The sequence below is a fragment of the Poecile atricapillus genome, chromosome W, assembly GCF_030490865.1.
Source record: "Poecile atricapillus isolate bPoeAtr1 chromosome W, bPoeAtr1.hap1, whole genome shotgun sequence".
Taxonomy (NCBI): Eukaryota; Metazoa; Chordata; class Aves; order Passeriformes; family Paridae; genus Poecile; species Poecile atricapillus.
This window is the reverse complement of record NC_081288.1, coordinates 34695135-34839313: the sequence shown is the minus strand read 5'-3', so window position 1 is coordinate 34839313 and position 144179 is coordinate 34695135. Positions and strand designations below refer to the sequence as shown.

At 35.6% G+C, this 144179-nt stretch overlaps 4 protein-coding genes across 5 annotated transcripts; 2 read left to right on the top strand and 2 right to left on the bottom strand.

Moving 5' to 3' along the window:
* Positions 1–31524: 31524 nt before the first annotated feature.
* On the bottom strand, positions 31525–41310 carry LOC131592083 (uncharacterized protein C12orf50 homolog). Its single transcript, XM_058863361.1, has 8 exons — positions 41302–41310; positions 39696–39819; positions 37554–37727; positions 36294–36371; positions 36084–36197; positions 34685–34804; positions 31964–32071; positions 31525–31751 (listed from the first exon to the last, which is right to left on the bottom strand). The coding sequence occupies exons 1-8, from the start codon at positions 41308–41310 to the stop codon at positions 31525–31527; spliced, it is 954 nt and encodes a 317-aa protein (XP_058719344.1).
* Positions 41311–42158: 848 nt separating this feature from the next.
* On the top strand, positions 42159–48808 carry LOC131591772 (RNA ligase 1-like). Its single transcript, XM_058862815.1, has 7 exons — positions 42159–42290; positions 44113–44230; positions 44856–44951; positions 45366–45482; positions 45844–46038; positions 47149–47318; positions 47880–48808. Exons 1-7 carry the CDS (start codon positions 42201–42203, stop codon positions 48066–48068), a joined length of 975 nt encoding a protein of 324 aa, XP_058718798.1. The 5' UTR covers positions 42159–42200; the 3' UTR covers positions 48069–48808.
* Positions 48809–48946: 138 nt separating this feature from the next.
* On the bottom strand, positions 48947–98956 carry LOC131591771 (centrosomal protein of 290 kDa-like). Its single transcript, XM_058862814.1, has 55 exons — positions 98804–98956; positions 96673–96729; positions 95998–96123; positions 95781–95858; positions 95372–95441; positions 95093–95139; positions 94654–94797; positions 94376–94429; positions 93555–93707; positions 93027–93209; positions 92598–92687; positions 92401–92523; positions 90513–90636; positions 89804–89976; positions 89227–89389; positions 88475–88575; positions 88295–88382; positions 87709–87821; positions 86842–86926; positions 85542–85684; positions 85189–85353; positions 84112–84261; positions 82990–83105; positions 81338–81440; positions 79417–79647; positions 78086–78259; positions 76808–76919; positions 75793–75998; positions 73575–73726; positions 72481–72592; positions 71265–71720; positions 70058–70222; positions 69726–69833; positions 69513–69647; positions 68634–68897; positions 67455–67562; positions 66679–66869; positions 65815–66028; positions 63779–63916; positions 63467–63688; positions 62814–62930; positions 61183–61328; positions 60399–60554; positions 59677–59800; positions 58467–59123; positions 57309–57443; positions 56937–57023; positions 55091–55237; positions 54659–54781; positions 54196–54356; positions 52424–52565; positions 50650–50723; positions 50393–50496; positions 49853–49959; positions 48947–49576 (listed from the first exon to the last, which is right to left on the bottom strand). The coding sequence occupies exons 3-55, from the start codon at positions 96097–96099 to the stop codon at positions 49364–49366; spliced, it is 8049 nt and encodes a 2682-aa protein (XP_058718797.1). The 5' UTR covers positions 96100–96123; positions 96673–96729; positions 98804–98956; the 3' UTR covers positions 48947–49363.
* Positions 98957–99129: 173 nt separating this feature from the next.
* LOC131592040 (protein O-mannosyl-transferase TMTC3) lies at positions 99130–129354 on the top strand. 2 transcript variants are annotated; one of them, XM_058863283.1, is made up of 16 exons: positions 99172–99230; positions 99831–99873; positions 106724–106841; positions 107434–107650; positions 108778–108996; positions 113016–113115; positions 113802–113917; positions 115544–115716; positions 116543–116795; positions 119601–119749; positions 121597–121717; positions 122331–122442; positions 123187–123290; positions 124483–124652; positions 125438–125664; positions 127174–129354. In XM_058863283.1, the coding sequence occupies exons 4-16, from the start codon at positions 107462–107464 to the stop codon at positions 127983–127985; spliced, it is 2745 nt and encodes a 914-aa protein (XP_058719266.1). In that variant the 5' UTR covers positions 99172–99230; positions 99831–99873; positions 106724–106841; positions 107434–107461; the 3' UTR covers positions 127986–129354. The 2 variants fall into 2 exon arrangements, with proteins under 2 accessions (XP_058719267.1, XP_058719266.1); XM_058863284.1 differs by lacking the exon at positions 99831–99873 and having other exon boundaries at positions 99130–99230.
* Positions 129355–144179: the final 14825 nt, after the last annotated feature.

Below are 144179 nucleotides of genomic sequence, written 5' to 3'. Positions count from 1 at the left end.
ATAATTTAGGGAAATTGAATGGATTTTGTATAAATAAATATTGTTACAACTAATAAAACAATGATTTTATTCTGCTTAATATATAGAGATTTTCATGTTTTCAATGTTTTCACAAAACATCATGATATCTAATACCCACATGTACTGATATTTTCAGATGGAAAGTCCATACACATCAAGATATTATTGATTAATTTTAGTACCCCAGGGAAAGTGGCCAATAAACCTTTCAGGGAAAATACAGAATGTTTTCTAGAAATGCAATATTAAGTTACAGAGCAGATCACCTGTTCTTCATTTTCATATTTACCCCATGTTTACTTCCCTCTCTACGGGGCACAGATACATATATACTATTTATCTGAAAACCATCATTGCAATACAGCCTTAAAGATAAGAATTCTTTATTAAATTTCCAGTGATAACATTTTAAAAACTATAATTCATGCTTTTCGTGATTCTCAGTTCAAACAACTCGTTGGAGGAAAGAGTGATAAATACAGATGCAGGATCCATGCCTTTCCTCATGCTGAGCTAGGTTTGGGAGATGTGGGAAGTAAGGAACAAGGAATAACTGCATTTTCAAAGATTCTGAGGTTAGCTATTCTTGCCCTACAACACCTCTCATTTGTCAGTCTAAAGGGGGCAATTTTAGACATCACAGCAAATGAACAAGCCATCTCCAGCCCTGAGGTACAAACAGATTTCATTACATTTGACTGTAGTTGCTCTGTAGCTGGATGAAATATTTCAAGCCATTTCTGAGCACACTCAGTCCATTTCTAAGCAGCATGATAAATTTAACTGGTAACACTTAGTTTATTCATTCTTTATAAATACATAACAGATGTGATTTTAGGATACGAGTGTAAAATTTCACAGAGGTGTCCCATCTTATCAATCTTCTCATCACAGAACCTTCCATAACCCTCACAGCAAGAAAATAAGCCACAAAAGAAAACCACAACTAGAGTTGCCTTAGAAGAAATATTACACAAAATTCAAACTACAATGACACAGCAGATGATCATTTGTCTGTTTCATCTATCCAACTGTCTTGTTTTGCTCTCAGATCTGCTAATATCAGTAAATTTGCATGCATTTTTGAAACATAGGTGATTTTTTGCAGTGCTCTTGTTATGTTGTGAACTAACCACCCAGATGTTAAACATTTCACTTGTGGAATTTCCATGTCATTAGAATGGAAGCACAAAGGCAACAGCATCTGCCTTCCACCTTTTTACACCGCTAATATGAAGGTTAAATACAGACATTTCAAGGCAGACTGTTAGACAGCTACAGAAGCTAAACTGGGTAGCACTGCAGACTTTGCTTTTTCCCTGGTATTTTCATTTATTTTTTTCATTATGAGTTGAAGGACAGGATTCATTAAATACGAGTAAGATAATCAACAAAACACCTGAAAGAGGAATAATTTTCTCTATGGTAATCTCTAATCTTCCTGACTGTCACAGTACTAACACAAAAGAAACTGCTCCACCTCTCCCCCCATCATGAAATGAATATGCCATCTCTAAAGAATGCACAAACAGATTTGGGAAAATTATATTAGTTTTAACTTTTATGTATTTTAAATTAATATTCTGGACAACAAATTTTCAATCAAATAACTATTATTTCAAATCTTATTTTTTAAGATTCCTTCCAATTTTCCAGGGCTTGTAAATGGAGAAGCAACATTGGATGGTCAGGAGAAAGTCCACAGAAATGTTTCTTAAAGGATGAAAGGAGCACTCGATGTCATAGAATTGTAGAATGGACTGATGGAAGAAACGTTAATCATCTTTTTCCAAACACCCTGCCATGAGCAGGGACACCTTCCACTAGACCATGGTGTTCACAGCTTCATCCACGCAGCCTCAAACACTTCCAGGGGTAGGGCATTCACAATTTCTGTCCTTGGAACTAGGTTAATAATTTTAATTTTCTACTTAAAAAGAAAAAATAAATAAATAATAAATTCAAAAGTAGAATAAAGGAGTTGAAGAGCAAACTGAACTGAGAAATTTCAACACAATTGTATCACCTGATCCAATTTCCCCACCTCAAAGGGGCAGAAACAGTTATGGCTACAGTGGGACCTCAAGGTGATGGAAGGAGGGAAATGCTTAGTGGGATTGCAGACAAGGAGAATGAAAGATCAAAGTACAATTATGAGAGCGTCAAGAACCACGTCATTCTGGAAAGAAATAAACTAATAACACAAGAAAGTATTATATGTATTATTCCAGGTCAATTAACTCCCTAGCTGAGATACAACACTTGTATAGAGCACCAAATGAGAGCTTTTTTTTTATTTTTTAACTACAACTAAGTGAAAATCTAAGGTATGCAAGTCAAAGTGCAGCATCTCACCATTTGCATTTTCAAACACAAAGAATAGTATTGGTGATGGAGAAAGACAGGGACAGCTGAGTGGTGATCAGAATCCCAATTTACTGTGGGCTACAATAGAAGAGTTGAGTAGCTGTTTTCTTAAGCAGTGCTCTTGATTGATGGGCTACATGGAATAAGAGTCTATTCTCTGTCTCTGGAATTAGATAAGTTTATTTTGCAGTTACTATGATTTCTGGCCTTCACAGCTGAAGTCTGCAAGTGATGCTTGCCCAAAATCAGATGTTTCTATCCTTCTCCTGAAATCTCTCATCTCACAGCCTTGTGAAATTTTATTATTCCCTCTTGTTTTTAAAAAATACAATGGCAAAATATTGATTTTTATATATGTATACATATATCCAGCTAATAAGAGACATGACAAAGCGTAAACACAGAAAAATCAAAATACTGTTTCTTCATCTAAATCCGTTTTCTGCTACAGTATGACATAGTCCACCACTCAGCAAAATATAAAATGTAACGAGCATTTCTACTGAGTCAAAATGAAATTTTATTTAGAGATCTAAGCACCCAGTCAGTAGAACCCTTCTAGCTGCATAGAAGTCAAAATTTTCATTGTCCTGGTCTTCAGCTATCCTGTCTCAGCCAAGAAATTACACATATGACCTTGAATAAATATTCAGATAGAAATTTCCATTTCAGAAGAATAATTCTTTTTGGTAATTGATCCCATGCACATCTATGGCTGACATACAAAATTAATTGCAAACCATTTACACACACTACTCCATTTTCATTTGAGATATGGTGATAATGGACTATTTCAAGATGCAGAATGAGGGCTAGGAAAGGAACATTTAGTTTATTTGTACTTAAAAACACTTTAAAGCTATATAACATGTAAAACCCAGCAACTTTATAATGTTATCAGGTCTTTAATACAGGGGATAGCATAAATGATACTTGACAGAGACTTCTAACTGCCTACACTTTCTTCAAAACATTTTATTGCATCAGTTTTTTACAATTAACATTCCTATGGTTGTGGGGGCACCTAGTGGTAAACTAAACATGTTTATATATAAAGTAGCTGATCATAAATTATCAGAAATCTGTTTTATTTTCAGAGGACTATTCTCTTGCTTGAATAAAAAAAAACACTTTTTGTGTAAGATTAACTTCAACACAAAGCAACATTAAGAAATAACAGATGGACACAGCACACTGGCAATTTCAATGATTCTCCCTCCCTTCCCTCCTCCTGTCTGATATGTGCCTGTAGGAGCTGAAAAATAGACTTTGAAAATAAAATCCCTTTTTATCCTGTATGCTCCGTCAGAATTCATTACTCTCTGAGCAGCTTCTCTTAGACATTTCACATGAGAAGGGTTTAATGTTTAATGCTAAACTTACTTATTTGAAGATATTTCATGCTACACCGGATTTTGATTTAGCAGAGGGATATGACAGAGCAGTGAAATCACAATAAAAGCAGAATGTAGCAATTCAACATACAGTAGGATCACAATGCAAATATGATTCCTATTACTGGTTCTGATATGTTTGTTATGATGGCACTGGGTATCCCCAGTCACCAGGAGGGAATATCTATATTGAATGCAGCTCAAGCCTGTTTCTATCTAAGTTCATTTTGTTGCCTGTCTGTTTTTATTGAGCAACAAACCCTTCCTCCATGCTAGTCAGGCTAGCTTGGGAAAACATTCACATTCTTCATTAACTTGAGAGGTAAATTAAATAAAATAATCAATTACACAACCAGTTTATCTTCTCAACAGGTACAGCCAGCTGATCTAAACCAAAGCTCACCCTCCAGTCCTCCTCATGCTGACCTAAACTCAGCTTTCTTTGAAATAGCTGTTGTCACTCTTTGCTTTCTTCCCTGAGATACATGAGCCAATTGTGTGCACCCACCTCGTCTGAGCAGCCTTCCACAGCAGCTTGACTGTTGTTCAGTCACACCACCATCTCTTTTTCCACCAGAAGGAGACCATGCAGGGGAAGATTTCCAGTTATGTCAAAGTTGTGCTCAGAGACTATGAGGAGATCAGGAGATCATCTCAAAAAACAGTTTTCTCTCTTTCATCCCAAGACATGCAATATAATATATGCAACAGGTACAAAGATCAGAAGTCCTTCATTTGTGTAAGTTGCCTAAAATTGGATTCCTTGGCCACAACAAACAGAAAAGAAAAAAAAAAAAAAAAAAAAAAAAAAAAACCAAGATATTTAAAAATATTTTCTCATTTCAAAAATCAAAAATTTTGTTTGAACAGTGAATGCCTCTCTGGAGGTTTTATGCTCTGTTTCATCTATTCAAATTCCACATGCAGATTTCCAATAAGCTTCCTCAGTTGTCTTCCTTCCCAGGCTTTCTCCCTGATCAGTTGAGCAGATTCATCTGTCAAATTGTTTTTCTTTTCCTCATTTCTGTCCAAGGCCCATATGAAGAAAAACAGGCAAGCAGTCTGGCTAAGCCTTCGTTCTACTGAGCAAAATCCCAGTGTTCCCAGAGATGCACCATACAAGGATGTTTTACTTGCTCTTCACAGAATCCTTGGCACTAAGTTTTGCCCTACACTTTATTTGATGGCACATTCTAGATGTCAAAGACACTGACATTCTGATTATTAATATTTTACTATTCAGAAGCCTCATGCTCTATCCTTGTAATTACATCACTAATTCACAAATGCCAGGTTTAACTAGGATTTTTGGGTTGGGTTGGTTCAGGTTGTTTTGGGATTTTTTTTTACTTGGTTTTGTGTTTGTTGGTTTGTTGTTTTTTTTAACCTAGATATATCCAACAGCAAGCAATATCTCCACACCATCTCCACTGGGCTGTGCAGATCCTGAACAGTCTTCAAGGCTGGTAATAGGCAGTGCAGCTTCTCTCTAGAGAATTGGAGAAACAAACAAAGAAAGCAGATTTTTCCATGGGACTGCAACAGAGTTTTATCACACTTAGGAACAGAAAAGATAAGGTAAATTTACAGTCTAAATCCAAATATTTATCTATCTTTTGATCCTGTACTGGTGCCTCATGGGGTCCACCTCCAGAAGTCAGATCCTTCCCCAGGACCCAGTAACCACCTCCCAGCAGCCACAGAGTTCTGACTGTTCAACCAGCTCCTCAAAAGAAAGACTACTGATCCTACTGTCCTCAACAACCTCACATAGCTCAGTCACAAACATCATTTTGACTAACAACTCTTATCAGCTGGATCTCATTATCAGCTACAGGGAAAGTTCACTGAACTCATTATAGATAGCAGATAGGAATGACTTGTTTGTCTTTTTGTCAGGATACAGAAATGCTGTGCAACTCTATTGCTGTTTTATAAGTTTCTCTCTCCATAAAACTGCACATTTTGACATGTCTCACTTAAGCTAGCAACTTTTTTTTTTATGTATGGGAATGGATTATTTTGTTCAAATTATTCTCTCAAAGCTATCTCTCACCATTACACTGAAAAATTACAAAGTCAGAATAAAAGTAGGCACAGAGTGAACTGCCCTCTGAATCTCTGGTATATGGTCTTGCAACTTTATCTAGGACTTTTCTAGAAAAACTAACTGCATTCAAGACTGCTTAAAATCACAAAATCAGTCTTTTCCAGCCCACATTAGGAGAGCATAAGTGAGTAAACCTATTTACATAAACAAACACAGGAAGAGGTTAGTCAATTAAACAACCTGATTTTCAGTGTTTATACAGCTGTAAGGCAGTAATTTCCATGCATGGATGAAATAACTAAGACATGCTCAGCCAGTGAGGAGTGGCCATAAATGTACAAAATACAAATATTTGTATTTTGCTGGGGGACTTTTAACTGCTTATGAGCTAAAAATTTATTAGGTTTTGGAACTTCTTATTAATTTTATTTCTCTTTTGAAGCTATGCTTAGGATTACTATGCTTTTACCCAGCTCTACACTGATTAGGCTAGCTCCTAATACATGGGACATATCTGATTGCATCAAGAAAACAGGAATAGCCTGAGTCGTTCTGGACCTTCCCCAATATATGTTCCCAGTGCAAACTGCCCATTTTGTGGATCTTTGTTCTCACCTGGGCACAGGAAGACTTCATCCCTTTACAAAGATCTTTCTAAGCATGTCCACACCTTTCTTGCATAGCCTTGAGAGGCAGGCACACAGCAAGCCTTCAGATACTTACCTCCAGCAAATTTGCCAACTGCTCTTCCAAAGTGTAGGACTGCTACCAAAGAATCATCCTGTGATCCCAGGAGATATATACTCCCTGAGCTCTCTTGCATGTCAAGGAGTTCTTCCTTCTGTCCCTGCTGAGCAGAGCTGCTGTGCAGACTGCCTGGCTAGCAGTGGTTTCATCATCACTCAGATACTGCTTTTTGTCATTGTCTGAACAAGCTTAATATTTCTCCTTAGAAGGTTCATTAACTCAGGGGAGCCTAGTTCCAGCTATCACTCCTTACCTAAACATTTGCCAAAAATTGATCACAGCTTTGCCATTTAAACTAATTGTTATTAAACAGTTAACATAAATAACAGAGATATAAGCAATCTACAGCCTGACCATGAGCTGACATTTCAGTTTCTCAACCTTCCTTTCTGGGCTGTTTTAAGAAGTGCCCACAATCAGCCTGCCCCACTTTGAAATGTCTTTCAGACTACTGTTGTTCACTCAGCAAGGTTTGGCTATGTGATCTTAAAATAAGTGTTGAGAGTTTTCTCAGGATTTATGTCAACCAGGGGCCAGCCATCAGTTTCTGGCTTCCCTTCTCCCACCAACACAGACCTTTCCTAGTCAGTAAATACCTGAAATCCACCAACCTACAAGTCTGTATGCCTGCGTGACACACTGTCTTCTTAAACACCTTTTCCTTCTGGCACTGTGCATGTATAGAAAAGTCTGGGATGCAAGATGCAGAAAGTGAATTTGCAAAGAGAGAGGAGTATTATTTCAGGGAAGAAATAGTGAATGTGCACTAAGATCCCTTTGATTTAAGCACATTGTGAGAGAATAGGTAAGGCCACAGAAAACTGCTCGCTACAGTGCAACCTGGGAGCAGAAAATGAAAACTCCTAACAAAAGATGCTATTTCAAGGAAGCTTTTGTAAATGCAGACCAATGGAAGATTACAAAACTGACACAGACATGTTTTACTAGAAGAGGATGAAAAATATCAGGTTGGCCAAAGCACATGTTCACATCCAGAGAAAAGTCTGCAGTCATCCATTAAAAAGATGTGTATATATCAGACAAAAGAACATGCTTCCATTTTCTTGCTTATAATCTGTTTTTGTCAAAAAACACATACTTGGGTTGAAATGAAGACAAAAGGGCAAGAGTTGCCCGAATTTGAAATCACCTGACATGTTCCCAGGGCACATTCTATAAAATTAATGTGTCCTTTTCTGTTGACTGAATCTTCCACTGAATTTTCCTGCCCCAGTGAAAGGGAAGTAATCTGTTACAAGAAAGTAAAGGCAAAATACTAATTGATCCCTAGGTCCTTAATTTAGTGACGTTTAACTCCATCCCTACATGCTTTCCTAACTGTAGTACTGAGAACTACTAAAAAGTATACAGTTAAACTTGCGTATGTGCATGTAGTATTTGATTTATGCCATGGTTCAAAACATTTAAAGTCTAATTGAAATTATATTATTCACAGGTGCTAAAACGGAAACACATAACCTTAATTTGAAAGTGCTTTAGGAAAAAAAAAGTAATTTTAATAATAGATTTTTCAGTAATTTAGGTGAAGAGAGAAGCAGGAAGAGAGGAAAAATAAGTGGTTATTTTTTCCAGTAAACATTACATTTTTGAGGAACAATAAACCAACCAGGTTTAAGTTATATTTTTTTTAACTGTAAAAAATAGATTACTTCATTTTGTTTTCAACTGATTTTGAAATTGATTGATTATCAAAGTCTTGCAGTTTGTTTTGTTCAAATATGTAATTTCATCATGAAGCAAAACTTATTAACAAAGGCCTGGATCCTGAAAAGATTTATGTACATGCTTACGGTTACAATATTTGGCTATTCTCATTGACTTTGATAAACTTTTTCAATATCCAGGATTTTCCGTGTCTACACACGATATATATTTCAGTGTGTGAATGTAAACTTCCTTTTCTCACATTTTTTAATTTTCTGCCTCTCTCCAATGTTAATCTTTCCAGTTCTGAAGCTGGATAAGTCATTGCACCACTTTTTTCTTGACCCCTAAAACATTTCCAGAAGAACTAAAATAAACCAGACAAATAGCAGATGAACAAAAGATAATTTCTCTAACACTGACAATGATCCAAGAATACTGCTAGCAATACCTGTAGGATTAAACAATGCCTTTGTGAGTAAATACAGCAACATAATCATTCTGTCTCAGACCTGAAGCTGCAGCCTCCTTAGTTATTTATAAAACAACTACAAAACCAAACACATAGATTTTTGTCCTGATTTTTGCAGCAAGATATGGATCTATGGTAGATAAATATATCTATTATTTATACCTTATAAAATCTGTAGATTTTTAGTTCAATTTAAGTGAAATCAATTAAGACTGGATTACAAGAAGATTGGATTTCAAGTGTTTGAATAATGCTCTTAGGCACATGGTGTGATTCTTGGGGTGTACTGTGCAGAGCCAGGACCTGAACTCAGTGATCCTGATGGGTCCCTTCAAATTCAGTACATTCTATGTCTCTACATTTCTTGGTATGACAAACTCCTTATTTTTTATTTTTTAAGTATAGTACACAGAACTTCTCATATGGAACAGATTGACAAAAGATTCTCTCTTTAAATGTACAAGATCAAACTTATACAGGTTTAACAGCAAGACTATGAATTCTTTTTAAATATTTCCTTAATGAAGTGCCATTTAAAGACTTTTTACCCCTTCTGTATTGAGAAGTCTGCTTTTGTCTAGTTTTTAAGAGGCCAGTACAAAAATACAAGCAGTTGAAAACTCAGATTTTATAATACAGTACCTCTGGTATTCTTGCTATTCAAGGTATTAATCCATATCTTACTTTTTCATCACTCAAATACCTTCTACGTAACAATAACACCACCCTAAAGACCCGCACAAATAGTTGGATGTCTTCTACTTAGATAAAGATGTTTTCTTCTTTTGTTATTCTCATACTATATTTTATTTAATTCAAAATGAGTGGTTTCTGGTGCACATTATCTTCCTAGAGAAAGAAGGGATACTATAACTGAGTCATTCCTGCCAGTGAAAACTTTCTAAGAGCTCTGTTCACTGTTTTATTAACGTTCTTTGTGGGTTACTTATAGATGAGGAAGGTCAGGCAGAACCATGGATTATTGTAACTACCCTCAGCCACTGCAGTGGATCTCATGACAGTATCAGTTAAATTAATTTTTAGTAATTTGCACAGCTGCAGTGAGTTTTGGTCGACTTCAGGCTACAACATAATGATAACTAAATGTTTATTTCAATCACTAGACCCACATGCACGTTGTGAGAGCTGAGCATAGACTACAGCTGAGGCAGAGCAGCTGAAATTCACTCCAATAAGATGAGCAGAGTCATGGTAGCAGTAGTCACAGTCATATCAGTAGTTCTCCGGAGCTTTGATTTATATGTGTCTAATTATTTTCAGTAGATATTCAGGCTGATATATAGCAAATTGAAATTAACTGACTTGTCTGCTCTGTAAGTTGCCCTTTATATGCTTTGAACATGGTTTGATGCCAGTTAGAAAGCACTACTACTCATGCCAAAATAGGAAGACATCCAAAACAATCAGTGTCATCAGTATCATAGTTTGGGCACCTTGGACATAATGAAGAGACTTAACCTTTAAGAAGTTATGATTACTGCTAGCATCTGCAGGCAAGAGACAAGAGTCATAGTTCTTCATTTGCTATATGACAAACTGAAATGGTGTAAACATTTCTAAAGTAATAAATTATTACTTTTCTTTCTCTTTTTTTTTTCTTTTTTCCAAATTGCATTGCAGTGACTTAGTAATATAAGAAATCATTCTGCTTCAGCATGCTGGTTTATAACTCTCTATTTTATCTGGAGTATTGTATCTGCAAAATAATTGTAGGAGAATAAAGGAGGAATAAAGGGCCAGAGGAGGTTTCTTTTTATTTACCCTCAGTAGCATTTGACAATTCACTGGGCTGATTTTTTATGTACTAGACTTTCCAGGCCACATTAAGGCAGCTTGCAAAAATCTCATTTTTTATTTAGGCAATGTATGCTTAATGACTTTAGTGTCTGAAGTTTCATCTGAATTAAATTTTTGTGTAATGCCAGCCTTGGTTTCATTTCATTTGGAATCTGGCAGAAAAGAAGTCACAGAGGGGAAAACAACAAAACCCCACATTCTTGGTTTATGTCCTTTCTCCCAGCCACATTTGAAGCAGACTGTGAATTAATTATGAGTCCATATGAAGCCAATAACTTGGTGACTGGGGTTTTTCACATGTTCTGATGTTTTATTACAATATTATACTCTGTGATTGTATTTCCCCTGTTTTTGCTTACATTCAGAGTTGCAAAGATCTATGTGCCTGTGTTTCTCAGAGGTTTTTTAAACAGACGAGTTATCTGAATGTAGTTAATTTTAGTGCTAAATATTTTCATTTGGTACACATTCAAGAAGTTGCTCTGAAAAAAACAAAATTAATAATACCAAAGGGGAATACTGAATAGCTTATTTGGATCTAAAAGTTGTTATTCCCCTGCAGGTCCAAATGAGCTATGGGAATTAATACTTTTTTTATCTCTGGAAATAAATAGAGACCTGTGACATTAATTATGGATATGTCTTTATGGAAAGTATGGATCAAAAGAGAGTATATACAAATAATTATACAGCAAATGTATTCAATTCCATCCCAGAGACAAATGTTAATCATGCTGTAACTTCACAAGACAACAGTAAATAGTTAGAAATTTATGGTTAAAGAAGAACATTAATCATTGAACAAATTATCACAGTGCTACAATTTTTGTTATAGTACAGAGAAATACTGGAGACTTGTGTCCAAAAACTCAGATGCAGGTTATGTGCTTAGTATACAAGTCTATTTGCTCAGAAGGGTTTCAACAATCTTGTAAGTAACTTTCTCTTTCAAAACATCTTCTAAAAGAGGTAGCAACAACATTATAAAATCTAACAAAAAGAATATTGAGTTTACTTGGGGTATCATCATGTTTCTGCAAACCCAGACACTACTGATATTCTCTGCCTTGTCTCACACAGTCAGTTCCTCCTAGGTGAACTCTGATACTGCGGCTCTGCACAGAGCTTCAGCTGATAGAGCACAGCTCTGTGGCCAAGGTTTACTTCTGACAATACTGTTGTTAAGATTAAAGAAAGTTAGGGAGCTAAAGTCAGATAATAAAATTAAAAAAGGAGTGTACTTATTGAGATAGTGAGTGGCTCAAGGATTCAGAAGGAAGACTACTCACATGAAAAGATATAAAGCTCCTTAGCTGTGTTTCTCCTGGTTTTATTGTGCACAGTAAAAGACTTCAAACTAAAGTGACCTTGTGAGTTGGATTACAGATAAGATCCTACCACAAGGCCATGCAGGATTTCAAGACTTATTGAGCATTTGGGTTTGATGTAAGCTAAATGTAAAATATTATATCCTGTCATACTGAGGAGGTAAGACTACATGATTTAGACATCCTTTTTGAGCTTAATTTCATAAATTTAAATTCTCTTAAGGAAAAGCAAAGAAAGGATATCTTTGATTTTTAAAGAGAAGCAATAAAAACATTAGAATGCCACAATGTTAAAAGCAGCATCTTGCCCAGCCTGTCAAGGACCATGCAGCAGAGGACAGAGAACAGCTTTGTAAATAGATGCTGTGAAAATACAGGATTGTGCTTAATGGTGGTATGAAAGAAATTACACTGAAAAATGCCTTAACTGTCTGAAACAAAGAGAGTTTGTTATCCAAGTGTAAAATATGTCTGTATATTATTTTCCAAAAGCCAAAACAACATGCCGGAAGATCCAGCTCACAACAATAACAGCCTAGACAATGTTTAGGTGGCCAAATATGGCAGGATTGAAAGGAGAAAAATATTTCATATTTTGGCAAAAAAAACCTTCCTGGTTGACATATTTGATTTTGTCAAGAAGCTTTGAGAATGTAAATGAGCCACATTCAAACTCTCAAACCTTTGAATTCAAAAAAGTGACTTAGAAGTAAGCTAGAAAGATTATGAAGGAATTTTCAGAAGTGAAAAAATGGGACAGCAAGGATTCAGTAATTTATGAAATTTAAATTTACAAAAATACTGAGATAAAAGGGTAAAATCTTAAGGGGAGAAAAAAATAAAAGCAGAGAAAAAGACAGCAATTCTACATGAAGAATTAGGCTATACAAAAGGGCCTATACCTCTACCACTTGAGAGGCAAGTGCTGGATTAGCAGATTCTCTTCATTGGATGTGGAGAGTATATTAGTACTCAGCCTCCTAGCTAATTAATCTTGGCTACCTAGCTCTCTCTCTTGTGGAACCACCAATAAGCAATTGCTGAAGATCCTCTTTGTGACTGATAAAAGATCCCAAAAGTACTCAAAGTGAGTGGAGAGAGAACTCTCAGCAGCCACCTGCTATAACTTATTTTCTCACAAGCTAAGTTAACTCTGCATTATTTAAAGAAAATTTAACCAAGCCATATTGTCCACATCCTTTTTTTTCAGGTGTTGGGAAGTAGTCTGAGAAGAAGCCAGTAGCACACTATAACTACATTATCCTCCTACAGCAGTCAGGCTTTGAAAATTAATTGATTAGCTCTTTCTGGTCCATTCAGAGAGTGCTGAAAAATGTTCATGGATTACTTTCTACGTAAGATTCTGCTTTCTGAAATTTAAACAGAATCATGTATTATGCTGAAGAACAGTCTGACTTCAGCACCAAAGCTCCATGGAGTAATGGAGTAAATAGAGATTAGATGTATTTGTTGTTTCCCGCCAGCTCTAGATTTGGGATCCAACTAAACTTGTAAATTTTTTTTTTGTTTACTTTCTGCAGTTCTTAAGTCCCAGGTCCCCAACTTGGTTGGGTATAAAGTGGTATAAAGATACCACTTATTTATAAAGATATAAAATAAATGGTATAAAGATACTCATCAGCTTTCATAATCTCCTCTAAGACCATGCACCCTATAGTTTAGGATTTTGAATGTGTGAAATTACTGACATGCAGACTGGCTTACTGATGGGCCTTGATGGGGAGCTGTATGAGGAGAGGCTGAGGTCACTTGGTCTGCTCAGCCTGGAGAAGAGGAGACTGAGGGGAGACCTCATTTTACATCTTCCTTGTGAGAGGACAAGGAGGGGCAGGCACTGATCTCTTCTCTGGTGCAGCAGGATCCAGGGGAATAGCCTGAAGTTGTGTCAGGGGAGGTTTAGGTTGGACATTAGTAGAAGGTTCTTCCCTCAGAGGGTGCTTGGGCACTGGCACAGGCTCTCAGGGACACTGCTGGTCACAGCACCAGCCTGAGAGAGCTGAAGAGGCATTTGGACAATACCCTTGGACACGTAGTTGGCTCTTGGGGCTGGTCCTTTGCAGGGTCAGGAGCTGGACTCAAGGATCCTTGTGGGTCCCTTCCATCTTGGCATATTCTGAGATTATGTGATTCTTTTGGACGTAGAACAACTGACAGGTTTTGCTAATTTCAAGGACAAGCTATCAACATTAAGACAAATACATAAAGTACACATTAAAATACACATAGATAAAAATATCTTGTGTAGTATTATTAAAAGTCTTCTTACTTCAAAGCACAAAATCTTGAAGGTAAAATTAACAAACAAACAAAACCCTGAAAAAAAAAAAAAGCACAAACCCAAAAAAAACCAACCCTATTTATTTCATAGAAATCTTAAATATTTATTACAAATTGGTAAGATTTAATCACTTGGGGAATCAATAATTAATTAGTAGAAATGTTTCAGATCTCTTATAAATATCAAAGGCTTTTAATAATTACTTTACAAATCCAGATCAGCAGAAATCATTAAGGTTTTAAACATTGTGGGAGGTGGCAACAAGAAGTTGAGAACTATAAAAATTATCAAAAATTAATAGAATACTTTTTGATCTTATGCTGTAACCTTGTTACAGTGGAGATTAATACTAAAAGCATGATCCAACATGGATCTTTTGATGCTCACTGCAATTAACAACAAAGCTATTCCTAGCTCTAATGATCCAGAACCAGACCCATAGAAATGCCACAGTATTGATCATATACAGTTCAAGTATCAATAACAGCATTTCAAAGCAGTTGCCATAAGAAAGTGAACTTGCTTTTGTGTCTTACAAGAAAGCACATTAATTATTTCCATTTTATGTGAGCAAACTCGTAAAACTCTGGAGAACTAAGTTCAACTCTAAAACACAAAAACCTCCCCACTCTATCCCAGGAGACTGAAAAAAACCACAATAAACCTCACTATGCATTCTTAAAGAAAAGCCCACTGTTTCAACTTTAGAGTCAATCTTGACCACTTCTAACTATGAAAAAAAAAAAGGCCTACAAAGATATTTAAATTAGACAATATTACTGATTCCCTAGTTCTGACAGCTGTCCTACAAGCACAGTATATCTATGAAGATTTTTTTTAACTCTATGCAAAAATAGGAGTTTTCCTTTTAATTCAACTACTGTATACATGCAGTGAAATTTTCTGTTGCAATTCTTGATAATGATGTTTACATAATGAAAAATAAAAATCCCCAAACACTGGAGTAGAAAATCTTGTCCAAATTTTAGTTGCTTTATTTAAAACTGAAATGAAATGATCTTTAAGATCCCCAACCCAAACCACTCCATGTTTCCATGAAAAATAAGCATGTATAGCCCCGTTACTCTCTCATTGGAAGAAGACAGAGAATAAATTGCAAATAACCTGTTCATTGTAGAGTATGTGATTTCTTGTATAATACAGATATGAAAAAATTCCTGTAAACCTGTAATGGCAGGAATGGATAACAGATTGATTTGCACCTGAACCAGATGACAAACATATCCTAAAGAACCAAAGGCATTATTATCAACTATCCCTCAGAAGACATTAAAATCCTATGCTCCATCTCAAGTCAAACAAAACACAAGGCTATAACTTTCCTGGTGTTTTGTGATACTTGCATTTTTTTTTCAGACATCCAACAGCATAAGCTATGAGACTTCTGAAAAGACAGGTATTCCTCAGATAAATCATACAGGGTAGTAAGTTCAGCGCTAAGTTCACCTTTGATCTGTGCGTACTTAGCAAACCTGAAACATCAGACATACTCAGCATGCAATAAAGAATCTCTCAGAAACTGTGTAGTGTATCTATCCCAGCATATAAACACCTCCAGCCAGTAGTCAAAAGGATTAAAATAGCTGGGGGAACAGAAAGGGGCTGGTAACAAGTGCTGTGAGGTGCAGAGATACAGAAGTCTGGGCATTTATTCTAACCTGGACAATTCAGGCTATTTGTCACTTTATTCAGTTGCCAAAAAAACTCATTATTATCAAAACATATCTTGTTACAAAAGCATGGAATTATATATCACTTCTTTGCTTGCAAAAGGAGAAGGCAAATACATTTTCTCTACCACATACTGTCACACCTCAGTAGTTTCAATATACATCTAATATTTGGAGTTTATCTACATTTCTTCATGCAAAATTTGTAAGGTGTTAATAAATGGACATATAATTTAGACTGCATGCTGTAATCTGCCATGTTTAGTTAAGAAGGGAATGCAATTAACTATAGTATCTGGCATAGATTCATCCTGTGTATTTATTAGGAGGAAGAAGAAGAGAAAATACAGCTGAACTAAAGCAGCTGGATAGATAGAAAAATCAATCCTGGTCATATTACAGCAGTAGTACAGGATGGCTCTAACTCCAATTATTCAGGAAAGCCCCAGCCTCTGGCCTAGCCTAATTCACCATCAATACTGATGGAGAAAAGAGAACACTGAGATGTTCGCTGCATCAATGCATTTAAGAGGCAGCACTTGACACTGTTGGTATCCCCCCACAGCTATTATTTCTTGATGAGAAAAGGTCACTCTGTTGTAGATCTACGTCCTGGTTCACAGGAATGTGTGGCTTGTCCCGACCTGGTGTAGCATGAACTGAATCCTTTGCCTGAGCCATCTGTATTTCACCAAAGAGGATGTTTTGTGTTGATCACCTGTTCACTAGATGCTTTTGGTTTTCTTCATTCTGACAAATTTCCACTTCTGTTTTCCCTCCATCTGTATTTTGCAACAGGTCAAACACAAGCATCCTACTTTATTTCCCCATAATTCATTAATGCTAACACTTTTATTTCCAGCACATTCCTTTGCCCACTGGTATGGGTATGTGGACATCCACATGGGCATATCCCATGTGGATACCATGCAATGAAAATTAAAGTCTTAATCTTCTTAAACTCTCACACTGACATTATATAACGACATTCTGCTCATGAGTGATTCATTCATAGGGCAAAGGCTGGCTGGACAGAAAGTAATATAATTGCAATGATTGCCTGTAAGACCTCAAGAGGCAGAACCTCACAAGACCTGAGATTTTAAACTCATAAAAGATAAAGCTGAGTCTCATAGGAGAAGATCAGGCAAGGCCAGAGAGGACTGGCCACAAAAGAAATGTCCTGATTGTTGTTGAACAACTTTCTTTTGGCAAAATGAAGATTATTTCTCATTTATTAAGTTCTGAAGTGATAATGACAGCAGAAATTTGCCAAAAGTTGGGTACTTTCTCTATGTTAGTACAGAGTATAAAGGGCAGAAGATAGTGAGAAAGTAAAACTTTGACCACTATTAACATCTCAAAGTAAGTGATTATAACAGCAGGATTTGTTTGCATTCAATGACCATAAATTATAAATAAATAGTAATATTCTGTTTAATCTGTTTATTCTGTTTCATTTTATAGCTACTCTCTATGATTTGTTCTAGCTTTTGATCTTCTTTCAGAAAGAAACCAGCTCCCAAAAGAAATGGACACATATATTTTTTGATTTTTGCTACCATCTTGTGTAAAATACTGTTTTGATTGCCAAGAAACTTGTAGAACAAGGGAAGAACAAAAGTCTGACAAAATACTAAAGTTCCTGTAAACACTGTGGAAAAATAGACAAGAGAATACAAGGGAGAAAAGACCTAAACTCCTTTGTCTAATTCTGTCTCCTGTTCCTAAGTCACTTATTATTTTCAAAGAACTCACAGAGCTCCTTAATCTCAGAATGCATTTCCAGGAAAATCTCTTTAAAACTTCAAGTTGATCTGAAAGCTGAATACAAAATGCAATCCCCAGTGCCAAGAGAAGATATTTCCAGCTTCTGTAATAGGTACAGAAGCTCTGCCACTTTCCAGTCATTTCATGCCTAACCAGATTCCATTCAGCTGTTCCTGAGGACTTTCCCCAATGTATTTTCACTGCATCTACATGACATCTCATATGCCTGTTCATGCTTGGGGTATGTATAAAGCAGATATTGCCAAAGAGTCAGGCAGTACATAACTCAATATGATTTGAGGTACCCTGTGGATTTTTCCCCCAAGTTGAGTCTTCTTCAGCTATTTTGACTCCAGCATTTCCCAAAGAACTTCTGTGCTTCATGCTTGGTCTCTACCTGGCCCACACCTGGCACTTAGGTTACCCTTCAATTAACAGGACTACATTGTGGTTTTGTTTCAGAAATGAGCTTGAATTTTCATGACTTCTCACTCCTCATAGTTTATGGGAGGTTATACTGAGATGTCACTTCTTTCCCATCAGCCTGAACAGCCCTGTAGGGTACCTCCACATCACCATCCTTGGATCGTGCCTGGGAGAGTGACTGTCGGCTGCTGAAGGCTTTTTTCCTACCTTGAGTTTTCTCTTTGTCTAACTTACAGCTCACACTGTAAAGAAAACTCTTAAGACCTTGACAAAAACAGCCATCCTCCCTGCTGCCCCTGAGAGTGGTATTGCTGTTCTAAAATTCCAAGGGAAATTCCTGGGGCCCAGTGAGAGAGGAGAAACCAGAGAGCAAAGTGTCACCTTACAGGGAAGGTTCCCATTTATCAGCTTCACATTTCTAGAGTTAAATTCCATTAGCTGGAGAAAACCTTATGCAAAATAAGGAAGTCTTATGCATTTACCCCCAACACAGCAGAGAAGCTGAGCAGGATGCTGCCAGCTCTCATGCTCCATTAACAAGCTTATTTTTTAAGCTCTGCTAAAGTACATCTCAACAATCCTGACTGCATGTCCTTGATTAGCCATTGTGCTGTCAATAAATTAATCAGAAAAGTGGAGTTTGCATGGGAGTAGCAGAGAAGTCAATTTGATTCCTTCTCATTTTTGAATATTGATCATTCCTTGGGAAAGTAAAACAAAATCAAAACAGCTTGTAAGATGGGGTGGAGGGGGGGAGAGAATGTGTTGTTTTTTAAAATGGGTTGACCATTATTGCTAGATTATTCAGTGGTAACAGTTATATTGTATTTACATCCTTTTGCAAAAGTCACCAGCAGGATGTGTAATCAGGAGGAAGGGTCTCTTGTGATGCTTGATTTTAGTCATCCTTATAGGGCATGACTGGGCAAGTTACGATGAGCAGGCTCTCTCCTGGACAGTACTCCTCCAGGAAGTAATTGAAAGTTAAATTGCAAATATAACTTGTGTTACTATTGAGTTATAAATGTATGCAAAGAATCATTTCTAGTTCAATGCTTTAGTAGCTGACAAATTTATTTTATGAGCAAGCACTGGCAAGAAGAATTGAGCAGGGAACCTGAGAGAAGCCGGGTGTTTTAACTGGCCAGAAAAAAATGAATCTAGTTTAATCCTTGTTATTTGTTTTACAAGCAGAAAAATATTACACTGCAAAAGCCCAAGAGGGTAAACTGGTCTCTCAGCAGTTGCCTACTAAAGGTAGAAAACCTTCATCCATGAAATATAGATAATTTATTCATTTAAATATCTTTCCAAGCTGACCACTCTAATATTAAACTTTCTCTTGCTTTTGGTGGAAAAAAAATTAAAAATCACCATGTAACCATACATTTATCAGTTTTTTTCTCCTGTGTGTTGTTTTTTCTTTGTATTTGCCTGTTCCAGACAGCCTGTGTTGATTGTCCAGTGTGCTCAGCTCCCCAGCCTGGTGTGCTCAACTCACAGGATAGTTTGCAGAGAGGAACACAAATTAAAAGCACATATTAAAAAATAATAAAATCCCAAAACATTGAGCATTTTGACAACAGCCATGAGGTTAGTTTTTCAGGAAGCCTTTGGTTCCCTTAAAAGTAGAATATTTAAGCAAAGGCCACAGACAATTTTATGGGACTGAGATTAGCAACTTAATTTAAGGCACTTATCTTGCCAGTTCTCATCCTAAATCACAGTGCTTACCAGCTATGTATCTGATGATTTTTAGGGTAATACTAATATTACTTCATGTAATAATTTCTTCATACATCATAATCTGCAGTAAAAGCTAGGCTTCTGAGGCACAACTCTTTGAGAGAACTAAGTACGTGTCACGTTCTCCTTAGTATTTTCTCCTCTGATAACCTGCAGCTGGAATGAGTAATTCTGAGAGCAAGGGGGTGGTGGAGGTGGGGTCACACTGAGGATAAAGAGGACAGGTCTCTGTGGGGAAGACATTCTTTCCACGCCTGTGCTGGGCAGTGGCTGGTGCAGTGCGTTTGCAGACTCCCAGACCAAATTTCAAGCTGTACACCTTGGGGGGAAGCCTGATTACAACATCACTGCCTGCCTGCCTTGCAGGGCTCAGAAAGAAAAGCTAGTGAGAGACATTGGGAAGAATAATCTGACCTACTAATGCACCTTACAGGACTCTAAATTATCTGCAGTGGCAGGGGGAATAAAGGACTTGGATACTTCTGTGAACAAGTCAATAACAGTCCCTGCTCAATACATGACATTGATCAAAAGAATGAATGTTAGGATGCAAACAAGACTGATGTTAAAAACTGTATTGAAAGTGAACACCATCATAAAAATCAATGAGAGAGCTTCCTCTGAAACACTGTTCAGTGGTGACCACTTCATCAAAAAGGGATGTGGCAAACAGTTTATAAACAAACAACAAAAATGAAGAGATGCTTGGGTAAACATTGATTATGTAGTGAATTAAATGACTGGGACAGTTCAGCTTTGAGAGGCATTATTTAGGGTGCCATGAATAATACATTCACTAAATTGAATTTACAGAAAGCTGGGACATTTCTAACAACCTGGTTCCAGTAGAAAATATGAATTTGTCAAAATAGAAGTATTCTGTCAGAATTTAACATTTCAAAAAAGACATTTCAAAGGAATAACAGCTAAGGTTACTCCTTATCAAGGACTTTTCTCCCTTTAGGGAACTGATTTTTTTCCTGTCTGGGATCCCAACTTTCTGTGGCAGATGAGTGTCAGAGACCATCTCAGACACAGTAAAAGTGACAATTTAGCTTCAAGACTCCAGGGCAAAGGCACCAAGAATTTAATACTCAACATTTCTAGTGCTCTGGAAGCTCTAGATGCAATAACTCTGGGCTTCTAGAAAGGCAGAAAATCCTAAATCTCCCCAAGTTGAATAGCTCTGGATTTCACAAGTATGAGTTGACATCACAATATCCTTAATTTTTTATTTAGCATGCTCCTCTTCATAAAAGAAATCAGGAGGCACACACATCATAATCCAACTGTGAACAGTCACTTCTGAAAAGAATTTCCACTGAACAATGACAAAGTTATGGGGCTAATTTTTGGCAGAAGGCCTCCATAGTGCTCTTCCACATCCAAAGGTCTTCCTGTACTCATTGCAGGTCATCCCCTGGCCTTAGGAAAATGTTACCTCACAAGTTGGACATTGCATCATACACTAGACATAATCAGCTAGGTGGGATACCCTCCCACAGGAAAAAAACAGGTTCAACAGGCAGGACTTCCACCTCATGAAGCTGTGCTGGCTGTGATCAATGATTGTGTTGTCCTCTAGGTGTTTCTTAATACTCCCCAGAATAATCTCTCCCATGGTTTTACCATGCACTGAAATGAGATTAACAGGCCTGTTATTTCTGAGGTCCTTATTCTTGCCCTTCTTGAAAATCAGGACAACATTCTCCAGCTTCCTGTCAGCGGGGACCTCTCCAGATTTCCAAGACTGTTCAAAAATCATTATTCCTCCAGCTTGGGGCACTGAGACCCCGTTGGTCTATCATCCATCTTGAAGACAGAGGCAAATAATACATTAAATACCTCTGTCTTGTTTCTGTCCCTGTTTGTAAGACAACCATTCTAATCCTGTGACAGGATGATGTTATTTTTGCACTGCCTTTTATATATATATTTTATATATATTACTGCCACTACTATGTTTGCAAAAAACCCTCTTCTTATTGTTCCCCACAGTTCTGGCCAGCTTCTTCTCCAACTCAACTTTGGCTACATGATTTTTTCCCCCTACAGTGGCAATCAGCATCTCTGTATTCTTCCCTCGTCATCTGACCTGGCTTCCCCTGGGTGTACACCTTCTTTTATTTCCAAATGAAATCTCTGTTCAGCCAAGCTAGCCTTCTGCCTCGTCTGCTTGACTTAAGACACCTGGGATTTGCCTGCTCCTGTGCTCTTAGGAGGTGACGTTTAAAAAGTGAGCAGCACTGATGGATCCCAGCTCCTGAAAAAAAATCATTTTCCCAGGGGATTTCACTCACTAATTCCCTGAACAGCTTGAAGTCAATACTCCTCATGTCTAAGTCCAGGGCTGAGGTTTTACTGGCACTTTTTCTCCTGCCAACAGAGATTTTAATCTCGATCACATTGTGGCCAAGACAGCCGCCAATCTCCACCTCATTTACGAGATCCACTCTGTTGGCAAGCAGTAGATGAAGAAGGGCATCCTTCCGAGTCAGCTCCCTTAGGACCTGTTCCATAAAGTTGTCATCCAGGTGTTTTAGGAATCTTCTGGCCCAGGCTGGACCAGCTGTGATGTTCCCAGCTGATTTCTGGCAAGTTGAAGTCCTCCATAAGAACTGGGGCTGTTTCCTTGGAAATGTCCTTTAGTCCCTCAGAGAATAATTTGTCAGTGTCATTGTCCTGGATGGGAGGTCTATAGCAGACTTCCATGGTGACACCTGCATTATTTCTCACCCAGAGGATCTCACCTGTGCCATTGCCAGCTGTGAGTTCAATACATTCTACCCCATCTATTACACTCCTTCCTCTTCTGCCCTGCCCATCCCTCCTGAAGAGCCTTTACCCATCCAACAGAGCACCTCAGTCACAGGACTCATCCCACCAGGTTTAAATTATGCCAATAATATCAATAATTTGGATGGAGCCAAAGCATTCTGTTTTTCTCCTTCATGCCATGTGCATTATTGTAGAAACAAACCATGTGTGGTACATTGTAGTCAACACCTCCTGAAGTAGATTGAGAGATCCTATTAGAAGTGGTTTCCTCAAGCTCCTCAGGTTTTGACACACCATTGTTCATCACTGGGAAGCCTGGTTTTCTCTCTCTCCCTCCCAAAATAGTTTAAAGCTCTGTCAACAAACTGCAGTGGCTCCTGTGTACAGTTTTTAAAAATGTATACATATATCCAAAAATATATATATAAATATATATGTGCATGTGTGTGCATGTATATATATATATATATATACAAACACACAAATATATACACACAGTCAGGAAGCAGTCTTTTCAGGACATTAGCTCTTTGCTACCACCTGCCTGAAGTTTACAGAGGAAAGAGGGGGTTTTCTCAAGACCAGTTCCGCTGAGAGGAACATCTCAAATTCTTCAGAGAAGCATGATATGATCTGGTATCAAAAACCTATTTCCATTATATAATCTAAAAAGTGGCTACTAGTCTATTAAAATAAATATTGGGTGCTGCTATATCTTGCCTTTTAAATAAAGATAGTGTGTACTATCCTAGAGATTTTAAAATAATGGTTTTAAAACAGCTTTTTTCAGCAAACCAAATATTGGATCAGTCATGCTACAATAGGGGAGGAGAGCCTGCTGTGAAAGTGTGTCACTTTAAAATAGTGCAGAGCACTCTAGGGCAAATAAAACTACAGTAAATCAAAAGAGTTCATCTATTGTGGCTACGTATTCTACAGCAGCCTCAGTTCAAGCCATGCTGCTAGTTTTTCTAGTGCCTTAAATCAAGCAGCAGGTATTTGTGGCCTGAAGTTAAGAAATGCTAAACATCTGCCAGTTTCCATACTTGAAACATCGCAGCTGCCTTACCTGAAGGATATTTTTCTGTTAGTGTACCAGGAATCTCAGTACTACTGTCATGTGGCATTTTCACTATGAAATATATCATTGTCATTTCACAAAATGTTAAACAATTCCCTCTCCCAATTATCCAGTTTTAAGTAATTTACAAAATATTTTAAATATCACATTTTTCAGTTCCTCATATTGGACACAAAAACACAGCAGCACACAATTCAGTTTTACTTTTTAACAGACTCAAGACTTCTCTTGACAGCTGGCAGTTTCAGTGACTGTTCAGCAGTCCATTCATCCAATCTGTAATGGCACTATTCTTGCTGACACGTGCTTTGGCCTATGAGAAAGACTTACAGGTGTAAACATAATGAAATAAAACTAATCATCCCTCAGAACAAATATTTAATTTCTGAATGTTAATGGTCTGGTACTTACGAGCACAAACTACTTAAGACTTCTGTCTTCCCTTCGTCATCAGGTACTCCCAATGCCAAAGAGAACAAAGGTTTTGATTGGTACTGGACCCATAAAAGAGCTGATGCAAATAATATTTTATATAACTTCCAACTGATTGTTGCATTTCCATAATTTATTGTACCTTCTACAGTTCTCTACTGTTTTCCCAGTTTGCAAATTTTTCTTCCAAAGTTAGTCTTGCAGCATTTCACATCCTCATCTATCTCTAAGAGCAATATCAATTTGGCAGGCTGCAATGCATATTGCAATGAAAATCTTGGAAGCCACTCTGTTGTGATCAATCAAGATACACTTGAATCTAAGAATATTAGTAATTGTGTGGAAGTCAAAAGGATTACTGTGGATCTTGTTAGAGTAGTTGTACTTCATGCATATTCTGTGAGGCACTATAATAATCTTCAAAAGGTGCCCTGAAGATTGTCCTGGGGGGCAGAATGAGTTGAGAAGACATAAGAAGCACATCCTTAATTGGAAATTCATTAATAAACCTTGGACTCAGTGATCTTGGTGGTCCTTTATAACCTTCGTGATTCTATGATCATGGATGAACAGCAACAACAAGGACATCAAGATCTGAAGACATTGCTTTTGCTCAGGGAAAGCAAAATGCACAAAAAAAACCCCAAATGTGTCTTTTGTGTATGTTCTTAAATGAACTAAGGAGTTTTGGATGTCACTTTACCTTCTCAAATGACCCTATCAATTTAATATCTAGTCTTGCCTAACAGCCTTTTCCTTAGGAAGTAAAAAAAGTAAAGAGGGAGCAGGATTTTAAGCATAACTGTCGTGCTATCAGGTGCCTCAAATCTTATATATCACAGTAGCATGTTTCCATCATTATTTCCACTTGTAAAATACCCCAAATATAAAAATAAAAGGCATTTAAAAACATCTAAAATGTTTCCAGGCTAGAAAGATTAAAGGAGACTCTAAGTCTGGGGACATCTCTTTGAAAAGACTTCTCAGTTTCCCTGAGAAGCAGCTTGTGGTGAGAACTGTCCAGAGCAGGAGATAACAGAAAACACCTTTTGGAAAGTGTGTAGAATGAGATTATATCACCACACTGTTTAAAGGGGAAAGAAAAAATGCTAATTAGGAATTTTGAATGCAGGGTGTTGTAGTCCCCCTCCGAGCTGGCCATTTTGTCTGAAGTAAACCTTGGCAGAACAGGGCGGAGGGAGAGGCTGCAGCTCCGGAGAGCCCTGCTGGGCGTGTTCAAACCCATTCCTGGGACTGCACCGCCCCCTGCTGGCCTCAGGCACAGTTAAATGATTGACAGACTCGGGTTGTTTTAATACATTTATATATTTACATAATGCATTGCTGTACAAGGGAGCTTTCATCAGAAAATATCTTTATTGGGGGAAATCATTCAAAAAATCCTTCTTTTTAAACAAAGTCTACAATTCCCAGGGACATTTTGCTCCATTTTTATTTTACAACAAGCTGTTTTTCTTGTTCAGGTGCTAATTTGAGGTGGACTTTCTTACCTTAATTAATAAATAAAATATTTACAATATCAGTGCTGCTGAGACGCTGGGAGTTAATAGCAGTAATTTAGCCAGGCTTGTTAAGGAATGCAGGATCTCAAACTGGAAGCTTTGCAAACTTTTGTCAAAATACAGCTGGTAGCACTGTTATTCTATTTACTAAGGAATATGATTCACCTAGATTAGATGTCTGATGTGCTTTTAGAAGTACCATCTGGAAAAACATTAGCATATTTTAACATGTCTAGGGTGAAAGCAACAAATCACTTATTTCTCCTGGGCCTTCCAATTCAGCAGCAGATTATGGCCATGCATACTTAATACCAGGGCAAGTTCAACCCTGCTTCAGTGGCCCTCTGCCTCGGCTCTTTGGCTCATTATCTCAGAGCTTATTTTCAACTACTATAAGTGTAAATCAGTGTGGGGCAGGGTCTGTCATGCAGTGATTATGTGAAAGTACAGAAATGCAATCAATCTTTAGGGCCTCGCTGCATGAAATGCTGAATATTCTCAGTTTCCTTCAGCTCCTCTCTGGGGCTTCAATGACAGAAAATCACACAAGATTAAAACGTATAAGAGGGAAAGTGTCTGTGATCTGGAAAACAAGCAGGTATTTTTATTATTATAGAGAATCTTAGTGTCTTTCAAGCTGTGAAAGGGAAATCTTAATTAAAGGTTTGATCACAAAGCACTTGATCCTATAATGCTCCTCTGATTTCTGTCAAGAGCAGCTAACACCTCACAGGAACTGTAAATATCTTGTTGAGCCATATATTTTATGTGCAGTGCTGAGGTATATTTTGGTATCTGAATTTCTGGGTTGAGCAAGTGATGACTAAAAAACCAGTATTTGCAATTTCTCTACAGGAAGCTCCAGTGAAAAGAGTACTGAAGCTGTGGTTCCACAAAAGCTGAGGATCAGCCCAGTACTATCCTCATAGCCACATCCTTTTCTTCCTGCATTTCCTTGTCTTTCCCTTGAGAAGAGCCTGACACTTAGCTCAACCATCTGCTGCGATATTCGCATCTTAAGATGCTAGAAAATTGAGGTTTTTGGCTTTGGTTGGTTGGGTTGGTTTTTCAGGGTGGGGAGATGGGTTAAATTATATCAGGAGGTGCCTTGTTCTTTATGATGCCAGTCAGAAAGGTGCTCAGGTTCTATAAAAGACCTCTTAGGGTCCTGATTTTTTGAGACCACACCAAAAAGAAAAGGAAGATAGTAGAGTTAACCATAAGACCCTTCAGAGGCTGGGAGCCCTGGACTGAATGGGCCTCTGACCCCAGCCCAGCACACCCTGCAGTTTCCACCCATGTGAAATTACCCCATTTTGGTCACTGGAACTCTTACAGGATTTTCCCAAAGAAGCCAACTCTATTCCTCACTTCTGCTGTCAAACAGAAAGGATGTCCACCTGAGAACTTGCTGCTAAATAAAGGTGAGGCCCAGCAGGGAGTGTCATCACCAAGCATGTACCAAACAGGAGGTGCTGATTCATTCCTGTGTGGCACAAGCAGCAGGCAGCACATGCAGCACAGACCAGCCTGCACTTACACATCCACATATAGTAACAATATTAACCACTTGCACAAATTAAATATTGAAATCCTTTTTAAGAGAATGCTAAAATCAGACCAGCGTAACATTTGCCCATGCCCCTTTATGGTCTTATCAAATTTAATACTCTGAATTGTGAAGACATTGGACAAACAGCAAATGTAAAATTTATATTTCTTTTATGTGAAAAGCAAAAAGGGAATTAAAAGCCTTTATCAAGATATTAAAAAAATAACTTGATTCAACAGCCCTCTGAACCGAGATTTTAAATTGCCTCAAGCAGACAACATGTGAAATGTCGCTGCAAGGCATCGTGCTACAATTTGAAACATCAATGTTGAATTAGAGGTCGAGGGAAAATTTCCAACACACCTAGTCTTTGATTTTAAAAAGATGCTTCTTGTTTTGTACATTTTTACTTAGCTAAACCAGATCCTCTAGGTTTTTCTACTCTCCTCTTAAGAAAAGTGATGCATAATTGTCTGTAATCAGTACAGCATGTTCTAACTTAAATTATTAAAAATTAAATTTTGAAATAAAATAAAAATTACACCACTATTGAAATAATCAAGTAGAGCAGAGAAACATATGACTATATTTCTCATAGAACAATAGAATCATTACAGCTAGAAGTATCCTGGAAGGTATCTGACCCAGACTCATGTTATAAGCAGTCACAGAAGAAAAGGCTCCAAGGTGGCAAAATGCTTTCATTCTCAGTTACAGGTGCCACCAAGATCATTACTGGATCCTAGTGTTATGGAAAAGAAGTTTGAAGGGCTCTCTTCAAAAACTGATTATGTTCTAAGAATGACAAAAGATCAAGTAAATGCAAAAAAACTGAAAAAACATCTGAGAAAAAGATATGAAGTCATGTATATGTAACACTTCAGTATGAGGTTTGTTTCTTCAGAAAAAATATTAAAGAATCCTTCTTTTCAGTCTTCCTCTCAATCTTTATATAACTCTTCATATTTTAGTTTGAAATGCATGTAAATATATATCTCAGTTAATTCTGAGAGATTTCTTGTGAAGTTCATTTAGTTCATAACACAGTTCTGCTGCTGCGCTAAAATTGGAAAATCTTAAGATCAAATTCAGACTGAGTCCCCAAACATCTGGAAAAACAGCTAAATCATCTAGGAATCTGACTTTTGTACCAGCAAACCACGTTCTAGAATGCATTACATTATTGCTGCTTACATTAAAAGTCCTCTGAAACTGCTAAGTAAAACTAATAGTATTTATTCATATTAGGAGTTATGCTTTAAAACAGCTATCAAATATAATAAGGGAAGACTCTGCTTTGGAATTTTTTTCTCTTTGAACTATTACTATCAGTCTGTGGTGTAGAGCTGGAGTCTGTAAAAATAACTTCAACTGCCAATTTTTTATACTAGATTAAACTTAGTGAATATAGATCTTTATATGTCACCATGCAGAGCATACTTTTAAGAATTTTTAACCAGTTTTGAAGCACTATAGTGTGCTTCCTTCCTGCACCTTCTTTTTGGAATTTGCAGTCTCTTCATCTTTGGATATTCCAGTTGATAATTTTCTTATTTCCCTTTAGATGTTTCTTTTTCTCCTTTTTTATTCACTTCCATGTCTTCTTTACTCTGCTGTTAAAACAGATATACACAAAATTCTGTGCATAATTTCTTGGAGTAAAACTACATGCTCCTTCAGAAACATTTTAAGAAGTAAAATTTCAACATGAAACATGAGATAGAGGTTCTCAGCTTTCAAGGCAGCTGTAGAATGTATGAATGGGTTTTAGGAAATTATGAATGGGAATTTATGAATTTATAAATGGGAATGACGAACAATCCATCAGAGAAACAGATAGATCAAACTCATATCTCTATGATATGAGTCTCTACTGTGTTTGCCTGGTGCTAAAATCCAAAACCTGCCTTTTGTATCACTTAATTTTACTGTAAACATTTTGCTTTCATATAAATATTGTTATAAAAAATTAGAAATCACAGGTTATTTATTCAGGCAAAGGTACATGACTGAAAACAAAACTATAAACTGCTCTTTCAGCTATTCAGGATTGATCAGAGTCTTGCAGGTTTTGAATGAGGAAGTCTTACAAGCACTTTCACATTTTCTAGGTGGGCATAGGCATGTCAATTCTCCTAAAAAGGCTAAATTGTAACCATTTCTATCAGTTACCTGAGTGGTTATTTTAAATTTAGAGAACTGTTTTGCTTGTGGATTTCTTTTCCTCCAAGCTGGTGAATTAGAAGATCCTGAAGTATATTTGCCTGTAGGAAAAACATACACATTGTTTCCTAATTTCAGCCACAATTTCAGGAAAGACTCCCTTAGTCTGATATGTGAATTAAGTATTACATTGGCTGAAGTTTCAATGAATGCATCAGATGAGTCAGACATCGCATCTGAAACATGAGCTAGCATTAAAGGCAGACTCTCTCTAGAACTTTAAAGATAATTTGCAATATTGTAGATTTGCAATATCATTTCCATGAGGCTCATGTGATCTTCCAAATGAGGAGATTCTGCTACGGACATCTTTGGTTTTAACAAAGGGAATGTTCCTAGGCTAAAGACTGTCCCAAATATATCAATAGCTTCTGTTTTATCCCTGCTTGTGAAAGCCCTATATACAAGGCTATATTATGTTTTTGTGCTAGACAGTTCATTGTGCCTCAGAATATACTGCTTAATCACCATTAAAGCATTAAACCATTAGGCATTAAACCATATTCTAAAAAAATGATTTAAAATTAATACTCTTAATATTCTTTTAATTCCATCTTAATGTGATTAATTAAAATTATTAATTTCTTAATAATCCTACAATTTTCAGTTTATAAACAATGTGAAAACATTACCATAGTTTTCTGTCTGTGTCCAAAATCTCCTATTGTTGTCAGGCTGATTCTTTTGTTTGGAGCTTTTCTGACCATAGGATTCAGGTACTGCTGGAAAGAAAGGCAGCAAAAATGTTAATGATTGTTCTTACAACAAAAATGTTGATTCACATTTTTTCAAAAATGCTCTATTCTTTTTTAACCTAGAAATTTAATAAAATGCATTCTCACATAAAGAATGTTCTCTCTATAATCCCTATACCACCTTGTTCACATTTAATGAAAGCAAACATTAAAAAAAAGAAAAAAGACACAACTACTTGTCCTCAAGACAAAACACCAATGTTGGAATTCATTTCACTTTATTTTATTCACCTTAAAGTAGGCATTACTCTGTCTGAAGGAGGTCCCTGTTATTAGAAATTAAGACAGGGAAGCACCTCAAAATGGAGAATGAACCCAGCTTAAGAGAGATGACTGAAATTGGCAAGATGAAATCACTTTTTTTATTTCCGATTATTTAAATTATTTACCATTAAATCTGTTGACAAAGTGACAAATGGGAAAAAAGATTATTCAGAGAAGTCATGGACACAGCAACCAAAAATTCAAATAAAGCCCAAATGAGGTACTAAATTGGGTGAGGCTATATGTATTAGCAGGATAAAAATAAAGCAAAAGATGTAATAAATCTGAAGCACATTGCCAGAAAGAAAGATGCAAGACTCAGAATCCCACCTGTAAGTTTCCTCAAATTAATGACATAGCATGTACCATCAAGAAGACAGTAGAGGAAGATGAAGGAAAGTACCATCCTTTATGAACAGCAGAAAGAATAGATTCAGTCCTCTGTCCAACATAATTTATGTGAAAAAATAATACTAATGTTAAATACAAAGATTTACACTGCACTTAAACTGATAACAGAAGTGTAAATAAGACACAAAACCTTGTTTATTCAAAACAAAAAAAAAATCCTAAATAATGAAAATAAACAAATCCATAAAAATGAAAACTCCAGTGAAATCGCAGTTATGGAAATATATGCCACAAAACAAGGTCATTCTTTCTTATCCTACATTGATATAAGATTGAACAAGAAACATGTCTTGAGACACAACTAAAATTCAACTGCAAAAAATACTTCTACTATAAGCAGTTAGAATAATATAAGAGCTTAAAGGTGGAGTTTTCAAGGTTTATTAAATATTTGAAAAGAATAAGTCACATAAGACTGTAAAAACTGTAAAAATGCTGTAAAAACTGGGGATCACTATATTTGTGCACATCACCACTTCACTGCATCCATGAATTCCTGCCGTAAAGGTGGCTCAATTATTGTTCATGAATATCCTGTCTGACAAATTGTAAAGCTTTATAAATCTTTACATTTCTGTCTACAGACATGGCTGAAATCTACTTGTGAAAATTATACTTGATCAAATTTAGTCATGCCTGTATTTAGGCATTAATGACTTATTATTAACCTGTAGGGACCCAATTGAATGCAGCACAATATAAACAGGCATTTTAAGAATTCTGTGTACACAGGGACCCACCTGGAGTTCCATTGAATTTTGGTTTTTGAGTGACAGTCCGGTAGACTACATAAGCTGATCGTCGAGGTTCTGGAGAATTTAAATGAGTGTATCTTCCAGTTTCTCTCCCATATGGACTCAAAGAAGCAGTTTCAACATCCTTACTTTGACCCCTTTGTTGATAACTTGGTTTTACTTTGGGGTCTGGAGTATGAATTCCTAAAAGTGAAAATACAACCAAAAAGGTTGTCCTATTATTCAGAATTGCACATAGTGCAGGCAACCGGAGACTGAATAAGCTTTGAAGATAGACCAGTCCAAGTATGGGATGTCCATATTTGACACTAAGAACAGAAATTTCCTAGATAGTGCTAAATCATATCACAATTTAGTAAACAGAAATTAATAAACTGATGATTTTTTCAAAATACCTTTGCCAGTTACTACATTAGCTGAATTTCTTCGTTCCTCAGAAATTCTTTTATTTTCCTTTACTTCCTTACAGTGGCGGTTCTTTACCAGTTCATTGTGGTTTGTTTCTGAGGGATTAAAATGATACATATTCACTTTTTCAGAAAGCACAAAAAGTGTTCATAGCCAAGAATACTGTGGTGTTTTGAAAACATAATCTCCTACTTCATGAATAGGTCCCTTTGGGTGGAACATGGTTTCACATGCTAATTACTGTAAAAGTATAATTCCCCAGAAGGAAAGCAAAAGTGTCTACATCTCCTCTAGCAGAAGAAATCTTGAAGGCCAACTCAAAGATTAAATTCAAAAATCAGATCATCCTTTCTCTGCACTGCATATATGTGGACCTCTGGCCATGGCTGAGCCTATGGAGACCAATTCACACACTTCAAAGGATGCCTGGCTGAACTGTGAATGACTTCTTCTACCTGTAGCATCTGGATACACCCTGGACATGTGCAGTGCATGAACATAACAAAATACTACAAATGATGGAGATAAATTAGCAACAGCATAAGTTGCATAGGTAAGCCCACTTCAAACTACAAACAGAACTTCATTGGGAAAGTTGCATTGTACAGTAACCACAGCGCTCTTTTCCTGGCCCTGCTTCTCTTTGGGAAGATGAGGATTTGCTCTCCCTTTTTTCCTGCTAATGTAAACAAGCACTTGTGGTTCCTCTCATTTCAGACCAAAATCTGGCAAAAAATAAAAAGAAAATGAAAAGAAACTTTTGCTTCAGTTTACGGGGTAGTTTAAAGACAAAAATCTGTCTTTTTTTCCCCTTTAAAACTGCAAAGAAATAACTGGATAACAATGTGCTCACAATAAAATTTTATACATTGACAAATACATTCTGGAATTCTCCTGTGAAAAGGATGAAACTTATCATTAAGGTACTTTGGTGTAGGGATGTTAATTTGCTGTACGTGACTAGTTTTTGATAAACAGAGTTTATCACAAATGTTATGGCCTTTCCTTAACTATATTTGTACTGGTTTTATTAAGTCCTCTCTTCTGGGAGATACTAACTACAGTCAAATCTGTTTTACTTGTCTGAAGTGGAAAGTGCACAGCACTCCCCATGATCTAACGTGGGCATCAAAGACTTTAGTAACTCAGGGACTCATAATTTAATCTATCAGAGGATGCAAACTGGCTGAAAGAAGCAGAATTAAACCATAACATACAATTGCTGTCATCTTGCATTTATAGAAATCACTCTGTTAATGTAAATTTCACTTCAGATTGGTTTTACACAAGATAGATAATGTTCACCACACTTGCAGAGGAACAAAAGTAATCGAATCTAAAAATATGAAAATATATAATAATGAAGTACCTTTCACATTGGGATACTTTGACGTAATTGGTTCCTTTTCCCGAGGTAGTGCCTCAAATCTGTTCCCATCAACAAATGTGTTCCTCTGCATCACAGAACCACCACCTCCTGTAGGAAAGGAGTCTCACAAAATTATCTGTACTCAAGAGCACCCTGAGAAAGGTGAACAATGCAAAAAGTCTGCTTTTTAAATGGCATGTTTTTAGTTGGAGTAGAAAAATACAATGAACACAATGAAACCAAATAGCTGATTTAATAAGGCCCACAAAAATTAGAGAAAATGGTTAAATAGTCTATTAAAAGCTTTAAATATATATAATTGTGAACAGAGATTCAAAAGTATCAGTATCATTAAAAAATGGCTCAGTGGTAACTGTTTATACAGACATAAAGTATCTTTCTAAAGATACTTTCGTACATAAAGGTCACAGGAAAAGATGTAGAATGAAAGATATATTTCTACTGTGCAACAGTTCTGGAGCTACAAGACACACATCAGTTTGCTCCAAGCTAGAGCAAGCAGCCTTAGCATGGTATTGCACTATTTTGCATTGACAAATAGGAAAATAGGGTGGAAAAAAGAATACTACAATTATTACTATTTTTATAATTAATAATTATTTATGAAAAAAAGGATTGAATACCACTAAGTATTAAGGAAATTCAGGAGAATGGGGCATTATTCAGCTTTAATGACAGGATTCAATGCAGAACTCAATTCCTCAAAATAGTATGTTTTCATTATGGTCAACCAAGTTTATGGAAAGGGATCAGATCCATTAAAGAAATTGCAGGATTGCAGCTTCGTTATTTTTCTGTAGGATAACTGAAAAATTCAAAGCTTATCCACCTTAACTATGGATAGTCTCACAAAAGGGACAGTTTTTGAAGGCATTTTCACTTCAGACAGTCACAGAATCACAGTCACAGGATATAAGAGTTGGAAGGGACTCACAAGGATCATCAAGTCCAGCTCTTAAATGAATGGCCCATACAAGGATCAAACCCACGTCCTTGGCATTACTAGCACGAGGCTCTAACCAACTTGTCTGCATCTCTACACTTGCTTTTTCATAGCTCCACAGAACCCTTTCTTTCCCAAAATCAACTGTAACCTGCATAAAGGATTTTGTCCAGTGCAAACCTAAAAGAAGCATAATATATAATCATAAACAATGAGTTTTATTGTTAAAACTAATGGTTCAGCATGAGATAGAGTGTCTAGACCATAAAGATCATATAATAACTCAAATGCAAAATTGGGAAGTTTAATGCATGCATATTTAGTTATTTACCACATGATGCTCAGCAGTGAGAAGCTGATGCTACAGTATATTACCTCCATTCTCAAAGGATTTCTGATCTGTTCTGGGAATACTCTCTATTGATATTCTCCTTTCTGAACTCTCTTTTTCTTTTCTTGTATTATTAAATCTTGTAGGAATTGTGTTCCCATCACCTGGAAAGGCAACAGAATGTTTAGCTGTGTGTAAGCACAGGTAATGGAACTGACACTCTCTCCCACCCCTATGAGCCAATGATTAGTTTAGTGCAATTTCTCTTAACCTCTCATTTCATAACCTTCTTTCTCTTTTATTATTTGAATCCTATCTAGTGTAACTGATGTCTATCTTTCATGTTCTGTAAGAAAATATCATAATTCATAGACTAAAGAAAACTATGACTACAAAGTAAAGTCCCAGCTATAAATTACCTGCTTATTCATGAGCTTCTCACTACCCATGAATTATATTTATTAATCCTATCTAATTGAACTTATGGCATTTTCAGAATGCATATCATTATAGTAGCTGAAGCCTCAGAAAACTCAATAGAAAAACTGGTTTTTGGAAACATATCTGTATTTTTCTCTTTATGCATCTAATGATAAACAATGACACTTCTTAAAGGGTATGTTCACACATTTGTCACTGAGTCTTTCATCTATAGTCTCATAGAGTCTCTCATCTATGTATTTGTTAGAAATAATTTATCCAAACTATTTTAATAACAAACATTTCAAATTTAGAAATTAGAAGAGACTAATAAATGAAAAACCACAAGAACTGGGGTAAATGTTTAAAAATTTGTATTATTTTATGTTAGATAGTCCAGAATTTAAAACAAAATGTAACTCTTTTGTTCTTCTCTTTTACAAGACAATTGAAGGAGGTATTTAATCTAAATTTAGTTATAGAAAAGTTTGATTTAACACTACATTTTGACATCAAGACACCCAAGATAGCCAGCAGAGATCATGAAGCACCTCTGGAAAAGTGGCTCATCTCACCCTTTGGCACTGCCTGGTGATTCAATAAAAATGAGATTCATTTGAGCTCCTCTTTCTCTCTATTTTCACCAGACAGCCTAGATGAGAAATTTAAACTACATCCCTAACCTTAGGATGGTTAAACTTAGACTACATAAATCTTTGCCATTAAATTATATGAAATACCTATATTGTATGTGTCAGGAAAGTACAGATTGTGTTGGTAGCCCATTTCTACCTTTTCCATCCACAACTGATGCAGGACATCCCCACAGGTGTGACTATATATATGGCAAAAAATAATGAAGTGTTTTTGTAATTTGCTGACAAATACAAAGATGTTTTTGGTAATATTTTATTTTCACTAAATTTAAAAAGTGGGGAGGAAGTGAAAACTGTGTAATAGTTTCTCCCTATTACAGCAATTTTAGAAGTGGTAAATAGAGTCCAAAGAAATCAAAATACTTGCCTTTCTGCAAGTTTTGTTCAGTAGTTTCCAAGGGTAATAACTCATCTTGCCACAGTGAAGACACAGTTTTTGTCGATTGGTGTTTGTAAGGGTTCTGAATCCCATAATACTCTCCTATACATGCCCCAAGAGGGGAAAAATAAAAAGGCCTAAAGTTTACTGTATTGGAAGCACTGCCTTCAAGGAAAGAATTATTAATTTCATATTTACCAGATTTATAGCATATATCCCTTATTGCTCTTTCCTCTTCAATATCTAAAACAGTCTTAGGCATCCAGCTAGAAACATCTGCAGGAAATATTTGTAAAAGATTACAAGATAACTATAAAAAGACTTCCAATAATTCTTAATAATAAAATATGATAATGACTTTTATTTTTGTCATTGATTATTTTTGGTTTTGACCGCAACCTGTGCTTTTAGACTGAAAAATCATGATTTAATATTAGGTATTTTCAAGTGTGATGGGATTGCAGTTAAAACACATTTTAATAAACAAATTTTTGCTAATTCAAAAATATTCAAAAATATCTCAAATATTCATTTTCAAAATAATCTTTCATTTATACCCGCCAGAGAGTGCTTATCACAAAACCACTGCCCAAATTACTGCCCTGCAATGCCTGTTGGCAGAGCTGATGAAGTGAGTGCTCCGGATCTCTCTCAGTTAAGGTTATGAAGATTAACAAAGCCCTACTTTCTATATTGTTTAAGTGGCATACTCAGGCTGAAACCAAGTTAGGAAGCACTGACAGGCTGGTCTACCAGACAGCCTGATAGGCAGTGGGAAAGTGCAAAGTGGGTTGGGTCAGCACAGTAATTTGCTGAATGTATGCCTGAAAGCAGATCATTCTCTCACTTGTCACCCTCCAGGAATGTGTCATTTTTTCCATCCCTATGAATGTCTTATCTCTAAGTGAGATACAGTCAATGGCTTAACTGTATTAACCTGTATATATATATATATATATATAAATATTCAGCTCAACTAGTGGAGAGTTTTACATCAATTCTCTTTGCTAGATTTAAGAATAACTTTCTTTAAAAAATAAGACTGCCTACACAGTTTGGTAAATCAGCTGAAAAAATTACTTAAGTTAAAGCCACACAAGCATCTTTTGCAAAAAAACTTGTGACTTAACCTTTGTTGACGAGTGCATACAGCCCTTGTTCAAACACTTGTTTGCCAGAAAAAAGTACCTCCTAAACTTGAAATTTCATTCCAAAATTTTGAATAGTTTTTGATGGCCATTTGAATTGGATCACAAGTGTTAGAAAATACTACCTTGCTCATATCTGGTGACTACCAGTTCCAACATTTTAAGCATTAGCTAAAAACTAGTTCCAAAAACTTTTCAACAACTCTTTTCTAAAAATGTAATGGTTATTATAACAAATCAATTGTGAAGTATATTGCGAGAGCTGACAAAACCCATTCAACTTGCTTATAAAAGAAAAAAAACTGTTTACAGTTGTCTTCATCATCATCCTCTTCATTATCCTCTTCATCATCCTCTTCATCACTGAGGTTTATAATCAGTGGAGGGTGAATTGGTACTAAAATATTCTCTTGACTTCTGAGTGAGTCCTGACGATGGGCTGGATGCAGAATGCCTCCTTGGACATCCTGTTTCAACGGGACATCTGCAGACAAGAACATTAGATTTACTTTGCTACAAGGAAACTAAAGTATCACATCCAGTTTGACAGCTCCTCTGAATGGACATGTGCACTGCTGAATACAGACTTTTGAAAAGAGGAACATTTTCATCACTGCACAATTTTAAAAATTCGCAAATATGCTGTATTAATCCCTAGAGCATCCATTTCAAAGAATTTAGCAATGCTAAGCATAGGATTGCTCATTTTAAATTTGAATACATTTTGATATCAAACTAAATCTCAGCTTTCATTACTAGGTACAACGTGTAGATTTTGTGAGAGAATTTGAAGTTCACAAAAATAATTTACACCTAATCAGAAAATATATTATTTTCCTGAGGAATTTATCTCCACACATAATATTTTCAGCAAAATGCCTTTAGTATTGGGATAACACTTTCCAAGAGCCATTGTATTAATTGACTAAAAAAAGTTATGAAAGATGGCGTGTCTATGGGTATTGTTCAAGCTGACTACCTTGCAACTATACTATTCTGTGTATTATATTATAAATAAAATAAATAAATAATAAAATAAATTAAAAATAAAATAAAAAGTTGGATATATCTTCCACTCTAAAAGAAAGTGTGGGCATTTTTCAATTATTCCAGTTGTTTTTAATCTTGTGCATCTCTTGCTTGCCTATGAGCAGCATGCGTATCATGTTAAACCTTTTCTTATAACATGGTTGCAAATCAGATTTGTTGTATCTCATGTGAGAGATGTGTAAGATACAACGCTAACTTGATGGAGCCTTTTTCACTGTTCAGAACAGGCTATTTTTAGCTCCAGGTAGAATAAACCAAATCAAACTTAAATTTGTTTAACAAGATTTTTAAGTATAAGAATGAAAAAAATTTTTAAAAAAGCACGTTTAGTATTTACAGTGCTATTGTGGTGCACACAGGCTTTGAACTTGTACATATTTCAGTAAAAAGCAAAAGGGTTTAGTCTGTTTTCTAGCTGTGATTGTCAGACATTGCTCTTACATAGGATACCCTTGCCCACAGTGTCTTTTGGGTAGTCTCTGACTTGCACCACAGCCAAAAGCATGATTGTGCTGTGTAAGTGGGGGCTGTGCTGAAGGCAGCATGGGCACTCAGAAAAACAGGCCTTGTCTTGATCCTGTGTGCTTAGTTAGGCTCCACGTGCCCAGATATGACAGGCTACATTTTCCTGGGGCAATTTCAGGAACACCAGGTTTCACAGTGACTTGCTCTCCTCATTCCTGCTTCTGACATCTTTGTTCTTTGCCCTGGACTCTTATCCTATTTCCAGGTTCCAGCTGTCTACCAGAATTTCTGGTAGTCAAGAGCTCCTCTTAGAAATGGATGAGGGAAAAAACCCAACTTGTAATGGTGTAGTTTTCCACAAATAAAAGAGTGCTGCTTTATACATTATTATTGTACTTCAGTAACATGTAGCCAATGTTCAAGCCCAAAAATTTTATTCAAAACAACAAACTGGAAATATATCTGCACAAACAGCTCTGGAATCTCATGTTATCTACAAGGGGCATCTCATCCATACCTGTTGTGCTCTATCAACAGATACCAGTGTCCCTACAAACCTCCTCCTCCCACCACACACACTACTTTTGATTTCTCTTAAAAGTATGACCTGCATACTAACCATTTGAACTACTAGAGAGATTTAATCTACCAGAAATTCAAATTAAGCAACATTTTTATTCCATGGATCTCAGCAACCTAAATGTGACTTCATCTTTTTTATCACTAATAGGTATGAAGATTTGTAATATGACAGCTAAAATAATTCATGTGGCAAATCAAATTCCTTTCTTTCCCTTAAACTTGCTGGGATAGCAGATCATACCTGATTGATTTGCCATGGTGCATTTCTTGACCTTACATAAGCGCTGGAAGGGCATTTTTTTTTTCTATTCCATTACTCTAATGAACAAATTGTGGAGAAAATATTTTTACTCACTGTTACTAGGTGGCAAATAAAGTCCATTTATATTACGGGGTTTTCTGTGAAAGAAGTCACAGCTTATCCTCCTACAGCCTACGGGCTCTGTCTCCCAGAAACAGGAGAACTTGCTGTAGTTTTGCTGCAGGAGAAAACAGTTTTCAGGTGTTGTAAATATAACAACAAAAATGGAATAAATAGATTAGTATATGCTGTGTGACTGAATACATGACAGTTCACACTGCTATAAACATATGACCAAGATTTTGTGGGACCACATTCTTATAGTTTACAACATTTCAAATTATCTTTTATGACTTTTATCATAAGCTCTAGATACCTCTAAAGTTATTGAGTTAGGTCAAATAGTCTTCAGTGATGTAAAATTGTTTCTAGATTAGAATAAGGGTAAGACAGTCTACTTAGCTTACTGCAGACTTTTCATGAGCTGCCGGGAAGGAAAAAAAATCTCATAAGTCATTTAATTGACATGTCACTGAGTTTACTTTCTGTACAATGGAAAAATCATATCAATATCCAATGAAATGTGCTGTACAAGTGCAAATCTTGCACCAGTACTGCCTTACTATTAAAGGACATGAATCTATGGAAAAACATGGGGCAAGAAACAAAACCCAGAAAGATTCCCAACAAAAACTGAAAAAAAAATTGGGACCTGATGTTGGCACTGCTGCTATTACACTGCTGACACCATCTTTCAGCTTCAGCTGTTTTTAAAGGTGACAAACAAAAAGCTAATGGGAATAATACTCTGGCTACATGGATTTGTTTAATGATTATTTCTTTACTTATATATATACACTCATACTGCTGCTGTCCCTCTATTGATCAATGTGGCATCAGCTAAAAAGTTTGCACAATACTGCAGAGATAGTACTTTCACAACATGAGTCACTTCTGTCAGTCATACATAAAATCATTGTTCTGAATCTCTGTCTTATCAGAGTTTGCAGTTTTTAGCGTCCTCTCCGATGATGCAATTCACTTATCATTGTAACTTGAGGTATCTTTCTCAAACACATGATAAACTTTTAAGTCCAAGGAGGCAAGTGTTCACGCACTTTACCCTGAATATGGAAACTCAGATTTACATCCCAGATGTGAATGGCATCCCACCTGAGAGCCATAAATACCAGGTTGGGGGTTATTTCGGAATGAGTTTCTGAGTAACTGTTAAAATGAAAACAAGGCCATACTTGAAAATATTGGAATATTTGGAAGCAGGTTTCTCCCAGTTCCAGACATTAACAGCTACATCTAAGAGCAGCATCTCCAAAAACTTTTGGATTGTAGTCAGTACAATTGGGCCATCCCCTGAGACACGAAGTCCATCTCCCAGGCATTAACACCTAACACCCTGACCCTTAAAAACAGATGGAATAACCAAGAGCCCTAAACCCATCCCTGGATTTTTACCAGGTGGAATGTAAGTACTTCTTTGAATTAAAGCTATAAATTATAAAGCTTCTTTATAATTAAAGCAGTCAGGCAAATCATCTTATCCTGAAAGCAGTTTTCTTTCAAATACCAAACCTTCAGATGAAGTAAAACTCAGTGGATAGCGCAGCTAAAGCAAAAAATAGTTGAATGAAGCATGTGGTACCTTCTCCATGTGGTTGAACTGTTGAACTGAACGGAGAGCAGTTGTTAGCCAGGATGGAATGTTACATTTTAACAGTTGCCAACTGCTCCTCCAGCTTGGGACATCAGCATGATGCTGCTACATGACCTGTCCAGGCTGAACATCTTCCTTTCTCTCTATTGCATCCAAGTAAAATACAGAATATCAGATTGTTTCAAAGAGTTGCCCATTATAGTGCGTTTTTTAATGTGGAATGTAACAAACCAATTTAGTGAAGCTCAAATTATACCCAACTTCTTGCTGATACAACTGTGGTCTTAAAAACAAATCTCTGATACCACAAAGATACTACAGCCTGCTGGGCGACAACAGTCAGAGGGAGGAGTGAGAATATGTGTGAGAGAAAGAACCCTCCGACACCAAGGTCAGGGAAGAAGAAAAGGGAGAAGGTGCTCCAGACGCCGGGACAGAGAGTGTCTCCTGCAGCCCGTGGTGAAGGCCATGGTGAGGCAGCTGTAGCCCTGCAGCCCATGAAGATCCAAGGTGCAGCAGGGATGGATCTGCAGCCTGTGGAGGGCCCCACGCCAGGGCAGGTGGGTGCACCCAAAGGAGGCTGTGACCCCATGAGAAGCCCGCGCTGGAGCAGGCTCCTGGCAGGACCTATAGACCCAGGAGTCTACAGGAGTCTACTCTCGCAGGAGCCGGCGCTGGGGAAAGCGCAGCTGCCCCCGGTCGGGCTGGGCCGGGCCGGCCGAGCGGATCCACCGAGTCGCAGGGCCTGATGTCGGGCGGGAGGCGGTGCCGCCCCGCGCAGCGGCAGCAGCAGCAGCGCCCCCGGCGGACTCCATTTCCCGTGGCGCACCGCGGCCGGGCCGGCGCAGGCGCGGCGGCGGCAGCGGCGGGCGCGGGCGGCCGGGGCCATGAGGCGGCGGGGCGCGGTGCAGCGCAAGGTGCCGTGTCTGTTCGTCACCGAGGTGAAGGACGAGCCCTCGGCCAAGCGGGAGCGACAGGTGGCTGGGGCAGTACCGGGACGGGAGGACGGGGGGCAGGCAGGTGGGGATGGGCCCGAGCCCAGGGAAAATCGTAGGGCCGCGGCGTGGAGCAGCACGGACCGTGTCAGAGCCCTCGGCCACAGCCGAGTGGCGAGAAGGTTGGCCGTAGATTTAAGGGAAGCTCACGGGAGAGGTTTGCGTAGGGTTCTCCCGCTGGAATGCAGGGAAGAAGGGCCGTCTGAGTGCCGTATCAGCTCAGCCCCACGCTTTTCCTGGCGACTGCATACAGGTGTTCACCCTGATGCTGTGTTTGCTTTTTCTCAGTGAGGGCCACTCCAGCATGACCGTACGGGGAGCCTGTGCCTGTGTGAAACCATACTGCCATTCCCGCCTGTGAGCCTCGTAGGAGGAAAAATTAGCTTGTATTTTCCCCCCCCGCCCCCCTTTTTTTTTTTTTTCTGTTTTGTATATCAGGCTTATGACAGAAAAAAAATGAGGCTGTGAGATGTGGACAGATTGGGGCGGCACTCTAGCTGCAGACCTCCAGTTTGTGTTCCCTGATTTTAGTAGCAGCTGCGTAGTGAACTCGAATGCAGCTCTGGGTGACTTCGCATTGCTGATTGGCTTCTGGATGAAAGAGCTGAAATGTTTGCCAAAACGACAGTAATGTAATTGTTCAACTCAGAGTTAAATAATCTCAATAATGGTAATGTAAGGGTACCTCTGTACACTGTTGATTCTTCACAGAGAAAAAACTAACAGGGTATTAGATCTGGAACTGGCACATGCTATTTTTGTTTGGTTGGTTTTGGTTTTGTTGGTTTTTTTTTTAATTTTTGTGCTGTTGCTTTGAATTGGTTTTTGTTTTGGTTTTTAAAGTTCAGGCAAGGATAAAACGTGGTTATGACTGGTAGGGAAGAAAGAGAGTGGTAGTGCTGGTAAAACCAATGGGAATGTTTTCTCACTACTCAGAAATTTTTAATATAATCTTCATATATGCTGTTTGTTATAGTTATACCTAACTGTAGTATGAAACAGTCACGTTATGTAATACAGGTTCTCCTTTTATGAATTCCACATTCTGTTTCGAGACTTCTGCAATATAAGGACTTGTTTTGTGTTTTGCTGGCATAAAGAGTCCAGATTAAAAGACAAAGCTGACTGAGGAGAGAAGAGGGAGGTATGATGATTAGAAGAGAAAAAAATTTGAATCCAAACACAACTGATTGTACGTTTGCAGTGAAACTGTTCGAGAAGCTGTACAGAAGCCCTAGAAATTTGTACTAGTTCACTTTTTGTTTAAGATCCACAGATCTTGTATTTCTTTGCTCTTTTGAAGCACAAAAGTGTTTAGCTGACATCGGTGATACTAAATGTTTAATACAAGGATGCTTTTTCTACCTTGCAAGAGCACACCTGCTCTGTGTGTTGCACTAACATGGCACTATAGACTTTCATCTCCAAACTGAAAGCTGGGGAAGGCTTGTCGTGAGGAATTTCTATTGCCACCCTAATGCAGAAAGGCAGATCCCAAAATGCTGCAGTGTTGGACTGGAACACTTCTAGTTTATAGAAGTGGTTCTGTTGTCCTGTTTAGAGTGGAAAGCAAAGTCTTCTCTAAGTAATAATCAAGAATGGGAAAGAGGAAGAGACTTTACAAACAGATTGACCCGGTTCTTCTGTCTTAGAGTACTTTGCAAACTAACAGGTTTTGAAGAAACTATTAGAAATCAGCTCTATAATGTGTAATACTTAAAGAGCTAGCTTTAGAGAGGCCAACTATAAGGACCAAGAATCTGTATGACAGCAAGGCAGTAACAGCCACTTGTCTTCTTTTCAGCCATTTAAAGTTTTGGCAACTGACACTATAACTGGAAAGGCATTAGAGGCAGATGTACACAATGCAGTTCCTACTGAAAAGGTGGATGGAACCTGCTGTTATGTAACAACGTATAAAGGTAATCAGAAAGACCCATTTGCAGATTTCTCATGCTGACTAGAACTTGTTTTTCTTAGTTTTTACTTATTTTGTATGATTTATTTACAACTGTTGTGAGTTCAAGTGCCATTAAGCATCTTCACCACAAAGTAGTAGTTACCATAGACTTAGAATGTGTTTCTAGAGTTGTTCTAGCATTTACTCTCTAAAATACATGAAGTGTGATTTAAATGAATATGGACATCCAGGAACTATTCCAGTTTTTAAACTTCCTATTAGTAAGTCTTCCTTGCAAACTGGGTCAGGTATAATAGAGTGTCTAATTTCTTTGGGGAAGATATATAGAAGTACAGAGGTTGGGAGGAAATGAGAAGACTGTGGTTCATTGACTCACTGGGGCTCGTGCCTTCACCTGCATTGAAAGGAAGCTCTGTATTATGCTAGGCAAGACTGTACACAGAATCTAAAATGGATTTGAAAATTCACATAGTGTACTTTGAATTTAAATAGTAGTGGCTTTGCTGATAAAATTTCTCTAGTGGCAAATGGGAATTCCTATCTTGCCTGTTATGCAGTTTATTTCAGTACTCTGCAGGGTATGGTCACCTCAGTAAAGTGCTGGTTTTATCTTTGGAAACTCCTAGGACAACCCTACCTATGGGCCAGGTTGGATCGAAAACCCACCAAACAAGGTGAAAAAAGGTTTAAACGATTCTTGTATTCATTGGAAGATTGCAAAGGTTAGTGAAGATTACTTTCTTTCTTTTTTGACAATATAAGTTAGCCAGTTAGAAAAACAACTAAGCTGACATGGGAAAGATCAGTGATCCTTGTTCCAGTTTTTTTAACCTCACCCTTTACATTGAAGAACTTTAAACTGGTATAGGTAGCTAATTTTTTTAATCTTAATTTTTGAACCTTTGAATCTTAAATTTTGAACCTTTAAACTTCTTAAAGGCTGAACACATCTTTAAACTACCCTAATTGTAGACCACTTGAGTGTGACAGATGTTGGTGTTTGTACAAAGTAACTGGGATTACTGTCTTTAAAACAAGGTTTAGATCAGTGGTATTTTGATAATTGCATTGAAAGACAACACAGCAAAGTTGGTTAACAGTTCACCGAAAACAAAGTATTGCATTTATATGTCTAGAATTTGTCTGGAATATTGAAGAGGATTTCAAGCCTGTTCCAGATACCTGGATTCCAGCAAAGGACATAGAGTTCTCTAATGGCAATCCTTTGCCTGATGAAAATGGACATATGCCAGGTACCTATGATGCAGCACAGGTAAAACTGGGGAAAGGTGTGTGTGTGAATTTCTGAAGTGAATTAGAATTAGTTCCAGAGTTAAAAGTAGTATTTAACATATTCAGAAAAAAAAAATTGGAACGTCATTCGTTGACTATCCAGAAAGGCTTTGTTCTTCTGACACATGGAAATAATTGCAGTTTGCTGTACAAACTCACAGGCTTTCAGCTGAAGGCATAATTGGCACATTTGCATTCTTCTGAGATACAGTAGTTTTTCTTTTTACTCTTTCTGTTTGTACTTAACTGTAGGGTTTTTTTTTTTAATGCATGTAACAGCTTCTAGTATTTACTTTGGTGAAATGTAGTGTTTTCTCATAGGTTGGGTGCCCGTGGAGAAGAATAGTAAGCAGTATTGCTGGCACTCATCTGTTGTAAATTATGAGGCAGGAATAGCACTGGTATTGAAACACCATGCTGACCCAGGGCTTCTGGAAATCAGTCCCGTGCCTTTATCAGAAATTTTAGAACAAACATTGGAGCTTATTGGGACTAATATCAATGCAAATCCATATGGTAAGTTTATATGGTCTGTTCTTAAATACCTTTTTTCTTTAGTGGTATTTTTGAGTGAAATCAGTGCATTTTCTTTGTGTAAGTTTTTTAGAAGAGTTTTCCAGTAGCAACCTTCATAGAAAGGAGATAAAGGGCTGGCTGAAGGAACTCTCACCCAAAAATACTCAGTTTAGAAAGCTGAGTTATCATGGGACTAATTACATCTATTAAATCTCAGTTACTATAAAAATGCATTGCTTTGGTCTTTCAGAAATATTTTGACTGGAGAAAAGTGTTGTAAATATTACTATTAAGATATTAGTAAAATTTTTAAAGTTTGTTTCTTGGAACCTTCACTTTTTTTACACACTCTTTTGATGAATTGAAGTAGAAAGCTTTATTCAGCCATTTTTTGGAGCCCCTAAAGTTAGTCAGAAGTTGCAATTTTTTAATTATGAAAGAGAAATTTTTAAAGGAAATGTAATTTAGGCTAGATTTAAGTTGTGGCTCCTTCCTTTAAAGGCCTTATAGTGAGAAACTAATTAAGTATGAGCACAAGTGAGTTCTAACTTCTGTGCTTTGCTGTTAGGATAACTTGCAAAGATGAGTAGGAAAAATAGTCCTACCTGGTCCTAAGCATTTCTTCAGTTTGAACAAGAATTGCAACAAAAAGTTCTAATAGCTGTGTTCTTAGATGAAGATTTATGTTAACATGAAAAGGCAATGCAGTTGTTAACAGCCCAGTTTTAAGTATTCATGAGAAGATGTGCCAGATTTTCAGGAACTAAGGTGTTTGTGCCATTGATCATGATCTGAAGTATGAAGGACTTAGCTGGTAGCTTTATGGTGACTGAGGAGGTAACCACAAGGAAAAAACAGACAACTCTATAAATCTGTGTGTCATGTTTATTTTATACAAAGGAGGAGGTTTTAAAAAATATAAATGAAAATGTGAGGAGAGACCATTGCATTTGGTACTTAAAAATGTAATTAACTGTTCTCTTAAAGACAGGATAATGTTGTAGCATCTAATAAAAGTTTACCTTTACAGAGTGTTTTTAAGATGTCTGCAATAACAAAAGTGAGGAAACACAGTAACTAGGAGGAAGCTATTTGTTTTTTTAAATGTAGGATTAGGAAGCAAGAAGCACCCTGTACATCTTCTAGTCCCACATGGAGCATTTGAAATAAAGAATCCACCTGCTTTGAAGCAAAATGACATACTGTCTTGGTTTGAAAGCTGCACGGAGGGTAAAGTTGAAGGAATTGTGTGGCACTGCCATGATGGGTGTTTAATCAAGGTGAGTATGTGGATGGACACGTGGAAAGCACTGTAATAATTCATAAAATGTGAAGTACTGTATTCATTTTTTGTCTTTTTTTTCCAAATTCTTTAATAGTAAATAAGTAAATCTCCAACAAATGAGATGACAGTAGAATTAGCTACTGTAATGACAACATAACATATTGAACTTTTTCATTCCCAACATGCTAACAAAGTAATTGAGAACATATTTTCTTGCCTGTCTGTACAGGCAGCATTCGTTTTAAAGCTTAATTCTTGTATTTAAAAATTGAGTTCTCATAATGTTGACTAATAGAACAAGTATTATTAATAAGAATGTGATTTTTCATTAATTAGCAAGTTTATATTATTTCTGAAACTGTGGAGGACACCTTGGTTCTGGTTTGCCTTTTGTGCTTTGCTGTTTTTCATGTTACAGAGATAACTTATTCATGGTTTTAAGTGCCCTGATGCAGAGGATCCTAGAATCCACAAACACCCACACACTTCCCAAGCTGGAAATTGTTGCACTACTCTATCAAAATGGCTGAAATGATCTTCTTTCCTTTTCTTTTAGCTCCATCGCCATCATCTTGGTTTACCTTGGCCACTTGCAGAGACGTACCTGAATTCTCAGCCTGTTGTAATTTCTTTTAACAGAACTAAATATGACTGTGACTTTGAACCAAAGAGTTTGTTTCACCATTTTTCAGTGTTGGATGGACAAAGATTTGACAGACTCAAAGATATCAAGTTTGATGCTTGAAATGATTTTTTTTCTTTTAAGTTAATTGTTGTATGTCCTGCATTCCTCTTAGTTGTGTCTACCACAGAATTCTTCATGAATACTCTTCTAGCTTAGGCAACAGCCCAGGTACTACTGTATCATTTTAAGTTTATCCTAAATGACTAATTTTATATAACAGAGATCTACCTTCCAGCATGTTTATTTTATGAAAAGTCCTTAATTTTGAACCCATTCCTAGAAAATGTTAGCACTGTGTGTAGGAAGTATGTTTTCTACTGCTGGCTGGTCCTAAAAGCTTTACTAGTTAATGCAATCTACTGGAAAAGTTACATAGGTTGTGCTTCTACAAATGTAATTATTATGACACTATTGTATGTAGGTTTGAGACTTAGCATCAAGTTTCTTAACAGTAGACGGACATACTTCAGGTGGGACCAGAAATTTGACTTTTTTTTTTAAAGTTGTAACAGTTTCTTACATGGGAAAACTTCCTGGTATCATTTAACTGTATATCTGCAGCATTATACTGTTATTTAAAAACCCAATTAAACTATATCCTCCAGGCACTTGCACTATTTTGGGACAAAGAGAGTAAATAATAGAAAATAAGCTATTTTTATTCTGGAGAGCCTAGTAAGTGGAGAGAGACATGACTTGGTTTAGTAATTCCCATTTACAACTATGTCTCAATTAGGAAACTTCATCAAAGACATATTAAGATAAGGTATATAAATAATAAAGGTGAGACTGAATGATCATTTGAGTTGGCTTTATTTCATCTCTGCTATAAAAGTATACATCCAGCAACATTAAAAAAAAAAAAAAATATGTACAAAAAATCCCAGTGTTTTGGCTGAAATAGTATAGCTTCATTTTCAGTTCTTTGTTCTTGGATTTTTTAACATTGAGGTAAAAATAACCAGGGACATAAAAACAGACATCCAGCACACTGACCCTGAGTTCAGAGTTAAACATTATGGTTGCACAGGACAAGAGCAAATTATGTATTCTTACTGATCTGGGACTTAGCATACTTAGTATGCTGACAGTTTAAAGGTTTATTAACTTCTAAGAGAAGCCCAAGGTTTCAATTTCACCTGACACCTTATTACCCAAATTAACTGTTCTGAATTAAAATACATTATTGCACAGGAGCTGGGACAGGTAAAACTCACTTTTATTTTGACTGTTGTGTACAGTGACCATGAACTGTTGAATAATCCAATTCTGCACTCTTAGGTGTGTGCAAACTCGCATAACTTTAAGAGATTTGTACTATTCGAAGATACAAAAAATGAAATTGTCTGTGTTTATCAATGATGAGGATATTGAACACTACCCCAGTCAACAGAACTGTTGTCTGGATTATTCTGAATGCCAAACTCTTCATAAAGGTGCTTCAATCTCTCTTCTAAGATAATATTTTTTTTTAATTCTTCTTTGTAGTTATATTTTAGATCCTCAAGTTCTTCAAAAAAGGAAGGACTATAGGTTTCTAGTTCTCTTCTTAGCTCTTTTGTCTCTTCCTATTAAAAAGAATGAAAAGGAGTACCTTTATGCAGAACTTTGCTAATACCACACCTATTTTTTCCTTTTTCATGAGGGATTATATAAGAGAATAAGGATCTTGTCTAGAATCAAAAAACTCTAGCCATAAACAGCATCTTCACTAAAAACAGGCTTTGTGAACAATGCTTAGAAATTGACTGTATCATTAAATATTAATTTAGTTATTAAACAGCTCTTTCTAGCCCAACATAATTTTGCTTATTATCTTGCCTAGGATGATCCTTGCAGCTCACCTTTAATTGTTGTTTTTCGAGCTCTGAAACTTCCAGCTGTGACTGGAGGTCAGCCATTTCTGTCATTAGTTTATCAATTTTATCCTTCTCTACAGTTTCATTATGTCCTGCAAAAATAATGATTTTTTAAATGAAATTTTAAGTAGTGAAAACCCATGGCACAAATAATCTTGTTTCAATAATTCTGCATCTCCTGAAAACTGAAACAGTTAAATAAGACCAGTTATGATCACCAAACATTAAAGTCAGCTAGACTTTTCCTTAGTTCTTTTACAAATTAGGCAGTGGTGTCTAGTTCCTAGTTTACAGCCTCTTGCTCAAAGTAATTGATTATAGAGATTTTTATTGAAAATTCTCTTCAAAAAGCGTGTATATGTACTCAAAAATCCAAGACCTTAATCTGCTTCAGTTTACGCGACTTTGGGATTAATCTACTTCAAATAATTCTGTAGATTTATTATCACTTTGCACACACATATTAAGTAAAAGTAGTTTTAGACCCTAAATACAAGAAGATCTTTAGGTATTGAAAATTATTACCAGCTGCAGGACCTTCATTTGTAGAGGTTTGTCTTTTGTGCTTATAATCCTCTATCTGGTTCACTAGTTCTGCTTTTTCTTTCTCTAATTGATTATTAGTTAATCTGGAATATTAAAAAAATAGATTTTTTAAATTATTACAATATTTTAAAACATAAAATATTTAACTAAAAATTGCAGTGGTCATTTCCTGATCTTCTGGTCACTTCCTGATTTCATGTATATTAGCTGAGATACTTAGTTTAGAAGTACATTACCTTAAAAGCTGAAGCTCCTTGATGATGTTTTCCTCTGACCCTGAACCTTCAGGAAGATGTTTGAGATGCTCAATCTTAAAAAAAAAATTAAGAAAGTTTTATTCTTGAAAACAGTATCCATGGCCCTGCAGTTCAAATAGAGTTCTCTTGGATACAATATTAAAAAAAGAATGAAAATAACACTAAGGATGTAACCAAACATTAAGCTAATAGAAAAAAAAACAAAAACTTGTTCATGTACAGTTCCCACACACAAAGCTAATGCTTGACAGCCTTTCCAAAGTTAGTAAAATCATTGCTATGTATTTAATGAAGGGCAGAGAATAAAGTAGAAGTTAGATTTACAAAGAAAGTTGGATACATAGCTACACCAACGTACTGTATAAATATGCTTAAGGAATTAATATGCCTAAATTATTTAAATGCTTTAAAAATATTACTGATATAGTTATTTGCATACTTGGGTGTCCCAGTTAATTTTGAAAGATTGTATGAAAACCCTGTGATTTTTGTAATGACAGCCCCAGTGAGGGTACAGTGACTTGGGGTGACCTGCAAGTTAAGTTAGAAGAGGTCCCTGACTAGAGAGGGAGGGAGCCTCTGAAAGAGACTCCTGGTAAAGATGCAGGCACAAGAGTGGTTTAAATATGTGATTATATACAGTTGATGAATGCAGTGACAGTTCATGAACTCCTATGAGGTTACTGACAATGATAGGTTTTTGTTCTGTTACTACCTAACAGGGTAAGGATTTGGTTTTTTTTACACAATCAGGCTCTGTTTTTTGAAACATAGTTAACTTTGATCTCATCCCTTCATCAGTACTTGAGACATGAAAGAAACTGAAAAGTGTGTTGCTCCCCGAGTAATATCACAAAATGAAAGACTTCTATCTCCATGTTAAATTCGCTGCTGGTATATACTTCATGTAAATAACACTGATGTTAGAAAAGGAAAAACAAGGAAAAACTAAGAAAGTAATTGTTTTGTAGGAATAAATTCCAAGTTCTGTTATTGAACACATCTACTTTCTTACATAATATATAGACACACACACACACATATATATATCTATATATCTATATATCTATGACTTCCCAAATCAGAAGTTTTATATTTGATACCTTACACTGAGAAAGGCCAGTACAAGTTGTCTGGGGAAGAAAATCGTCTGAATATAAATAAATGAGAAGATGGAAGCTAATGTAGGGGCAATTCTCTTTGTACTTAAAAGCCAAAAGGTGATGCATCTTTTAAAAGGTACCTAAGTTTAAAATTCATCAACTCTTCCACACGTACAATAGTACTTGTAAGACTACTGGAGACTGCATGTAAGGGACCAGACTGGAAACAGAAATGAGGATCCTATTTAGGATAGCGAACTCAGTACTCTCCTGCCCCCCACCAAAACCAGAGGAACTAGGGAAGTCTCTGCAGCAACCTCACTGCAAAACAAGCTTGAAAGATTTAAGGCCTTTTGAAGCATCTATCTACAGGCTTTCATGTGATCACTGAAACTATAATAAAAAAAACCCTACAGAAAAATATAGTAGAAAAATAATCATATTCCTCAGACTGCAAATCAAGAATATGTATTGATAATATGTGGTAAACCTCATTAATTGGCTAAAATATGCAAATATAGCAACTATGACTGAAAAAAAGCATAAAAGAAAGGGTTAGAAAAAAAACAAGTATTCTGCCACTACAGACATTATTGCAAAGACAAATTAAGCATTCTATTTCCAGAGTTATCTAGCTAAATTTTACTCACTTGTTCTTTCAGGTCTTGTACATTTTTATCAGCGTTGTGCTCACGTTCTGTTGCTTCCTGAAGCAGCCTTTTAAGGTTAGCAATGCTTTGGGTTTTCTTAGCAATATCTGTTTCCATTTCCTTCAACTTAGTTTCCTGCATTCTGACAGTATTTTTATTTAGAGAAAAATAAGAGCGGAAGTTAATACTTATGCAGAAACAGAGATTAAAATATCTTTAGGAGAATAAATGCTGTAAAATACACCCTAAAATATGTTTGGGGCATTGGCCTTGAAATAACCACTGGCCTTATAAACACAGTTTGCTGAAAGAAGCATAGCAAGAAACACATCTTTAATCTTAGAATAAAGGCTTTTCTAGATATTACACTGTTGTGGTTCTCTTTTTGTGTCTACATTTATTAAAAGGGGACAGGAATATTTTTATGCTATTGCGCATAAACCCCAAACACCTGCTGCTGAAAGGATCCATGCTGCTGATGCAGGATGTACACTAGCTGGATCTTACTTCAGTGTTATACCTTTGAAAGTATTTTTCTAATGATTTAGTAATTTATGAAAAATAATGTACCGAGAAAAGGACTAATGCAGATGCAGAAGATGAAGACTCCAAGGCCAAACTAATCTGCAGTAAATTGTTTACCCTGGAGGAAGAGCAGTCTGAAGAAGGTTCCATTTTGCTTTGAGCTTTACAAGGCTACAAAAAGGTTTGTGTAGAATCTGAAATGTTGGAAAGTACCTCTGGAGGTCATGTAGCCCCATCTCCTATCTGAATCCATCTGGATTTTCAGATAGCAATACAGTGTCCAACACCTTGCTACCTGCCAAGGAGTCTTCTGAAGGGTCACTGGGATGACAGCCCTTTGTTTGCCCTATGAAACACTTTGTGTTACCACGTATATGCATTGGTAGATGTGCTGGTGAGGTGCATTGCATGTTAAAGTTCCCCAAGGAGCTCTAGGTTAGTAAGGTTATGTTATTAACTTACTTTAAAGTAAATGCAAATAGAAGGCTTTAGTCACATGAGTTGAAATAGGCAAGTACAATTAAATGTGACCATGTATTTTGTATCTATACACAACTATGTATCACTGTCAACTAAATAGAACCAAGTAGAAATGTTTTTGAAAAGAGGTGAAGAAGAATACTGCTGAACCAATATGGCAGCTGTTAAGGGCCTACTATCTTCACTGCATGCTCATAGCCTCTCTCTGCTGTGGCAATCAGCTACTTCTGTCCTGTCCTGCAGTCAGCTCTGCCCTCCTTCCTTAGACAAATTATGGTTTCATCTGGCCTTGCACAGAGACATTTTACCTCACTGGATTGTTTGGGAGAAGGTTAAAAAAAAACAAAATGCTTTTTGAAGTCTCAATGAAGAAATGGCTCAGCAATATGTCAGAGTAGCACTACACTCCCCAAGGGATCCTGTGGGAGCGCAAGACTCAGAAGGGAGTAAAATCTTGGACATCAACAGTGTTCTGACCTAAGATAAAATTAAACAAGTCTCTCTCCTGTCCAGCTGATTTTCTGCCCTAATAAGTTTACTGTCAGAGGTTCTGATTTTGTAGATACTTTCCATTTCTGTTTAACACTATTAAAGAGTACTTTTTAACATGTCAACTTATTTCACCCTGAAGTCATCCAGGAGTCCAGGACTAAGTATTTATTACCAAAAATTTGCTCCCTGCCATCCTTACACAGGTTGTTTATGTCTCTTAATAGCATAAGCATTGTATAATTTTTCTGTCCTTTTATTACATTCCCAATTCCTACCTTGTTACAATGGACTTCCAGCCTCTGCTGTCAGCTCCATCAAGCTGGCTCTCAGCCAAATTTAGCTTCTTAATGGTTTCCTCCAGCTGTACATTTAACTTCTCATTTAATATCTCCAAGTTATTCTTCTCTATTCGTAGCTTCTCTCCACTGTCAACTTCCTATTGTTCAATAAAAGCAAAGCTTTACGGAATACTTAACCGCACATGAAGCATGGTATTATCTCAAACGACAGTGAGACGGTGAGTGCTGATGTAGAGGAAAATGGCATCAAAGACTACTAGCACTACAACTTCCAAATTTGATCTTGGGCTAGTCCTTGGATATCTCCTTTCCACATATAGTAAAATAAATCTTTCATGGCCATATCAGTGTTATATCAACCATTAAGAAAAGTAAAAACTATATACTTACCATAATCAGTGCCTAGTGGAAAGAAAAGGATGCATCAAAATGATCATACCTTTTTCAGTTCTTTACGCAGTCTTTCATTTTCAGTAATGAGTTTTTCCGTTGCTTTGGTTTTAGATTCAAAACGCACACTCAGCTGGCTCTCCAGATCAAGTTTCATTTTTTCCATTTCAGACTAAAGATCAAACAGTTTGTTAAAACCCATTTACATTGCTCAGTAGAAGATTTTAGATTTCCATTTAAAGCACAGGTACTTAGCACAGCGAACATTTCATCACATAGTTAAATGTATCTGCAAGGTACAGTGTACCTTAAACTGTGCAGTATGTTATACTAAAATGCAGTTTTGCCTTTCTGTTCTATATATTTCACAGCTGGCATTTCCAAAACAGTTTTGTGCCAATCAGTATCATGCTACTCCATTTTGTTACTAACTTGCATATAAACTGTTACCTAAATAAAGTTACTGGAGACAAATCTGTACCTTTAGCCTCTCATTTTCCTGCTCAAGACCAAGTACAGCTGGAGCTTTTTTCAGTTCTTCATTTTCTCTTTGGACTCTCTCAACAACCTTTTTCATCAAGCCAATTGTTTTTTCCAGTTCTGGGACTGTCTTTCCACTTCTACCAGCCTACAGAGGGGGGAAGGAAAGAAGTAAAAGTGAACAAATAGTTCATCTTAACATTCTGAGATACTCCAGACCTTACATTATTGCTTATTTTCCCATTGCAATTCATACTTATATTAAAAAAATGCTTTATTTTGATACAACTTGAACACTAGAATTTCTTGCATACTTAGCTCTCCAAAACATCTGAAGATTTATTAATCCCCCAAGTCAACAGATCAACTCCTTCATTTTCTATGTTACCCTAAAGAGCTGCAGTTAAGTCTCAAAATCTGCTGTACTCATGAACTAAACTGAAACATTAGGAAAATAAATTAAATAACTACTTAATTTATTTAGCTTTTCTTGTAGAAAATTTCCCCAATCCAACAGACCATGCAATTGCTTAAATACTAATACCGTTGGGGGCACAGGAGAAAAATGGGAGCTTGAGGGAAGAAAAGAAGGCTCTTTTTTAGCAACCCTTCTTCTGCTGAATTAAAGTGACAGAAGAACTACATATTAAAGCATAAGTAGATCTGCCTTTCCAAAGGCATATATTCTTCTTGCAAAATGATAAATAAATAAATGTGGGGGAAAATACTGTAATTTCCCTGTTTTTCTTCTTTCACTACATTAAATAATGAGTTAGAAAATCTGTTAGGGAGTCTTCAAATCCATTTTTTTTCTCATCCTCTTTGTAACAATTTCCTCAGCAATCATAATTTAAAGATACTGCTGATTCCAGTTCAGGGGACATAAGGAACCCCATAAGGAAAATGAGGAGGATTTACTCCCTAGACTTCTACATAAATGTATAGCAACCAAATTTCAGAAGTAAAAACTACTTATTTTTCTTCTCTAAAATAACTGGAGGGATTAGGAGGTTTGTGTTGGTACACAGCAGAGTTAAAGAGAAACCTGTCACATCTTGCTGCCTGTGAATGGAGAAAGATGCAGAATTTGCTGTATCCTCAGAATCTTTGCGTGAAACAGTTGTATAAACTGAATTTTCTTGTCCAAGAATACCACTACATAAGAGAGACAGGTCTACAAGCACTTCATGCAAAGCATGGGTAAAAGAATGAAAAATATCTGATCTTTTTCAGGTACCCCAAAGTAAAACTCATTCTCCTTGTGTAGTGAGCTACAAAGAGCTACACAGGCACTTAGGAGCTTTTATCAATTCACCTTTCTTTACAAGGTCACACAAATAGTTTGATAAGTGAGCAGCAGGAGACACACTGCTGAGTAGTTTTTCCCCTTAACTTTGGAAATATTGTTCTATTAAAGTAGTTGATAGTAGCTAGGGTAAAATTTTGCTGTGTTACCTTCCATAGTACAACAAACAAAAACCTTCACTATTAGTAACTGACCCTTTTTACATCTGCATCAAAAATTTACATAAACATATGAATATAATTTTCATTATTACTGCTGTAACTGCTATTTATTGTACAGATATGCTGCTGAAGGTAACTAATCCAAATGACAAAATAAGGCCATGATAGTGCAAATATTTAATAGTTTAGCTCTAGTCCTCCTAATGCTCCTGTTAACTTAAGGTCATTAATTCATTATAGCATTTTGTCAATACAATAAACAAGAGCAATTAATGTTTGGCTTTGGTTGATTCCAAAATATTTCATTTCAGTAATACTTTGGGGTTTTTTGTATTTTGTTTTAATTTACTTATGATGAAAAGTGCTGTTAAGATACTCACCCCTCTAATGCTGCCCAGCTTTCGTTCAGCTTCTGCTTTCTCTTTTTTGAGAAGTTCACACATTTCTTTTAAGTCATCTACTTGGTCCTACAAATAAAAAAAAAAAAAAGTGATAAGCAACTTAAATCTCAAATTGAAGTGAAAAACTGGTGAACAAAATTACAGTGGTTTTACTTGAAAAATGTAAGAGAAAGCAATTTCCCATCACAATGACATTTTCCATTATTTCTACCATTCTACCATATTCAACCTTCTCATCATTCATGTAAAAACATGGAAAATTTACAGTATGTACAGAAAAAATATCCATTTCATTTTAAGCAATTCTCTGAGCTGTGTGAGGGTAAAGGGACTAAAGTAAGATGATGTTACCTTTAGTCTTGGCAAATCTTTATTGGCCTGCTCTAGCTGGAATTTTAGCTCAATGTTTTCAGATGACAATCTGAAATTCTCCTTTAAAACTTCTTGTTCTCTTTGATACTGATCACCTGATCTTATTCCTGATGTCTTGAGAAAAGAAAGGAAAAAGATATAATTAAGTGGTAATGTAATTCAGTACAACTATCAGTTGTAGCTGATTAAGAGCAACAGAGAACTAGTATTTTTCACAGGAATGAAGCAAGACAATATTATTTCCAGTTTTGATCTAATCTGCTTTGATTTTAACACCTTCTCTTACATTTCATTAACTTGCTTAACCTTTAAGGGAAGTTTACAAATCAGTATAAACCAGTAAAAATTTTGTCAAACCAAAATTACTTCTCAAACTATTCTGTAGAAGTAAACCTCAAAGACTAAAAGATAAAGAAGTTACTGAATGAAGTAAGCTGTGACACTGTACCTGGGAACAGCACCTAATTTTAAGAGCATACTCTGGTAGTTTTTCAGGTAGCACATACATCATAAGAAATTTCAATTATGTCAAATGGATCAGAGAGCAAGCCAGGAACAGTAGCATGTCATTCTCATTTAATCTGTTAGTTCCCAAAATCCTAAGTTTTTATCCATGGAGGATTGTGATTTCAACTACACAAAGATGGCTTTGCATACTTTATAGTGCCAGCTGAAATCACAGCAATACAGTAAATTTACTCTGACTAGTAAAAAGAAAAGTCTTTTAATAATTTAATAATCAGTATTTTTTACTTATGTAATTTGGGAATTAACTGTATTATTCATTACTTTATTGCTAATTGGAGGAATCAAGTATTTGTTTCTTTAAAGCCTTTTTTTTTCTTGGTGTAAATAATAACAGATCGTAAGTCTCTTAAAGAATGAAGGATATCAATTAGCTCCATGTATCTTTGGATAGTCTCTGGATCAAAATTTTAGAATTGGCAGTAGCTTACTTGTGAGCTGACATGCATGCCTATCCTGAAAGTATAACGTTTGCTTTCTGGACCACTTGGTAAGTACTCTAATATCCCTGCAGACCATGCACAGGAAAGCACTGCTTTATCAAGATCAAACTATTCTATTTCTAAATTATTTGTACTGAAGAAATGCTAGAGGGTCACTACAGTATCAAACCTTAGGCATTTCACAAAATTCTGGGATAGTTTCAACCCCTTCTGTACAGCCTCGGTCATTTTCCTGTTTATTCTCTCCAGTGTGTTGATTCATTTCATTATTCATATTTATATTCTCTGCTTCACAATCATTAGCTTGATTAGGAGGTTCCCCTGAACCAGACTGATTGCAGCTCATTTTATCAGCATCAGGCTCTTCTACACATTCCTCTTCATCCACATTTGATTGCTTGAAGATTTCTTGCTTCCTCTCTTCTTCTTCTTCTTCGCATTTCTCATTAACTTCTCCATTTTCAGGTTGGGTTATATTTTCTTCTTTTTCACCACAGTTCTCTTTACCAGCTTCAGCTATAATTTTGGTTTTCAGTCCTTCCCTAGAAACATCTGTGTCCTTGCATTTCTCACTATCTTCAGGGTGCTGTTCAAGAGACACTTCTCTGCTTACATCTGCAGCAGCCTCCTGGCCTTCATTATGCATGATGCATGTTTGCATGCCTGTGTCCCCATCTACTTCACTACCATCAGTAACTCTATTATTAGTCTGATGTTTGATTTCATTCCTATTTGAAATAGATTTCTTGTGAAGGAATTTCAGATACTTCTGTTTACTGACACTGATAGGAACAGACTTGGTCAGTTCAGTTTGGTCACATGTACTCTGAGTCAAGTTGAAGATAGAGTGAAGCATGAAAGAAGAGCAGAACACAGTAAAAGAAAACAGAAAACAGAAAGGAAACTAGAACCTACTGTTAAGTCTATTCTTGAAAGATTAAGAAAACATAAAAATGCAAAATTTGCAATATAATCAACCTTGTAAAAATTGAAGAACAACAAAAACACCTAATGTAACTGAAATGAAGCTGAGTATTTCCCCAAACTCTGTGTGTCTTAAATTTTTAATCAATATATAATATAGTAGTCTCTCAGCTGCAGACTCACATTTAAAAATATATTTTCCTTATTTCTCTGCATATGCTAGGATGCTGAATATTCCAGCTTCTACCTGTAGGACACAGAAATCTGAGAACTTTGGGGATTTGGGGGTTTTGGTTTGTTGGGTTTTTTAAAAAGCACCAAAAGGTGAGTATTTCATATCCTGCTGTAGAATACTGTTGTTCAAATAAAACCAGCTAAGTGACAGAATACCGAATAGAAAACAAATACTTTTCATAAATAGTATTCTAGATAATATGGTTACATTATTAACTTACCAAGGGTCTCAAAAATGTCTCTCTTGAACATTGTCTCTGCAATGCATGAAGCTTTTCCTGGAGGCATTGATTTTTGAAGTGTAAATCTTCTACAACAGAGTCTCGTGGGATTGCTTGCAGTGTTCTACATCAAAAAATGAATCAAGCCAAAACAAACAAATGGCTATTAATGCAGAAAAACATCCCTGAAGGTAAAAGCACTGTGAAATTCTCAATTTCTACACTGGATTTTCCCAGTGTTTCTAAGCTAGTTATTCTAAATCAATGTTGGTCATATTTCAGCTAATCCAAATGAATGGAAGATACTTGCTTTAGCAAAAGGAATCGGCTCTTTTCAGATGTGTACAGTTTCTATTACTCAGGTACATTATCCACTGTGACAGTGGATATACTAGTTAAGAATACATTTCCTAGCTGCACTTAGCAGTTCCAGTAACTTTCACCAACTCTAAATTGCTGTTAAAATTTTTCACAATAGGAGCCATGTGTTTTTCATATTATTTAGCTTTTTAGAATAATGAACCAATGCTACATAGTCTCTGAACATGCACAACTACTCCCAAATACTTTTAAGTTAGTTCATCACAGACTCTAAGTTAAATTCCTTTTTACTGTTTTTTATTCTTGAACTAAAGTTTGCCTATTGGAGACTATCTCATTCCATATATTTTTTTACTAATTTAGATTTCTCACTTTTTATATTATTTTAAAAAGCATCTCACCTCATGTGTGCAACTTCATTTTCTAACTCTAGATTCCGTTTTCTTAGTTCTTCCACTTCTTTTTCAGTTTCTGCGGCTCTTACTCCAACAACACGGTCAACAGTGACACCAGTAGTTTTCAGTCTCTTCTGTAGAGCAACTTTCTCTTTTTCAGTCCTGCAACATCCAGTAAATTTACATTTTCAAGTTTATTTGCTAACTTGCTTTCTTGAGGAGGAAATACTTTCTGTCTTAAAGAATCCACATTTGCATTTCATCTCCTCACTGAACCAAACCCCCTTTTTCTGTTTAACAAGGTTACTGTATAGACAGTAAAGCCTTACACCAAAATCCCAACACAGGGAATGGACATATGGTTGTTTCCTGAAAAGGCTTCAAACTCATAATCCTAGAATTGTCATTACTGCAGTAACACTACAAGTATCCAGTCCTAGCAACCTGATTAAATAATACCATCATGAGAAACAGCCTGTCTTCATAAAGCTGTTACTTGCTTTATGAAAATTATAGAATGCTACACCAGGAAGCATAATAAGGACTTTAATTTTATCTTGAGACACTTTCTTCTGATAAAGGTAGTTGGCTTCCACAAGGGAAAGGATACCAGAGAAGTTAGTAGCCTGCTGCTTGAAAATTAACTAAACCTTTTAGTCTCAACAGCAATGTCAAATTCTCGCTATCGATCTTATAAACATAGCAAACTGCAATAATTACTGTATATCAAACATATCTGGATTTCCCTTACATCATAATTTTGAAGCTGAATCAATTAAAACCAACTCACTTTGTATAAATTTCTTTCAATGTATTCAACTGTTTAGATAAAGCATCTGCTTCTTTTTCCTTTTCCCTTAGTTTGTTCCGCAATCCTTCCATTTTGATTTGCCATTTTTTACCTTCATCCCATCTAATTATTTCCTCCTTGGAGGTCTGTGAAGAATATAAATAGATTATGTATTTCCCTTTTATTTCTTCTCTTAATGCAAAACAAGCAAACACATTTAAAAACTAAAAATGATATATCCTTCATTTATCAATTTAAAACAGGAAGCCATAGCAGGCATATATTATTTGCCATAGCTAAGTAGCAGTTTCTTCACATTTTTTCTCAAGTTCACTTTCCAACTTTTTAATTTTTTTCTTAAGCACATCCATCAGATTTTTTCATCAGCTTTGCTCTGAAAAATTCAGCTGGATACACTGCTATGATTGGTGTATAAAGCTAATGCAGTTGATTGCTCCTACCAAATTCTTCCTCAGCTTTTAATATTCCCTTTACAAATAAAAGGAGTGAAGCATTTTATGAAATTAGAGGTGCTAGTTCAATGTGTCCTTTTACTTCAAATTACACATTAGATTTAAGACAAAGTAGGTTTTTCATATGGTAATTTACAACAGATCTGTCTTCTACAACTCACCAGGGACTTGAATGCCCCTGTTGCACAGCTTCTTTTCCTACAAGAAATGGAATCTCTACTTAGAGTTAATAACTCAGTAACTATAAATTATACATTGGTTAAAACCTATAACTATAGGATCACAAGTGTCTACTGAAAAATCACAGTCAATATTCCTATAAGAAATTTTTGGTTTGGTTTGGGGATTTTTTTGTTTATTTTTAGTTGGAATTTTTCTTTCTCTGGTTATTCCCTGTACTTAATTTTCTGTTTTTGTTCTGAACAGTTACTGCTATAAAGCAATGGAATGAAAGGAAAATCTTGGAAAACAGGAAAAATGCATGCCAAGTGTGAGAAAAATATCTCTACACACAAAGCAACAGGTATTGAAAACATTTCAAATTAAATGAAAGTCTAAGTGCAGTCCTAGAATAATAATAAACATCATACATAAATACTTTGACTCTCAATATGCAAGTGTGCTATAATATTCCAGTACACTTTATAATTAATATGAGAAGCCACTAATTAGATAGTGACATAGTAACAAGCAAGAAACCAGGAAAACACTTAAACATTAACACAACTGTAGTCACTCAGAACTTCTTGAATGTGGAGATCACAATTGTCAAGAATAATCACTTATAGAGATACCATCCCTTTTAAAATTCACTCTTTTGCTCCTCAGTATTTTGTGCTTTTATTATCTCATTGGTTTCACAAAAGCACATTTGGCAGAACTTATGTAATCAATTTCACCGCTACCTAAACAATCTTCATTTTCTAAGATTTTGTAGAATTAAACATCCATTAGAAAAAGGCAGGAAAACATGAATATATCAGTACAAAGTAACAAGAGCAGTAATAAAGTACATGAGAAACATGAGAAGTTGCACCCATGAAACTACTTTTTTTCTGATCAAGTTTGGCTGGTATGTTTTAGAAGAAATAGGGAGAGGTGAACAACCTCGGCTCGGCTAATGAGCTCTTTCAAAGCCATGATATAAATAGCACATACCTTGTCTTCTCTTAGACTCTTCTTTTCTGTTTCTTCACACTTCTTCTCAAGTTCACTTTCCAACTTTTTAATTTTTTTCTGAAGCACATCTATCAGATTTTGTTCATCAGCTTTGCTCTGAAAAATTACAGAATTTTAAAGCTTCAAGTTAAGTGACTACTGAGATTTTTTTCTCCAATCAAAAAACAAGGATTTTAATTCCAAATTGGCAAAACTAGTTTAAAACCTAAACAAACTTTTAAAAATTGTCTTCAAATTATTGTAGTATTGGAATGTAACTTTTCCCTCTGAACTGAATAATCAGCAGCAAGTAGATGAATTTTTAAAAAATAAATGGATGATTCTTCTGTAAATCCCTTACTTATCTTCTAAAAGGGGAAACAGGGACAGCCAGGAAGAAGACAAAATACCATTTTCCCAAGAAGCTATGAAAGTGGTTATTCAACTTCTCAGACTCTTCCAAACATTTCAAGAAGTTTTCTTTTAGCTGAGGCATAGAAACAAGCTAATAGCTTACATGTAACCCAACTGATGAGGAAAAAATAAACTTTTTAATCAAGTGTAAGATACTTACATTTTCATTCCCCCCAAAACCAGCTCCTCTATACAGAAACTTGACCAAGATCAAACATAGTTTGAAAAGTCACTTCTACCTGAATGCTACTGCTTAGCCTCCTAATCCGGTTCTTCAGTTCTTCATTTTCTTTTTCTATTTCATTTTTTTCCCTCGATATTTTAGAAAATGCTTTTTGTTTCTTCTGAAGCTCTTGGTTTAACTCATCCCTTTCATTAGACAATGAAGTTTCCTTGTTTTTACTTATTTTAAGGTTATCTGTAAGTTTTGTAATTTGATTATTCAATTCCTCTATCTGTGTCTAGAAGAAAACAAAAAAGTCAGCAAAGGCCTGAAATCAGGTTGATCAACAATACAAAAAAGCAATACAATGACATTACCTAGTACTCACCGTAAGCCCCTTCGTTTCTCTGTCAACAATCTCTTGGACATTCATATATGCCTCTTTTTGTGATGCAGCAGAAATAATTTGCTGTTCAGCATTGGCAGTCATTTCTGCTCGGAGTTCTAGAAGTGCTTTACTCAAAGCCTGAAAATAATTAATTCAATTTTTTTGTAAGTGAAGATGCTGCTACAAAACAAGTGTCAGGGTTTAACATAACTTGGTTTTTAGTTAAAGAGAAAATCTGTCAGTTATGGAAGTGATTCTCTGAGAGGACTGATAACAGCTTTCTCTGGACTTTACACAGCTAACTAGCTGGCTAGTTTTGAATATTGACACACTGTTAAACCACTAAGAAAGCTGGACACACCTCTGTGAAGAGCACATTTGAAAACGAATAACGCCCGTAAAAAGCTCTCAAGTTTCTGGCCTTTGAACAGGACTGGGCACTGGGCAGGCCAGCCCCGCACAGACTGCGCGCCCGGGCCGGGCTCTGCTGTGGCGCTGGCCCCTTCCCGGGAGCCTTTTTTTGGCAGAGCCCACCGATCTCTTTTTTCCGGTGGCACCGCTGGGCCATCCCAAGGCCGGGAACAACCATGGGCCGGGACCGGCGCCGGGAGCGGCCTCGTGGCCGGCGCTGGAAGCAGCCCTGAGGCCGGGAGCGGCCACGGGGCCGGGACTGCTCGGCCGAAATCGGAGCGGCCGGGGCAGCGCCACGCAGCCACAGCTACAGTGGCATTGTTTGCAATGAACTTGGTTTGCTCAGCCCCTTTTAGCCAGCCATGCTGCGGAGAGAAGGACAAAAGTAGCGGCAGCAGCTTTTCATTTTTTTCGGCACCCCGCATGAAGAGAATACGCGGGGTGGCACCAGCAGCCGGCACAACTCGCATGGTGTCGGCAGAGGCCTCACAAGCAACAGCGGCACGGCCAGCGACATCCTCAATGCAGAGCCTGGATGAGATCAATATTTTCAGCGCTGCAGAACTCCGTAAAAACTGTTTCAGTTGATATAAATTGAGAACAAATTAACCTATGAACACAAATTCTCTCCTGAATGAGGAAAAAAGAAAGGGTGAAGACACATAAATAAAACAACATGGGACACAGGTCAGTGAAGAAGAAGTGACAGTCTAGATGAGAAGAGATTGAGGAGATGCCTTAGTTTTGGGCTGAAATTCTCTTGTAAGGCTACGGTGAAGAGATAATTGATAAATCAGACTCTTTTTTTCCTCCTGTAACTCACAGAATGCATTGGGCAGATGTAGTATTCTAACCACAACCATGAACAGAGGCACCCACGCTGAAGTAGCTTGAACAGAAAAAGATGGAAGAAATAAAGTACCTTGCCCCAGGGATAGAAGAAGAAAAACCTCTGTTCCTAGAGATAAGAGAACTTTTGTTTCTGTATTAGAACAGATCATTCTTAAGATTGCACCCCAATAACCTGAAATGGCCCATGGTGGTAGTTGTGGGAAAGGTACCAAAACTGTGGGAGGGACTTTCACACTGCAAACAGATTTTCCTTTCCTGGGTGGCTGATTTGCTGTGACACTGAAGCCACGAGAGAACTGTTTCTTGTGAGAAGTCTCCATGGCATGATAAGAGAGACTCTGCTCCCTAAGAGAACTGAAGAAAAACTATTTTTAAAGATGGTAAACTGACTGAAAGTCCCAGGTTTTGTCTTTTTATGTTGTCAGCAAGAAAGAAAAAAAAGTGTGGGGGGAGGAGAAGTGTTCTGAAGGGTAATTCTGATTTCTTATTATTTTTCTTTTAATTATGTTAATGAAGTTTTCATACCCTTTGAAGTTAGAGCCTGCTCCTCCTCCTAATCCTTATCTCACAGCAGAAAATGAGTGAAGAATTCTATTAGGTACATTGGTGTTTGGCCAGCACTAGACCCACTACAACAAGAAAAGGCATTTTTCTTTTACTTTGGCACGTTATGCGGTTATATTGTACCTCCTGCTCAGTGATACAGAGAATCCTTAACTGTTAGGAAAGATCTAGTATTCAAGTGACATAGAGATAAATTTTTATTGACTAACTTTGTGCTGGTTCTCTTTTATGGCTAACTGGCTCTTCAGCTGTTCCACCAGGTTTTTCAGTGTTGCTGTGGGTGCTCTATTATTTGCTTCTTTTTGGACCTCTAGTTCAGCTTTAACATTTGCTAATTCCTTCTCCTTCTGAGATAATATGTTCCTCAGTTCATTTGCTTCTTCTTTTATTTGTTCCACATCAAGTGTGTGCTTTTCTTGAAGCCTAATAGAAAAATAAGCATTAATAGGGTACAGTGTAATAATTAAGTTAGCAAACTCTAAATAAATCACAAAGGTCACAATATTTTATTTTTATTATTATTAAAGAAAAAGATAGTTAGATTTGGAAACAGCAAAGAAAAACTGACTCAACAAAGGCAGCCCCCATATAATAAGAGAATTACTCATGAAAGTCAGCAAAATTACATTATAGCATTGTTCATTTTCCTTCCTGGCCCTTACAGGTAAAGAAATCATCATATTTTTTCCTTTTCAAACATGGGTTAAACTTTCATGAGTTTAAACTTGTTCAGCAGCAAACCCAAATGGATGTGTCATGAAAAGAAAAATGACTGAACACAAGCCAGCAAGTAATAAAGTAAATTAAAAACAATGTTCTTTTTCACTAAAAGGCACAAAGCTAACAACTAAACAGCATTTTTCCAAGCCACAGTATTAGCCCCAGTGAAGGACTACAGAGTAAAATAAATTTACAATTTCCAACTGTACTAACACTTTTGAGATTTTTTTTTCAGCTAGATCTTAAAGTAAGCAAAAAACATGTTAAATTTGATAGAACAGTCCTGTAGCAGCAATACATAATTGACTTGAACCACTTCAATTGTGACTTATGTTAATAGTTTAAAAACTTACTGGGCTCTGATTATCTCAAACTCATTGATTTTCAATACAGTAATTTGTTTTTGTTTCTCCAAATCAGACGATGTTTTCTGTAATTTTCCAACAAGTGAAGCAAGAGAATGATCCTGTTCTGCTACAGTTTGCTCTAAGTGACGAAAATATTTGCTGTTGGAAAGGGACATAGAAGTCTTTTTCCCTAACTCCTGTAAAACATAACAAATGCAAGTGATAAACATTTTCAACTTTATGCAAAAGATAAGCATTACTGATGCATTTTTAACTCATTCCTAAATATAATCAAGTATTAATAGCTACCATTTATTTACTGAGATGTGACTTTTAGTTCACAGAGAAACGGGTCATGCTGCTTTGAAAAGAGCTTTGTACATCTAATGATCAACAGAATACAGCAGAATACCGGTTTCACCTTATCATAAAGTGCAGAGAGAAATTTTGAATTGAAATGGGTTAGCTTAATATACCCATACACTGAATGAGAAGTGAAAGCAATATATAACCCGTATATAACCCTCTTCCCTAGAATTCTCCATGAATTCGGAGGATATGCAAAATGCCCATATATACGGATGTGGTAAATCTGGTTTTTAACACCTGACTTCTAATGCCTCTCATGTGAAATCTCTCAAAAACAATACAACAGTTATATATCAATGATATATATATATATAATCAGTTATTACTCACTTTTGACTGCAAAACTGTTCTTTCCAGCAACAATGCAAAAAATATAGGAACAACTTCACTAACTCTACAAATACACGACTCACCAAAGCAGTCTCTTTGAATTTATTAAGGGAATTGTCAGTGTACAAATCTAACTTCTGGTGTAGTACTCTTATGTCTTCCTCATGCTTCTTTGCTATTTCCTCTTGTTCCTGTTAGTTCAAAATAAAACTGGTGATGTACACTACCACAGAAAGTCATGAAACAGCAGTGCCTTCAAGTTGCTTGTTCACTCGTTGCTCAATATTACTCCCCAGATTTTCCTCTAATTCTGTACGTTTTTAAAGTTCTTTTCTTCTAGCTATAATCAATATTTTTCTTCTTTTTTTCCTCTACACTATTGGGAAAAAAACATCAACTCTTGCAGTTTTAAGCTATGTAGCAAGTAGTATGGTGTAACAGCACAGAAGTTGGAGAACAAAACTGTTGGTGTTGGTCTTCACCAACTGTGACTTTCAGTATGGACAGTAATATCCATAACCAGGTACATTTTGAATTTATGTACTTTAGACTATAGTGTGATCCCATGGATGGAATGCTAGCACACAGAGCACAGCAGGCTCATTTTAAAACCGCATCTTCTGTTTTTTTTTTTTCCAAAAGAAATAGCTACATGTGTTAACCAAAGAACACTAAGCAAAGATGATAGAAAGTCTGCTTTGGAAATGTGCTTCGGATCACGCTACAACTGATGCATGTTTGGTATTGAAATATCTCTTTGACAAAATGTTTATGCTTTAAAATACACTTTATGGATATAAAGAAAAAACAATACAAACTATGCTTAAATAATATAAAGCATGCTTAAACACACTGTTTATGCTTTAAAAAATGCTTTAGCTTAAAATATGATTTAAGAATATCATCCATAAGTGTATGTCTTTCTTGTACTTTCCAAATACTACCAGATGCAATCTGCTGCAAATACTGAAAATCCCAAAGAAATATACAAAATATACCAAGACCATTTCATCAGAATTTTAATTTTCCTCATGCCCACTTTAATTCCTAGACAGACATTATATTTATAACCTCTCAACTAAGCAAACCTACTATTCTAAAAAGCTGAAAAATTCTATATGAATTTTCCTGATATGTAATTCTCTCTGTTCTGTGTGAGATCAGAAACCTTTCTTTTTAGATTTCACTAGCAATGAGAAAACAAAGAATTAACTAAAACACCTTGAAAATGAAAGAAATTTCAGAAAAACAAGTTTAATTACCTCTCTTGCTTTAGCAAGCATATGTTGGTATCTTCTTAACACTTCTTCCTTTTGATTTAATCTTGCTTGCATATTTGCAATGGTTTGATGAGCAATTTTCATGGCATGATGGTACTCTGAGTCATCTTCTTGTTTGCTAAAGTCAGCCATTATTTTCTCTCCTGATATTGCAGGTAATCGAAGTCTTAATTCATTTATAACTTTGTCTCTTGATATAACATTTTGTTCAGCTTTCCACAGAGCAGTCTCCTTTTCTTTTAATTTCTACAACAAAAGGCAATTTCTGCATTTCCAGAATTCAAACACTGCAAAAAGATCTTTTCAAGAAATGTAGCAGAAAGATTTGTCTAAATGTACATATAAACACAAAACACTTTTGACTGGGTTCTGTCTATATGGAATTGAAATGATGACAATGTCCCAGAATATCATAACTGTGTCTTCATGTATTTGCTTGACATAAGACACTTAAACAATTCATTTTGTCCTGCGAAATGAAGAAGCTGGTGTTTTACAAATTATTTAAGAATCACAAAGTATCTTCTGTAGCAGAGTAGCAATTTAACAACCCAAGATAAAAGTATTTTGTAGCACTTGCTAAATTTAACTAGGTATAGTCAACTGAATTTTGTACAGCAAGAGACATCTTACCCTACTAAATGGATGAATAAAAACATTAGAAAACTCTCCTTTATGATTTGTTCCAATGGAAAAAATATTTAATTTTACGCATAGTTTGATTATATTAGTTACATTTTCTGAGTGTTAAATATGTCCAAATGACACTTAAAAAAGGATATTTTTCATGGAATAAAAAAGTAAAAGAGTATGGAAACACAAACTTTGTCACTTTAAATTATAATTTGTACATTAAATTACCTCCTCCAGCGATCCACAGGTTGCCCTAGTTTCCAGTATTGTTCGAATATGTTCCTGAATCTTTTTTAAAGCCAACTCAAGTTGTTGTGGGATTGGCAAAGCAGGGTCTGGAACAGAGCCTGTAGCCTCTTCTAACTGCACAGAAAGATTAATATTCCTGTAATCTGACAGCTCTTAAAAACATGCTTATATGTGTACTTTTAGTGTATATACCTTTAAAGCTGTGCTAAGTATTTGAGTTTGTTGATGATCAAACTGGTCTAACTGGCGCTGCAGTTCTACTTCTCTCTGGTCCCAAGCCATTTCCCTTTCTTCATGAAACTGTAATAAATGTTTGATAAAAGTAATTTATTTATTGAAGGCAATGGGAATTTTATAGACAACTTCAACTGAAAAAATAGTTCCCAAAAAGTAAAACATTCAAACGATCTATTAAAAAGGATTAGGAAACCAAGATATAAACACCTGTGTTAAAACGTTATTAGAAAATCACTTAGTAAAATAAGGAACAGGATATTTTTTCAATAGCATGCAGGAATACATACCTTGTTCTGCTGTACAATTTCTTCTTCCAGGTTGCTGATTGTACATTCATATTCAGAAATTATATTACGCAAATACTTCACCTCTTCCTTTTGCTTGACTAATTCTCGACTGAGTTTAAGTTCCTGCAGATGGAGTTCCTCCATTTTCATGTGCCATTCAATTACCTTGCAATGAATAATACACAGTATATTATAATTTACCATAGGCCAACTAGATGCGGCTTCATTCCTTGGCTTTGAGACAGGATGGAACTTCTCAAACTAACTGGAAAACAGATATTTTGCCTTTTTAAGCTTCTGCACTTTTCTTCAGTGAGGGAGCATGACAAGAGTATGAAACTGCAAGGGGAATGACTGATAAGTGCAGCAGCCAACTGAAGAGGCAACAGGTTTCCCTTACACTGACAAAAGTGCATTGAAAACAATTTTCAAATGATCCAAGTTATACCTTATGTATCTGTCCAGACTGAACAAAAAAAAAAGCAAAAATTTTAGTTTGTATTTTCTAAAAGATCAAGAGAATTCCAAACCATTAAAAACTGTAGGTATACATAAAAATGCCCTTGTACTAAGAATAACAGACATGTCAAAACACTCTAGAAAAACATTTGAAAACTGACTTAAAACTAAAACATACCCAAAGCATTATAACTATTGCTTACATGCAGACAGCTTTTGTCACAACAGATATGATCATATCTTACAGTGATCTTGAAGAGAAGTGAGAAAGCCTTCTTAGATTTCAGGGTGACTTTGCTTACGGTTGCAAAATACGCTTAAGCAGAATTACATAAGCACAGCAATATTTCTAATCATGCTGTCTAAATTACTGCCCCTGGATTTTTTCTAAAAAAGACATGGATCTGGAAAGATTTCACTTCAACTCATGGAACAAAACTTCAGAATGCTACTCTGTATTTACCTTAATTAATTAATTAATTTAATTAAACATTTAATACAATTTAATATAACTGCATTTATAGTTAGAATCTAGTTCCTGTGTACCTTCATTGGGCATAAAAGATAATTAATACATATAACTGCACTGACTTTTACAGAAAGCGAAGTATGATAGCTGTCATATTCTACAAGTGTATTTTGAAATCAGTAAGTTTTACATTAAAACATATATTTAGAGAACAAACTGAGCTGAAACTTTATTTAAATAAGATAAGCAAAGCTTATTCAAAGCCATAAAATCACAAACCTTTTGAGCTCCTTTTGTATCCTTCAATGCACTTAGTAATTCTTCTAAACTTTTCAGTTTCAACTCCAGCTCTAATGCTTTGTTTTCTGCATTTCGACGCTCCTGCTGGGCATGCTGAACTTCTTCCAAGATCTTCAGTTTGTCATTCTGTAGCTGAATCATTGTTTTAGAGAATTTTTCTTGCTGTGCTAAAGGCAGAGCACCACTAAACTGTCGCCGCAAAGACTGAACCGTCTGTTGTAAATGTTTAGCTCTATTTCTTCCTTCAAGTCGGGCAAAATATAAGGCTTGATCTCTCTCATCAAGTTTCTGCTCTAAACGTAGATTATGGATCTCCATCTTCTGTAGTTTCAATTTAAATTTCTCCAATTTGCCGACAGCAACAGACTCACTACCTTGAAGGGCTATGATATCTTGATGCAGTTTTGCAATAATTGCTTTTTCATCTGACTGTGCCTAAGAACAAAATTGATAGAACAAATTTATTTTTCATTTTAACACAGAATATGTTAACACAGTTTATATGTAAATATAAACAAACTACATTTTATATATATGAATTATATATTGCATCTATTTTATTCCACAGAGAAGAGTAAGAACCAGCCTCTAATAGGCTTTTAATTTTTCCACTATTGTTTCTACAGCCACATTTTAGAAGTACACCTTTTCAGACACTGATCTTAAAAATAGTCTCTTTCCAAAATACCAGAAACTGAGGAAAAAATGCGTACGTAAACTTAGAAGATATCGTAATGTAAAAGTTGACAAAAGTGTTGGATTTAAGGTCTCAAACCTCTCTATAATGTGAAACCAAATTATTTTAGCTAATAACAAAACAAAATAGGAAACCTATTGCAATTCTTCAATATTTACAAGTAATTTCTTGCCTTGAAAAAATTGATCAGACTTTCCTCACCATGAGTTTTTCCTTGACCATGAGCTATTAAAGATACAGGAATGAATACTACGTAAACAACACAGAAAAAGGTCAGGACTCGTAATAGCTTCACAGCTAGAAATGCATAAATGGAGAAGGGAATAATTAATTTAGTACAGAAATTTTGAAAAGGTATGGGCACTACAAGGACTAGCTTGCTAAGATTCTTCTGAAATACTTCTGCAGTTTTCGAATTCATTGCAAAATTATTTCATTTCTTCTCATTCCAGGGAAAAAAGAATCAGAAATGCAATTTTAATAAAGGCTGAATTTTACCTGATAATCTAAAATTTGCATTCTAAGATATTCCACTTCTTTATCTCTGTATTGCTGGCGTGCCTCCAGAGCTTCAACTTGTTTTTGTGCTACATCAGACAGTTCTCTTAACCTTCCAGGGAAAACAAGAGTATTGTGTCACTTGGAACCACTGAATAACTTATTATGTTTTTCTACATAGAAGATACTAAGAAAAGGTAGTTAATATGTTTCCTCATATCAAAACATTTGGACTTCACTCTTTTCAGCACACTCTACTGCCTAGAATTCTGGTTAAGAAAATTCTTCTGTATTGCCTCTCAACTTTTTCACAGGACATTTTCCTAAGTATTATACAGAAGTTTGCTAACAGTAACCTACTTCCATAAAACAATGCCATGGTTTTTTTACCTAAGCATCTCTGTCCTCTATTTCTCTCCTACTTCATTATACAAATATTCACTATTTTCTAAGTGCTCAAAATGTTTCATTCTCAATTCCCTTCTCTGCTTCTGCGAATCTAATAACTTATTTGCAGTGCCAAAATTCACTGCAAGTATCCCTATAGATTTTGCTGGTTTAGGCATATAAAAGGATTGTATTAATTACTTGAAGACAAATGTTCTTATCAACATATCTAAAAAGCTCAGTTTTCCAATTTATGCAGAGTTAATCTCTTCTAAGCAAATGGAAAACCTCCCCCCTACTGTATCTTAATGTTTGAGATATGAGTCTTTCAAAGAAAAATCTGCTTTCCAATTAGTTCTATGAGATTTTCATATACAGAATGGGAGTTGTGGCACAGAAACAAAACCAACCCTAATTAGTGTAAAAATACTACTGTAAGTATCTAATTGCACAGTTACCCTATTTATCCAGGCCAGTACTTAATTCCTTGTTCAAATTAAAATGAAACAAATTGCATTCTTTATAGTCAGGGATTAAATACTTCATTTTCAATGCCAAGTTTGGCATGCATATATGCTCAAAAAAACAGGTATTGAAAATTGGATGTTAGTGATACACAAGTAGTGTATTATGTAAGACTAGTATGCCTGAATTTTCACACATTTCTGAATATACAGAATTCAAAATTTATAACTTCAAAGACTTACTTTGATACTTCAATCTTGAGCTCCATCTCACGCTTCTCTAGGTCCATAATTTGTCGTCTATCTGCATCACTTACTGCCTTACTTACACTCTTTGACAGTTCATCTCTTAAATCTTGTTCCACTTTCTGTGCCTCAAGATTGATTTTGGTGAGCTTAAAAAATCAAAACCACAAATAAACAAACAAAATGGTATCCTCGGCACATAGCCGCTCAAACTCTGCAATGAAATAGCAGCACCACAAGTACTTTTCTTTTTCAGTCATTACAAAATACAGTTCAGCGGTGATGAGGTTGTGTTCAAAAGCCAGTTTCCCTTACTCTTTCATTAAACATCTTTTCTTTTGCAGGATTCCATGCACATAGGAATGAATACACAATTTGGCACTGAAAAGAATTCTAAACTAAACACAATTTTTATCAGTGAATTGTCTTAAAATAGTTACTGCAATAACTTGCTCCTAAACTAAAATGGAAAGCAAAAATAAATTTAAAAAAAAAGACTATAAACACTTTAGGAAATTAACAGTTTTACAAATTTATGTACTGCTTTTTATAGTGGCATTGATAACACATAGAGGTTATAAATGCCAATACTGACAATAATGTTGTTCTTTTTTTTTTTTTCTAAAACAACTTTCTTAATTGATATTCTTTCAAGGAGCCTGATTTTTCAAGTTGATTATCAAACACTGAGTAACCAATATTTCAACTCAAACCAAAAGACATTAAAAATAGGTAATCTATCTTAATCCTAACACAGAGAAATCCCAGGACTTAATCAGTGCATACATTTGCGGCCCATTATTCTGATAACACTTCTTAATAAAGTAACTGATTTCCTAAACAAACAAAAAGAAGTGCAGGGTATCCTCATGTATCTGGAAAACTAAAAGTAGAATGCTGAAGTTGATTTATGAGTAAAAACAATGTATAGTAGACTTCTAGCTATCAGTTCTTACACTGGTATCACTTACAACTTTCATTAATTACATCCACACAACCTTGTTATCGCTTTCTCAAACAAAAAACCCAATTATTAGGATTGGCACTAGATTAGGAGGTACTGACAACAAGAGTATATGGAATAGAAAATGTATGTCCTGGAACTACAGAAATGGGGCAAAAAAGGGATACAGAGGTACTAGTAAGAAAGAATGGCATTAGGAGTTTATAAACTCAGAATGAAAGATGACCATCAGACCTAAAATAATAATAAACACAAAAGAGAATATGAAAAATGTGATGCTAGGGTGCATCACCTAAAGCATTTCATAGAGAAATGAAAGAACCTATTCCATCAGAAAAGGCTTCAGCAATACTACTGCTGAAAAGCTTTATACACTTTCAGTTACTCCATCTCCCAGATTAAGTCAAATCAAAACAATGGAACAAACATTACTAAAACGACAAAGAAACAGGGAGTCAAACCAGAACAATCTAAAATAGTTAGACTACACTCTAGCAAAGGACAAGGAGTGGAAATGAATACAATCTATCAGCATTCCTATCAATTATTATATTTCTGCCCTTGTGCTAAAATTATAGACCAGCAATGTCACAAGAACAAATCTGTAAAATTCCTATAAAGAAATTTATTGTAGAAACTATAATAAAGTCTCCTGTTAATAAAAAATAAATTTGTATAAGAAATTCAAATACAAATAGTGTGGGCAAAACACCCTAACAAGTTTAAAACTGATAGGAATACTAAGATTCATCAGCTTCAATGGCACAACTTTTATTTCTGTACTATAGACAATATGTGGCTTAGGACATGGCCAGACTGTAACAGAATCACAACAGTATCATTTGCACAAGGGATGTAAAGTTCTAACCTTTTTTGTTGAATAATTGGAAATGGAAAAATTAATAAGGAAATGAGATCATATGGATTAGACAAAAGCAATAACAAGTTTGGAAGAGACTGTTTTCTTGCAGTCTTCTGACAAAACGAGAAAATTATTTATCAAGATGCTTATAATGTGCTTTACTATTAACTAACTTCTAAAATAAACTGCTGACAAATTGATTAGTTCTATTTTTATCAACGTCTTGCATATGCAAAATTGCAGCTTTTAAAGGCTGCAAAACTATTTTTTGCATCTTAAGCTTATTTGTTGACACAAATTGGTATTATTGATATAAATAATTTTTAAAAAGCTCAAAAATATGTTTTTAAGATATATCTAATTAGGTTGTTATATCTCAGCAGATTTACCTCAGCAAATTTTGTTTCCAATTCAAAATTACGTTCTTCTATTTGCTTTACAGTACTCCTTAAGTGTTCATACATTCGCTGTGAATGTTCTGCTCTCTGTCTTTCATTTAGTTCTTTCATTTCCAACATAGTGATTTTCTTAGAAATGGACAAAATCTCGCTGTTGGTTATTGCTTTTGTGGCTTTGTCCATGGCATTTTCATCCCCTACAAAAAAAAATACCTAAATTAAGAAATACACAAACTGATATAACTACGAAAATTATTTCCACCATGAATCTGAACATGAGTTTTGCTTTATCTGTGTCAAGTAAACTTTATCACAAAATCTGTGCTATTTTTTTTAAGCTGGAGGTATGGTTATCTTGTCTTACTACATGTATGAAAAGTATGTAATTTGAATAAAATACTGCTATCAATTATGAATGCATGTATCTGCAACCATGGTTATTGAGACTGAAAACTACTTTCAATGTAGCCTTTCACCTTATGCTTAATACAGCTGGCAAATCTAAAGGAAATTTAATTTAAAATCTGTAAAAGAAACTGGATAAACGAGCTTTTCCCCAATAATGGCAATGAAATCTATACAGAGAAACCCCAGCTGTTAAGAAAGAATACTTTGTTACAAGGCATGAAACCAGCAAAAAAGAAATCACATTCTTGACAACCTCTGAAACATTATTACTAATAGTCAAGTTAGAACATAGTAAGAAAAAAAATTCAGGTGATGTTGCATTAAAGCTTTTAAACCCTTGACCCAGTAACCCAAGAAAGTCAAAGCAGAGGAGTTTCAAGAGAAAAATACCAAATTTGGTTTTAGTCAAATAAAACATACAAACAAAAAAATTCACACAAAAATGCAGATCATTACTGAAGGACATTAAATAGATATGGTTAATTTTTTTTTTAAATTTTATTTTCAGACACATCAATTTTAAAATATTTTACAGTAATACTTTAATACAGGATATACCATTTGGTGTTTAATGTTGCAATATAACTTTCATACTTGCCCAGTTTAGTCATCTGTTCCCAAGCTTCTTCTACAGTGTGAAGTTTTTCTTTCGTGATCTCCAGTTCCTTATTCAATGAATTTATCTGTGCTTTCAAGGATTCATTCTCACGCTATATGACAGAAAAGTTGCAATGTAACAGCAAACTATTTAATTGTAGCAGAATTCATGTTTAGTATCTACAAAATCTTTCAGATTAACAGACTTTACCTGTGTGTGACCCACAACCTACATATATGGCAACAGAAGAGTACATATTTGTAAAGTGCGTATGTTTTATAAGTGTAAAAATGTCAGTCTTTATCCACTGTATCTTACTGTCACAGCTAATAATGCAGTGAATATTTATTACCAGTGACTGTGATTCAGACAACATCTAGAATTAGATGAGAAAACACTTGTTTGTCATACTAAGCACCTCATTGACAGTGGAAAGAAATCCTTCTGGATGATTACTTCATCCCACAAAGAATACTTCATTTTGCACATAAATACCTATTTGAGACAGATCAGACATTTCTTTTCGTTCTTTTAGGGGTTCAGTATGATACCAAATACTACTTTTGTAAATGTTCCTTCACTCCTCCAAACAGCAAATACAATTTTACACATTAAACAAAAACCAAATTGAATACTTCATATTATTTTCAATTTTTAGTTTTCTGAACATGTTTTTAGTTGATAAATTATTCTCTAGCTCTATGAAGTTGCTGAAACAGGCAATGCAAGTTTTCATACGCTCAAAATTCCATACAATAGACATAGAAGTCCTTCATTCTTTACCCGCCATGAAAAGTGGGAGGTAGTAACATATCTTTGAAGCTAACTTCACACTTCTTGATAAGAAACTCCCTTTTACTTCGGAATAAAAGTTCACAGGAAGAGTTAAATATTTGCAGTGCCTACAATATTTTGCAAGCACATTATCAACCATCTTTGGCTTCTTTTATGGAAGTAAAATTCCAAAGCTTTGCTCTTTTTGAAACATTTTGTTCCTGTGAAAGCTAGGAATTAGTAAGAGCATATACTTTGAAAGAAAGCTTTGAAAGTGTTTACATTCATTCTACTTTCTTTATGACCTCCAAAACTGAGGATGATAGTAAATATTCCTTCTGCCAGCCTTGTTTTAGTAATCAAAGAACTAAAAATAATCGCTGAGAGAACATATCCAAAGCTTAGTTTAAAGAACAAATAAACAAAAAACCAAAGAACTGAAATGAAATGGTTTTCTGTCTGCCCATTTTCTCCCTTAGGGTTAAAACATAACACAGATATTACCTCCATGTGTTCCATGTTTGTTGTCCTTTGCACAAGCAAATTATCTTTTTGTAACATCTCCCTGTATTTAGCAGTTAATGCATTGTACTGCTTATTGGCCACTTCTAGCTCAGACAATGGCACACTACTGTCCAGCACTTTTTGCAGAGCTGCAATCTTAAAGCAAGCCATTTCCTATGAAAATAATCAGCACAATAGGTTACTAAAGTCAGCTAGAAATTTAAATATAAAATTACTCCACATAAAAAGAATACTTAATATAGTGCTTTAGATATTAGTTTCTTTTTCTAAATTACTGTTCATCTTTAAAAATCACCTGCAATAAACATTGACCAAACTCTGATATTCCAACTCTCTGGGTAATTTTATCAATAGTCACCTCTCAAGGCACTGTCAAAACATATAAAATTGATGCAGGCCCTAGCAACCTGCAAGACCAAAAGGTAAGATTTGGTTTCTTATGATGATCGTAGAATCATAGAATGGTTTGGGTTGGAAGGGCACCTTGAAGATCATCTAGTTCCAAACCACTGCCATAGGCAGGAACACCTTTCACTTGACCAGGTTGCTCAGACCCCCATCCAACCTGGCCTTGAATGCTTCCAGGGATAGGGCATCCAATTTCTCTGGGAAACCTTTGCCAGTGCCTCACAACCCTCATAGCTAAGATTTTCTTCCTAAAATCTAGTCTAAATCTACTCTTTTTTGGTTTGAAGCCAGTCCCCCTTTGTCCTGTCACCACATACTCTTGTCAAAAGTCTCTCTGTTTCTTGTAGGCTCCCTCCAAATACTGGAGGGGCAGATTTAGGTCACCCCAGAGGTTTTCTCATTTCTAGTCTGAGTGACCCCAGTTCTCTCAGCCTTTCCTCATAGCAGTCACAGTGCTTTGGATGCAGCCAGGACATGTTTAGTGTTCTGGGCTGTGAGTGCCCATGGCTCGTGTCCAGCTTCTCACCCACCTGCACCCCAAGTCCTTCTCCCAGGGCTGCTCTCCATCTGTTCATCCCCCAGCCTGGATTGGTACCAGGGGCTGCCCTGACCCAGGTGCAGCATCTTGCACTTGGTCTTGTATAACCTCATGAGATTCCCACAGACCCATTTCTCCAGCTTGTCCAGGTCACAGTACTTATATAAATACAAGGACTATTTATATATTTATAAATATTTATATATATAAATATAAAAATACATTTATAAGATTTATAACAGCAATTAGCAAGCTTTTGGGAAATGCATTCAAGAAACTATTAATAACTCCATTTAAAAACAAAGGGCGTTTCTTTCCAAACTGCAAAAATAAAAATGTGTGCTATTACTACTATAAACTTTACCTTGAATCGTTGCAAGTTTCCAATCTTCCCTGTAACTGCAGTTTCCATATGTGTTATTTCACCCTTTAGTTTCTCATTTTCTTTTCTGAGGTGCCGTTCCATTTCAAGTAAAGTGGTGCACTGCCTTGTTAGTGATTTTTCATTAACTCGTAAAACAGTTATTTTTCTATTATTTTCTGCAAGTATTTTCTTTGTTTCATCAGGATCCATCTGAAGTGCATCCAGTAAATTCTGTAAAACATTTTTTTAACAAGACCCTTGTACAAAAATATGGTAAAGCACAACTACATACACAAGATTTCTTGTATATTTTTTAATGTAGGTGGAAAAATTCCATTAATTTGTCTGAAATAATTTCTTTTTGCTAATCAAATATAAACACACACTCAACATATGTTCAAACATAACATAATCTAAGAAAAAGATCGATCTTCAAAACCAGGAGCTAAGTACATTTGACCGACTAATTGGAATTTTAATTAATGCTGACACTTCCAAAATTTAGAACAAGAGTGGTTCTCTGCACTCACTGCCATCATTCTTCCCATTTATACTAGAATAAAAAAAAGGCACTGGAACAATTTTCTAAACAAAATGGAATTCCAAACAAACCCTAATAACGTCCTACTTTGAAGACCCAAACCCCTACTTGTAAAGTAAGCACAGGATCCCTTCCACAGTAACATTTATGTGGATGTGTGCACACTCAGGTTTGCATGTATGTGTAAATCCCAGGAGGCGCAGTGGTGGCGAGAGCAAACTACGGCAACTCAGGTCACAGAAGTCATGTGAGCTTTAGCTTTGCCATCACACACACCAGCTTGCCAAGGAGACAGGTAGTAGAAACTGGAGTTGCTAGAACTCAGCTGTCTAAACATCTAGTTACTTTCAACACCCTGTGCTATCCTTGCCCTGTGTCTGCTTCTCTAAAAGGACACATGGCTGCCATGCCTTTGGCTAAATTTTGCAAAGTCTGCTGCCCAAAGACAACCATAGCCATTTAAAATTGCACTATGTCTGTGATTAGACACCTGCATCAATTCCAGGAACTTCTAAATACTACCAACACTTTTCAGTTTTCTTAATGCAATATTGAATTCAAACTTGGTGGAAGTAAACCAAACTAGAAAGATGAATTCTATTTCCTGTTTTTCTGAAATACTGATTCATATACATTAGCAGTTATATATAATAAGATGCAACTGAAAGTAATAACCTTAATTCTTAGGGTAAATTAATGTATTTTCCAAGGGCTTGTTTGCATGCACCCCCTCCCAGTCAAACAGCCTGGGTAACAACTGCTGTCCAGAGAGCAGTGTGAGTGTAAACAGTGTGTGTGAACAGAATACCAAAGACTGACTTAGAAGGCATTTGCTCAAAACTGATAATCTTAAAGAGAAAGATCACCATTAACCAGACTGAATAGTAACCATAGAATTAGAGACTTCAAATAAAGAAGTTGTCAGCTTGAAAACTGGTATAAAAAAAGCACAAAAACTTCTAACAGCAGGGGCAGAAAGGGTTATAATGCAGCACTCATAACCTAGTTCAGCTTCAGAAGCTTCTCCACTGTCCCTGCATCTTCTGCGCATCTGTGAGTGATTCTTGCCTGCTGGACACCACACCTCAGCACTCAAGATAATGATCTGGAGGTACTAAGTGCAACAACTAGTGACCCACACCTCAGGTGTGTGATGTGACCTCTTGGGGTTGTTTGTCCCCAGTGCATGGACTAGCAGACTTCAGGAAGGCCAACAGGCACACACAATATTGGAGCACCCCCATGCATACGCAGCACCATGGCATGCACAAGAGGTGTGTGTACACATTATCCCTATCCAACAAACTAGAGTAGTGTATTAAAACCGCTGTTCTGTGTCCTAAAATCTTTTTCAAAAATGAAAGTAACAAAATTACTTACAGAATATGCCTTTATTTTTGTGGCATCCTGTTCTTTTTGCTCTTCTAGTTTTTTCATTTCCTCTTTAATATTTTCTGATTCTTTTTGCCAGCTTTCCTTTTGACTAAAACAGTAACAAATTTTCATTTATTATAATGAAAGACCTGATGATTTTTAAAACTAACTTCAACAGCAATTCTGAAATATTGCAAATCAAGGTACTTACTTTTGGCAGTAATATAATTTGAAAAGTACATGAAAAATTGTAGATGGATTACTGAAAAACAATATCCTCTGTTTAGACTACAGCTGGTTAAATTATGAAAATAATTCTTCAGTGTCTTATTTGTTCTTCAAATGTATATTATAAAGCAGATATATATATATGCCTTACTTTCCTACTTTTTTTGCCTGCACCCCAAGGTGCATGCAATTCTTTCCTCCTATTACATTTCTTTTTATTTCAGATGCTTAAAGAACATAACTTTCCACCCTTGTTTTGTTATTTCAGTGAAAAGCACACCCAAAACATAAAAAGATTCAGCTTATTCAGCTTCACTTTGGCTCAAACTACTCTCCTGTATCCATTTTTATTTATTTGGGAAAAAAAACCAAACTATGATCTTTCATATATATCTAGTAAGGAAGTTCCTATATACTATATGGCATAGTTTAGGGTAGTTTAAAAAATGCTTCATCAAGGGCACTTTAGAAGGGGTATTTTCACTTCAAAGAGGTATCTAAGTTTCTTAAATAATGGAGTAAAACGGAGGAGAACTAAAGTAAATTATTTGAAAGTGACTTTTAATAGCATGCCAAGTCAAAGAATCTCCTCCTGTAACTTCAATCTGTACCAGGTTTAGAGAAGGAGCCTTGAATCATCATTTTACTCCTGACATTGGAGATATCTCACCTAGTAGTAAATGAGTATATTACAGTATATTACGGCCATCTGTAATAAAAAGCTGTCTCTTTAATGCCTAAAAAAAAGAGACAACATTGTCTGGGAATCTTGAAGAACAAACAGAAGTTTCTGAAAAGTTAAACCCTTAGTCCAGAAACCATCCAGGTGAGTGTTCATTCCAATCCAGAGAGTATTCAACTAACAGTCCGTTAATTGAAATATATAAATCTCCATATTTATCCTCCCAACAGATGAAAACACTTTTTAAATTTTTTTGACCATACAAATAATTTTATAGCATTAAGGTTGACTGAAGCATATAAAAGAACTAGGAGTCCAAAAGAAAACCAACCACAAAATCCCGATGATCTCAAATTTTTAGAGATCTACAACTGTATTTGGACAGCAGTTTGCTTTTTTCCCTCCCCTCCACTCCCAAAAACCTATTAGAACCCATACTTGAAAGCAAAAGAAAAGGAGGCTAAAGAGTCCATCATACCAGGTTGTAGTAAAATGCAAGATACCAGATGCAGAAAGCACAATGAAATCCTCATGATAAAATATGCAACATGAGAAGAATGCAGCAGAAGATGGTTTTGTAGTTTTCTGGATCTTTACTTTTAAAGAAAATGTATGGAGTCCATATCCAAACATGGCGGCACTTATGACATTAACCAAAGATCTACTTCAACACAGCAGAAAATCTTGTCTCAAGACTGTTAAATATTTAGATAATTAAACCTTTATAACTCAGAAAAGAGAGCAATACCTTTGATATTCTTTATACAGCAAGCCTTGTTGATGACGAATTACTGCAAATTTTCGCTTGTAGTCCTCTACTGCATCTTCTAATTGTTTAAGTAACTTTTCTTTGTTCTCCAGTTCCTAATTATTGTTTTCCAAATAAAAACATAGAAATTATTAATGTAGCTTTCAAACATGAATCTAGCAATTCAATCAAAAATACTTTGTGTTTTCATGATAGATGCTTCTGCCATGAATTGTGTGAACTACAAATATGAAATATGCATTTTCTTTAGAAGCAAGAGATGAAAAAAATCCAATGAGCTTAAGCATCACATTAATTAGTGTGAAATAGAAAACAATTGTATGGCAGTTACAGTCCTCAAAGTTCAAAACACTATGACCTGTAGCTAGCCCACAAAGAATACTAACTGAATGTTTAACTGGCAAGTGTCATTTTCTTCTCATTTTCTCAAATACTCTTCTGCTTTATAAGCATACAGAGTTGAGAAAATATTCTCTGATGAAAAAATGAAAAAAAATTATCAAAGACAGAAAAATACCATCAAGAAGAAAAAGGTAACTTTTTTTACTCCAATTCTCAAATAGTTCTTCATTACTATATGCCTGTTGGCTATGCTTCCCATGGGAATCACTGGGATCTGTTTCAATGCATTTATGCCTGTATTTACAATTTTTTATGTATTTTTGACAAATAATGGAATGAAAATTAATATAGTAAATTATTAGAGACCTTGGCTCTATAGGAAAAAACTGTTCAAGTAGGATTTGCACATGCAGACTGAAGTGTGGAATCCAGACAGCAGTAAGAGAGAATTTCTCATAGAAAGAGTGCAACTGTGGAAGTAGAAGGAAGAGTGGGCAAATATTTAGATCAAAACTCAGATTTAAAACAAAAAAATCTGAATTACTGTCCAAAACTTATTTAGCTATTACCTTTCAGGCTTACAGCAAAGCAAAATACTTACAGCTTTAAATTACAGAATAACCCAGAGTTTAGTAGATGTTAGAACACCAAAATAATTTTGGAGAGATCTCTCATGTCCATACATGGCATACTACTGGATTTTAGAGGAATTAGATACATGTTACAAATATTCTTTATTTCAAGGAATGTATTAGTTACCTGTGTAAGATGTATTAAATACTCATTCAGAGAATTAATTGTATTAACACTTGAAGGAGCCATTCCTTCTGGAAGATTCACTGTTTGGAAGACAATATTGGCACCTTCTGACTGATGTAGTAAGCAAATTTCATTTTTCATTTGTTCAATCTAAAGACAAGACACAAAACTATCATAATGAAGTAGCTCTTGCTATTAGATTAAAAAAATAATGAAAAATATATTGCTACATCACTCCTTATTAATAACCTAATTAATTTTCCCTTATAGTCTAAAACATTCTAATACTCCTTAAAATTACCTTTTAAAAATGCTATGATTTCATAAATCAATACATGCATAATAAATTCATCCAAATTTATCAAATTACCCCAGCAATCAAGGCAACTACACATATCATCACAGTTTTAAAACCCAGTGCATTCCTACTCTAGTAAGATTAAGTTTTGGAAAGAATTATTGCAGTGGTTATTAGACAGGTTTTTCTAGACAAATGTTTGCCTTTTCATTTAATTCAAAAGCTCTCTGGTTTCTCTAACAGTATGTAAAACATTATTTTAGACGATTAGTTTCTGGCAAATCTTTTTGCATCCCCAAAGCTGTCATAAAAGGTAAATTTAAACTTGGCTTCTTATAAGATAATATTTCATTCCTCATTCCTTCCCTGGAAGAACCGTTCCACAGAATATATTTTACAACTTAAAACAAGATACAGGACTCATAATTTCAAACACTTAATTTCTGTTACATATTTATAAATACAAAATGTAAGACTCCTGGCTTTTTTTATGAGAAAGATCTGTGAGTTTTTTGGACACAGTTCTCCCCAGAAGATAGGCATGCTTGGTGTTTAACATGATGGAATATTGCAAGGATTAAGCAACATCAAGAAGAATAAGATCTGAAGTTAAAAAGAACAAATGAGTAGTTCCATTACATAAATTTCAGTGAGATTTGTACAATGACACTATTCACATAAGCTAAATTCAATGTCTTTTGGTTCGTGTGGATTGTTCTAAATTACCAGTACAGCTGCTTTTGAAGTAGGAAATAAATTATATAAAATAAATTATATACCTTTTCATTGGCACTTGCCAGCTGATTAGACAAACTTGTTGCCTCCTTCTGAGTCTCTTTTAGCTCCTGTCTCAATTCTTCATTTCGTCCTGTAAGCTGGTCAACCTGGGCTTTCAAGTGCACACTAGCATCAAAGATCCCGTCTGAATTCTTTGACTCCATTGCCTAATGCAGTACAGTTAATTAACATAACAAATAAAAAGTGTAGAAAACTTTAATTAATCTTAAGTTTAATTTTTTTTTAGAGTAAATTTGAGCCCTCAAGTTTAGACTACATGAAATTAGCAAAAAGCATGACATTTTAACCCTGTAAATCCTGTAAAGCTAAATAATAATTTAGAAAGCAAGCTTACATGAACTAAGCGATCCAGACTAGGGATTATTAAGGCTGTTTCTCCTCCCTTCATGCTAGAATCATTCTGCATTTCCTTGATGGCTTGCAATATTTCTTTCATTCCTTGTTGAAGTTGTTTATTCTCTTCTGATAACTCTTTTACTGTAATAAAAGTTGTAAGTCTGTTAAAAAGCACTGGAAAAATGATTTAAGGTTTCCTAGGACATTTCATCATGATAACTGTTGATTTGATAAATTAAAAGAATGTTCATATTATACACACATAGGCATAATCAATTATGAAATTAAAATCAAGAGCTACTAGGAATATCTGGGAAGTGTATTTTTCTGATGAAATATCAAGAAAAGATAATTAAATGTTTCATGGGAACACAATTGACTTCACTGAACCTTCCAGTCTTCAATGTTTACCTCACTTTAAATTTCTTTAGTAGCCTGTCTGACTTTTACCAGTTCAGAAACATGGCTGTGATGGAAATGACTGGGTGTAACAATGAAGTATTTAGGAATTGCCTAAATTCCTTCTGCAGAATGAGAAAAAAGAAGCAATTAAATTATGTGGCTGTCAAGGACTCTCAAGACTCCTACTACCTGTAGCTTCTCAAAGAAATTCCAATTTCCAGCACAAACCGAGAAGTCTGAAAACTAAAAAAAAAAAAAAAAAAAAAAAAGGCAACAAACCTATCAGGACATTCTCTGCATTTAAACAATATGGCTAATCATCCTGAACAGCCAGGAGTGAACTGCAAAAACTTGAGTAGTTTCAAGTTTGAAGTGGTTTCAAGTCTCTTTTGACAATTCAAAAAGAATTTTAAGAAGTGTCATTCTCTGGCGGGAAAAAAATTAAGCTTCTTGTCCGAAGAAATTAAAATTATATTTATTTCTGAGTTTTCAAGCAGTGCACTTCAGTTAAGATAGATACATATGCAAGCAGCAAGTGGCTCTAACTCCCCAACACTTCCTTTGAGCCAGAAAAGCCCGACAATTACACAAGTTGTATAATTGTTACAAGTGGGATTACTCACACACTTAAAGCCTTTACTGTGTCTGAATCAAGAAGGAAAAACATGAGAGATAATGTTGCAATGTTTTTAGTGAATAAACTATGCTTCATGTACATTCACTGGTTTGGTAACACTATGATGTATATTTACTCATATACACAAAGATATACACAAGATTTTTTTTACAAGTCAAGTTATTTATGATCACAATTATAGAAACAGAACAACTAAATAAGCAAACTATCTACAGGTATCTGATAATATTCCCTAGTTTTAAAACAGGTTGCAACTTACATTTAGATTGAAATTTGGCTATTACAGTCCTGTTCTTCTCCAAATCTCTCTCTCTCTCACGTAATTCAGTTGCAAGATATTCATTCTAAAGAAAAAGACAAAGTTTTTTCTAGACAAAAAAATATGCAGAACCTAATTTTAGCAGTTTGATATTTTAGACCAAGACTTTTTCAAATTTGAAATACGCATTCACGAAAAATTCCCTGTCCACATACTGATTTCTTGCCTAAATAGGAACAGAAATGGATTCACTGGAATAGTTACATCAGGTATATCCCATATAACACTGTCCATTGAGAAATATGTACTCTTGGGTCATGCAGCAGCTGGAACAGTGGTCTGGTACAAACTAGAAGTCTGTAAGGCTTTGTAAGCTGTAGCTCTAGTGGTATGAAAACACCAAGAATCTCGAAATTACACTTGTGTTTAACTAGTTGCCACTCTATCACATAGGCTTAGAATCAAAATGAACCAAAAAAGTATTTTTGTTTTTTCCCAAGTAATCTGAATTCTCATGTATGCCAGAGGTTTTTTTAAGTAGATTTCCCACAGCCTTTCTCTCTTCAGCTGTACTCTTTTCTCTACTTTTTACAGAATTTTCTCTGTCTTCAGAATTTCAGCTAGTGCTATTCTATCTGTAAGTGTATTTCTGTATTCCAGATTATATGAGTTGCCAGGATATATTTACAAAAATATAAAATATTAACTTCTAAAAAATATTACCTAATATTCATTTTGGGATTTTTTTAAAAATCAGTTAAAAAAAGCTCCTAGATAAGTATTTTAACAAATATTTACAAAACAGGTGGTTTTAATTTATGAAAGAGAAATACAAGAAATGTTCATAAATTTGCTTTATGAACCTACCTTTGCTTCTACTTCAGCAATGTTATATCTGCTCAAGAAATCCAACTTCCTGGTATTCTTTCCCTTTTCTTCAGTAAAGCTGTCAGTCATCTGCATATTATCAGGGTCCAATCCTAAGTGCAAGTAGATGTACAAGTAATAAACTATCAGGAAATTGTAACTGGTCTCCAACCAAAAGAATACACCCCATTTATTATATCTGAGTTCTACTTTTCTACCTTTCCATCGGAGAATTATGGTACCCTGAGTGGCATGGAATAGAAATTTTAAGAATTTCAAACCATGAATTAAATAGATTTACTGGAAACTTTGGGGAGATCATTCTGCACCTATTGCAAGGCAATGACAGAAGGCTCGGTGATACAGTACAGGTCATAACAACTCAAGAAGATACTGGGCTGTAAGATCAGGAAATCCAAAATCACTCACCTCTTCCTACAGAGTGTGATTTATGAAAATGCATTTAACCTTTTAATTTAAACAAATTATTAACTATAACATAGCTATATTAACTGTAAACAGAATGTCTATGCTTATGTATAAACAGAAAGTTTTTTAAAGAATAATGTATATTAAAACATCCTACCTATTGTTGCAATTCTTCCTCCTTTCTCCTGAGCCAACTTACGAATGTGTTTTTTCAGTTCAATTCTTTCCTCTTCTAGTCTTTCAATCTGCATGTTATTACTCACAGATCAGATTTCCATTTTGTTCAAATGCATTTTTATTATGTAGCTCTTACACAAAAATAGGCTTTATCACTTACCTCTTGCAAAAGAATCTGGTTTTCTGCTCTATATTGCTGCTGCTTCAGTGCTTTGCTGTTTCTGAATTCATTTAAATCAATCATTGTCTTTGGCTCAAGACCTAAAAGGAAGTATATCACAGTTATTCTTTAAGGAGGAACATTAATGTTAGTTAATACAGTTAATGTGTGTAAGAACATATCTAGAGAAGTAGAGTAAAAAAAAAAACTTTGTTGATAGTTGAATATGATTCAACTATCTCTATATAACTATCTATGTAACATAAACACACATCTTATACTCCATATATTAAGAGCAAAAGAAAGCTTACTTTTACCTTAATTACTCAAAACCCAAAATGCAATAAAGTGGCACTTAAAATTAACTTTATATATGTTTAAATTCTTCTATTTAAAAATAAGCCTATCTGAAGTTTTCTCTGTGTGTTTCATCTAGCATTACAACTTCAGGATGCTGTGGTTTCCAAACAGCCCATTATGAAGCTTATTAGACAGTGTGTAATCAAAGAGGAATCAAAACCAAAAAAAGAGTAGAGAACCTATTCTCCTACTTTTTTCAGTCAAAGGAACCTGTAAGACAAGTTCATTCATGCATTTTGTCCATATTAATAAAAAATACTTGGAAATACTAGCAGAATACTTTATAATATAAAGTATTTTCAATGACTTGATATAGTAAAAAATTTCAACTATAGTATCCTATTTCAATTTTTACACAACAAATAATTGAACATGTACTGGATACAGCATACCTAAGCGCTCTCTGAGCTCTTCATTTTCATCAAGGAAGTCATTTATTTTAAGTTCAAGTTTATTGACTTCCTTAATTAATGACTCAATCTCATGTTCTCGTATTTTGACTTGCTTTCTTAAATCTTTGATTTCAGCAACAGCTTCTTCCAAACCATATATTCCCTGTAAAAATGCCACACAGGAAGTAAGAACAAAACAACCTATAGAAGACTTACTAAAATAGATCATGAATCTTTCTTTTATCATTACACAGACATGAAAAAATGTTTTCAAACTCTGTCACTCTTCTGCATTATGCTTCGTGAAAAAAGTTACTGAATAAAAAGCAGATGCTATAAATCTGTCCTTGACTACAGAGTGGCCTGGATATTTCAAAAGTGAGTCCTCAAACTACATGATCCTTTGAAGAATCATATATTGAGCATTCAATTACTGTTCAACAGGGAAGGGAAGCAGGAAGGGGAAGGCCATCAAAATAATTTATTTAATTTTTAATTAGAACAGTTAAATACGGGAGGACAAAATACTCTCCTAAAAATATGATTAATACCCTCTCCACTCTGACAAACTGCTTACCAGCTCATAGTCTCTCATTCTTTTCAAAGTTTCAACAAGCTCTTTGTCTTTTTCTCTAGCATGTGCTTCTGCCAATTCTGCTGATTTCTCAGCCTCTGTAGTTCTCTCTTCTAGCATTTTTAACTTTTCTTGCATGTCCCCAATTTGGTTCTGCTGAGCAAGAGATGAGTGACCTGGAAAGAAAAACCTTGATGTTTCCAATTCAACTAGGAATTCTTGCTATCTGCCATTAATCAAGACAGAAACACTTCAGAAAACATTATAAAGGAGATTTTAATTTCCTGCTCTTTTTAATTAGGAAATTACAAGACACTACATATAAGAGGTTGGGTTTTCTTCCCCCCAACATTTCCTTCGAAAAATATTTATCATAACTGAGTGCACAGAAGGGATATCAGAATTTATTTAGAACTGCATGCAGTTCCTCCTTTTCAATTCTTGATGGAGCTGAGATCTTATGTGTTATGCTCTAACTTTTACAGATCAGGTGTAGTTTTATTACCCATAAAACCCACTGAGGTAATTGGATAAATTTGAACTCTTCATGAATGCTTAATAAAAGAAAATTAAGAAAAAATATTAGAGACTAAAATTACTCAAATACTGCAATTTTTTTTTCCCCGTATTTCTAAAAAAAGAAAGAATGCACACTAAATTTGTGGTTTCTGATTTTCCTGATTTTGACATTAACACAAAATAGTCACGTTACCTTCATCTTTTTGGAGATCATCTTTTAATTTCTCAATAATGAAAGCATTTTTCTCCATTTCTTTGGTATACTGTTCAACTTGCTCAGTGAGCAATCTTATCTGAGCATCTCGCTCTTGCACACCCTATACATACAAAAGAAACTCCATTAAAGATCCTTCTTTACTGACAGGCAAACTACCAATACAGAATACTACATGGGAAGTGAAGAAATTACATGTAGCTAATACAAAACATTTTATAGAACATTAAACATACTATACTTACAAAAAAGAGTTCAGATATTATCTAGAAGTTCGGTATATAAATGCAAAGCAGGAAAAATAAAAAAGAAAATAAAAATAAAGCACAGAAAAATATGCAGCATTTTAGTATAATGATTTTAAGTGGAAACAATACTCTCAGAGTTTGCCAGTATTAGTTGAAAAGTATCAGATGATACAGGTTTCTTGCAGCTTCCTCATGAACAATTACCATTGGGAAATGCGAGACAGAAGCTCAAGATTGCAAGGACTAACAGTCCATCATACATGACACGTGAATTGCAGACAGTCTTTCACCAAGCCATCTAACTTCTAGAAATTTGTATCTTGTTTTGGATACATATACTTCCATAGGCACACACAGACTGAAAGTGACTTCTATGTATACTATCCTATTTCTGTACTTGTACATGAACTTTGGAAACAACATAGAAAGCTTTGCGTAATTTTTTTCTGTGATGAATAAAAAAGTGGTAAAAGATAAAAAAGAGACTTAAAAAAAGATACAGGCATTAATAATAATAAAATGTAAAATAATAATAATAATGTAAAAATCTCAATGTTTTGAAAAACAACTTTCAGGCTTTCTTACAAATATAACCACATTTGAAACCTGAAAGTACAGAGCTTAGCAAACCAGTAAAAACCTAGATATAACCCTTTAGAATATAAACATACATTGAAGGATAGCAAGCTCAGTTCATTTTGAGTAAAAACCTCAGCAGTAACTTGATTTATTGCTTAAAATGTATGCTTATTTCCACAAAACATTTCAGTGCTAATGTCACGCTAATAATGTCCCCTCACTCCCACAACTCCCCAAAAAAGCAACCTCTACAGCCATCTAATCAGCTGAAACCAAAAAACTGCTTATCAAAGATACTTTCAGCTGCTTTCCTCTTCTGATAGCTAAGGCTGATTTGTACTTTAGGGTGTTTTTCTCTTGAGAAGCTATCTGTACTACTAGGTTTGGAAGACTGTATAACTATATCTGATCATATAACTATATATGACCAAAATGTGACATAAATGTCATTACATATTTACTTAAAAAACTTGAAGCAAGGCAGGAAATCATCCTAGAATCAGAGAGTATGCTCTCCATACAGACTATTTCAGGATTCCTAATGGATCACGTTATTTTGGGGAGACAAGGAGGAGGTTATGTTTTTTAAGAAAGTGGAGACATTCAAAACCATGCAGAACTATGTTATTTTGCATGAATATGAGAGATATGCAAATTCAGCTAGCTCTATCATACAATGAACCACAGAGTTAACCAGGTGAGACAAAAGAACACAGAAAATTAAGTACTAGGTAAGACTGTTCCTTAACAAACTTAGTGGACAGAAGCTAAACTATATTTTAGAAACACTACATAATAGTTAGAAAAGATATGGAAATAACAGAGCAGCTACCAAGAGTTCAGGTCATACATACAGAGAAGTTTCCTTTGTACATTGTCTATTAAACTAACTTTGCAATGTAATGAATCGACCTGCCTTATAATTCTCAAAATTAAGTATTTCATATTTGCAAGCTACGAAAGAATAAATTTATATTTGGTCAATAGGATATTTAATTCATGGTGATTTCAATGTGTGCAATGTCTCACAAGAACTGTACCTGCTGAAGGGACAGTATACTGTTTCTGTCTACATCAAGTTGGACCATTTTCATTTTCTCTTCCATGGTAAGTAACATTTGCTGATACTCTAGGAGTTCATCATCTTTTGAAGCTAAGATTTTCTGAAAAGAAGATAAAATACCATCAGAACACTTGAATAATTCCTAGAAAGGATTTTAAAGGCACTAAAAAATACCTTCCATTCTTCAACTTTTGCATTTACAGCTGCCATGAGTGGATCATCTTCCTCATTCTTTGCTTTCAGCTGGTCTGAAAGATCCTGAACCTAGACATGCCATTTGAATGAACATCACATTACTAAAAAGGTTTGGGCCTATGTACAAACACACTATATCAAGTACATAATATTTAACAGATTAGTATTACAACAGCAAGGGAATGACTTCTGAGAACTGTGCATGACTATCATTCTATACAAAAACTTTTTGTGATCGACAGTCAAATTTTAAAATCTGTACCACATTCAAAGATCACACTATTTTTTAAAACCATTACTTTAGAGGAGTGTGTGGTTTTAACTGCATAGATAGAAAGCTTTAACTTAAGCTAAAATATGATTAGAAACCTAAAAAATATTTATACTAAATTATGAGTCATTTCTTACTTGAAATTTGTACCGATCTTTCTCTTTTCTTAACTCATCCATAATAATATCAGACTGTTGCACAATCAGTTTCATTTTGCTATATTCGTCAGTCATCTTCTCCATTTCTTGCACTGATTCCTCAAGGTTTTTCCTCATTTCTTGGTTTTGAATCTCTAACTTCTCATTAGCTTCAGTTAAATTCTGCAAAAATAAAGAAAACAGTGATTTTAGAAAGTGCCCATCTTAATAACTGAATAAGAAAGTCCTGAAAGTCTTACACAAAATTAGCACAGAATAGAGTATTTCCCCTCTAGGTTATCAATTTCAATAAATCCAAACAGCAAATATGACGTATCTCTCTCCCTCTCAGCAACTTCATTACCCCTGCCAAACTCATAGACACAGACTGTATGTATGACAGAACCCTACCATACTATGAATTCTCTTACTCCACATGACTTTATCTGTAAATTGACATAGTGTCATAAAAGACACTACGGTCAGTAAAGCTCCCATAGCTACTCAATAGAATGCATAGATTTTTACCTGAATTTCATCCAAATACTGGACAAGCTCAGAGCTTCTTTTGGACAGCTGTGATGTGTAATCAGAAACCTCTCCTCTTCGTGATTGAATTGCTTCCTTTTGAGAATCTATTTGCCTCTGATAGTCAACCACATCCTGACGCAATTGTTCATTCTGCACAAAAAGCAACCCAAACTTAAATCCACTTCTTAGAGTTGAAGACAAAGTTGTTGCACTTCTAGCGAGCTAACACAAAGAGCTAAGACATGTAAAACCCATCCAAATTCCTACAGTCTGCTTTTAAAAGTCTTAGAAGCCTCACCTTTTTCTTTATGTGCTTTTTCTTCATATTAAAAAGGAGGAAACAAGACCAAGAGAACAAAGCATGAAAAATATTAGAAATTAGCTTTGCTTTTGGAAGACTAAATATTAATCAATATAGAGACAAAATAAAATAACTTTCATTATACCTCTGCATGTATATACATACATACACATATATATAGAAGGGTATTTTAACAAATGATTATCAAGGTTTTACCCCAGAACAATAATTAAACAAATCTACTTGGCAATATTTAAGAAAAATAGTAAAAATTCAAAACCAAAAACCCAGGCCAAGCTAATGCATAGTAGGACTATTCAAATTGAAATATAAAGACTTCATAACCTCAATTAACTACATTTTATCAGAGCAGATGTACTACATATTGACTTTGCACTAGTAAATAGGAAATAATCCAAAATTAAACATCATACCAAATATTGTAAATACAGAAATATAGTAATGCATTTATAAAAAAAGTTGAAAATATAATAAATCAGCAATAATTTTTGCTAACCTCTCTCCTGAATCTGATGTTTTCATTTTCAGCATCTTCAATTCGAAGAGCAAGCTACAAGACAGAAAACATTTATATGCATCACTGACACCACAAAGAACTCCAGAAACCAAAAAAGAAAACAACTGCAGAGCAATCCTATTTCATCAGTGGTTTCTTTTTTTTTTTTAATTTTTAATTTTTTTAATTTCAGATTCAGATTTTTTTTTCAGAACATCAACTTTTCAAAATATTTGACAGAACAGCTTCTAGAGATGTCAAGCTCAAGCCCCTCTTACCTGTTCATTCACTTTCTTCTCCTTTTCCAACTCTCTTTCTGTTTCTGTTAACTGTCTCTCTTTTTGCTCCAATTGTTTTTCCAGTTGGCGGATCTCATCACGCAAAAAACGAGTATCACGACCACCAGCAGATTTTTGTGCCATCTTATGAACATAAAAATAACATTATAAATATAGTAGATATTCAAAGTAGAAAAAACTAAAAAAAAAAAAAAAACAAAGCAGATACTAAGACTAAAATAAATGGGATTTTTCAAGTATATAAAAAAAGCAAGTAATTATTCATCCAAGACTGGTGCATATTCAAAAAACAATAAAAAGCATTTGCTAAAATGTAGGGCTATTTCATCACTTTAAAAGACTAAATACTAGTCTAAAATAAAATAATTAGAAGACCCCACCAGAGCACTTTACACACTAACAAAATTTTAAAACATACCTCTAATTCATTTTGAAGTTTCATCAGCTTGGTTTTAAAATTATTTTCTGTTAAATAGAATAGACGTAGTGAATTACCCAATAAGGTAAAAGACATGTAAAACAACAATGGTTAACCTAAGACTTTAAATATTTGGTTTCATCAAAGCAGTTGACTTCAGAGCAGTTGGCATTTTGTCCAGTTCTCTAAACTTTAAAAAAGCCACAAAGCAGCAAGAACAAAAACCTAAAAAACACATTTAACAAATCATTTAGGAACAACATAAAAAAGCTTGCTTACCACATTTGGCTTGCTCTTCCCCCGCTTTTTCAACTTCTTCTAGTGCCAGTTCTACCTCTTGAGTTTTCATCTGAGAAAAGAAGCATAGCAAAGAAGAAATATTTACTACTACTATAAATTAAAAGATTGTTCCATAGACATCATGTTTAAAACATTTATTTGGGGAAATGTATTTGCATTTTCCATCTATATAACTATGTTATTCCAATTCACTTTCCACTACTAAATTCCAACAGCTACACAAGAAGGTACTCTGGTGCAAGCACACATTTAGCATATAAATTACCTTAGGAGTAAGCAGTATTTTCAGGAATGGGGGAAAAAAGAATAATTATGCTTCCATTTCAGCCAAAAAAACCAAAAAACAAATGCATCTGCAGAACTGAAGAAAGTAAGCCTTAATACAAACCTTCAGTAGTGATTGAGTAATTTTAAAAAGGTGTATCATTTTTTCTGGAGTTTCATTTTTTAAGTCTTTCCCATCAACCTAACGAAAGAGACAAAAGTTGTTTTACACTAATATCAATGAAATCCACAAAATACATCTTTCATGTATGTGAAGGACCAGAGAGAGTTTAGGGAAGAAGATATAATAAAACTCCCCATGCTCTCTTTTTCTCAAGCACCTTGAACATGATATCCAGCAATCTGTCAGCTAGTTCCTCTTGACGAGGCAGAGTATCTGGATCAACTTTCATGAGCTTCTTCCAATCTAAAATGGGTGCCATATTGCAGGTATGACTTTTTTTTTCCTGGAACGAAGATTAAAATAACAGCTATCAGGTATTAGCAGTGCAAACCAATTTTAAGTCAATGATTTAATGGAGGCTGGCCACTGAACAACCAGATGATTCTAATAACTGTTACACTGATTAACATTCTGTTCACATTTTGATCTATTGCAGACTAGGAGGCTATAATAAAACCATTTTTTCTTTATGTTAAAATTACATCATGCATACTCAATGAGTTCTTAAAACTATCAGTGAAGATCAGGACACACATGAAATCTGTATTTTAACTTCAATATCCTCTTCTTCTTCTCCATCTCTTAATGGGGAAGACATAAATAAGCCAATGAACAAACGAACAATGAACAAACACAAAAATCATTTAACATTTAAAACACAACAAACACTTTCTTTAGTTTGATACTGTGAGCACTGACTTCTTGACATTCATTGTATTAAACATCGTTTCTTTTTGATCAGAATATTTGAATTGACAAAGGACATTAATCAACTTAGAAACTGAGAAAAATCCCATCAGAAAGTGGTGGAAAATTTTCTTCTGCTGCTTACCTACTGGTTGCTGTGGGCCACAGTGATTTCTCACACTCCTATAAGTCAATGCAGTACCTGAAAAAGGCAGAAGGGATTTGAAATCTTTGATTATTCTATTCTTTGGAGCTGTCTCTAGACTTTCCAATCAATATTTCAAAAGGTAAATTCTGCCAAGTTTTGAACAGAATGTTTTTAATCTACTTATTGCCCTAAATTATGAACATAGCACAAATGGTTAGGAAAAATTAATAAATAAATAAAGCTAACTAAAATAGTAATGAAGTATTATTCAAAAAACTAATGACACAGCAAGGGTATGTATTTTATAGAAAAAAAAATCAAGCTAAATTAATAACTTCAGCAATGCTTTATGCTGATCACAGTATTTTGAGATCTGATCCATCACACATCCTGTTCCTCATTCAGCAGTTTAAAAACTCAACAACTGAAAACTCCTTCCTTAATAAAAGGCTGAAACTGGTATTACTTTCCAAAACTAATATGCATAAGCATTCTGAAAGAAGAGCTATCTGACTCAGAAATACAGTTGTATGCTTAAGGGAGGATAAAAATGACCTTCATCATTTCTGAATATGTGAACAACTTGAAAGATCCCCTATATTTACTATATTTCTTCAATGTTTGCTAAACAGAAAACATGCATTATATTCAACCCATGACTTCACAAGGATGATACCTTATATACATTATTGCTTTTCTGTTTTGTTGTAATGGCAAAGGATAATATAAGGAGAATACTGGCACTTTGACTTATTCAGTTAATTGAATACTACTTGATTTCAGCAACACATTTGTCTAAGGATCAGAGTCCTTAAACATTTTCATTTTTTCTTAAACAATGAGATATAGAACTTAGGACTTTTAAATGCTCAACATTCAAAACTGTTCTGAAAGCAAATACACAAACTTATTACTGTCAATCCTTTCCTACCTTCCATCTCTGGTATACCTTTTTCCCTTAACTTACAAAATAATGTCCTAAGAAAATATCAGTCCTAAAATTTTATCCAAAAGGAGAGGTATCTGTACATAAACAACTGAATCAAACTTACCGGGAGACTAGCTATAGTAAGGTAGAGGGGGAAGGGGGCACAACCTGTGCACAGTGTATGTCCCACAGTATACACATCCTGTGAGAGAATTTATTTAATTGAAGAGTTTTTCATCATTTTTTTCATCCATTGTCCCCAACTAAAACCTGTAGTTTTAGTAAACAGATGATCCATGTAGTGAGATGCTGAGCTCATGGGTCTACAAAATGTGCGCAATAGATGGGTATTTGGTATTACTTTCCACAAGATTTTCTGGACTTACTCAGGGAATCAAACATACTTAAAACAGCCAGATGTTGAAAAGTCCAGCAGATTTAGGTAGAAAAGGAAGTCTGGAGGGTATATTCAAGTATTACCAATGCCCTGGTCTGACTACAGGAAGCCACGCAGGGCAGCCAAGCTCACATGGTGATACCTTCCCATCACAGCGAGATCAAGCACCACGAGGAAGAGCAGTTCTTTCCCCACCAAGGTGTGTAAAATGGGCAGCACAGAATCGTGCACTCGAGGGAGACTTAGCATCAGGAAGCACCACAGTCATACGGTAGATGTGCTCTGCTAACTCCATTTGTTTATATGCGGTAATTCAGATTGAGATAGTTTTGTTTTTCAAATTGCATTTACCCAGAGTAGCTCTGCGAAGCACAAGATCTTAATTATAAGACCAAGACCCAACCAAGAGAGGATCTCTGCAGGGTTCCCATTCTCTCCTGTTTGGCATATCCCAGCCACAGGATACAGTGGTGACAGCACAGGATCCCTCCACGATACTGCTGAGACAATTTTGTCACCGTTTCATTCCAGCTCTTCTGGAATTAAAAAATTGCCTTATTTTGCAGCCGCCTTCCCAACGAGGCGCAGCAGAGGCAGCAGCCGAGAGCGGACACAGCGGGACCTCCTTGCCCAGCCTCAGCCCGCGCCCGGGGGCGCCTGCCCGGGACCCGCGGCCGGCCCGCAGGAGCGGAGCGGCCCCGCCGCCGCCGCCAGCCCGGCCGCTCCCGGGGGAGCGCGGGCCGCTCCAGCCGGGGGCAGCTTTTGATCTCCTTGTCCGAGCACCTCCCGCCCCGTGGCCTCACCGCTCCCGGAGGATGACGGTGGCCGCTGCCAGGCGACGCCATCAGACACTCCCGCGGACCCGGAGACTCATGGACGCAGGGAAAGTCAGCGCTCCCGCGGCACCCACAGACAAGCCCCACGGTTCCAAGAGGGCTCTTCCAGTCCCGAGGGGCAGCCAGGAAGGTAGGGCGCGATACCGCCCGGGCGCGCCGCTTGCGCCGGGGTAACGGCCCCGAGCCCCACCCCCGCCACCGAGCGGACTCCTCAGGACTACAGCTCCCGGCATGCCTCTGAGCCGGCCGCACCGCCCACCTCCTTCCCGACACCCTCTACAGGGCGGTGAGCGGGGCGGTGCGCTTGCGCCGTGTGCGGCGGCGGCGGCGGAGCGCGCGGTGGGTGGCGGCTCCGGTGGCGGGGCTGTGGCCCCGGTGTTTGTCCCAGCCTCAGGTAGGGCGGGCACGGCGCGCTGCGGCCGCGACCCCGCGACGGGCCTTGCCGGGGGTGAGGGAAGGAGGGAGGAGTGGGTCCGGTGTAGCTGCTGCCCACGGTAGTTTCGGTCCGCTGTCTGTGCCTGCCGTGCCGCATCGGTGAGCTCTCCGCGCCTGCCGGGCTGCGGTGCGGCCTCGGCCTCTGACTACGCCGCTTGAGCGGTGTACGGGACCGCGCCCTGGTTCGGCCGCCTCCGCCGCCCGGCCTTCCCTTACCGTACCTGCCTCGCCCTAGGGCTGCAGGCAGCGTGCTGGTTCCTGCCCGGCCGGCGGGAGAGCTGCGGGACTGCCCGGATACGAGTGTGCTTTGGGGGTCGGTAGGGAATAGTGGGGGCCAGAAGGCACGGGGAAAATCACACCTAGTGATTTCGAGTAGTAGTCGAATCCATTGGGTACTACTGGCCAGCAAGTCTGAGTTTTGGCAGTGATTTGATGGCCGAGAAAGTTTGGGATCCTGTGTTTTAGTTAAATGGGTGTGAAGATATCTATTCAAATAAAAAAAAGAAAACTAGTAACCCTTCCAGGTGTGTTTATCTCCTTGTATTTATTTATTCAACAGCTGTGGAGAGCTGAAATGGATTTGTTTTGTTTTGTTTTTAATGGTAAGAGAAAGGTGATTATAACGCTATCTTTCTACGTCTGTCCTTTTTTTGATTAATAATTGTTTTCGATTTTTTTGCTGTCACTTGATCAGTGTTGATATTTAATGAAGACTGACAAAATGCAAGATGCCCTGTGCTCCTTATAGTTATGCAACTTGTTCCAGTCACAACACAATTTCAAAGACTTCTTTATCTCAGCTAGGGGTTAGTTAATTATAGTTCGATATTGGGTGCAAAAAGCAAAAGATATTTGGTGTAGTTAGGAAAGGGAAGGAGACTGGGTTATATTTAATGAATGGGTAATGTTACTAAAAATAAAATTAATTATGGTTAAGTGTAAGAAAATTATTTCTTAGTAGCAGGAACTTTTGTAGGTGTAGGAGCTGTCGCAGAAAATAATGGCACCTTAGCCACAAACTAAGCCTTCAGGAAATGAATCCTTCTGTGGTAGAGAAAATAATCAATTGATGCTAGAATGCTTCTGTATAGGAGCTTTCTTTTTAAATCATCTTCATCATCTTAGCAAGCTGTTAATGCGAGTATAGCTATTTAATATGCATCAGCATTTTTGAGTGTTCTGTTGCAGAATCAGCAGAGAACACTTTATTACATTTACTGGTAGTGAAACCATATCTGGTTTGTAATTGTGTAGTACAGCTAGTAAAGACCATTGGTGCAGAAGTAAAAGGTATTTAGATTTAAGGTGGACATGGAAACTCCAAAAATGAAAAAAAAGTAAAATGAAGTATTAACCACACACACAATGAGGAAACATTTAAAATACAGTATGGCTTGGACCGAGTAAATTGGTTTTTCTTGTGTTTTTCATCACCTCACATGATGAAATTTGTGTAAGTGAATCATCTTTTTGTGGGAATAGATACTTGCCGTTCTGGAGCCAAGAAATTATTTCAGCTCCATAGTGGATGGTTTGACCTACTCTGATAGAAGAGTTAGGCATCCATGTTAAATCACAGCTTTGATAACAGTGTGCCCTTGCAAAGACCTAATAGAAAAACTGCACTGTGGAAAGCCTAATGGAATGTTATTTAAAGTATACAAGAAATCGTATACAGACCCAGCATGCTAAGTACAGATGGAGTAGCAGAGTCTGAGGGCTGTATTTTCAGCTTATACCTCACATGTAGCTTTTGTTCATTTATTCTTTGGAGTAAGCATGCAGTTTCTGCTGTTGTGTTTCTGGAACACTGAGTGGTATTAAGTGTTATTTTAGAGACACTGTTTTTCCATCAGTGAAGCCACCAAAGATATTTTATGTAGTTACTCTAAATAGAACAAGATTGCTTTGTTACTGTTTCAATGTAGCAAAAAGCCCTAAAGGTTTGACATTTAAATGCGAGATTCTGTTACTGACTTTTTAAGTTACAAAGTGCAAGCTAGACCTGTGTGGTTTGTATTTCAACTGGCTTGTACCAGTTGCATTTAACAAATTGAAGCTAAACCACCAGCTAAAACAGTGTCTTCATCTCATCCATTTTAAACTGCATTACATTTTGGTCCTTGTTTGTACCAGAGTGACGTAGAATGTCCCAAGTGTTAGTTGAACTGCTTGGTTGCCAGCAAGTTCTTTTTGGTTGGGAGATCTTTCATCTGGCCTGCAACGTGTGTTTTAACTTTGTATCAGAACTGCCTGTGTTCTTCTAGTTAATCCTTCAGAACCGCCTGAAGAGAAGGCTGGAGGCCATTAACTTCCTGTGTAGTGAAGAGTATTTCGTAGTAGTCCCATGCCTCTTGATCTGGTAGTGAAAACCTTGCAGAAGAAGGTTTTCACAATTAAACTTCTCTTGTTATATTTATCCTGTTTTAGAATCTCAGCAAGATGAAAGGGGAATCCAAGCATATTTTGTATTATTTGTCCTCTCATCTTCCTAAATACCTCTTGCCTTCTAGATCAGATTCAAGCCCAGTCATTTAAATCTCAGCTGTGCATCTAAGTTGTTTCATATTGGAATTAAACCTTGGAGTGGTATTTTTAAGAGTAGATAAAGTTTAAGGTTTTGTTAGAAAGGCAAAACAGAAACAAAATGAGGATCTCTCTGTCCGTAAACACTTGTAAATCAGCAGAAAGAATGTTCAGTTTAACTCAAAATAAAAATAAACAAAGGTTAGCACGTAGGCAATACAAATTAGGACATTAGCAGAGCCTCAGAAGCTGAATTAAAATGCTATTTTTAAGTGGCTGTGCTACTGGTTTGTATATATCTCTGCTGATATGCATCAGTTCAGCTACCAGCTCTTACATTAACTAATTGGTCACCTGTTTAAAAATAAAAATAAGCCTTGGAGTGGTTTTAACAGCTCTTAATTTTCTTCCACCTTTGTTAATTTGAAGGTTTTCTGTGTGAACTGTACATAATGTTCTAAACAGTTTAGAACCTTTAGTGATTAATAAAGTTTGTCTCTAGAGTAAATAAATATCCAGTATTGCCTGATTATGTCTCAGTAAATTGGCATAACATGTTGTTATTAATGCCTTTCGATCCATGAAAGTACCAGTACTCATAGAAGAAAAATATTTAAATGTATGTTTAAGTTTATAAAGTTTGATAGTCACATGCGTCTAATGGACAAAAACATATTTGTTCCTGCAAGGGTCTTTTAATCTAAGGTGGCAGATAGCTAATTATGGAGTGCTAAATAGCTTCTGCATGTTTTCAGGATTGCAACTGTATTCTTGCCAAGATACACACTTGACAATTTTTTCTAAATTTTAATGGACAGAAAACAGCTTGTGCAGTCCCAAATTTCCCAGATGAGAATACTCTTAGAACATTACTATGCATTTTTTGACAGGTTTTCTTATGCAGACTACTGCATCTTGAAGCATGTAGTGTGCTAAACTGTCTGTAGTGTCATGCATTTAGTAGCAATGGTTGAGAAATATTTTGTTTTCTAAACTTTTAAAAGTGCTTTGGCTCTTCGTTTTTTGTCAATGCATTTTTTCACTTTTGTGGGACTTTCTTACATTTCACTCTTGTCTGTTATTCTTGAAGACTGGGTGAACTATTAGAGGGATCTCAAGAAGCTGGAAGAGGAAAACTGTGCCTTATGAGCCAAATGGGCTTGAGAATTCTGGTTCTCTTCTGCCCTTTCCACTTAATGTCTCTGTACAAACATGAAAATGGTGCAGTGCAAAGTGCATATTTCTGTGCCAAACAGCCTAAGAAATTTAGTCCAATGATAGGCTGTTTTGCACAGCCTGGGTATTCTTTTTTTTTTTCAGTTGACTCTCATGACTACTGTGCAGTTTCTGACTCTCAAGGCTTACCTGCTGCTTATTGTTTTCAGCTGTATATTCTTCACAACATGGTCAGATACTGTTGTAAATTAAAGCATCCAACAGAAGTCTTTGTAATAAAATATGTGAAGTACATATCTGTCCTGATTTCATCCAGTCAGATGGTAGCTCTGTGGCTGTGCACTAGACCACAAGCTGGCAGTCATACAGCCCAAGGGTTGGTTAAGGTATTTCAGGGTCAGTATTAGAAGCTGTGAAAGTAGCAGGTAGGTGAGATGAAAAAATAACTTGAGGGATGGTCATTCTCTTTGCATGTTTAGGACTAGGCAGTGGTGTAGTTCTCCCTCAAAGCAAGTCTGTTTTAACAAAGAAATTGTTAGGCAGCATTTTGCAGGTGTTTATCAAATACATTCAGCACTGGAAGTGAAGTAGTGACACTTGCAAGACCATACTTGGGTTGGTGGACATGTCAGTTGGGTAAGAAGGATAATATATTCACTCACATAAGCAGCCCAGTCATACCAAGGCTTCAGCAGCCTCTTGCACATCTGTGATTTGCAAGGTTCTCAGTCTTATATACTCCTTATATGACTTCTTACTTTCCAACATCAAACTGATAACAGATTAGTTGGTGTGAAAGTAGTTTTGGTTGCCAAGAAGCAGTTGCTGTTTTCCATTGAGTTTAATGGCAGGCATACTCTTGCCTGGCTTACCAACTACAGATGATCTTTTATAAACTTCTGTTTTAGTTTTGCGTTTTCAACATGTTGATTATCATTGCAGGTTTGGGGCTTTCAGTGTGAGGGTGGACCCAGCTACAGTAGCAGATAGGAAGTAGTAGTTCTGATGGCAAGACTTCCTCAAAATCTGCGTTGTTAAGCTAACATAAAGGACTGCAACTGGGTTTTTTTTCCATATTTATGCTTTGAGTCAGCAAGAGCATTAAAAGTACCCCGTAATCAGACCAGGTGGAAAAAATGTAATTTTCCTAACTCTGTGTATCTTTACAGTATATTTCAGGAAAATAAAACCTTAGAATGCAAGTTGGAAGTAGTAAAGTACCTGTGCTGCAGTTTTGTGCACTCTACAGGTTGTACGTGGCCTTACATTTCCCATTTTTCTCTTTGTGCTTAGTCTGGAAGCATAAGTGCTTGAATAAGCACAGGGGACCTGACTGTATTTCCATTATGCTTGTTTTCAAGACCTAGTGCTTTAGCACACAACTAGAATTTGAGAGGGGTGTGATGCTTTAGAGGTTACCAAGTTTGGTACAGTTCAAGCAGTATGTTGTGTGACTTGTTGCTAAAACCAGAACAGGGCATTTTGTTGCATATATTCATTGCTTACAGTAAATTTAGTAAAACTGTCCAGGATTACCTGGAGTGTCTGACTCAAATGCTTGTCTTAAAAGACCAAAGTACAGCCATGTATTTGCATGTAGTTGTAATTGTATCCGTGATTGACAAGTACGTATAAAGAAGAGGGTGAATTGCAAAAAAAAAAAAAATTCCATGTTAAATTCCCATGTGAATATTTTCTGGAGTTCTCTGAAAAGTTTTTCTGATGATGAGCTAGCCACTAAAACATGAACTTTGGAGTTATCTAATATTGGAATTTATTGATGCTTGAGAGTTCCCTTTCATTCAAATGAAGACAATATTTTCCATACAACTGGCATGTAGGTAAGTGGAGCTCTGTCAGGGAGCAGCATAGTCAATAGTGATGTAGAGTGTGGAGTTCTGAGTGGAAAGAGTATTAAAAATTCAGAGCAAAATGAAAGGCTTGTGAAAGCATCAGAATGACCTAGGATTAAGGGATAAATAAAATAGATGTTTTGACATACTTTTTCACGTGTGGAAAAGTGAAAACCTACTAAAAATTGAAAGAGCTAATAATGAAGGCTGGTTAAGCTTTTCATTTCGATAAGATGCAATACTTAGGAATAATCTTGGGTTTTTGCTAGTTGGGTAACAGTAGCTGTTTCTAAATTAGTTTTGTTAAAGAATTAGAAATCACCAGAACCCTACTGACCTAACAATGCCTTTTCTTGAAGGTTGCATTTAAATAAATGTTAGAGTTGGTTTTGTGTGGTAATATTACTATGTCACAGCATTTAAAATAATAAAGGCTTGTATGTTGGAAAATCCTGACATATTTGTTGGTCCTTTCCAGATGTCACTGCTTTTCAGTAGAATTAGTGAACTTGAAGAACTGTTCAGAAGCTGTTGCAAAAAGGGAATTTCAAATTCTGGCAGGGTAGAAGCATGTGTTTCATATCCACCTTCTTTGAAGGGGGAACTAAAAAAGTGTGAGTTCAAGTTCAAAAGTGGGCTGTCATTTCATGTATTGCTGTAGCATGCTTGGTTTTCTTTTTTTAATAAGATTTCTCTGGCTGCCAAGAAGACCATAAATGCATTCAGTTTTAAACTTAGCTTAGTGTTTTAAAGTACTCAGATGGAGCCCATGGCAGGGGGATTGGAACTAGATGATCTTTAAGGTCCCTTCCAACCCAAACCCTCTATGATTCTATGAAAAAGATGTAGCAATATCCTTCAACATTGTGGAGGGGTTTTTTTACTTACTTTTGTTAATCACAAAGGTGGTGGCAGCTTTAAAAAAAGCTTTCTTGGTTGAAGTAACATCAATAGCCAGTGCTTCAAGTACTACTAAACCTTAACTGCCATTATGTGAAGAACACCAAATGGTTTGGTTTGATTTCTTTGAAATCAAAGTCCTAGTTTTTAGTTTAGCTGAACCTGCATATTGTATTCCTTCCTCTACTAACTGCTCCTTTGCCACTAGCTGTGGTGATGAGTGACTGTCATGCTCTCAGGTCTACACTGCAAACCACAAACAAGATCACCTATCTAGATCTCTGTGGCCTGTTTTTAGAGTTGAAGAAGCATTTGTACAGCACCCTCAGGCACATGGTGTGATTCTTGGAGTCGTCTTGTGCAGGGCCAGAAGGTGGACTCAGTGATCCTTGTGAGTTCCTTCCAGCTCAGCATGTTTTATGATAAATCTGAGCACAATTTTAAAAAAAACCCAGCAGACCAAAGAAAAAAAAAAATCATCGGGGTTTAGGACAATAAAGCAGACTGTAGCTTTCAAATAGTTCATCAGCTTTGATGTGTGAACTGTGATAAGCATAAGGCTTCTGTGGATATGCATTTTCTGGCTAATATTAGCTGCTCTGTGTCCTATAATAGATGCTCTCCCTCTACAGGTTGGGGGAAAATACTTTTGTTCAGTCAGGTCTGTTTTCTCAAAATGAAGCCAATGTTTGATTGTCTGTGGCTTTTCACTATTTTTGGTCCCAATGGTTTTGCAGTGGTCTATGCAGTGTCAACCAGTGGTCAAAAGAAATACCTTTGACCTGTAGTTTCCTTCTTACTCTTCCAAGGCAGAACAGTATTTTCGAACAACCCAATGCACAGTAGTTTCACCTTTTGATCAGTTCACCCATAAAATATTTTGTAAATAATCATAAAACTGCTGTTTAATAATTTCTAGGGCTTAGGAAGTTTATGCAAGATGAAGGAAAATAATGAAAAATAGTTTGTTTTGGGTTTTTTGCATGCTGTTTTTTAGGCAGTAGTCTCATGAACAGTCAGTGATATCAGCACAATTGGCAGAGTTGAGGAAAAAAAAATGACCTTTTTGTGAACTTCTACAAAGAATGCAAATGAGCCTAGTGTGACCTTCAATGGTAAGTTTAGCTTTTTATTGTTATTCATGTCCTATATCTGTCCTTGAACCCCTGCGTTTATGAAGTTCTACAAGTTTCTTGTTTGTTCATCAGAATGTTTGAAGTTTGGTTAAATTTTAATTGCTTTTGAAGTATTTTGAAAAAGACCTTTAAACCAAAACCCGAAAAGTAAATGACACACTATCTGCCTTGGCTAACTTAGAATTTTGTGTATGTTAAATTACTCAGGATTCTAGAAAACTTATTTTTCATAGTTTATCACTTTGCAGCACTCCCTTGAACTGCAGGGTTGTCTGCTGAAAACTACTTCACAATTTATTATCAATGCTTTTTTTTCTTTCACCCAAGTAAAACATGAAAAGAAGCAGTGTATCCACCTTGTGTAAGGCATTTTAAGGGTGAGATATTTTAATAAGAATATTTACTTTAAATACTAAACTATGTTACATGTATGACTTGAGGAAACTTTTCTCTTTTACTGACTTTTATGTATGGAGTGTCATTAGCTTCTAAAGTATTTGATACCTTAATTTGACTTTCTTTATCAAGTTTAGTAAGTAAAACTACTCAAGTTTGTCTACATATGTTTCAGCTTTTGTCCATGAAACCTCCTAGAGAAGATGGCTGACGTAAGCCTGAAGGAAGCAGCACTAATAGTTGGTGTGGTGGCAGCCTGCTACTGGAACAGTCTCTTTTGTGGGTTTGTTTTTGATGATGTTTCAGCAATTTTGGACAATAAAGATTTACATCCTTCTACTCCATTAAAAAATCTGTTTCAGAATGACTTCTGGGGCACTCCAATGTCTGAGGTAAATGGTTTGTGAAACACTTTGAAACATTTAGGAAATTGAAAAAAAACCTTGCACAGTGTTTTTACACTTATTTTTCCTAATGTGCTTTTAACAGAATAGCTTGGATTTGATGAAATTTGGTGGTGTTAGTGTTTTGTACAATAATATCAGGAACACATGTAGCTTATAGTCTTTGCCTTTGTTCCATAAAAAAATAAGGTAATAAAGTTGTACTGGCAGCACATAGCTGCAAGATGTTATTTCCTATGTAATCGCAATATCAAAATATCAAAATTGAACAACTGACCATTTTTTCTCCTGCAAAAGTTAGATGTTGACATACAAGGGTATTTATTTCTAAATGCAGTCTTAAAGGAAAGATAACGCTTAAGCAACAAAGCTTGGAATTAGGATATTGAATACTTTAAATTTATTTAGGTGTGTAAAGATATATATGTATATATACATATATACATATATACATATATACACATATATGTATATATGAATTCAGAGTTTCTAATTTGTAACCCATATAGAGTGGCTGTGTATAATCTGAAAAACTGCATTGGCATTGAAGCTCTTGGTAAACTGTTAAATGACAATGGCTAAAGGATTTTGGTACAGTTTTAAAAGTCACTCATGGTGTTATTGCTGAGCAAATAAATAAAAATTCTTTCCCATTCATAAGTTCTCTGCTTATCAAGGCATTCCACTTTATAATCTTTTCTTATATTCATAGCCTATGGGGTTAGTTCCTTGTGGCACACTATATGCTAGTTCTACAAATAGGCTCTGATACATAATTTTCATATAACCCTGTAACCAAAGCTTCCAGATGCCATTTAGTTCTGTATTCATTGAGGGTTAAGTAGGTTCCTAAATTCCACCAGTAAAGTTTCAAATAGTACTTTTTAACATGTTTTTACTGGAAAAAAAAATCCTTAACCAGGTCTAGTGGAAAAGATGGGTTTTTTGTTGGTTTTTTTTTTTTTTGGGCTAGTGATTCTCATATCTTTATTTTAAAGTAGATGCCTGATAGTAGAAGGGGATTCATATCTGGAGAGGTGTTTAGAAAGGTATTTTGGAGTGAATGTTACTTTGTAAGTTAGTGGTGACTAATTTATTTATTTATTTTCTTTCAGGAGAGGAGTCATAAATCTTATCGTCCCCTCACAGTTCTAACATTTCGCTTAAACTACTTGTTCAGCGAGTTAAATGCAGTCTCCTACCACTTTCTAAATCTGGTCTTCCATGTGGTGGTTTGCATAGTCTTCCTCAAGGTCTGTAAGCTCTTCCTGGACAACAGGAGCAGCATAGTAGCATCATTGCTCTTTGCAGTGCACCCAATACATACTGAAGCGGTAGGTACAGCTGTGATGTGCTTAATTTGTTTGAGCTGTGTTAATTAAATTTCATGTTTATATCTGCTTATATATATATGTAACTCCAGAAAATATGATTTGACTTATGCTTAGTCTTCCCTTTGCAGTGAGTGATGGAAGTGACAAATCTTCATGCTCAGAGTTGTTTTATATTACATGCAGCTACTGGAAAATAATTAAAAAAACATGAATTTAATTACTAAATAATTTAGGCCTCTGCTATGCACATTGGCTTTTATGACTTCAGTTTACGTAGACATTTGTGTTCTGTGATGATTCATCCAGTATCCTACTTTGCAAATACTATGAATGCCTCTTGATTCATTTCCAGAATCCCTTCTGGCTAATCACCATGTCTGTTCTGTCTGCTTTCTCTTATGTCAATGTGTCTGTCTCAGTGGGACTTTCTCTAGGATTGCTGTTGCTGTGCTATAGCCAGCTTAGGCCCAATTCTGTTTGAGCCTTCTACTATTTTAACTATTCCTATATAAGGAAGAAATAAATTTCTCTCCCCTTTTCTTTGATTCTGAAGGAGTTCTTTACTGCAATTTAAAAAAAAAAAAGGCTTTATTTTTGCAAATTTTCTGGTTATATGCTTTTTTAATGGCCAACCAGGCTTGCAGTGTTGTGGAGGAAATGAAGTCTTGTGATCACCATTCATTAGATTTATTTCTGCCAGATGATCTGATAAAGCAGATTTGTGGCATTATCTGCTGTTATCTCTGCTCCCCTCCAGTTTGCTTTCCTGGATTTCAGTATACAGGTGTTTCAAAGCCATCTCTTGTTTTATAATATTATTAGCTTATTTTCAGAAAACTAAAAATTTTACTCTTTTTCTTCTTTGTAGGTGATACCACTTTATTGTGTGGATGGGGTTTTTTTGGGTGGGGAAGGGGGAAGCATAGTCTTTTGATTTTAATAAAATGAGAGGGGTTTGCTCTTAGTTTATGTTGTATATTTCTTGGTCCTGATTTGTTGGGTAAAGAATTTGCATCTCTCTCTTATTCGCTAATAGTACAGATCCCTTTAAGCAATAATTAAGAAGCTTGCATCCATGTATTTTGAGCAAATTTTACAGGAATTGAGTTGATAAAGTTGGCTGTTATTTAATCTGCTAATATGTCCTTGCTAGAAGTTAATGGAATGTTTAAAATGCAGAAGTTAAGCACCTAAAAATTTCTGCTTACTCCAAAGCACAAACCCCCATAAAAACTTGGATCAAATACGGATTAAATAAAATAAATTCCTTTATTTCATTTGGTTTTCTGGTTCTTTGAAAAAACATGCTTTAAACTGCCAAATTTGTCTTTGCCCGTTTGTAGTAAACACGGTAGGATCTTTGCAGCAGCGTTAGCAAGTTGCCAGTGACTTACATTAGTGGCTCACAGGTTAGATCAGCCAGTGTAATTTTATCACTTTTATTCCAAATATCAGTGATTCTCTATTATGCCAGAACTTTCAGATTCTGCCCGAAGTAATAAGTAGCACAGACGCTTTTGGTACTGTGCATCCGAGTCAGTAAAAATACCGTAACAATCCTAGGGCCCGTCGTGTACCAGAAGCCAGTTGTGTAAGGCGAGGCTGCGGAGGTGTGAAGCGCTTTGGCGAAGGGTGTGCAGGGCCTGGTGTCGGCCACGTGAGGGCACTGCAACACAAGGATCGCTGCAGCGTGGTGCTGCCTGGAAACTCTGCGAGACTCAATTCTGCCGGAATCCCCCTGCTGTTGTACTTAGGTACTCAGTGAAGAGTCAGATAAGGGCTTGTTTTCTTCCTACCCTCACCTTTTGCAGTGTGTAAAAAGGAGAGCGAGTGGAAGCTTCCTTACACAGAAAAGAGGAGCTAATGAGATGTATGTTAGGACTTGGGGATTTTTCTATCTTTTATAATTGCAAGGTATTTGGTCTTAATTTCCTTCAAATTAATCTCCTACTTATTAGTCACCTGCTTAAAAGTTTGCAACAGCAGATACAATACATAAATATTTCAACCCTTTCCCTATCTTACAATAAACAGATTTTTCCTGGAGAAGTTAGCAGAGCCAGATAAGTAGAAGATAATTTTCTGCGTGAGTTCAGAAAGAAGCTAGGCTCTTGCAATGGTAATATCTGTTTTTCTGAGGAAGAAGTTTTTAGGAAATGGGTTGAATAACAGCATCATAGTTTCATTTGTCCTTTCTTTAAAATTCCAGTTCAGTCTTCCTAGGTATTTTGCTACTGTTCTGGCCAGAATTCCTTAATTATTTGCAGGAAAATTTTGCAAAAAAATGCACCTATATAAGCCAAAAGATTGTCTATCCTGAGGACATATAATCAAGGCCAAAATACCAAAATCACGTAGATGTCTTTGTAACTATTGCCTGTGCAGGTCTAGTGAATTAAAATAAATTTTCTGGCTGGATTTTTAAGGAAATTACCAATATGTGACTGGTTTTCACCCTATTCTTCCTTTCTTGTAGTAACTTTCAATCTAATCTTCAATTTCACTAAAGTTTAGCAAGATTGTGTAAATCAGTTGAGTATGTAAACTACCTTTATATCTACAGGATGTCAACTAGCCTTGTGAGTGCTGTAATTTTCTCTCATAAGTCACGTTTGTATCCAGAAATAGAACCTCTCTTTTGTTGGCAGTCAACTGTGGAGGCACACCAACATGCTTTGTTAATGTTCTCTTTCAACTGATCTACGGATAAAGTTCTCTTTAATGTCTTAATGCTAGACAGTTTTGGAATCCAGACCAGGAATCTTTGAAACATCTTAAGATATTTTGGAAACAAATACTTAGATGTTCTTCAAAATATTAATCCAAACTGTGGTGTCTCACCAATTGTGAAACATACTTTGTGCGTAATTCAGTGAATCCTTTGGCAACCATACAGTAGTTCCAAGAGAAGTACTAGAGTATGATTTTAGATTCAGATTAGAATGCTTTTCTTTACACTGTGACCTTGGATACTGAGTTACTTTCGCATTTTATGCTTGCTGGATCAATCATGCTTGACCAAGAATGTACTAGCAATAAAATTTTCTAGCTAAGTCCGGATGGTAAAAAGTCAGTTTTCAGCATTGTCATAGTTAAATCATGAGCTATGTGGTTTCCTTAGCTAAATATGATTATCTACTTCAGGACAGCATGCTATTTTTCAGCTATTTTGTAAAAATTTGGAAGCAATCAGAGGCACTACAGGAGAGGACAAGTGAGGAGAAATGGTAGTTCTAGAAGGTACTATAGTCAACACACTGGCTAGTGCGATAACCGTGAGCATAATGACCTGTCTTCCATATCTGGTTGTTGGTTTCTCCTTACCGTTTTTTGAAAAAAGTTTTTGAAATGGGAATGAATCTGTATTTCTGGGGGGACTCTGAAACAAGTCTCTGCTGTATGCATTTTAACGCTTATCTGAATTTCATAAAATCCACTTCTCTCTGTCATCAAGGGAAAAGAGATTGCCATTGAACACTGAGGCAGAAATGTTGTTGAGTACCTCAGCCTTCTCCTTGTCCATTGTAACCAATTTTTCAGCACTGTTGACATGGGGAGATATACCTCTGACATTCCTTTTGTGGTTAAGCTACCTGTGGAAACCTTTATGTCTTTACTCTTTATGTCTCTTGCCACGTTCAGCCTTGGCCTTCCTCACCCCATTTCTGCACAACTGAGCTTCGTCTCAGGTTATTCTTCCCAGGTTACCTGTCCTTGTTTCGGCTGCCTGGGCATTTACTTCTTTCACTTCTGTTTGACTGGCAGTTCTCTACTCAGCAACACTGACCTCTTGCTTTCCTTACCCTGTTTCTTGCTCCTGGGGATTGGTAACTCTTGTGCTCTATGGAATACTTCCTTAAAGATCTGCTAGATTTATAAAATAGTAAATATGTAGTACCATATAAATAGCATACTTAGATGACTAGTAAAAACTCAACAAACACTATCTTAAAACATCAAATAATAATAATATTAAATAAATATTAAATAATAATTAAGGTTTTTCTTTTATTTTTCAGGTAACTGGAGTTGTGGGCAGAGCAGAGCTTTTATCATCTATTTTTTTCCTAGCTGCTTTTTTGTCATACACAAAGTCTAAAGGGCCGGATAATACCATAGGTAAATGATTGACAAATAGAGATATAATTTAGTTTCTTTATCACTGATAAAAACACTCTTAAAACCATAATTGTGGTGTAGTGGTTATTCACCAAGTGTGTACCAAAACCCTTTCAGACCCAAGATACCCATGTAATACTACTTTCCATTATAAATTCAATTTTTTTTCCAAAGACTTAGGCATTTCTTTAATTAATTTTATAACACCTGCCCTAGGGAATTCTTACACTGACTTTTTTAAGTGGAAGTGTGCTGAGGTGCCTCAGATGGTCAGTCACAAGCTGCAAAGCTTCAGTGCACATGAAGGAGGCTTCCCTCTTTGCCAGACTCAGATTGACATAGTGAGAAATCATGACTCCCTATAAAGTATTCAATTTGAAAAAGTGCTCTGGTGATTTAGGAACTACTGATATATTTGTTTTACTTATTATAAATTAGTCTTTTACCCTTCATTTATTTCTTTCAATTTAAGGGAGGCAGTTTTAAAAAAGATGCGTATGTATTATTTTCCATAGAGTAAAACTGGTCATCTTTCATAAGAAATTACATACTAAACAAGTTTACAGAACATGGCATATTCAAACATGAGGAGCCAAAGCCTTCACTTTCTAGATTAATTTCCTTTATTAAATGTTTGTGGTTTTTGTAAGATGGAACATTTTCAATAGCGTCTTCTTTTTTTGCAGTGTGGACTCCAATTGCAGTGACTGTATTTCTAGTAGCTGTTGCAACACTGTGTAAAGAACAAGGAATAACAGTGGTGGGGATATGTTGTGTGTATGAAGTCTTTATTGCTCAAGGGGTAAGCTGTTGAAAAATAAAGTGGATTTCAGTTATGAGACATTAAGTACTTTGAAACACTGATCTTTCTCCATTAAGGTTAACCCAATAATTCTGTTATATTTTTCAGAATTTTTTTGAGTCAGTTCATGTTTGATGGTTCACAGTGAGGGAATCCAATGGCTTTCAAGTTGTCCTTTACATGCCATGTAGGGATGTTACCAAATATATTCAGTAAAGACTTGTCAGGTCTTAATGGAAGTCTACGGTTTTTGCTGACAGATTTGCAAGTCCTAGCATGTAACAGTCTTGATTAAAGCTTGAGGTGCATAAAGGTGGGGGATTATTTATTTTTAATCCTTGTAGTAAAAATATAGAACATCTTTTATACAAATTCATTTCATTGTTTTCTATTGAGAAACTAGATGTCTTAGAGTAGTCCTATATGAGTAATATTCTTAAGAAATTTGTTGTTCTAAGAATACCATTATCTGATATATTTAATTTTAAGCATTGCTAAGCCTTTAAATTAATAGTAACTTTTCCTTAAAGAAGCAAGGTTTTCCTGTAATTAAATAATTCTAAATTTTTAATAATCAAAATAAATGCTATTTTAAAAGTAGCATTGCATATTTTAAGAAAATTTTATAGTTATTATTCCTTAATTACTTTCAGGAAAATTTTGCAAAAAAATGCACCTATATAAGCCAAAAGATTGTCTATCCTGGGGAGACATAATCAAGGCCAAAATACCAAAATCACGTAGATGTCTTTATAACTATTGCCTGTGCAGGTCTAGTGAATTAAAATACAATTTTCTAGCTGGATTTTTAAGGAAATCACGAGTATGTGACTGGTTTTCACCCTATTCTTCCTTTCTTATAGTAACTTTCGATCTGATCTTTAATTTCACTAAAGTTTAGCAAGATTGTAAGATGTAAATCAGTTGAGTAGGAAAGATAAAACCCAAACTGAGGCTTTTTCTGCAAGCACAGGTGTCACATGAACTAAGAGTTTTATCAGTCCTCAAAAACCTTTCAGTTTCTGTAGTTTAGCCAACCGGTATACGTGAAGTGATAAATCAGCAGCAGCAGAAGTCATGAAGATAAAGGGAAAGAGGTACATAGAGAAGAAATAAGCTCGTAGAAAGGGGAACTGTGCAATATTATGATGTTCATGAGGCAAGGAGTGAAGACTTACTGCTGTAGGGGCATAAAATAGAAAGCTAGGGCTAATCAGGAAGTGAACAGAATTTCTATCATTCGTAAGCAATTTGTTTATAGGGCAAGTTTTCAGAGGGGCTGATAATTCTGACAATAATGATTTTTCTTCTTGAGAGTTTATTTCATGGTTTTGATTCAGTTCTTCAAGCCTCTGAAGATGGTACAATTTTTTGATCTGTCAGCACAAAATAGCTGCAGGTGTACAGGTTCAGCTGTGATAGTGTTAGCAAGAATACTTGAATATTTTATTAGAAGGGAAGGCTTATTTTGGGGTCTTGTCATGAAGACACTAAGAAGCTGAATTAAGTAAGTATTGGGAGCTGACATTTAGAAAAAAACAAGGAAAAAAATACTAGATAGCTCATATTTTTCTAATGCGAGTGGTGAGTACCTTGTCTGATTATAAACAATTTTTTGATTTGCAGTACACCTTGCCAGCATTACTGGACACAGCTGTACAGATTCTTCGAGGGAAGGGCAGTATTCCTTTCTCTATGCTTCAAACACTGTTGAAGCTCATAGTCCTAATGTTCAGTACACTCCTGCTTGTAGTTGTCAGAGTCCAGGTTATCCAGTCTCAGCTTCCAGTGTTTACAAGGTAATAGTAAAGTGTTTCTTATTTACAGTTGGTTATAAATGTGACTTCATGAATTTGGAATGATACGGCCAAAAATGTATGAATTTAAGTGTTACTCGCCTGTTTTAATATTATTATTCAATGTCTGTACAATATTGAATTTTTTGTGAAATTGCTAAATTATATATTTCAGCAAATGTTGACCAAAATGTCAAAACTAGTGAGGTATCTGAGCAGGCAGCCATTTAAAAAAGTTTATAGTTGATAGTTCCTCTTAGTAATTCAGAAATTAAATGTCTTACTGCTTAAGTATTTTTATTGTCTCTGTAGTTGAACCTTGGCTGAATTCTCCAAACCTCCTCATTTTTAATTCTACATACTGAATATATATTTTGCATTTTAGGTATGTACTATGCAGAAAATATGGTTGTTTTCAGACAGACTACTTAGAGATAAGTATATATGAATGATGTTAGAGCTGAAAAACAAATTTATCTTAAGTTTGAGCAATGTAGAAAGAAAATAATCTAATACTGTCCCTGAAAAAATGAGACAAACTATGAAAAACATGAGCAAGGACCACTGGACTCAACCTGAGGTGTATATCATTCTGTTTCTCCAAACTTATTTTGTTTATATCCCAAAACAGTTTCATAAACATGGAGGAGGCTCTTTCCCTCTCTTCAGTGAATCATCATGCATGGTTTCACACCTGACAAGATTAGGGTATTTTACATGTCTTTAATTAGTAGTTCTAGCTATGACTCTCAAGTTTGCCACAAAGTGACTCAAGACCATATCTTTCTTCATGAAAACCTCCTTTTTCTCCTTTTTTTTTTTGCTTTAGGTTTGATAACCCAGCTGCTGTTAGTCCATCCCCAGCAAGACAGCTGACTTTCAACTACCTCCTGCCTGTAAATGCTTGGCTTCTTCTCAATCCCTCAGAATTATGTTGTGACTGGACAATGGGAACTATTCCTCTCGTGGAGTCTTTGTTAGATGTCAGAAATGTTGCCACTCTTACCTTCTTTTGCTGTCTGGGATCTTTGATGGTGTTTAGTCTCCGATACCCTGGGGATTCCTCCAAGACAGTACTGATGGTATGAATGATGCACTGTTTTTGTCATTTTGCTAAGATTAAGTGGCTCAGTTTGTACGGTCACATGCGTAATCTGCTGTGGCCCACACATACTATGCTCATCTCCATTTGGGCTAGAATGAACACATAAGAGGAAAATTGTCCAGCAACAAACTGCTAAATTGCAATTAAGTATGTGGTTGTCAGAAATGAGAATAAATATGCTCCTTGATATGTATTTGTAAACTGTATTGCAGCCCTTCTTAGATTCTTAGCTCAACTGGCACATGGGGGCTTTCCATAGAATTTACATGTGTTTCAAGGACCAGAATGCATTTTCATTCTGCAAGCTGCCTACTTTATTTAAATGTCAGTAGTCATGATGGGTATTTAGCAAGAGGTTTGATTTTCTTTCTCATAGGTGTAAAAGAAAGGACATATTTTTGCATTTAGGAATAAGGTTTCCACTTTTGTTATGGTTTTGCTTTTCTTCTGTAAGCTGTTTTCATATTATAATGAAAAACTAATTTTGTCAAGCTGTAAGATCAGTTCCTGTCTGTCTATTCACTATTATATGTGATCTTAATACTGAGAGGTATTAACCGAAAATAGTATTTTGGAAGAAATGGGAAGGATCAAAGGGGCTAGTATTTTTGAGAAAAAAACAGTTATCAATTATTGATTCCATTGCAGATTTTTTCAAGCTTAATGATAACCTGATACCATACTTTTTATTAGTTCAGTGGTGCAGGTATGTGCACAAAAAACCTGCATCCATTTATCTTAGTCTGCTTCAGAAATAATGTATTTTTTTTGTATGTTAATCAGCCAACAAAAGTTTCAGATGGGTGGAAATATTTATTCATAACCTAAGATTTAAGTAGTTCTTTGCTAACCAGCTGACAAATTTTGATTCACTTCTAAAAGGCCTAGCATTATAGTTCTGACTCATATGTTTTTTCTTGTCTTGTCACTGGAATGAGATAATATATTTCACGAGAAAACCAGTGAAAATTATATCTGGTATTGCTGATGAAATCTCTTGTCCTGAATTTGAGAACTGTGTATGAAGAGAAGAAATTTAGATAACTTATTGATATCATAAATATGCAAGGTGACATGCTTAGAAAATAAGTTTTACAGCACTTCAAATACACGAAGGAGTAGTTGCATTTTCCTCCTTATATAAGCTGAGGCATAATTTTTTCTCCACTTCACTGTGAGCAGGAAAAATGTGTGTGGGGAGTGGTTCGCTTTTTTATAGGACAGCTCCTGAATTTTAAGGCTGTTTATTTCCCTGTATTTCTGTTTGTTCCCTATCCAGTGAAGCTCACAAGAGGAAAGGGTTGATGGGTTTGTCAGCATATGTTGGTGTAAGTTGGCTAGTTTTTGATTGAGGGTGGTATTTTCACATGTGTTTTTATTATTCCAAGTGCCTTTTCTAGGAAGGATTTTCTGAGATCATTCACTCCAGCATGCAAGCCTCAATGCCACAATATAGTCCTGGTTTAATGCCAGTTGCTTTCCTTTAATCTATACTTACGTTGTATATATAACTTTCAGTATGATGCTGATTTACTTCAGCATTGAGGTGCCTGGAAGCTAATTTCATAGGAAATGGGAATGCAATATTTTATATTAAATATTAATTGTTATGTACTGCAAAATAATATGATAGGCCAAAGCCTATTGCTGCATTCCAGTAAGCCATTAATATCCCAAAGTAATCAATGTATTCTGTACATTGTGAGGCTCAGTTGTGCTTTTGTTTTCATAGAGCTTAATGAAGTGCTGTGGATCAGCAGCTGAGCTATGTTCATGATCCACGTGCATATTCTTAAAGTATCCTCGAAACACAAGATAAAATCTTACTTGAAGTTTTAAATCAGTGTTGCATTTTTATGCATGTAATTCCAGGTTGATTTCCAGACTGGATTATTTAAATGTTGTAGCATGGAAGAGGCAGTTAATGTCATGCTTAAATCGGCCAGCTGTACTGAAAGTTTCTAGAAAATTCCTCTTTCTTCAGAGAAACTTTCCATTTCTGTAGGTTTGTTTTTGTGGGGTTTTTTTTTGTAACTTGGAGGCCAGATATATTGAAATAATTATTCACATCTTTTCTGGAACCAGAGATTGGAAAGCTGCTACTTAACAGTCACCCAGGACTTAAAGCAACTGTTCATGTCCACTTTCTTTGCAGCAGATGGATTTCTTTGTCTCTTAATAAATACAATTTTTTGATAAGAAGTCAGTTCCCAATCTAAGAACTACAATTGTGTAGTTCTTAAGTTCATTGTAATTTCAAATTTTCAAATACTTCAGGGTGCTCTTAACGCTCTGTCCAAAAATTGATGTTTATTCAGTGACTAATTCTGATTTTGTAATTCACATTTCTTACAGAAACATGAGATAGACTCTATTTTCCTGTAAAAATAGCTGCTTTATGCCTCAAGCTGATAAAAATATTTAATTGTTAGATATTGTCCAAAGTTCTTATGCTGTCTTGTTTCTGTATCTGGAATAAAACAATGTTTTTTGAATTTAATTAATCTTTTGATTCTATTGATTTGTCCTCTTTTTGTAGTATAGAAAAGGAAATAGACTTTCAAGCCCTCAAGTAAGGAATAGAATCATTTGCAGGTTACTATTTGCCATATTCGGAGTGATCTCAATGTAAAACAGATCTGAATATTTAAAAGAAAGACCAAATATCTACTATGTATGTCTGGTTTTATGGAATTATTTTTGGATTTGTTACTTATATCTTTGGTACAGTTTCTCACTGCCAATTTCGTGATTACTAATGTTATTTGTATTTCCTTTCTAGGCACTCTGCTTTATAGTTCTGCCATTCATTCCTGCATCAAACCTGTTTTTTCCTGTTGGATTCGTAGTTGCAGAACGAGTGTTATATGTTCCTAGCATGGGATTCTGCATTTTAGTTGCACATGGATGGAAGAAATTATCAAATAAAAGGTAAATAAATTCATACTGATAAAAGCCCTAATGGGAAAGCTTACGTAGGCATAAATATGATTAACTCCTATGAAAATAGGAGATGAATATAAATCAAAACTGCTTTAACTTTATTCAAAGGTGATTACTGAATGAAGTTTATACAATGCATGTGTGCCAACAAATTAAAGTGTCGGAAAATTTAATCAGTAAAAGATTAAATTTTCAGAAATGCCATGCTAGGAATGGATATCAGAGCCATTCAGTATTTGTTCAAAAAAAAAGAATTCCTTGGTTAACAACTTCTCCTTAAAAATTGTGCTCTAAAAGCATGTTTTGCACTTGCTTTTGTGTTTTCTGATATCTTCTGCATTGATCTGGACATACTTCCCACTGATGTGAATGCTTTAACCTTCTTAGCCCAATGGCATGCTAATGGCAATTCAGACAAATGGAAAGGCAGAAATTTGCAGTCTATGTTGTCTGCTATTGTTAGAGATTAGGCCTTGTAGTAAAATTTACACGACAGCTGCTGAAACTGACAGCACCTGGATAATGACAAATCAGCAATATATTGTGGGAGGGTATATTTCTCACAAATCCCACTATGAGACAAAAAAATAGAACTGATATGAAAGAAAGCAAGGAACCAGGAGAGGGTGGCTGGGGAGAAAAATTAGGTAGCTAGTGTAATTTACTACAAAAATACTGGAAGTCAGTTCTCAAGAATGAGAAAGAAAAGACTCCTTGTTTTAGAAATATGTGGAAAGAAAAAAGCTTCTGTACAAGCCTGATGGGCATACAGATTGCTGTATATGCCTGTTCTCATTGATCACTTTGGTAGTGTTTTAGAATTACTCACTTAATTTTACGGTTTAACTTTTAATATTTTTAAAACCAAATATGGTAGTCAAAATATGCATTTTGTTTATTTTAAGAGGTGGAGGGGGGAAAAAAACCTTACAGTTTTTAGTAAACTCCTGAGATTTAGGTAGCAGAGTGAACAACTGTTCCATAAGTCAAGTGTAAGAAATAGCTGTTAAGGGTGAACACCTGTATGTCCACTCAAGAATGAGATTTTTTTTTTTTTAAAAAACAAATGATATTCGTAATTGTGGGAAGGCTATTGAATGTTTGACATCTTTTTTGTAATTGAATTAGAATCCAGAAACCAAATTATCAGCATGTTAAAGTGTATGTTTTCTGTCATGTTTAAACTCCGGAAAAACAAACTGCACAAAATGAAAATTATTCCTGACAAACTTGTCACAGAGAGTTATATTTGCCCCAGTTTGCAGTTTTAAAAATAAAATTGGTAGAAAGACACTAAATCTTTCTCCTGCTTAGACATTACAGTAGCACTGGGGTTATGGAAGATTGGGTAGTCTCCACAGACCTCTCCATTGCGGTGTGTTCCGCAGTGTGGGAAAGATTGGCCATGTGTGCAGTAAAGAATGTGTGGAATTGTCTGATGTGAAACAAAAGTATGAGGTGATTTTTTTAGTTGCTTTCTTCATTTTTTTATCATTTTGTATAGTGTTTTAGAGAACCTCACTTTTAGGTATCATATTTATTGTCCTAAATTACAGATAAGTTTTAAGAGAGGTAGAATTTCTGTAAACATTTTATACAAATTCTGTTGTGTTATGTGAATTGGGCTTGTTCTTTTTAAGTTGCATGGACATAACAAAAGCAGGTTGTCCTGGGGTCAAATTAATTTGAAATTGAGCATTATTTCCTTTCAAATTCTAGAATGTGCTAATCACAAATGTCCTTCGTTTGCCTTTTAGCATATGAGATACTTATTCTAATAAAAATTAGAATTATTGGTGTGCTTACAACAAGTCTTTGTTTGTTTTATTTAATAGTGTGCTAAGAAAAATTTCTTGGGTTTGTTTGGCTGCGGTGCTATTCACTCATGCCTTAAAAACACTACACAGAAACTGGGATTGGGAGTCGGAATACACTTTGTTTATGTCTGCTTTAAAGGTACTGTAGTCTGTTTGGAAAAGGTAATGGGAATTTCTTATTGCTGTTCTTAAGAAACTGCAGTGGAACATGATAAAAATGGACAGAAATTATGCTTGTTTCTGTGCATTAATTTCTATATTGAGAATATTGGCATCTAATTAGTTGCATTTTAGAATGCTTTAAAAGCACTGTGATGCACACAGAAATTCCTGTGCAGAAAATAGGTGATAATTTTTCTTGTGTCAAAGCAGTTGAATTTATTCTCTTGTCTGGATGAAAGTAGGATATGTTTCAGTACAAAAATCTACAAAAAGTTTCATGCATAGAATTATTTCTTCGACGTTCATGTGACATGATAAGGCAGTTTGCAAAATATCTGATAACAGTTACAATGAATTCTAAGTTGTTTGGTGTTTCTAGGGGCAAATAACTAAAACAAATTTATGTTGCACAACAAGATCAATGTAATCATTCTATATGTTGCATTTTGATACTCTTTCTATATAGAAGCTTGATGAAATCTGCCATTTGCAGTACATTTTTATGTCTTAAGATAACTGTTAAGAGAAACTCAATTGTTAAGTAATTTCAACTTAATGCCTTATGCTTTGGTATCTTTTTCTGGTTTTAGGTAAATAAGAACAATGCAAAACTATGGAACAATGTGGGGCATGCATTAGAAAATGAAAAAAATTTTGAAAGAGCTCTGCAGTTTTTCATACAGGCCACACAAGTGCAACCAGGTAAAACATTTAACTAGTTGCCATCTCTGCACTTCGAGTATTTCAGTATACTTAGCTTACTTAACAGCTTCTCAATGGACTGTTTTTCTTCAATTGCAAATTCAAGCAATGTCAAATAGTAAGTTAATTGATCCAGGGTTTTTGGAAATAAATTTAAAAAGTCCTCTGGAAAAGGTTTTTATCTATAAAAGGCTGCAAGTACTTTCAAAACTATTCCTTGTATGACATTCTTTATGAATGAACTTAAACTGTGATTTCTTATGTAGTATAAAAATTATTTTTTTTTATCCAAAACTAAGGAAGTGTGTAAGAAAATAAAAACTAGATAATATCAAAATGCACATTTAATCCATTTTGCATATTGTTGCAAAAGAAGTTCTAGGTAGTACTGGACAGTCTTTCCTTTTAGATTAATAAATAAGATATGCCTCTATTATAGCAAGAAATTAGATACAGGGAACTATGATAGAACCTCAAACTTTTTATACTTTTTCTGCTTTAATATTTTTTGTAAAATAAAATATATTTATTTTCCCACATAATTTTATAATCCTTCTTTAGTTCATGGTTAAACTATTAGCTTCATAATTAAGATGAAAAATGATAGAATTATTTTCTTCTTTTGGTGATGGGGATATTCTGTCAGAATACCTGTACTTCACACTACTCTGAATGCAGAGGTGTTTAATTTCATGATACTCAGTGCATGGAAATATTTTAAATTTCAGTCTTTTCTTTATTAAGATGATATTGGTGCCCACATGAATGTAGGAAGAACTTACAAGAACCTAAACAAAACTAAAGAAGCTGAAGAGTCATATATGATTGCTAAATCATTGATGCCACAGGTAATTAGTAACTTGATTTTATATACCACCACAGGACACAACCTATAATTTGTGATACATTTTTTGTATTTTTTCTTTGGCTCTGTGTGGCTGTATACTTTAAAGTTTATCAGTGTTCTTTTAAAAGCTATCTATGAAAAAAATAGGCTGTATATACTCATGGCTGTTAAAAAAATGCTGACTTGGAACTCTGATACAACTATTTTAATTTACTTTTCATACTGCTGTGTTATGTTTTGGGGGTTGTTTTATTATTTTTTTTTTGTTCTGAAAATGAGGTTATAAAAGAAAGCGGCAGCCAAAACCTACAGGTTATAGTCACAGTTGGTTTATTTTCACTTACAGCTAATACATTGATGGTGACTGAGTTTCTGAGCCCTTCAGAGAAGGCCTAAAATACAGCATTTGAGGTTGGAGAAGGTAGCCACAGCAGCAACAAAAAACTTGGCCTGAACATGCTTTTATAAACATGTGTTTTGTTACATTTCCTATTTGTTATTTTTATACCTAGGAAATTTTACTCGGTCAAGCTCTTTAGAGAAAAAGAGAGTAGTATTTTGAATGTGTGTAGGTAATAAAAGCTATGGTGAAAGTGAGACTGGCAACAAAAATGAGCAACCCTTTGAGTAGAAACATGGCATTTAAAAGTTTATTTTGTGAAACAGTATGAAGATTCTAAATGGATAAAGTATAAACAGTACAGTTGTTGCAATGTCATAGCATTTTCATCTTTTCTCACTATTCATTTTCTGGCAAGTCATTGGCTGTAAAATCTTATTTACACTTTTCTTAATCTGAAGGATTATATAAAGGAATGAAAATGTCTGACAATGTCAGTTTAGGCTTTAGGAAATACTTTTGTCTGACTGAGGAAGGTTTTGCAAGGTCTGCTTGGTTTCCAATGGCTATCTACATGAGCCAAATTAAGTAGTAGCAGAACTTAATTAACTGGTATCTTTAATATTGTACAAGATATCTATGTTTTCATAGAAATAAAAAATAAAAAAGTATTGTTTATTTTTCAATATGATTTTTCTGGAAAATAATTACTGCTCTTTGTCATCAAGAGCCTACACACTAATGTCCAGTAGTACCCTAAAAAAAAAATGTGTCAGAGTGAAAAAGAGTTCTATACTGATCATCTTAAATATTTTTGCTCATCTGTGTTTGATACATATATTCTCTTTTACAGATTATTCCAGGAAAAAAGTATGCAGCAAGAGTTGCTCCTAACCATCTAAATGTTTATATTAATCTTGCAAACTTAATTCGAGCAAACGAATCTCGCCTTGAAGAAGCTGATCAGTTATATCGACAAGCAATTAGTATGAGGCCTGATTTCAAGCAGGCTTACATCAGCAGGTATATTTTCCAATTTTAGCGATACATATTCTTGGATAAACATTTTTGTATTTACAGCAGTATGAACAGTATTTAATTTGTACAGTTCAATTAGCTGAAGTTGTTTTGTTTCCGAGTGAGAAGACGGAGATTTGGGACAGTAATCAATTATTCATTACAAGTCCTGTTCTTTTAAATTCCTGTGTCAAATGGCATATTTCTATGTAGGTTCTGTAGTCAAACATTGTGTAGAAAGAAGCTTCTATTAGATTTCTTTATGAATCTCTAACTCAAATTTCTAACTTTGTAGTTTAGTTTTGAACTAAAAAGCTTTTGGTCAGTGTGAATCATGAAGCCTTCTTTATACTTTTTTATAAAGTTGGTCCAGAAAATGCAAGTCTTAACTATTTAGTTGACATTAGTTGCATTTTAGTTAAGAGTAATATGCATGTGGGTGTTGAGGCTTCTGTCCACTATTTTATTTGTTGTGCTTCCCACTGGGACTTAGGGAGGTTCAAAGATGCCTGAACTATAGCTTTGCAGTGTAATTACAGAGCCAAATCAGGCACCTTGATCACTTCTTTTTTTGTTCTTGTCCTAATTATGCATTTGTTGTATACATGTTTTTGAAGGTTGATAGCTTTAGGAACAGAACGTAAAAGAGTGTCTTGTATTGTTTTGTACTTACAACTAGCAAAATTAAAAAAACACTGTTGTCTGACATCCACTGTCTGTAGGAAGGCAAACTTTCAAAACACCTGTCAATTTTTTATATGGGTAACAATAAAAGTGTTATTCTTCAACAGGGGAGAATTACTTTTAAAAATGAACAAACCTCTGAAAGCTAAGGAAGCTTACCTTAGAGCTCTAGAGCTAGACAGAACCAATGCAGACCTGTGGTACAACTTGGCAATTGTTTACATTGAACTGAAAGATCCAACAGAAGCCCTGAAGAATTTCAACCGAGCACTAGAACTCAACCCAATGCATAAACTGGCGTTATTCAATTCCGCGCTGCTAATGCAGGAATCTGGTACGTTAATTGTCCCTTCTGTGCATATTGCATATTTGCATTTATAGAATCCATACTATTTAATAATACTTTTTTTTATTAACTCTTGTCTTTGTAACGGAGAAGTACATAGCATCATCAAAAAAGAAACTATTATAGCTTTGTAATTTATAGCATATGGAATTTGTGCAAAGTACATACACCTTAGCTAATCAGCATCTTCAATACAAGTACTGTTTTACAGTATATCTTACACATAAAAAGAATAGTGTTACTCAAACATCTTCAAAATAATGCCTATATAATCTTTAAAGATAATGTTTAGTAAAATACATTAAACACCTGGTTCGCATTTATAGTGATTGATTTAATTATTGACTCAAAAATCTACCTTACATCTCTGAGCTTAAATACAACTCTAGAAATATGAATGTTTTCATAGGTTTTTCTGTGATACTGCCAACTAGGATGAATTCAGTTGAATTTTCATGAGTCTGTTTTTTCATATGTATAGTTCTGTGAGTAAGGGTAAGCCCTTACTGAACTAAGGCTGCTGCAAAGAGTATTTTGCAAGTGAACTGCTAAGATTTGTTTTCCTTTTGTTGACATGGTAAACTGCCTCTAAGACAGATAAAACAAAGTTGATTGAAGCTGAGGACATTTGACAATTTTCCATCTCTTCTCACAGTGTAAGTTAGGTAGTTCAAGATGTGCCTTGTTCCTTGTCTGTGGAAGTGCAAGCAGCTTCAAACAAGCAGAAATATTAGCTATTTATTACTCATTCGTACTAGAAGGTGCAGCATTATTTTAGGAGGTGAAAGAGGGCAAATGAAAGCAGCTCCTCTATCCTTCAGTAAGTCTGTGTCTGGAATTCATTACTAAAATATGTTCATTGTACTATTCAGTAAAATAGCACAGACCGGAAGCATATCTAGCTAATTCTGCCATTGTCAGATAAAATTGCTTTAGTAAATTTTTTTTAAACTTTGATGCAAATTAAAATATAGGGGTTACAGGTTTTATTGTTTTGGTGTTAGAAGATATTTTAGCCTGGCAACATTAGAAGTCACCTTATGTGCTCTCTGTCTAAACTCTTTCATAAAATATAAAATATATAAAATATAAAATATAAAATGAGATCTTCCACTCAAAGTTTGCCTCTGTAAGAACTGGTTTGTCATAACTGATGTTTGCTCTGTTTCAACTGTGTGTGAAAATAATTTCTCTGAAGCTTGTACAGACACCTCCTGTATCTGTTACACTAAACCTAGATATCATTCAACAGCTAATAGAGCAATGATGCTGACTTTGGCTAGAAGTCAACTCCATGTAGTTTCATTATATAAAGAAGGTAGATGACATTTGCTTTTGCTGTTACACAGCAATGAGAAAAAGTAGCATTTTAAAACCTTTCCCTTTTGCAGTTGCATTTTAATTTGTATAAAGATTAGCATTTTACAGTCTAAAAATCCTTCAGAATAAATATTTCAGGAAATATCTTGAAAATTAAATGCATTTTCTGTCACTCAGGTGATGCTCGACTTAGACCTGAAGCTAAACAAAGACTGCTACATTATGTGAAAGAAGAACCACAGGATTCAAATGGATACTTTAATTTGGGTATGCTAGCAATGGATGACAAAAAAGACACGGAAGCAGAGGCATGGATGAAGAAAGCTATCAAATTACAGCCAAACTTCCGAAGTGCTCTGTTCAATTTGGCCCTGCTTTATTCTCAGACAGGAAAAGAATTGATGGCTTTGCCTGTCTTGGAAGAGCTACTAAGATACTACCCTGATCATACCAAAGGTCTGATTTTGAAAGGAGATATCCTTATGAACCAAAAGAAGGATATTGTTGGAGCAAAAATGTGTTTTGAAAAAATTTTGGAACTGGATCCCAACAATGTACAAGGAAAACATAATCTTTGTGTGGTTTATTTTGAAGAAAAAGATTTAATAAAGGCAGAAAAATGTCTGGTTGAAACACTAGCACTGGCACCTCATGAAGAGTATATTCAGCGTCATCTAAACATAGTTAGAAGTAAAATTGCAGCACTTGGTGCTGTGGAACAGTCATCACTTCCATCAGATGGGACTGCAGCTACAGAAGCAAAAAAAAATTCATTTCATAATTTGAAAGAAGCAAAAAGGGAGAAGACAACCACCCAATCAACAGTTGATAATAAAGAGCACTCCAAAAATAAGAAATCAACAGAGAAAAGCAGTGTGGACAAAGAGACTCCCAAAAAATCTACAAAAGAAATCAAAGACATTGAAAAAAAGAGAGTTGCTGCTTTGAAAAGACTAGAAGAAATTGAACGTATATTAAATGGAGAATAGTCTTTACCATGTCTCAAAAGAATAAGGGGAGAATACTATTTTTAATTATTGTTTAATTTGTGAGCCAACTGGAAAGTGTTCTCAGTGCTTTGAAAATAGAAATAATGTTGACTGCATATCCCTTAACAAGCAGCAAAAGGCATTACAATGCTCTATGTGAGAAAACCACAGCTTTTAAATATGATGGAGGGATGGGTGGGAATTGAAGGATAAAGGATTGAGAAAAATCTTCAATGCGGAATCCTTAATAGTTAGAAAATTGCACTCATAAAAGTCATTGGTAGCCAGGGATATTAAGTAATGTTACTTTCAAAGACTCAGTGAAAGAACTGAATGGTGAATTACTGGGATAAACCAGGCACTCCTTCTTTCCCCCAACAAATCTGTATTCTCATTATCTACATTTCAATTTACACATCAGCTGAAATTTTTCTAGACCTCTGCTGAACAAGAAAAATATTTTTTTTTTTGCATTATTTGTTTCCAGAACTTAACAAAGTCATCAAAATGCCACTGGATGTAGTATAGGAGGATGCAACAACACACTAAAATTTTCAGTTACATTCTAAATATGGAATGATATATTAACTTTTAGGTGTTCTTTATTTACAGTGCTAATGATTTGTACTCTTTTACCTGGTAAGAAATCTTTCAGTGCTCTTAAGATCTTTAGAATCTGCTTTTTTATTTTAAACGAAATGTGTGGGGTTTCTTCAACTGTCAATCATCTGATTGTTTTAAAAAAATATATTAAAAAGGGTGGTTTCTTCCCCAGTTCATTGAATGCTGATAAATGCACCTTGGTACAGTAACCAGTATGCTATGCAGTAGTCCATTTTGTTGACTTTGTATCAATGGCTGTGGATTGACTCCTTGGTGTAGTAAATTCTTCCTTGTTTATAGCAATCTGGTTTTGCTATTTCTGTCATCGCAACAGTATTTCTATTCTCATGACTTTTTACAACACTAATATAAGCAATGTTTGCTCAAGGCAGTGTGATAGTAATTAAACCACTGAATTTAGTCATGTTTAACACAAGGCAATGTAGGTAATATACTTTCAAATACTAAGTTCTGTTGTTTTGATACTTTGTCTTGGGTCTGTGGTTTTTATTAAATATTTATTTTGACTACTAAAATATTCCCATTTACACTTTTTCACTAGTGCATCATTTAAATTTCTTACAGGAAATTAAAATCTTTGCAATTTCAGTATTGCTTTTATCCATGTGTGATGCATATATTTTTGCTTAAATATGCTATTGATTACCTAAACCTGATGTTTCCCTTAATTCTCAGAAAGAAAAGACGTGTAAGAGCTGAGTTCAGTCGTAATTCTCACTGATCATTAAATCTAACTCTTGCTTTTCATGTTTTGTCTTATTTCATAATGTGGAAGTATTCCTTAGCAATTCTGCAGTTCAAACTTAATTCTTTCTGTACCTGCTCAACTTTCTGCCTCAGGCAGTAATCCGGCTGTAAGATTTAATAGTTATCTCTGTGGGAGAGATCTTAAATGGGTAAAGGGCTTCCTTGCACAGACCTTTTCTTTATTATGTATCATTCTAAAAGTGAGCGCAGTGATTGCTTGCATGGTAACAACTTGGGGGGTGAGGGGGGAAGTGTTTTAAAAAACATGATTTACAAGTGGCTGACAGGAACAACTATGTGGTGTGCAACTGTTCATCATACAAAAGAAAATTTAGGTGCTACTTTTAAAGAAGTGCTCACAGGAATCTGTTGGCCACACCTTGAAAATCACTTGTCTGTGAATAACTCAGATACTTGTATCTAGGCAATAGCAAGTACATTGACTTTTATAGAAACTTTGCATGTTAAATCTTCCTTCAAATCTTTGTTTTACAAAGGGGTTATCCAGTGTTCTGGGCAAGATGAACAGACATGCATTTGAAAATGGCTGGAACTAAGTAGTATGAATAGTATTCTGATAGAGAAGGTCAGAATTCTCCTCCCTTCTTATATGAAGAGCTCCTGTTATTGCCATTGCCACACCACTTTTATTTGGTTTATAAATTGCAGAGAGGAGTAAAGACACAGTCTCGGTCTCTGCATCTGAGCCTCTGTCATGTCTCATCCTGACCATCCAAGTAGCTCTTCAGGTACTATCAGGAACTGTTAGATTTACTGATGCTAAGAAGTGCCATCAGGTTTAACTAAAATTATCAGATGGATGTAAACTGAAGGTTGCTGGATATCTTTCAGTGTGTTCTCCAGTTCTATTACCCCTTTGTCTCTCTCAAAGAAATGTTAGTAAAAACAAGTATTTTTTAATAAAAAGTTGTATTTATCCTGTTAGGATGGGTCAGCCGTTTTAAAATTAAGCTTTGACAAGAAAAATGGTTCAGTAAATTGAAGTGACATAGCTTGTGAAAAACTATCAAAATAGAATTTCCACATAGGAAAGCTATCAAAAAGAGAATAATTTTGGCTTTTTCTGCCTGCAGGTAGGACAGAATAGTCAACAGGTATTTTTCCCTTCCCAGTTCAACCTATATTTTCTCTTCCTGCCATCATCATGTGCAAAACACTATAAATACCAACCCTTTTCAGAATTCCCTAATTTCACTAAACATGCCAGAGGTAGGAATTTCTAAAGTGGGACAAGCATACTAAAATAATTTGTAGTTCTCTAATCATACAGTGCAATTGCTATGGCTGCTGAAAAAATGGAATGGATTTCTTATATCATCTTTGCATCCATACACAACATTTTTCCAACTTAGACATACAGCTACAGAGTAAGCATTTTAAGTATTACACGTATTTGAGTGTGTGATTTGAATACAGACCCATGCATTTGTCAGATTATTTTTGGATCTTTTGCAGGTGAGTATATGCATAGATAGGCTCAAAATATGGATTAATTGGATATGCATGCACATAGCTGGGACACTTGGATACCTGGAGATTGTGCAGTTGCAGAGGAACAATGTGCCAATTGTAGACTAACCTTTGAGTATATAATCTTTTTGTCTGTTTTGTACATGAAAACTCCTGAGATTGAATTGCAAGGATTACTTAGGTTCAAAATATTCTTTGCATTACCGCCAGTTAAAAACATGATCAGTCACTACTAGTTGTTTGTTGTGTTTTTTTTGTCTGTTGTTTCTTACCAGCTGGGCAGGAAAGTAGTCTAGTATTGTGAAGATTAGGAAAATTTTCCTACCAACAGGCATGTATAAAGTGTTGGGGATTAGAGTGGAAAGGATTAAGTGGGACAGAAATCCTTTCAAGGTGCAGTGCAGTTTGTACCTTGACTGGGCAATACTGAAAGCCAAGCTAGAGTAAATGTACAGGAAGGTTGCTGTGAATGGAGGGTGTGGAGATAGGCAGCCTCCTGTTTAATGGCACTTTGGAGCAAGACACTGGCCCATGAGAAACAGCAATATCCTGGAAGAGGAGTAAGCACTCAAAAACCAACAACTCTGGATCATTTTGACACTGTGTGTGTAGGTTGTCCAGCTCCACATCTCAGCAGCTTCCTGTTCTCAGCTGTTGGGCAATCCAAGCCCAGGGGACACTGAGGGCAGCTCTTCAGGCAGCTTCTGCTTTGTTGTTGGAGGAGGCTTTCACGCAACCTAGCTGTGCCTTGTAGCTCACATGCCTTCTTCAGGGGTGTGGACCTTTGGGATAAAAATGCAGGCATGTGTGCCTTCCTGAAGTTTCTTATGGAAAGACTGAAGATCAGAACAATTCTGGGAAGTTTTCAGCCCATCCCAGTCTCTTGCAAACTTTGCGTTGCACAAAAACTCCAGGAAAGGTTCCAGTTTGGGTGAGTGTACGTGCTGGGTTTTTCCTTACAAGTTCTATAATTTACTTCTGCCTGGCACACTCGGGAATTGCTGCAGAACCTGCTGCTCCAGGAAAGTCCTGCTTCAGCTGCTGCCATGTAACCAAAACTATGCTTCAACTTTAAGCCTAGGAATCCTGCTTTGCTTAGACAGAAACGTTGAGAATGGAAAGGCTGTAAGACACCTTCCACCCAACCTTCGCCTCACTTTCTTTCCATACAAAAATGCAACACTGTGCAGTGTTTCAACTACAGCAATAAGAACCTGTCCCCCAAACCTCCAGCACAGCTTATAAAAACATAAGACATTCCTTCTTGAAATCAAAATAACATAGCTTAGTATGTTATAAATACTGCAGTGCTACTTTTTGTTTAAAATCATCGTGGATAAATGTGGCATTTTTGTAGCTCTGGGTGAGTGGTAGGGTAGTTAGTATTCTTAGAAAAACTTGAAAACTGCTTTCTACAGTCTAGTGCCTGTCTACAAAGTAGAGGGTTATATGTCCCTTGCAAACAGCCAGAGAAAATCATATACACATATCAGCTACCAAAAAGCAACAATGACAAAACCAAAACAGGAAAAGAAAAAAAAACCCCAAACAAACAAATCAGAGAACTCTGTGCATAATTACCCTTGTTTGGGAACAACATAATAAACTGTATAATTTTCCTGGGCTAGGAAATCATCCCAGAAAAATACATTTAACCTTCTTTGGCACAGTCATAATTTAAAAGATTTCTGGAAAGAAAATTGAATTTTATGGATACCATCTACCATCAACTAAGGAATTCTGTTAAGAATAAAATATTAATGTCATGTTATTGCTCCAGTATAATACAAACAACTGTTAACTGCTACATCTTTACCAGTATAAGAAAGATACTACCAAAAAAAAAGAGTAAAAAAAATCCTTGTTCAGCTTGTGTCTTCACCAGTGCTTACAGAACTGTAAATGTCTTTTGCTAAATAGCCATACAGAGGTATTAACATTACAGCAAATTTAAGGGTTACCTGCTTGCATGGGTGAGCTCAGTCTTTTGTGGTTATGGACAAAAACAAAAAAATTAAAAGCTTAGTTTGGTGGGGTCTTGCATGCAAGACTACACCTTGGCATTGTGGAAAAATGTATATATACTTGCCAAAATTTTAGTTACTTATAGTTCACTGTAGCAGGCAATTTGCTGTATTTGATACAGTTTTGGAAGGTGATACAACTTACACAAGATTCATATGAGGCTATGAATTCTGTAACTAGTGAATGTGAAGCCTTAAAAGACTCCACATAGTACTCTATGCATTGGAATAAAGCATTGGAATAAAGCATATTGTTCAGATATCCTACATCTATTTAGCATATATGTTTGTTCCTTACATGTAATTATCAGGGTATTGTCTTTTTAAATAGGCATGACAAGGTATTTTTAATTATATGCGTATTCATCTACTCACAATAAGAGTAGGTGGAGGAGGAAAATACAACAATGACAGGATGTCTTACCAAAAGTAGAATTCATAAATCTTGATTTTTAAAATACCATCTAGAACATGCACTCACCTTGATTTCATTTGCAGTTGTTAACCCAGTCCCACACTTCAGTTGTACGTGAGCATCATTCGGGCACGATCTGTAGCACCGACTCCCCACTACCGAGAGCTGTAAGGAGATTGTGACAACGGGAGCTGACAGAATGGGGGATTAGTTGTTACTGCTCCTCAGCCTCAAGCTGAATAATCAAGGTTTGCTTGTTTGTTTGGGTGCACTCCTTGTTTCATCTACAGCAATATCAGACATTATGGATGATTATCTCTGTTTGCAAGATACAGTAATTTCTCTGTTGATAAAAGAAGCTTAAAGGGAGCTTCTGAACACCCTTTCTACCCCTTGAACAAATTATAACAGGTCTGGAATATGCTGGGTTTTCTTCAACTCTGTGCATATGCATTTATCAATTTACCAGTATAAATAGCTGCAAATAAATAAACAAAAAGAATGGAAAGGAATGTGACAGTTTAAATCTCATGAAATTCAAATACTGGGCAAAAACATAAAAGAAACTGAATTCTGTATTACTTCTTTAGATGTATTTATATGAGAGGGTTTTCATGAAGTTAGATCATGATCTGTAACACTGACTATTTTTTGTATAATTCATAGTGTATTTCTGCCCCTTACTTGAGTGAATATAGTCAACGTTTTAATATAAATATTTAGGTTTAAATTCCAAGGATAATCCTTCAGGTGGTTTAACAGATATTGCAAAGGAGCTAATTTGCATGTTCAGGAAAAGCAGAAATAAGTATAATTGATTTTAGGGAATTTTTTTTTTCCTTCTGATCAATATACATGAAAAATTATATATTTGGCAATAAAAAATAGATGTCTTGCATAAAGATAAAAGCACCACTGACATTACAAAGATGCATAGAGTTTTCAAAGATTTTTCCAATTATCTGCAGTGGTTTATCTTGTACTAAAAAGGATCCTTTCCATTGACTTCCTTTATATTTTGATTATTTTTCTGACACTAAGACCTTTTCCCCTAGTTAACAGCTTTTTTAAATTTTGAGTATAAAATTCACTGATGATCATTCGGGTTACAAACACAAGATATACTGTGACTGTAGAAAAAGAGAAAATCACATAAACCAGAAAGCAACTAAAATGCAAGAAAGCAAATAGGGGGTTTAGTTCAAAAATTAATAACAAAATAACAAACACTTATCTTGGGCTGTTTTGTGTCTGGGTGTCTTAAGAGCCTTCTGTTTTATGAGGAAGTAAAGCAAACTTAGCTCATCAATTACTGACGATTTGAACTTCAGTTTCTAAAAGCTGTGTCATTTGGCTGTTTTTAGTATGCTGTTCCTTCTTCAGCTAGATGAACCTATGTAAAGGGATTGGGGGTGAATTTGAATTTCAGTAGCACAGTCTATTGTTTTTGATGTCTTTAGGTTCTCTTTCCTTTGTTCTCTTGTCCTTTTTTTTTGTTTCTGTGGCAATGATACTTTCTGAAAAGAGGAGCTAACTGAAGGATTAAAGTCTTTATATATAAAGTAATAAGCATCTTCAGTATTCTGCTCTTTACTTTTTATTAAATACATATGAATATATGTATTTATATATGTATATAAATTGCATATGTAAGTCTTTGCTAAAAAAGTAGTACACAATTATTTCAACACTCACTATGAAATGTGCTCATTTTGCTTTATTATTCAAAAGTTTCATTATTGTCCTTGGAACAGCAATGTAGAAAAAAACCTATAGGGACTGACAACCAAGTAACTGCTTCCCGTTATTAACCATTGTGAGGCAGTTACATAAATCACAAAAATGATCAGCTAAAAGTAGACTTAACATAAATAAATCAGTATAGTTGTATAATACGTAGAGCATAACATCGTGTGGCTGATTTTTGCAGTTGTGTATTGTGATTGGATTTATTTTGCTCGTGATCTGGCAGGGTTTTGAGAAGGTGGGAGTTTCTGCTTCCAAGGGCAGCAACTGTTCAAACTGTTGTTTTCTGCTCTTCATTATCACTTCAGAGGTGAAGGCTGCTGTCTTTGTACTTGACATCTTGGTAAGTATCTTGTTAAAATGTGAAACAGGGTTCATTCAACAGGCTGAGCTAGAACACGATTTACAGAAGATCGTGATTGTATCAATCTATGGATGAGGACAAAATTCGCCAGAATTGTTCAATATTTCTGTCCTGCATTCAGCTATTTACAGAATGTTTTCGTCCTAGTCCTGGCAGCAACTTCTGTATACCTTAGGCCCGTAACTGTAAATCTTAAGGAATAATCCAGCCCATGTGACAGGATAAATTGCAGTGCTCTAAATAACACCACTGTAATATGTGGCCTCTGACCTGAGAAGCTTATCATCATGAAAGAATGTGATGATCTAAACTAGGAAATAAATAAAAATGGCATTTTCATTATATATTTGGGACTAGCAAGAAAGCATCTAGGGTCTTACAAAGCTTCTTAATTCTACTGAAATATGACAGTCTTCATGGTACTGTTTGTTAACATTCCTCCAAGCCTGTGATTTTTTTCTGAAGAATTTACTGTTTTTCTGTGACTGCATAATTAAAGAAAAAAATACTAATTTGCTTTTAAATGTTACAGTTAAGTTCCATATCAGATTTTCTTAGTTTTAATTCAAGATGATTATGTGTAGATCCTCAAGCTCATGTACATTCAATAGCACCAAATAGTGAAACTTCTGTGAAGACCATGTTTGGAATATTGCGGGTACAGCATGACAGGAGAGGCTTAAGAGGAGTAATTAAAAATTAATAAGATTTTTGTGCACAAAGATACTACCAGTGAGTCAAGACATGTATACTCCACAGATTACTGGATGCTTGAGTATACACTCGATTAATATAACTTCCAACTTGCTTTACACTTTTTCCAAGCATTTCTTTCAGATACTGAAAGTGGGTTACATAGACTGTGGTCTCATTTGGTGTGGCCATCTGAGAAGGAGCTCTGCAGTGTATCCATGGGGACCAGGGGCTGTAGCATGTGATGTGTGAAGAGAGACTGAAGCAGCTGATTCATTTTTGCCTGAAGAGGCAGGACTTACAGGGTCTTCTTACTGCCATCTTCAACTCTGGGATGGTATTTGCACAGAAGCAAATAATTCAAAAGGTAATGAACACAAGGGAAGTTCTAAATAAATGCAAGAAAACAATTGTTCTCAGCATTCGTATTTGCATGTGATCCTGCTATTCAGAGTCTCATCACCCCTTTGGCATATTGCCTTCTTCAGGCTCCTCAGCAGTCGCACCCAGGTGAGAACAGGACTGTACTGGCCAGCCACTTCAGCAGAGCCAGAGTGAGACATTTTGCATGGCAGATACCACTGGGGCTAACTCCTGGCATATGTGTTAGAATTCAAAAACATACAGAGAAAGATAGCAGCAACTAATTTAATGCAGAGGCATTGCAAAGTCATGCATTACTTATGCAAGGATTTTGCAGGGAAAAATCATACAACTTACAGTTCAGGTGAGCAGGAATTGACACTTTTTTTCTCTTAACACCAGGCTGAATGACTTAAATGGATGAAAATTTTGTTGGTAAAAATAGTATCTTCACAGAACACAATTAAATTTTGTTGTTCATTGCAAGACGTTAGGGTTGATGAGGTATAAAAGACGACAAGAACCAAATAGCTATATTCATGATAGCGAAGATCTGTAAAATGCCATACAACTTCTGATTTAGGAAGGTACTTGTGCACAAACTCCCAAAAGCTCATAGGACATACTAAGAGAAGAATCCACCTTGCATGGCTACAAAACTTGTTCCTAAACTCTTCCCCTAACCATTTGGCAATAGAAACAGTCAGGGATTCTATAAAGCTAAATGGACTTTACGGCTGACCTATGCCATAACAAATATTATTCTTAACCTCAAAATCATTAGAGAAAAAAAGTAGAAATGTTTTTCTTGGAGTAACACAGAATGAACAATTATCTATTGTAACCCAGCTTTGGCTATAAAAATATAAATGAAGATCTTGTTTGTAATGTTTTTGGCCAGAGAAATGTTTGGGAACTTTGACTTTACAGATACAGACTGGGGAAAAATGCTGAGAATATGGTAAGTCCTGGATATTTGTATGCATACTGACCAGCCAATTTTTAGTTAGTTTATGAATCTGCAGAAAGTAACATTATTTAAAATTATTTTTGATAAAGAGTAGAATATTTATGAGGTTATGGCTGTAAAAAAGCCCCAGCATATCAAAACTGGGCTTTCAGGAAAAAAAAAAATAAAAAAAAAATCTTTAAAATTAAATGGAATTAAATGTAATCCATGTCTGGATCTGCAAAAGGCAGATTTAATGCACAGATATACTAAGACAATTCAATAAACCACAGGAAAAAGGTGGAAGTAAAATACCATAAAGTTCTCAATCTATATAAATCGAGATGCTATTTTTTGGTTGATTTAACAGATTAATAAAACACTTGATAGCAATCTTTCTGAAATTCAGCTCAGGAGAAACTAATAGTTAAATTGCAAATGACAAGAATTAATGGAATTATTGGAGGATGGATAAAAGCTTTCCAACAGGGAAAGAGCAAGACAGTTCTGCAATATCTGATAGCACAGTTGTTATAGCTATGCTCCTAAAATAACTTGGCACTGAACTTCTCTAATAATGTCAGTCAAGACTGTTGTAGAAATACAGTAAAATACTGATTGTGTTTGTTGATGATACAAATATGTAAGCATTGTCAATACAGGGTATGGTATTGTATAAAAATCACTTACTTCAAATGGATTGATAGAAGTCAGATTAAATTCAATAATAGATACTATAAAGTGATGCACTCTTCCCCTAAAGGGTGGATCATCACAACCCTGCTACTGGTATCTGAATTCTGTTGAAAGCAGTTCAGCAAAGAAATAAGCTGGAAATGTACTTGCCTGTCCTACATAAGAGCAGGATTACAAATTAGTGAATTCATTTAGCCAGAAAATGATATGACTGTATTGAAAAGGCAACTCCAGTAGAAATAAATTGCTGATGTAGAAATAAATGCTGGTGATGCTTATCTGGAATATGTTCTTAGTTTTGATTTCCTATGTCCAAGATCAATAAATTAAAACTAAAATAATTACACAAAATCTTTGCTGGATGGATAAGTAAAGTAGGAGGACTGTCTTCTGCAAAGAGCCAGAGCTTGTTATCTGAGGCTAAACAAGTCGAAAGGGCATGTCTTTGTTAAGATCTTCAGTAGGAGGGTTAAAACTGGAAGAAATACTGCCATTTAGGCTAAAAGCCAATGTTTGTACAAAAACAAAAAGGGAGAAAACAATTATAAATACACTCAAGCTGGAAATGAGGCAAAAGGCCGGTCTACTGGAACAATGTATTTTGGGACTATCTTTGAAGAATGGTGGGGGGAGGAAAAAAAGTTATTTTAAGATAAGGCCGTGAACAGTTTTGAAAGTGAATTCATTAAATGCTACCTGTAATAATAAAGAAGTAAATTTTGTGATCCAGGAAGTTTATTCTAATTTTGTTCTTCCTTAAAGCACTCTAAACTAAGAAATGATAGGAATTTGCATCTTATCCTCTGTTTATTTTAGAACATATGTTTAAATTGGAGGTATTCTTGTGAAAGCAACAATGCCTATTGCAAACTGATGTATTTGACATGTGAAATCACTCTGCACAGAACAATACAGAAATAGATCACATTAAAATGTTTTGTTTTCAGTGGTTATAATTTTACTGAAATCTTAATGTAGCAGTGAAAAGTTGTCTAAATTTGCATGTTTATTGTCTTCCAGAGTTATTTTGCCATCTTACTCCTTTGTACTGAGATGCTCTCACTACAGGTTAAATAAATGACCTTTCAAAGAGCCAACTCAATGATGTTAAGACAAATCCATTGACGTACAGGTCCCACAGCTGTGTGTGCCAAGTTACTGGTGCAATTCATAAGTTAGTACATGAAGTGAACTGAAAATTTGCAGTAGAATTCAGTTTTTCTGAAGATGCAAATACTTGCCTTTTTATATGTATTGGAGATGGTAGTGAAAGCCTTACGAAACATTGGAGCGAATCCATATTGTGAAGGTAGAGAAGAATATGCAGTTCTCTGCCTTCCTTTTTTGTTTCCACGCCCTCTACCTGGTAGGGCAGTTTGCTACAAACATTTATATACTGCAAGGTATTTATTCTATATAATAGTAGTTGTATTATTATTATTATGACTCTTATTATTAATAATAATAATACTAAATAATAATAATAGATTATGATGAAGAAAAACTCATTGCAAATTTTAAAAAACTGAAAATCTATTATTAGTACTGGATTATATTTTTGGTTTTTGATATAATATATAATTCTTACTTTATATGTATATGAAAGGTAAATTAGAATCATAGAATTGTTTCCCAGAAACATTTTAACTGGTTAAGGTAAAAAAGAATTACAATGCAATTGTAGAACTTACTGTATTCTGTTATTCAAGAAATATGGGGAAAATGGTTCCTGAAGTAAATTTTTGAAGTAAATTTTTTCAAAACCAAAAAACAGAAGAGAAAGAGCACTGAAAACAAGTCTAAATTTCGAATTCAGGAATGACAATCCCAAAGAACATGGCTAATGTATCCTTAAATATAAAATTTTGTGCCTAATTTAAAACTCTTCTTGAGCAGCAGAGGTTTAATCCAAAACCTAGGAGCATGTCCCAGTATTCATCCCTCAGTGCTTTCTTGGTTTATAAATACTTATTTTCCAGAGTTTGCTTCCCTCTGGGCACAGGTCCCTCTGTATCTCTACCTGCTGTGCTAGAGCCAAATCCTTCTGTGTCTGTATTCTAAAAAAAGGATACAGGCACTTTCTCATCCATCCCTATTCAACAAACTCTTAAAAGTAAGGAAAAAAGAAAAAGTAAGAAAGTCTTGGCTGCATTCAAAACTTATTTCCTAGAAGTATATTTTTACCTGTTCCTGAACAATTCTGTACATACACGTGCTAGACATGTGAGGCGCCTAAATACCTGGCGTGAGAGATACAAGGCTGAAGTAACCTCAGTAACCTGGCTCTACTGCCCTGCAGAGGTTTCCTTGTGCACACACCTCAAGAGCACCCTCAGCTCCTGCTTGTCAAGATCTTGTGAGGTGAAGTTTCTGTCACTACATGCTTGTGTGTTCCCAAGCCATTAAAGGCAGCCAAGTTCACGGTTCTCAGCCTTCAGAAGATGGAAACGTGAGCTCATGTTCCTATGGACATGTACTCCCTTGGCCATTCTTAAAATGCATTGGGAAGATTCAGCTTTGCCCAAAACATAAGTCAAGAAAAATACATTTAATTTTTTGGGACTGTTGGGTTGTTTGTTTCTTTCTTTGGTTGGGTTTTGGGGTTTTTTTGTTGTTTTGGGGGGTGGGGGGAGGGTTGTTTTTTTGTGTCTAGCAACTGTTAACATAGGTTTGCTCTGTATGCAGAAATTTGGGGTATAAAGGTAGCCTCTTGATTTGAAACTGGCCTCAGTCTGCAGAGGGGCTACATTCTAAGGCAAGCTTCTCATACTCTCTGCCTCAGAATTTTTCATTGAGAGCAATAGGGATTTAGTTTAGTTCTTCATCAGGACACAAGCTGTTAGGAGTCAAGAATTCCCCTGACACTGGACCTATTCACATCACATCTGAGAACTTGCATCATCTTTCAAACTGCTTTATCTCATCTTTATTGAAAATGACAGTTTTTGGGTTTTTTTTATTTAATTCTCTACTGTATTCACAGAGAAGATCTTGTTTGTGAGTAATTTTACTTTTTTGTTTTTTTCTGACTGGAGTGATATATTTTGGAAAGGAAAAAAAGTGTAATTTTTTAACAATCTAATGGAAAACTATAATGATTTTGCTTTTTAAATATCTCTGAGTTCTGACCTACAAGAACTAAGTGCTTTATTATTCTGCTTTGAACTCAGACCCCAGATATGTCTCATACATGAAAAGAATCTTGATTAGATTTTTCCTAAATGTGGGATTAATGAGGCTAGTTGTGGAAAAAAATGTTTCCTCCTCCTCCTGTCACTTCTGTTCCAGAGCAGGATTTTTTGTTTCTTTGTTCTGTACTATGAATCTCGCTCTGTACTATGAATCTGTACTATGAAGAAAAATGGTTTTGCTTTAATTTTCTTTCCAGGAGAAATGTCTGTTTGAATAAATTCTTGTAAGTTATCTCATAATGTGGAAGATATACTCAATTAAGCCGGGAAAAAATTGATCCAATTTGTGAAGAAGATCTTGTGTTCTCCTATAATTATAGAAAAACATACGAGGTAGAGAGAGAGATGGATTGGATGTGGGCAGCCGTAATCACTGAACACATTATATTAAGGTTAACTTCAATAACTTAAAGGTAATACAAGGATAATGATAATAGGGCAAATAAGTAGCAGGCAGAAGCAACTCTCATTAATCTGTTGAGTCACCTTTACTTCTAAAATATCATTGGAGTGTAATTTGAAAGGAATATGTTGAAAAAACCCATGGGGGTAGGGGAAGAGGGGTAATTATACATATATACATGTATATGTATATGCAATATTTATATGTGCCTACATATGCTATTACATATTATTATATAATATTGTCTACTAGAGATTATGTATTATATAATGTATATGTACTTAAAAGTTTTCTAGTTGTTTTATAACACTGTTATTCACAAATTTTAATGAGTTTCTTAGGAGAGTCTATACCTGTCTGTTATTTTTCATAGCTCTACTAGTTTATCATTTTCTTCCTTTTCTGTATCCTTTCCTTTTAAGGCAAAAACCACATTTGATCAGATCCTGTGGGGGGTTGAAATTTTCAGAAAGATTTGTATTGGCCACATGGATAAGCTATTGCGTGACTGAGGTAGGAAATCTAGTGTAACCAAAGAATTGTTTTGCAGTGTATTCAGCACATCCTAATTGATTGTGCCCATGTCTTCATTCCACAGTAAATGAAAGGAATGTTGCACTTGGCTGAAGGTGGCAGTTTCCAATCAACTAAAGCATTACAAGATTCATAGCCTGCCTTTTTCTCACAATAAGGGAATGAGAGCCAATTCAGTATTGTCAGCCTGCTATATCACTCAAATTAGTAAGTAAATAAACTACCAAACATGTCCTAATATTTCAGTAGATGTGTTGCGTAAGATATGACTTTGATTAAGTGGAATTTTGTATAATGAATGTGGGTTTTTCACTGTATTCCCTATTCAAATAGTATTTCCAAAAAGATTTTGTAAGTCATAACAGCTATTCTCATGGATTTTTTGCTATGTAAACACATTGAAAACATTCAAAATGGAAATTGTGCTTCTACTTACACTTTGCTTGCTTTTTTATTCCTCTTGAGTAATTACCTTTGGAAATAATGCTATCCAAATAGAAGAACTCCTTTAATAATAGAAATTTTTACATACATTTTCAGGTAGCTTGAGTAAGTATATCACACAGAGAAGTGAAATCAGATGAGGAAGAAAATTGTGTGAGATCTAGAGCAAGAGGACTTGAAAGAAAAGGAGGTCCTGGGGTTAAACCTCCCCTTTTATAACTCTCACAGGCATATAAACTTTTCTGATCTTGAATCATAGTGTTTGTTTGGATTTTTTAATCTCTGATGAATTAAACACATGAAAAAGCACATTAACTCTCGAGAAATTCATGTGGGTTTATTGACTATGCAGGTACCTGAGCGTTAGAATCAGCAATTAATTATTTTAACTTTGATGTAAAATCCTGTTTAAAGATGAAATTTGTCATAAGATTTTAAAAACATGGGTAATATGGTGGAGGGAATATAATTTTAATAAGGCTAATAATAAATTCTGACCTGTACTTCAGGATGTGGCATCTTTGCAAACAGCAGTATTTTAAAAGGAGAATATTTGTAAAGCCTTTAATAATAATAGATACACTTTTCTGTGTATTAGAAGGTACATATCAAAAATCAAACCTAATAGACTGAGAATCTGAGGAATAGTTTTCAAAGCAACCTGAAAGATAAATCCTGAATATCTCTTGGTTAATAATTTGTTGCAGTTAGCCTGTTAATTAATTCTGCTAATAGTAGGTATTTAACAGTATGGAAAATGTTAAACTCCTCAGAGTATTTTAATAATCCCTATGTTTATTTGACTTTACTGATGATTTAGCTTTTATTTTGCATTTGTAGAGGTCAGCACTTCTGATTGTCTACCAGACCATTTTTCTAGTAGGTCTGTAATATCTCAAGTTATTAGAATAAATTCTCAGCTTTTTTTGAACACCGAAGATGTGGCCTTTGGCTTTCTTTCTTTTTGCATTTTTATATGACTAAAATAAAAATTCTTAGTTTTTAAAGTCAAAAATTATGTTAAAAAGTTAGTATGAAATATTGCCCTCCATGAAAATTTTGGTGGTATCTTTCCTAGTAGACTTATTCTTGAAATGCTGCCTAGTGAACTGAATGAAGTCCAAATTATCTTAATATTCTGAGCAGAACTGAATTCCATGTAAATATTGTGTATGTAACTTACATTGAATGCTTGTACAAAAAATTAAGTTGTTCCGACTTTTGCTTCAGTGAATTTTCAGAGATAGAATTTTTCAACTCACGGTGGAACTAAGGACCAAGTAATTAAATTCCAGACAAATCTCTGTGGTGTTAACAGCCACTGGTCTTTCTTTCTTGTTGGTAGTGATGTATGTTTCTATCTCAGAGAACATATTCTATGCATGTATTCTAAAGGCAGGTTTTACAATACTCTGTTTAGAACCCAAGATGCAAACGTTCTCACTGGACCACTGCCATCATACAAGAACTGGCAGATAATATTAAGAAAGAATAATTTAGGAAAATCAGT

Excerpts from the sequence above, each read along its gene's own strand:
- LOC131592083 (XM_058863361.1), bottom strand. Across the intron at positions 36,372-37,553 it reads GGATGATGATGAAGACAACT|ATGTTTCTAGCTGGATGCCT; the intron begins GTAAACAGTTTT and ends TATTTCCTGCAG. Across the intron at positions 31,752-31,963 it reads TAATGTAGTAACTGGCAAAG|GAATTCATACTCCAGACCCC; the intron begins GTATTTTGAAAA and ends TTTCACTTTTAG.
- LOC131591772 (XM_058862815.1), top strand. The coding sequence starts at position 42,201 with ATGAGGCGGCGGGGCGCGGTGCAGCGCAAGGTGCCGTGTCTGTTCGTC. Across the intron at positions 42,291-44,112 it reads CGGCCAAGCGGGAGCGACAG|CCATTTAAAGTTTTGGCAAC; the intron begins GTGGCTGGGGCA and ends TCTTCTTTTCAG. Across the intron at positions 44,952-45,365 it reads TTCATTGGAAGATTGCAAAG|AATTTGTCTGGAATATTGAA; the intron begins GTTAGTGAAGAT and ends TTATATGTCTAG.
- LOC131591771 (XM_058862814.1), bottom strand. The coding sequence starts at position 96,099 with ATGGCACCCATTTTAGATTGGAAGAAGCTCATGAAAGTTGATCCAGAT. Across the intron at positions 84,262-85,188 it reads TGGCAAGTGCCAATGAAAAG|ATTGAACAAATGAAAAATGA; the intron begins GTATATAATTTA and ends TCTTGTCTTTAG. Across the intron at positions 63,689-63,778 it reads GAGAAACGAAGGGGCTTACG|ACACAGATAGAGGAATTGAA; the intron begins GTGAGTACTAGG and ends GTTTTCTTCTAG.
- LOC131592040 (XM_058863284.1), top strand. The coding sequence starts at position 107,462 with ATGGCTGACGTAAGCCTGAAGGAAGCAGCACTAATAGTTGGTGTGGTG. Across the intron at positions 113,116-113,801 it reads AGGGCCGGATAATACCATAG|TGTGGACTCCAATTGCAGTG; the intron begins GTAAATGATTGA and ends CTTTTTTTGCAG. Across the intron at positions 115,717-116,542 it reads CAGCTTCCAGTGTTTACAAG|GTTTGATAACCCAGCTGCTG; the intron begins GTAATAGTAAAG and ends TTTTTGCTTTAG.